This window comes from Lynx canadensis, chromosome C2 (assembly GCF_007474595.2).
Source record: "Lynx canadensis isolate LIC74 chromosome C2, mLynCan4.pri.v2, whole genome shotgun sequence".
Taxonomy (NCBI): domain Eukaryota; kingdom Metazoa; phylum Chordata; class Mammalia; order Carnivora; family Felidae; genus Lynx; species Lynx canadensis.
Window position 1 is genome coordinate 99,662,792 of NC_044311.2, and position 144,179 is coordinate 99,806,970.

Genomic DNA, 144,179 nt, shown 5'->3' on the forward strand with positions numbered 1-144,179 from the left:
AAGAGAAAGAATAGAAAAAGAAAAGAAAAGGAAATCATTTGAAAATTTGATAAAGTGAATATACATAGTAGACTAAAATAAAATGATGGAAGTAAAATAGAATTTGAAAAAGTTTACATAAAAGCCAAAAATATAGTAAAAAAATTGAAGAAAAATATTTTTAATAGAAATTTAAGGTAAAAATGAAGTTTTTCTCTTTCTGCATTCAAGAAAAAAACGAAAAAAAGAAAAAAGAAAAAGAAAAAGATCGTTTGAAAATTTGAAAAAGTGAATACACTGAAGTAGACTAGGATAAAATGATAGAAGTAAAATATAATTTGAAAAATTTACACAAAAGTAAAAATATAGTAACAAAATTAAAGAAAAATATTTTTAATAAAAATTGAAAATAAAAATGAATTTTTTCTCTTTCTGTATTCAAGAAAAAGAAAAGAAGTGAAAAAGAAAAGAACAAAAAAGAAAATTGAATAGATGGACCCTCTAACAGATTGAAATAGGACTGAAGTTACTTCGTTTTCCTGTAGAAGTCAGACTATGAAGCACTTTATAGTCCATAAACTAAATAGGCATTGAGACTTGTGTTCTTGAAGAGTGAGGTTGGCCCAGTTGGACGGGGCTCAGTGTAACAGCTCTGTTCTACACCAGGTGGCGCTGCTAGCCTACCGGGGGTGGAGTGTTGTGGCGTTCGTAGGTGTGTATGAACATGCGCGGGAGTGGTGAACATGGCGTCACCCAGCTACCCAGTCTCCAGTATCAGAACTCTGTTCCCCCCGATCAGCAATTGTACACCCATCCTCTGCTTTCAGCTTTCATCCACTCCCCACTTTGTCACTGTCTGTGACCAGGCCCCAGGCAGTACCTCTCTCCCAAGTTTTGTCTGAGATGCGGCTGTTTTCCCCGGCCCCTTACTTCTGAAGGACTGTGGCTTTGACCTATTCCACCCCTCTGTGGGAGGGCCTTACTGAGCAATGGCCGAAGGAGCAATGGCCAAATGTCAGCTGTACCCAGGAACACTTGCTTGACCCTGCTGCTGCTGGTGCCTGGAGACTGCGGCCAGGTGCCAGTCCGCCCCAGAAAAAATTCATGAGATAGTGTAGCAGCAGCATTTTAGGGATTATGGAAAATGACAACACACATCTGGCACCAGGCTTCACCCTTAATGACCTTGTTCCAGCACCAGCAACGGTGGCCGTTTTCTGGGGTCTGCCAGGACCAGGTGGCTTCAACAGTCTCTACCAAATGTCCTTCCAGCAGTGGAACCACTTTTCCCTGTGTGGCCCAAGAACCTCCCAGACTCCACTCTGTTCCTGGGGATTCGCCCTTCCCACCAGAACACCGCCAGGTATCGAGCTGCAGAGTTGCAGACTTTGTGCTCCCCTTGTTTACAGTCTTAATGTAATTTAAACCCTCTCCTTTCTCTTTTCTCCTTTTTTAGTTTAGCCCCATTGGCTGTTTCCAGTTTTCCACTTTCTCTCCAGCTGCTTTTGGGGAAGGGTGCTTTTCCCGTATTCTCCCCCCCCATCTCCATCCTCTCCCCGCCCATCTCCATCCTCTCCCCACTCGCAAAAGCACCTCCCTTCCCACGGCTTCTTGCTCCCCAAGTTCACCATTCTGTACTGCGTACCTGCTGAATTCTGTGGTTCAGGTCGTGCAGATTGTTGTGTTAATCCTCCAATCAGTTTTCTAGGTGTGCAGGATGGTTTAGTCTTGGTCTGGCTGTATTTCATGGATGTGAGACACACAAAAAACTTCCATGCTGTTCCACCATCTTGGCTCCTCCTCCTCTTGAACATTTCTTGTAGTGTGGTCATCAGGTGATAAATTATTTCAGAGTTCCTATGCCCCCTAAAGCTTATTTTTCCTCCCTGTTTTAAGTTATATTTGCTGCTTATAGCATCCTAGATATCAGGTTTTTTACTTTTTTTTTTTTAGTTTATTTGTTTATTTTGAGAGAGAGAGTGTGAGCATGTGTGTGAATTTGGAGGAGGGGCAGAGAGAGTGGGTGGGAGAATCCCAAGCAGGCTCTGCGCAGTCAGCAGGGAGCCAGATGTGGGGCTGAACTCAGGAACCACGAGATCGTGACCTGAGTCAAAATCAAGAGTTGGATGCTTAGCCACTGAACCACCCAGGTGCCCCAGGTTTTTTACATTTTGTTGCTCCATTTTCTCCTCACTTGCATTGCTTCCTACGAGAAATCTGTGATTGTTTTTGACATACTTCCTGTGTGTCTTTTTCTCTGCTGCTTTTTGGAATTTTTTGTGCCCCTGGTTTTAAGCAATTTGATTACAATGTGCTTTGGTGTAGTTTTCTTCATACTTCTTTGTGCCTGGGATTCTTTAAGCTTCTTGCATCTGTAAGTTTGTACTTTTTAACAAACTAGAAACATTTGTTTTGCTATTATTTCCCTAAAAATTTTCTGTCTCCTTTTCTCTCTTCGGTCCTTTGGTTATTCCAAATATGTACGTATATACATATAACTAAATGTAACTAAAGGTAACTAAATCTAAACAGTTATTTTCCCTCAGCACTTTGAAGATATTCTATTTATTTTGACCTTCATTATTGTTGTTAAGGATCCTACTCTTGATGCTTGGGTGGCTCATTCGGTTGAGTGTCTGACTTTTGATTTTGGCTAGGGTCATGATCACAGCATTGTGGGATTGAGCCCCATGTTGGGCTCTGTGCTGTGCTTGAGGTTCTCTCTCTCCCTCTCTCCATCTGTTCCTCTCTCCATCTCTCTTTATTTCTAGGAAAGAAAGAGAAAGAAAGAAAGAAAGAAAGAAAGAAAGAAAGAAAAAGGGAGGGAGGAAGAAAGGGAGGGAGGGAGGGAGGGAGGGAGGGAGGAAGAATTCTATTGTTGGTACAAGTGTTATTCCCTGGTAAGTAATCTGTCTTGTCTTCCTAACAGTTCTTAAGACATCTCTTTGTCATCAGTGTGTTGTAGTTTCACTGTTGTGCATCTAAATACAGATTACTTTTTATTATTCTGGCTTAGGATCTGCTCTGTATTTGAGGATTCTGCTTTTTTTTTTAAATTCAATACTGGAAAGCTCTTAGTTATTATTTCTTTCAACATTAAGTCTCATCATTTTTAGCTATTCTTTTCTTCTGGAAATCTAATGAAGTCTTTTCTATCTTCCATGACTCAACATATATTTCATATTTTCTATATTTTTGTCTCTCCGTGTAGTATTTTATTATTTTTTTTTCATATGTCTCTTAGAGACCACAAATTTTTCCTCACTTCTGTCTAATCTACTATTTGGTCTATTCATGGCATTTTAACATTTATCAAAATTAAATTTAATTCTTTAAGTTCGATTCAGCTTCTTTAAATCTCTTTTTATGTTTGAATATCATTTGGAACTTGTATAAACATGTTAAAATAATTATTCTGTAAATATGTGTCATATATTCTATAAATTTATTTGACTGTTATAATACATCTTTTTGTATGTCTTTTTACTTTCTTTTGTCGTCTTCTACTATGGCTATTTGTCTTGATGTTCTTTTTGTTTTTATAATTTTGGATTGCAAACTCATATTTAACTAACCTATATCTGTGGGTATCATGTGGAATCTAGAATCTTGGGGGAAGGGTTTCTTCCAAAGAGGATTTACTGTCTTGGGATTGCTATGAAGATGGGAATAGTGTATTGCAATTTCTAGATTACAGTTTCTTAGATAACACAAGTTAGATAACACAAATTTAATCCCTAGACCCATGTGAAGGCAGTGTAGTAACACATTCATGATGGAAAGCTTTCTATTGTCTTTGTAAGACATAAGAGTATGACAAGTAATTTCTCCTTTTTTTCAAATAATAACTTATTTAAACTTTATCCTGTCTTTATTTAGTGGAGGGAACTCTCAGTTTCTACTTACTTTTCATGGGCCCAGTGTTCTGCTCTCTAAATGGCTCTTAAAACCCTAGCCTCTAGGTTCCTAATACCACTCTTGACAGTTTTTGGGTTATCTCAATCTTTCCACTCCATATTTGCTGGCTTTCAATGTTGATTCCAGAAGTTCTCCTTTATTACTTGTGAGCTTAGTTAAACATTAAAAACTTATTCAAATTTCAGCCCTCATTTTGGTGTTTTTAATTATAGATTTTTTTCAGAGTACATAATTAACAATATTTCCAGAAATAGAAGTCCTAAATAGAACTAAAATCAGATCTTTCTTTAAGTGTATTTCCTACATTAGATCTAATTTTTCAGCAATCAGTTGTTAGTAACATGAAGATATATAAAAGCATGAAATATACTGACAATGATAAACATATAGTCAAATTCAGACTACTCTAACACTGTTAATGCTGGTATGTAAATCATGTAACTCTAGTATAGAGATGAACAGACAAAAGCATTCAAAGTTACTTCAGCTGTGATAATATGTAACTTGTGACATCAAATACTTAAAATGTTTGGGAAGCAGTAAAAGAGTAGAGGTTTTATGTAAGTAAAGTTAAATTGCCATCAGCTTAAAATAGACTGCTATAAGTATGTTTTATATAAACCACATGTAACCACAAAGGGAAAACCTCTAGTAGATACATGAAACATAAAGAGAAAGTAATGAAAGAATAACAATATGGACGCTCATCAAATCACAAAGCAAAACTGCAAGAGAGACAGAAAGGTACAAAGGATCCACAAAACAACTAGAAAACAATAAAAGTACAGTTTTAAGTCCTTACTTTTCAATGATTACTTTAACTGTAAATGGATCAAGTTCTTCAATCTAAAGACAGAGAGTGGCTGAATGGATTAAAAAAACAAAATCCAACTGCATGCTGCCTGTGAGACTCACTTCAGCTTTCAGGATACACATAGGCTGAATGTGATGAGATGGGAAAAGATATTCCACACAAATGGAAACCAAAGGAGGGCAGGGGTGACTATGCTTATATCAGATAAATAGATTTTAAGATAAAAATCTTAATAAGAGACAAAGAAGGTCATTATTTCATGATAAAGGGGTCAGTTCTTAAGAGGATATAACAATTATAAATATGTATGCCCCTAAATATATTAAGCCAATACTAACATATCTGAAATACAGCAATACAATAATTAAAGAGACCTCAATACCCAACTTAGGGTTTTGTAATACCCTTAGGAAATTAAAAGGAAACACTGAACCTGAACTACACTGTGGCCTAAATGGACCTTACAGACATATACAGAACATTACATCCAGCAGCAGCATACACATTCTTTTCAAATGTACACGGAGTATTATCTAGGATAGATCACAAGTTAAGGCAAAAACAAGTCTTGTCAAATTTAAGACGTTTGATCATATCAACTATCTTTTCCAACATGGTGGTATGAGACTAGAAATTGATAACAAGAGGAAAATTGGAAAACTCACAAATATCTGGAAATTAAATGCACACTCCAGAACCAATAATATGTAAAAGAAGAAATCAAAAGGGAAATAAAAAAGTATATTGAAGCAAGTGAAAATGGTAACACAATGTACCAAGACTCTTAAGGAGCAGCAAAAGAAGTTCCAAAAGGGAAGAGAGAAAACAATAACCGTCGTATTCACTGGTGAAAAGCGGCAAACTTTCCCCTAAGATCAGGAGGAAGACAAGAATGCCCACTTTTGCTACTTCTATTTAACATCATACCAGAAGTTCTACCAGGATAATTAAGCAATGAAAAGATATAAAACATATCCAAATTGCAGAGGAAGACACAGAACTATCTGTTCACATAAGACATGATGTTATATATGGAAATTCCTAAGCATACTACCAAGCCCCACCCCCAACACAATTAGGGCTGATAAACAAATTCAGCTAAGTTGCAGAATACAAAATCAAAAGCAATATACAGAAATTAGTTGTATTTCTATACGTTAGCAATGAACAACCTGAAAAGGAAATTAAGAAAACAGTTCCATTTACAATAGCATCAAAAAGAATAAGATATTGAGGAATAAATTTAGCCAAGGAGTTGCAAGATGTATACACTGAAAACTGTAAAACATTGCTGAAAGGAAGTAAAAAAAGATATAAATAAATGGAAAGATTTCTTATATTCATGGATTAGAGACAATATTGATAAAACAGCAATACTCCTCAAAGAGATTTACATATTTAATGCAATCACTATCAAAATCCCAATGGCCTTTCCTGGCAGAAACGGAAAATCCTCTAATTCATGTGGAATTTCAAGTGACCCCAAATAATAAAACCAATATTGAAATATGAGAATAACTGACATTCATAATTTTAAAACTTCTTACAAAGCAAGGGAGCCTGGGTGGCTCAGACGGTTAAGGGTCCAACTTCAGCTCAGGTCATGATCTCAGTGTTCATGAGTTTGAGCCTGGCATCAGGGTCTCTGCTGACAGCTCAGAGCCTGGAGCCTGCTTCCGATTCTGTGTCTCCCTCTCTCTCTGCCCCTCCCCCACTCGCCGGGAGCTCTCTCTCTCTCACAAAAATAAACAAACATTAAAAAAAAAAACCTTCCTACAAAGCTTTAATGATCTAAACCATTAGGTATTGCCCACAGCATAGGCATGCAGATCAATGGAAAATAATTTAGAGTCCACAGATAAAACCATCCTTTTACGGCTCATTAATTTTCAACAAAAGTGCCAAGACAAATGGGGGTAAGAATAATCTCTCCAACAAGTGAACAAACTGGATCACCACCTGCAAAAGAATGAAGCTGGATCTTTATCTGGCCCCATATTCAAAAAATAACCCCAAGTTAACCTCCTCCTCCTCCTGAGTGTGTTGTCATCAAAGTCATACATCATCAGTTCATTTAAGTTCTGCAAAATTTGACTAAACCATTCTAAAAGAATTCAAAGTTTATGTATTTTTTGAGACTGTATTATAAACTGTATCTCTACCATTTAAAGTTGTATATTGAAGAATAGTTCAGAATAATTTTTTGGCAATATTCTCATGTGCTGTGAAAAGATTAAGTATATTTGTTCCTTTAAGAAATAATGTTATTGAGGCACCTTGGTGGCTCAGTTGGTTGAGTGTCCAACCGTTTATTTCAGCTCAGGTCAGGATCCCAGGGTCATGGGATCAAGCCCCACACTGGGCTCCGTGCTGAGCATGGAGCCTGCTTAATATTCTCTTTCTCCCTTAGCCGCTCACACACACACACACACACACACACACACTTTAAAAACATAAGATACATTTTTAAAAAGATAAAATTTGGGGCGCCTGGGTGGCGCAGTCGGTTAAGCGTCCGACTTCAGCCAGGTCACGATCTCGCGGTCCGTGAGTTCGAGCCCCGCGTCGGGCTCTGGGCTGACGGCTCAGAGCCTGGAGCCTGTTTCCGATTCTGTGTCTCCCTCTCTCTCTGCCCCTCCCCCGTTCATGCTCTGTCTCTCTCTGTCCCAAAAATAAATAAATGTTGAAAAAAAAAAATTAAAAAATAAAAAAAAAATAAAAAGATAAAATTTTAAAACAAGGGAAGAATGCTATCAGAAAAGTTTTGAGCATCATAACGTCCATAAAAACAAATAATGCTCTAAAAATGATGACATCCAATATCTTATTTGTCACCCAGGAGGGATGGTGTCTACTTGAAACGTGGCCAATCAGTTGAGATGTAAGATGTGACAAACTGTCTTGGGAGATGTGCTGAGGATGTGTACAACTGGCCTGCACATATTCCTGCAATGGTAGGAGTGAAAAATGGCACTATTAGTTAGGAAGAGTATTAGTTTTCTAGGGCTGCCTCAATAAAGGACCAGAATCTAAGTGGCTGGAACAACAGAAATGACTGTGTCACAGTTCTGAAGGCTAGAATTCCAAGATCATGGTGTCAGCAGGGTGGGTTCTTTCTGAGAGCTATTCGAGACAGATTTTTCAGTGCTGTCTTTGTTCAGTTTTGAGGCCCTGACTAGAGGCAGTTAGTTCCCCCTGTGGAGCACTTGATTAAGTCCCCATCCCAACCACTTCCTTATGAGGGATCCCACTCCAGAGTGCTATCCAACATGCACCTACCCTGATAGCCCCAGGACCCAAACCTAGACCACTAGGGAGAGTCCTTGTGCTCTGGATCCCATGAAATCATTCCAATTAGCCAATGCATGGGAACCCAGGACACCAAGTGAACTCCACTCCATCTGCCATACAAAAGCTTCTCCCTACAGTTCTATTACCAGAACAGAACCTGATTCATTCCCTGTGTGGCCAAGCATGGCAGCCATCTTTCATTTGGAATTATAGACAGTTTGCCTTTCATCTTTCTGTGTGTCATTGTGTTGTGTCCACCATCAAAAAAAATCTTTTGATCTTATAAAACATTGACACTATGGACAAGATTGCATGGCCACAACTGCTTACTCTTGCATAGCTTCTTGGGGGTCTGCTCTTGCCTTACTGATTTATTCCAAATCACCAGGAGAACAGCTTGGGAAGTGTTGCCTATTGGTAAGCTTGTGCTTTAACTTGCAGCCTGCTGCTGTGTCTGCTCGTGGTTTCCATGTGTCTCCTTACCCAAATCTTCTTGGTGTTGGAAGATTAAGAAAAAACAAACAACAGTCCTAAATGGCTAGACTCCACTTCCTGGATACAATTAGGATAATAGGAGCAATAGGCCACATGGGTCACACTTTCCAGGTCCAACCTTAAGTTGTGTTTTCAGTCTGCTGTAGACTGTGTACTTGTGTCTCCCTCACCCCAATTTTTGTATTGAAGCCTGTTTTTCCAGTGTGATGGCATTTGGAGGCAGAGACTTTGGGAGCTGATTAGGTTATAAGGACATAGCCTTCATGAGTGGGAGGAACGTCCAGAGAAACTGCAGAGAGCTAGCTCATCCTTTCTACCATATGAGGACATAATGAAAAATTGGTCTACGAACTAGCAAGCAGATTCTCAGCAGACACCAAATGTGTTTGGCGTCTTGTTCTTAGACTTCCCAACTCTAGAATTGCAAGAAATAAATTTCTATTGTTTATAAGTCACCCAGTCTATGGTGTTTTGTTGTAGTAGCCTGAAGAGACTAAAATAAGGGAATACACACTCTGATGCAATAAGCAATCAGTTTAGATTAATTAATTAATTAATAAGTAAATAAATTAAGTATGTCACAAATTAAGGTAGACAAAACAGGATGTTGTGGCCGTTAATTAAAACAGTTAATATGGCTCAATGTAGGTTAAAATAGGTCCTTTAATGATTGAAACATTCTATAAGACCTAATCAATAATTACGTGATTATTCCCACTGGGTCCCCATTTGACACCTCAATTGCACCTGTTCTAAAACATGCAAAGAATAAATGGTGCCTCAGGGTAGCTTATTGCAACCTTAGTGCCAGTGCTGCATCCATTAAAACCCACATGCCCCAAATACAACATTATTAAAATTAGTAATGACATCTGATACGTTTTATTCAGTGCGTATTTCAGCAGTCTTTGAGTTTGCCGTCATCTCTAAAGGGGCACAATACACCTCTACTGGACTGCCCTTGGATGATCTCAGCAGCCCTGCTGTCACACTCAGGCTTTGCAGGCAGGATTTTAACTGCATCCACCTTTCCCCACAAACACAAGTATGATATTACATTAATAACATTTTCATCCAAGGAGTTTTGTTTACCATACTCACTAAGGACATACAAGTCCAACAACTTTTAATCCCTTTTGGGTTCTGGAGGTAACAGATTCTCATTTACTAATTTTACTTAATCTCCCTGATGCTGCTAAAAACAAATGACCTTACATTAACACTCATCCCCAATAAAAGGCAACTGTTTGGGGCAACTTATGTACTCAAATACCCCAAAGAATCAAGATTAAAACTGACGTAGAGATCAATGGGTCAATTTTAATACAGTTCTTAATTAAAAAAATATTGTCTAGACCCATTTTTAAGGCTCTGTCTAGAGGAGTCAGTTCCCCTTCTTGAGCAACTGATTAAATCATTTCCCACCCCAATTTCCTTTATCTGGGCTTTCCCACTTCAGGCCCCAGGACTAAGTACCAGACAACTAGGAACAGGCCCATATACAGTTATGCACAGGAACCTGGAAAAGTATTCAAGTTAGCCTTTCTGGGAGCCCTTCAAACCTAACTCCACCCCACTTGCCATGCATTTTCTGCATTCTACAGCTCTAGCTCGGTGTTACACTGTCTATGAGGGCCCTGTGTGGTCCTCTGTGGCAGTGTTCTCTTTTTTGGAGCTGTAAGTAAGAAAGAGTTCTGCTTCTCATCTATTCAAATGTTTTTTTGTGTTGTGACTCACCATCAAATGAATCTTGAAATCTTCTAGAGCAAGAAGAAAGAATGTGTTCCTTGCTTCTCTCTTAGCTTCTGGTGGTGTGCTGGAAATCTTTGGAGTTCATTGGCTTGTGGAGGGTGTGCCTTGATCTCTGCCTTCATTTCTACATGGCATTCTCCATGTGTGTATGTGTCCAATTTCCCTCTTTTTGTAACGACACCAGTCATTGGATTAGGGTTTAACCTAATCCTGTGGCCTCGTCATAACTAATTAGATCTGCAATGACCCTGATCAAAATAAGGTCACATTTGAGGAAATGAGGGTTAGAATTTCAACAGAACACAATTCAACATAATAGGAAGCCTTCATTAATCCACACATTATCTCTATCCTATCTGTGGCCATCAATTTTAATTTTTTGGTATGTACCCAAGAAAATAAAGGCCTAAGTAAAGCAAAAGATATGTACAAAACACAAATGTTCATCGAAGCTTTAATTGTATTATTCCTGAAATGGAAAATCCAAGTACACAGCAAAATAGATGAATAAATTATGGCATGGTCAGACCAAAGAACAACTACGTAGCATTATAAAAATGAACTATGGAAAGAATTTCATTTTTATGGAGTTCAAAAACTGGCAAAATGGTGATAGAAGTCAGAGTAGAGTTTCTCTCTCGGGAAGGGATATTGACAGAGAAGGAACAGGAAGGAAACTTCTTGAAGAGTGGAAATGGTCTTACCTTGGTTTTGGAGGTGACTATCTAGGTGCATACACATGTAAAAATTCATGAAGCTATCCACTAAAAGATTTGTGCATTTTACCATGTGTAATTTATGCTTCCCAAAATGCTACTTTCTAAATGAATTGCTACATAATTCATTTTGTCACTTCAGTACTTTGCAAGAACCAATGAATTATAGGTGTGGGGTTTTTTTCTTTATCACTCAACAAAACTCAGCAACATTTCCCGTTCGTGGCTAGTCCGTGGCTAACCACTCCAAATGCATACTCTGGGGAGAATGTCAGCTTTGAGGGTACTGATCTCCATCAATATCATGGTGTCTGGTAAGTCTTATGCTGTGACATTTTTTTGCAAAAAGTAAAGATATTTTCAGTAGTGACAAGGAGGCCCTTTATCCACTCATAAAATGGTTTGTAATTTGTCCTAGTGGCAGTGATAAATTTGTTTATTATCCAGCAAACCTTCTGATCTACCCTATATCAGTGGTGCACTGACTAGTTGTCCGGCTGAGTCCAGAGTAATGTGGAGGCCCCTGAAATGGAGTGAAACTGAACTTGTGTGACTAGATAAAATGTAGTGTTTCCTCCAGTGTTTCGGTGTGCACTTTTATTGTCTCTTTGAATTCTCGTTTTTTTGGACCTTATGTTTATTTGTGTGATTATTGTTTCTCCTTTGATATTTCTAGTATTTCCAGCTCACAGGCTAAGAAAGAAACCCTAACTTTCTATGGGGTTTTTAAATTTTAAAATAGACGCAAAAAGTACATGGGGAAAATTTGATTCAGACAACAAGGATCAGAGAACATAAGAATATAGTAATGATTATCTATTCAAAGTCTCTGATTTCAACCTCACACCAGAACAAATGGAATGTTATCCCAAAGCATGAACAGTAGAACAAATGAGTGGAGGAGCTAAAATTAGAGCAGACTCAGGCAGGTGGAAACAAACTTTTGAAGCAGTCCTGTCTTTCCTTCCAATCATCTGAAAGAAGTTCCAAAACATTCTGAGCAACACTGTCTTCCACATTTCCATATATGTCCAGTTAAGTGTGAGGAAAACCAGTTGTTTAGAGAAAGAAAGATGGGAATCTAGGGCCAGGAAAGATGAAAGAAATTGGGAGGGAGGGAGGAACATTTGGGAAGAACTCAGAAGACAGTGAATAGCAGATTTGACTCATGAAAAATCACTAGAGAAATACTTACATGTGGCAGGAAACAGATGGCAACAAAAAGATGTAATTGAAAAGAGTAATTAAACCTGTTCATGTAATTGACTCCATTACATATTTGGAGGGGAAAAACCGTAAAATTGAAACATGTATTTGATAAAATTAAACATCCATTTAGTATAAAAAGGTGTTTGTTTTTTGCTGTTTGTATTTTAAGACTTAATTTTTTTTTCAGTGCAATTTTATGTTTACAGCAAAATTGAGAGAAAGGGGCAGAGATTTCTCATATACCTCACCTCCTAACCCCACCTAGGCACAGCTTCTATTTCATTATCAACATCCCCTCCAGAGTGTTACATTTGTTACAAGTGATGAACCTACCCTGACACATAATCATCACCCCAAGGCCATAGTTTACATAGGGTTCATTCTCAGTCTTGTGCATTCTGTAAGTTTGAACAAAGGTACAATGGCATGTATCCATTACTATAGTATCATACAGAGTAGTTTCACTGCCCTAAAAGTCCTCTGTGTTCCCTGTATTTATCCTCCCTCCCCTCTAAACCATGGAAACTGCTCATCCTTTTAGTGCCTCCACAGTTTCTGCCTTTTTCTGAATATTTTATAGTTGGAATTATATGGTATGTAGCCTTTTCATAGGCTTTTTTCACTTAGCAATAGGTATTTCAGTTTCCTCTTTGTCTTTTCATGGCTCTGTAGGTCATTCTTTTTAGCCCTGAACAATATTCTGTCGTCTGCATAATCCTAATTTATTAAAGCCATTTACCTGCTGAAGGGCATCTTGGTTGTTTCCAAGTGTTGGCAACTAAGAATAAAGTTGTTATGAACATCTGTGTGGGGGACTTTGTGGAGACAGAATTTTCAACCTAACTGGGTAAATACCAAGGAGTGCTTTTGCTGGATTGTTTTGTAAGAGTATGTTCAGTTTTTTTTATTTTTTTTATTTTTTTTAAATTTTTTTTTTTCAACGTTTATTTATTTTTGGGACAGAGAGAGACAGAGCATGAACGGGGGAGGGGCAGAGAGAGAGGGAGACACAGAATCGGAAACAGGCTCCAGGCTCCGAGCCATCAGCCCAGAGCCTGACGCGGGGCTCGAACTCACGGACCGCGAGATCTTGACCTGGCTGAAGTCGGACGCTTAACCGACTGCGCCACCCAGGCGCCCCAGTTTTTTAAGAACTTGTCAAACCGTATTCCAAAGTTGCTGTACATTTTGCATTCCCACCAGCAATCAGTGAGTCCATGTTGCTTCCTATACTTGCCAGCATTTGGTATTATTAGTGGTGTAGATTTTGGCCATTCCTTGTGTAATTACTGTCACTCATTTCACTTCTATGTAAATATACTCTATCCAATTAAACATATATAAATATATTTATATAGTTACATATTAAATATCTATATACTATATACAACATAAATATATATTCAAAGAATACATTATTTCTCTTATTATTTTGAATAAAATGTTGTCTGTTGGATCAATTAAGAAAAAGAAAAAGAAAGCTTTTATTTTCCATTCTCTTATTCATTCTCCAATTGTCTTTCTTCATTAATGTAGTTCTGAATTTCTGACTTATATTATTTCCTTCTCCTTGAAGGACTCTTAACATTTCTTACAAGGCAAGTCTACTGGAAGCAACTTCCCCCAATTTTTGTTTGTTTGAGAAAGTCTTTTATTTCTCTTTCACTTTTGAAGGGTAACTTTGTAGGATACAGAATTCTAGGGTAGTGGGTTTTTTTTATTAACATTTTTAATATTTTATTTCATTCTCTCTTTGCATGGTTTCTTAGGAGAGTTGGATACAATTCTCATCTTTATTTTTCTATGAGGTGTTTTATTTCTCTGGAGTTTTCTCAGATTTTTTTTATCTTTGATTTTGTATAGTTTGAATGTGATATGCCAGGTCAAGTTTATTTCCCTCAGGTTTTTTCTTGCTTTGTATTTTCCAAGCTTCCTGGAACTTTATTTGGTATCTTATAGTAACTTGGAGAAACTCTAAGTCATTGTTTCAAAAATTTCCTCTATTCTTTTTCTCTCATTCTTCTTTCTTTTGATTTTTCCATTACACATGTTTTACACATTTTGGTAGTTGTCCCACAGTCCTTGGATACCTGTTGTGTTTTTTTTTTTAATTGTTTATTCTCTCTTTTTTCAGTTTTGGAGGTTTCTATTGATATATTCTCTAGCTTAGAGATTCCTTCCTCAGCCATATCCAGACTATTAATAAGGTCATCAAAGACATTCTTCATTTCTGTTAATGTTTTTGATTTAATTTTGCCAATTTTGCCTCATGTATTTTGAAGCTGTTACTAGGTATAGAGCCATATCTTGTTTCATTGTACCATTGTTTTACTTTATTGTATCTTGAAGGTATCATGGTTTTTACAAGTTGAAGGTATGCCAAACGTGCATTGAGTACATCTATCAGCACCATTTTTCCAACAGTATTTGCTCACTTTGTGTCTCTGTGTCACATTTTGGTAATTCTTGAAATATATGAAGCTTTGTGATTACATTATATTTGTTGTGGTGATCTGTGATCAGTGATCTCTGATGTTATTATGTAATTGTTTTGTGGTGTCACTAACCATGTCCATATGAGACGCTGAACATAAGTGAAGTGTGTGTGTGTGTGTGTGTGTGTGTGTTCTGGCTCTACCCCCATCTCTGTCTTCCTCCCATCAGGCCTCCCTCTTCCCTGAGACACAACAATATTGATATTAGGCCGATTAATAACCTCCCAGTGACCTCTAAGTGTTCAAGTGAAAGGAGGAGTTGCATATTTCTCACTTGAAATCAAAACTTAGAAATGATTCATAAGCTTAGCGAGGAAGGCATGTTGAAAGCTGAGACAGGTCAAAAGCTAGGCCTCTTGTGCCAGCAGTTAGCCAGGTTATGAATGTGAAGGAAAAGTTCCTGAAGGAAATGAAAGTGCTACTCTAGTGAACACACTAATGATAAGGAAGTGAAACAACCTTATTGCTGATAAGGAGAGAGTTTCAGTGATCTTGAAAGAAGACCCACACAGCTACAACATTTCCTGAAGCCAAAGCCTAATGCAGAGCCAGGCCCTAACTCTCCTTGATTCTATGGAGACTGAAGGAGGTGAGGAAGCTGTGAAAGAAAAGTTGGAAGCTAGCAGAGGTTGGTTCATGATGTTTAAGGAAAGAAACTGTCTCCATAACACAAAAGAGCAAGATGAAGCAGCAGGTGCTGTTGTAGAAGCTGCAGCAAGTTATCTGGAAGATGTAGCTGAGATATTGCATGAAGGTGACTACACTAGGGGCACCTGAGTTGCTCAGTGGGTTAAGCATCCGATGTTGGCTCAGATCATGATCTCATGGTTTGTGAGTTCGAGCCCCGTGTTGGGCATGTGCTGACAGCTCAGAGCCCGGAGCCTGCTTCAGATTCTGTGTCTCCCTCTCTGTCTGCCCACCCCTGTTTGTGCTCTGTCTCTCAAAAATGAATAAGTGTTTAAAAAAAAGTGACTACACTAGAGAAAAGATTTTTAAAGAGACGAAATGGTCTTATATTGTAAGAAGATGTCATGACTTTCTGAAATTCTCTCTTTCTCGTATCCTGTATGTTTGTTTTTTGCTATAGTTTTCCAGTTTCAATAAGCAGTGAATCAATGAGTAAATTGAACTCTTTTGTATTATCCTAATCTGCCTAGTTATTTTTGGAGGAGTGGGGTGTGGGGGAAGCATATATTTCTTGTTTGTGTTTTAGTTCTCCTTTTATTTCTTTAAACATCCTCACCACATTTATTTTATGCCTGGTGTTTCATAATTCTACTATCTGAAGTTCTGAATCTTATTCTTCTCTCTAGGAATAACAGATGGCAGCTAATAAAAATAATATTATCTGACTTTATGGTTCCTTGTTTCTTCCTGTGTTTTGTAATTTTGAAATGTCAGCTCAAAATTGTGTGGCTTTGAGTCTGAAAACTGGTTTGAATATAGAAACCTGGTGAAAGACCATGATTTTCCATTATCACAGCTGACCCCAGTTCTTACTCACTGCTCTGGACTGAATGTGTCCTCCAAAACTCTTATGTCAAAACCCAATCTCCAATGGGATGTCCTTTGGAGATGGAGCCTTTGGGAGGTAACTTTGTCATGAGGATAGAGCTCTCAGATTAGTACCTTTATAAGAAGAGACCCAAGAGAGCCCGCTTTTTCTCTTTCTCTCTCCCTCTGCCACTCCATGTGAGAAGACAATGAGAAGACAGCTGTCTACAAGCCAGGGAGTGGGCTGTCATTGGACATCATGTCTGCTAGTACTTTGATCTTAGACTTCCAGCTTCTAGAACTGTGAGATAAAGTGTTATTATGCCACTCTTTGGTATTTTTGTTGCAGGAAGCAAAACTGATAAAACCCATTTATCCTTGATCTGGCCATATAAGGCAAACCATACCGTCTTTGGCTGCCCTTCTCTCTTACCCTTAAGAACACTAAGATTTATCTGGCTTTTGCCCCAGATCTTTCAGGTCAGAGCCTCTTGGTTGTCATTCTGGCCTCGCTACTGTTTATGATTATGTACTTTGCCCCTGCCTATTAAGTGCTGTCACCTTGTCTTGATATTGCAGAATCCTATCACCCTCTCTGTGGCCAGCCCCACACTTTCCCACAGATGATGAGAACCTCCCTAGATAGTGTGCATGGATATCAGCAGTCTGGTGATTTGGGAGAAGGCCCACAACCCTGAACACTTCAGGGAATTTCCCTCGTGTAAATAAAAAGGAGGGTTTCAGAATTCTGTCTGCTTTTGTGGGATGGAGAGAAGACACAGAATCCTAAGACTTCCACCTCAAAGGGAACCTTGGGAATGAAGACGGTACCTCCTTAGGAAAGGTCTGAGAGACCTCCCAGAATCTCCAGCTGGGCTGACAGGTGAATATCTTTTTCTGAAGAAACCAGGCAGTAAAGACTGGTGGGAGGTGGGTGGGAGGGGTGGGTGGTGGTGACAGCTCCTTCAAGTGTGAAGACACGAGCGATGCATAGCTTCCAAAACATTCAAGGAAACATGACATCACTAAAAGAACAATATCAAGCCCCAGTGGCTGATCTCAAAGCAATGGAGCTCTGCATGCCTGACAAAGAATTCAAAAATAGTCTACTAAGGAAGCTCAGTGAGCTACAGGAGAACACAGTTTGACCCCTAAATAAAATCTAGAAAACAATCTATGAGCAAAGGGAGTGTTCAAAAAAAGAGGTACAAATCATGTATCCCAATCAAAATTGCACCAGCATTCTTCTCGAAATTAGAACAAGCAATCCTAAAATTCATATGGAACCACAAAAGGCCCCGAATAGCCAAAGGAATTTTGAAGAAGAAGACCAAAGCAGGAGGCATCACAATCCCAGACTTTAGCCTCTACTACAAAGCTGTCATCATCAAGACAGCATGGTATTGGCACAAAAACAGACACACAGACCAATGGAATAGAATAGAAACCCCAGAACTAGACCCACAAACGTATGGCCAACTCATCTTTGACAAAGCAGGAAAGAACATCCAATGGAAAAAAGACAGCCTCTTTAACAAATGGTGCTGGGAGAACTGGACAGCAACATGCAGAAGGTTGAAACTAGACCACTTTCTCACACCATTTACAAAAATAAACTCAAAATGGATAAAGGACCTAAATGTGAGACAGGAAACCATCAAAACCTTAGAGGAGAAAGCAGGAAAAGACCTCTCTGACCTCAGCCGTAGCAATCTCTTCCTCGACACATCCCCAAAGGCAAGGGAATTAAAAGCAAAAGTGAATTACTGGGACCTTATGAAGATAAAAAGCTTCTGCACAGCAAAGGAAACAACCAACAAAACTAAAAGGCAACCAACGGAATGGGAAAAGATATTTGCAAATGACATATCGGACAAAGGGCTAGTATCTAAAATCTATAAAGAGCTCACCAAACTCCACACCCGAAAAACAAATAACCCAGTGAAGAAATGGGCAGAAAACATGAATAGACACTTCTCTAAAGAAGACATCCAGATGGCCAACAGGCACATGAAAAGATGTTCAGCGTCGCTCCTTATCAGGGAAATACAAATCAAAACCACACTCAGGTATCACCTCACGCCAGTCAGAGTGGCCAAAATGAACAAATCAGGAGACTATAGATGCTGGAGAGGATGTGGAGAAACGGGAACCCTCTTGCACTGTTGGTGGGAATGCAAATTGGTGCAGCCGCTCTGGAAAGCAGTGTGGAGGTTCCTCAGAAAATTAAAAATAGACCTACCCTATGACCCAGCAATAGCACTGCTAGGAATTTATCCAAGGGATACAGGAGTACTGATGCATAGGAGCACTTGTACCCCAATGTTCATAGCAGCACTCTCAACAATAGCCAAATTATGGAAAGAGCCTAAATGTCCATCAACTGATGAATGGATAAAGAAATTGTGGTATATATACACAATGGAATACTATGTGGCAATGAGAAAAAATGAAATATGGCCTTTTGTAGCAACGTGGATGGAACTGGAGAGTGTAATGCTAAGTGAAATAAGCCATACAGAGAAAGACAGATACCATATGGTTTCACTCTTATGTGGATCCTGAGAAACTTAACAGGAACCCATGGGGGAGGGGAAGGAAAAAAAAAAAAAGAGGTTAGAGTGAGAGAGAGCCAAAGCATAAGAGACTGTTAAAAACTGAGAACAAACTGAGGGTTGATGGGGGGTGGGAGGGAGGGGAGGGTGGGTGATGGGTATTGAGGAGGGCACCTTTTGGGATGAGCACTGGGTGTTGTATGGAAACCAATTTGTCAATAAATTTCATATAAAAAAAAAACAAATCATGTAAAGGACACAACGGCAAATTTTATGCAGAGACTACACTGAAAAATTCAATCAAGAGTTCCAACAGCAGAGTCATCAAGCAGAAGAAATAATTAGTGAACACAAAGACATGATTTGAAATCATCCAGTCAGAGATAAAAAGCAAACCAACAGAAAGAATGGAAGTGAGGGAAGAAAGTCTCGGGATGTTATGAAACACCAACAAACCAAGTAATATAGGCATTACTGGAGCCCCAGATAAGCATAAAAGAAAGGAGCAGAAAGCTTATGCAAAGTAATAATGAGAGGCAATCTCCTAAATCTGTGGGGAATCAACATCCAGATCCATGAAGACCACAGAACTTGATTGACTGTAAAGAAATCTGCCCTAAGACACATTACAATCAAATAGAAAAGAGAAACTTTTGAAAGCAGCAGAGGAAAAGTGAGTGGTCGTATATAAAGGATGCTCAGATTTCTCAGCACAGACCTTGCAGACCCAGAGAGTGGGATGATACCTTCAAAGTGCTGAAAGAAAAATCCAGCCACGGAAATCCTTCACTTGGAAAACCAGAAATAAAGGTGAGGTAAAGACTTGCCTAGAAAAAACAAGAAGCTGACAGACTTCATCAGTACTAAACCTAGCTTACAAGAAATTCTAAAGGGAGCCCTTCAAATTGAAATAACAGGACGCTATGGCACTTGGGTGGCTCAGTCGGTTAGGTGTATGACCCTTGCGTTTGTCTCGGGTCATGATCTCTTGGTCGTGGGGTCGAACCCAGATTGGACTCTGTGGTGACAGTGTGGAGCGAGGTTGGGATTCTCTCTCTATTCCTCTCACTCTGCACCACCCCAATCGAACTCTCCCAAAAACAAATAAAGTGAAAATAAATAAATAAATAAATAAATAAATAAAATGAAACGAGAGGGTGCTAACCAGCAACATGGTGACATATGTAGAGTAAAACACATTGGTAAAGGCCAATATATAATTAAATTCAGAATAATGTAATCCCATAGTGGTGGTGTGTGAATTACTTTTATCACTAGTACACATGCTTAAAAAAAACTTCTAAAAATAATTATAGCTATAATAATCTGTTAGTGAATACACAAGTTAAAACTATGTAAATTGTGACATCGGTAAAATAAAATGAGGGAGAAGATGTAAAAATATTGAGTATTATATGCAATAAGATTACACTGTAATCAGCTTAAAGTAAGTATAAGGTGTTGTACATATGCCTCATAGTTACCACAAAGAAAAACATTTTGTAGATACAAAAAGATATAGAAAAAGAAATCAAATCATACTGCAAAAAAAAAAAATCATCAAATCACAAAGGAAGCCAGCAAGAGAGGAAGAAAGGAATAACGGAACTTCAAAACAGTCAGAAAACAATGAACACAATAGCAATAGTATGTACATACTTTCCTATCAGTTGTCTTAATATAAATATAGAGGCACCTGGGTGGCTTAGTTGGTTGAGCATCTGACTTTAGCTCAGGCCATGATATTGTGGTTTGGGAGTTGGAACCCCATATTGGGAGCCTGTTTGGATCCTCTGTCCTCCTCTCTCTGCCCCTCCCCTGCTTGTTCTCCCTCTCTCTCTCTCTCTCTTTCAAAAATAAATAAACATTTAAAAAATTAAATGGACTCAATTCTCCAATCACATGGTATATAGCGGGCAAATGGATAAGAAACCAAGATTCAACAATATGCCACCTACAAGATACTGACTTTAGCCAAGAATATACGCAGGCTGAAAGTGAATGGATGGAAAAAGGTGTTCCAGGGAAATAAAAACCAAAAGAAGGTAAGGATAGCTATATTTAATATTAGAGAAAATAGACTTTAAGTCAAAAACTGTAAACAAAGACAGAGATCTTCACTCTCTAAAGGTAAAGAAGTCATTTCATCAAAAGAATTTAACATTTGTAAATATTTATGCATCCAACATCAGAGCACTAAATATATAGAGCAGATATTAACAGACCTGAAGAAGAAATAGAAAACAATACAGCATTTACAGGGAACTGTAACAACCCACACTGAGAAATGAACAGATGATTCCAAATAAAACCAATAAGGAAACAATGGACTTGAACAACACTGTAGGCCAAATGGCCTAACAGACATGTATAGAACATTCTTTCCAACAATAGCAGAATACATTCTTCTCGAGCACACACAGAATATTCCACAGGATAAATCATAATTTAAAAAAATTGTTGTGTTTTACTTCATACAGATCTTTTCAGAACCCAGATTTGAAGTAGATTAGGACTAATCTGATTGTCAGAAAAGTCTTTGATTGTCAGAAAGTCTAAGGGAAGGAATGCATGCGGGTCTCAGGAAGGATGGAATTAGAAACTTTAGCTAGTTTCTTTCTCTCTCTCTCTCTCTCTGCTTCTGCTTCATTCTTCCCAGGATAGATGCATTAGTCAGCAGTCCTCGGGGAAACAGAATAATGGCGAGAGAAAGGAAAGACAGAAGGAGAGAGGAAGGGAGGGGAAAGAGAGAGACTTTTTAATGAATTGGTTCACATGATTGTAGAGGCTTGGCAAGTCCAGAATCAGCAGGCTGGGCAAGGGGCTGGACAGCCAGGAAGAGGAGCAGTTTGAGTCTGAAAGCAGACTGCTATAGAATTTCCCTTTCCCAGCAGGTCAGTCTTTTTTTAAATAAGACCTTCAACTGTTTGGACAAGGCCCACGCACATTATGGAAGGTAATTTCCTTTACTGAAAGCCTATCCATTTAAATGTTAGAATCTTATCTAAAAAAATACCTTCACAGAAACATCGAGAATTGTGTTTAACTAAATATGTCTAGGAACCATGGCCTCACCAAGTAGACACATAAATTTAGCGATCGCTGTAAGAAAGGGGGAGGAAAAGAAGAATGGACTATTCTCAATCTGGTTCCAAAATTCTCGTGAAAGTACTCTCATTTGTGCAGCTGGGTGAGGTGCCCACCAGTGTATTGAACAACTTTAATCAGGGGGTGGATCTGGAGAAAACACTATACTCAGTCCCCTTCATGTGAGGTACCCATGATGGAACAATCCACTGTGGCTAGGAGAGGAGTGGAGGCAGGGTTACCCTGGAGAAAATTATTGTCAAGTACAGAGCAAGGTGTCTCATAAATGGGAAATCATTGATGAAGAGCTTATGGCATAATTTTTAAATGTTAACATGGTTTTCAACATAATGATGGAATAACTTGTAGTTCCTGTTTTGTAAATCTTTTTTGTGGAATTTAATTACAAATAACTGATTGTCTATCATAGTGTATGTAAGATGTGGATAAACAGTGGCTTGCACTCCATTTAAGTCTCTAAAATTGGTTTCATTCACTTTTCTCTCAATATTTTCTAGCTTCAACAAACAGTTCACTTATGGACAGACAACAGAGAAGTTTCATACTCCCTGTGGAAGGTAATATGATTTTTAATTTTTTTCTAGAGGCCAGAACTAAAGGGAAAAAGTGTTGAACTTCCTTAGAAACACGGTTGATGGGCTGGTCAAGGGGCCGTCCTGAGCCGGGTTGAAGAGTATGATGGTCTGAGTGCTGAGGTGTGAGGGACCCTGAATGACCCCGGGCCTCCTCCCCGCACCCAGTGCACATTCCATCTGAGGATTATGGAGCTCTCCCTGTCAGGCACTGTGCTAGGCCATGTGGGGAACACGGGGACAAACAAGAGTAGCTAGAGCCCCACAGCGCCCTAAGGGGCTCATTTCGCGGGGGAGCCCAGATGTCAACACAGATGGCATTTGACGGAGGAGATGAGCACTCTCATCAAGTGTGCTGGGAGTGTAGAGGAGAAGGCGAAGCAGCAAGGCTCTGAGAAGGCCTCACGGCAGGGGCAGCGTGTGAAATGGCTCTTAGGGGAAGAGGAGCATTTTCTTGGACAAAGAGTGGTCTGTAGGCCACCCCAGTCTGCAGGAACGATGTGAGGAAAGACCCAGATATGCAGCGGTGCTTGGTGTTTTCTTTGCGAAGTGTGGGGGCGGCTGAGGGGTGATAAGATGGCAAAGGTGAGTCCATCTGCAAAAGAGGGCTTTCAAGGGCAACACAAGGACATGTAAGTGCTGTCTTCGGGCAGGGAGAGGTCTCTGAGCGGTGTTAGATGGAGGGGATCACACCTGTGTCCCAGAATCCTGGACCTGCTGCAAGGTCAGGTGTGAACCGAAGAGGGGAGAGATTTGAGACGGACACAGACGTCAGGAGACTTCTGCAGGAATCTGGGTGTGTGGTGATGGGGTTGTAATCTAAGATCTGGCAGTGAGGACAGAAAGGAAAAGCCCCAAATCTCAGAGGAATTGGTCTGTGTGCAGAAGGGCTGGAGGAGCCTGGAGGAGAGTCATAGACACAGGATGCAGAGAAGCTGGAAGGTGACTGCTGGTTCTGGAGCCAATAGGAGAATCCACCTGCTATCCCTCTGTGACCAGGAGGTGAAATCACGGTAGTTGATCACAGGGCTGTGAGATCATATTTGTTAGACAGGTGCCAACCCCACTGAGTGCGGAGGAGTGACTGGTCACTAGTAAATTTTCACAACAGGTGTGAATAGAGAAAGAGAAGGATTAAGAAAGGGTGACTAACAGGAATCACAGAAGTCCCATCACAGGTGAAGGGGGATTGCTGGAGGGTCCTAGAGCAGAGGAAGGTGAAAGAACAGAGATTGTCCACGGTGCTTGGGATCCTCACCCTGGGAGCCACTTCTCTGGAGATGGCGCCCCTGTTAAAAATGCATATGATTATTTGATTAGCTAGTAATTTCCTTTTAAAGAAGAGACTCAGATCTTGAGAATAAATAGCAGGCAAAATATTAAAACCTTAGACTGTTTGGAAGCAGAAGTGCAAACCCCTGAGAACACAAAAGAACATTCACAGCGTGTTCTTCACCACCCTCTTCCCTATTTGATTTCATCTTCAGTATCTTGTTTTTGGGCACATTGATGTTCACCCACACCCCCTCTAGCTGTTCTCTAAGCAGCTAACTTTTTGCTTGTCTCCAACCTTGGCCAAGGCTCGTTTTCACTGTGTACACGGGGTGCCACTTGTAGTGGTGAATGGATCATGGATTTCACTGCCCTCTCAGATCTGCTTTAAAATCTGCCCACCACCCCCCATTGAGGTACATGGGTGGCTCAGTCAGTTAAGCATCTGACTCTTGATTTAGGCTCAGGTCATGATTTTATGGTCGTGAGTCAAGCCCCATCTGGGTTCCATGCTGGGCTGGGTGTGGAGCCTACTTAAGTTTCTCTCCCTTTCTTTCCCTCAGCCACTCTCTCAAAAATAAATAATAAGTAAATAAGTAAGTAAGTAAATAAATAAATAAATAAATAAAATATGTAAGTAAGTAAATATCCTCTCTTGCTTCCTGTAGTTATGGGATCTTGATTGGTCTGTGAAATGCGAGGGCATGAGTCCATCATCACAGAAGAGGCAGGGTACACCAAAAAAGGAGAGGAGGGATCTCAAACGAGAGTTTAGCACCCACAAGCTCCATGCACAAAACAATTTTGCCCCATCACGCTAGTTCTGCTCAATGTAAAGTGATGAGCTCCTTGCCAGTCAGCTGGGTTACAGGTGCATGGACCCTGACTTCCTTAATCCTCTCTCAGCAAACCCCTCCCAGTCAGGGACCCATTATGTTGTATGTCGCAGGGCTTAATTTTGACTTTAAAGTTGGACAAAAGGAGTGAATTTATGTAATTCTTGTAATTCGAATATAGAGACGCAATCTGTGAGCAGAGTTCACAGTTGAACTGTTTGGCAGTGTACGTGTGACTCAATAGGAAGGAAGGAAGGAAGATCTGTTGATTTTACTGATTGTGATTCTCCAAAAATAAAATTAGCTTTAAAAATATCCAGATTGGTCAACATGAATCCCATCTTATGTTTTTAATGAGTATGTTTGTCCAAATTGCCACTCTTAGGGGTAAGCATTTAGTTCTGATATTACAGATTCATTCTCTCTCATTAATACTTAGGAGAGGGGTGGGTGGGTGGCTCACTTGGTTAAGCATCTGACTTCAGCTCAGGTCATGATCTTGTGGTTCGTGAGTTCAAGCCCTGCATCAGGCTCTGTGCTGACAGCTCAGAGCTTGTAGTCTGCTTCAGATTTTCTCCCTGCCCCTCCCCCAACTCACACTCTCTCTCAAAACTAATAAACATTAAAAAAAATTTTTTAAAAATTCTAGGTGGAGAAAACCAAATCATCAGTTTTTCTAGTTTCTATCCTAGTTAGCATGAGTTACAGGATAAATCTAATAGTCTCTATGACAAAAAGATTAGATTTAGATGATTTTGTCTGTTAATTCATATTGTGTTTTCTTGTTTGTTTCTTACATATCAAAGCCTGTGAATCAATGTACAAATGCTTAAAATATTACTCACACTGAAAATAGGTATAGTTTATCTAAGACCACAGTATAAAGGAGAAAAATGGGTTCATCTTTGGATTTGTTTTAATGTGTTGTATGCGTTTTGCACATGTTTAATTTTTTATGTAAGCCTAATATTTTTGGAATAAGGTTACCAGCAAAGTCATGTTCTAGTATACTTTAAATATTATGTCGTAGAAAATTTAACATGGATTTCTTTTTCAACTTTTTCTTCATCATTTGCTTTGTGTGTGTGTTCAGCTAACACTTCCCTGTCTAAGCCTGTGGATACAAAGGCTGTGCTCTCTTGCCCTCCGATCACCCAGAAAGCTGTGCTGGTAACAATAAGATGGGAAATAATCCTCAGAGACAAGCCTTCCTGCACTAGAGCCTACAGGAGAGATACAAATGAGACCAGGGCCATAAACTGTAGTGACAAGACAATATCCTGGGACTCCAGACCTGATCGGAATCCCGCCCTTCAGATCGATCCAGTGGCCATCACTCATGATGGATATTACAGGTGTGAAGTGGTCACAACTCATGGGCATTTCTATCATGGATATCACCTGAAAGTGTTAGGTAAGGAGCATCGTATATTGTGGGATGTCAGATAACCAGATTTGGACTGAAACAGATGTCTCTCTCTATTCCATATCCGTGTGTTAAGACTGAAGCATTTTCCCCTGCATCTCTGCAGTGCCCCCCCAGGTGACCCTGTTTCAACTTGAGAATGGAACTATCGTGTGTAGGGCAGCTGCAGGGAAGCCAGCGGCACAGATCTCCTGGACCCCAGGGGGAGATTGTCACACTGTGGAAGAGCCACTGGGCAATGACACAGTGACCGTCCAGAGTTCGTGCCGCTGGGAGGACCACCGGGTATCTAAGGTGTCCTGCTCTGTGTCCCATCTGACTGGCAACATGAGTCTTTCCATTGAGAGGAATTCTGGTTAGTAATTCCAGCTTTTGTATGATGATTTCATTCCTTCAGAGAAGCTATGGAAGAATGAAAAAGGAGTGTATGATCAATTTCACTCAAGGATAATTTCTCCAGCCCCTCTTTTATGTCCTTCTTCTCCACCATTGAGAATTATGTCCAGAAGACTAATGCAGAAGTTTGTTTTAAGAAGCCATATTTCAAATGATGTTTACTTTTTAATAATTATAATAAAATAATTTAATAATTTAAATTATTAAATGTAATTATTTCTGTTCTGTGCAAGTAACAACTTGCCTTGAGTAGTGAATGTACTATTAAAATAATACTTATGGTTTTAGGAGAAGAATAAAGTGTATTTTTAAGTGATTATTTATGCTTTTTAAGAAGGATCCAGTCACTCATAAGTTTGCTTCACAATTTTTTTGGTAGGATTTTATTTTCCAGGTTCTTCTATAATTTCTTAGCTATAGCATAATAACCTCAATGATCAATTTAAAGTTTACTCTAGGTACTTCTTAATTGTCACTAAACTCACTGACAAAATTAGGAAACTCCTCTTAATGCTATTTTCACATGGTCAAATGTATAGATAATCCATCTGTTCCTTTTTTTTTTTTTTTTGAAGACATCCCTTCCTGAGTTTTTACACACTCTTGTTCCAATCTGGCCTGCTGAGTCACTAGACCTGCTGCACAGATATTGTCCTGGAGACTTTCCTTCCCTCGGTCCGTCCTCTGCTTGATTCCATGTCTGTTTAATTGAGTTTCTTCTGCCTTCCTGACATTTGCTAGTTTTAATGTCTTTGTTTTAGGTATGAAGCTTTTCTTTACTCTGGTAATCCTTGGTTCTCCAATCATTTCAGAGTGAGCATTCAAAACTGAGCTGATTGGAAGCTATGCTGTCTGTGGGTGGTCCTGCCAACCAGTTGGCATCAATAGGCAGAAAGAGGGAAAATGAACTTCTCTTTTCTAATGACGGATTCTTTAATTACCTGAAGGTCTTTGAGTCTGTTCGGGTTCTGCAGAAAATAAGTCTCCAGTCAATTGTCTTAGTGGTATAAGGCTGACTGTTAGTGTTATGGGAGCAGGGAAATAGAGGGAAGTTGTGTGTGTGTGTGTGTGTGTGTGTGTGCGTGTGTGTGTGTGTGTGTGTGAGAGAGAGAGACAGAGACAGAGACAGAGAGAGAGAGACTGTTCAGAACTCAGCCTTTCTTTAGCATCTCTCTTTAGTCTGGCACTTCATCTCCACCCTCCACTGTCTGGATCCTTGACTCTGGATTCTCTCCAGTTCACTTTTTTCTGGGTCACACTTCCTGTTTCCTGCTGTTTGCTGAAGGTGCACAGGGTGCGAGTGGACTGGGCAGCCTACCTCTTCTCAATACAGACCTTCAAAGAAGCTTCCAACTGTTAGCTCACGCTTCACCCCCCACGTACCCCTTCTTATACATTTAGCCCTTCCTGTTCTGGAGTCTTCTAGATGTTCTGTGGGCACTAACATCCTTCTGTTATTCCACCCTAAAGGACTTGCCTTCTTCTGTTCATTTTTCACCTTAAAACAAGTTGAAATATTTCATCTGCTTGTCTTCCTCCATGTTCTCTTTGTCTTGGCGAGTCTATACTTAAAAAAATTACCTACTGATATTTTAGTCAGTTTTAAGAAGGAAGAAGAGAAGAACCCATGTCTTTAAACCACCACTTTCCAATATCCATTCATAAAGTGATTTAAAAAAGGATTTTAGCAGCATTTCCTGAGAAGAGTAACTGTGCCCTGGTTGTGTATGAAATTCGACCACCTGGTGATACCATACGCTGTCCTACCTATAGAACCTCAGGGTTGAAGGACTGTCTGGTCCACTCCCAGCCAGTGCAGGGTATCCTTCCTGTCTCACTTGGAGGGCAGATCTTCAGCCTCTGAGGTTACACTTCTAATGAAAGACGGTGCATTAGTTTTCAAGAGGGGGTTTCAAAATGGTGTTGTTGATTTTAACTGCAAAGAGATGTTTATTTTCAAATAAAATACAGAGAAATGCAATGTGTCAAAACAAACTGTTGAAGGAAGGCAGAGGGACTGGACGGCAGGCTGCTTAGTCTCCACTCACCTCCCTCTGCTGGGGGACCCATTCAGGGAACAGTAGGAGCCAGGTCTTAAAATCACTGCCTCTCAGAGCTGGCAATTCCTTTGGTGACTTCTTCTGTTGTCAGACTGAGTTTTGTATGGCTGACAGCGTTTAATACATGATGGAAATTTGCCTCCATGCCTTCAGTCAGTTTCAAGGCCCTGGAAGAACAGTGACCTCAGAATTAGGTTATTTTTCCAACTACCGCCATTACAACTCCCCTTTTATTTCTGAATTGTGGAGACGAGAAACACTCTGCTATTACTATTACCAAGAAATCTACTTTCCATATCTGTCCTGTATGAATTCATCAGTCATGAATCCTTAAAGCCACAAAATCCTGACTTAGGATGATGTCTTGCCAGAAACCTTAGGATCAGAACAGATAAAGCAACTTCATTATAACCATTATTTGGACTCTTAATGGCTCAGAAATGTTTACAATAAAATCACAGAAGTGAATTTCATGAACTATGAGACATCCTTGAAACATTATATATATACACACACACACAGACACACACACACACGCACATACACACACACATACACATACATATGTGTGTGTGTATGTGTGTGTATATTTATACATATATAATTTTATGAGTATATATTTATTTTCAATAAACTTTAGTTTTTAGAGAAGTTTTAGGTTCACAGCAAAATTGAGTGGAAATCACAGAGTTCCCATATAACCTCTGCCCCACTACATTCACACCCTCCTCCCCTGCCTCCATCACTTATGCCACCCGGGTACATTTGGAATAGTCGATGAGCCAACGTTAACACAACATTATCACTCAAAGTACATAGCTTAATTAAGGGTCACCCTAGGTGTACCTTCTGTGAGTTTTAGCAACTATGCAGATGGCAGGGATCCCCCATTGTAGTTTCACACAGAGTAGTTTCACTGTCCTAAAAGTCCTCCAGGCTTCACCTATTCCTCCCTCCCTTCACCCTAACCCCTAACAACCCCTGATCTTTTCACTGTCTCCATAGTTTTGCCTTTTCCAGAATGTCACGTACATGGAATCATACAGAACGTAGCATTCTCAGACTGGCTTCTTTCACTTAGTAAGATGCATTTAATTTCTTCTGTGTCTTTTCATGTCTTGGCAGTTCATTTCTTGGTAGTACTAAATAATATTCCCTTGTCCGGATGTACCACAGTTAAACCATGTATTTTTTTGTGTCTATATTTACAGGAGACCAGTTACCACAAAAATTTGTTGTATGTATCACCTTCTTTATTTTGATTACTTTGGTCATTGTGGGATCCATTTGCCTTTTGAAAATCGATGTCTGCAGGTATTGACAAATGTTTTTTCTTCCACAGCTTTATTAAGCCAGAAGGGGTCAGAAATAGAGAAGTGACAGGTGGAATTAATATGCTAACATCAACTACCCATAATCAAAAAGCACGTCCTAAATGTCTTAGATTTGGACTACTCTAAATGACAGGAGGGATTTTGCTTCGTCACTTAGGCGTGCAAGCACAGTGAATTAGTCCATTTAAGACAGGATCTTGGGAGAGATAGTGTATACTAAATTTCTAAACCAGTAAATAGTAATTCATTTTATGTCACATATTTTCCATATATTAGGCTTCTGTTTCATAATTCCACTTCCTTTTCCAAAATCTGGAATTATCTTGTCTACATGTATTAACCAAAAGCATCATTCTTATTTCTGGTAGTTCAGGTCTGATTTTATGTATTCTATCAAATATGAATCACACTTGTCAATAGTATATTTTTTTGTTTTCCCATTTTTAACTAAATAATGATGTTTCCTTCATTCACTCCAGCTTATTTTTATATTTTGCAGAAAATACTAATTAAACAGAAGTTACTTCAGTTGTTGAGGAGGTAAGATAACATTAAAAAGAATATTTGCAAACTTTCAAGCCATAAAGTCAAAATATAGCTACATAATTTTTAATTTGCATTATATTAGTATTTTAATTGGAAAGTAAAAATTCTAATTTTATAATGCTCATAGTCAGGCATACTTATTTTGTTAATTATCTACCATGTACTATTTATATGTACCCTAAACCATATTTTCATTTCAAGAACTGTATGTTACAAAACACAGAATGTTTGCCTCATTTAGACTATAATCTTTGGAGAAAATGATTTGGTTTTTCCTTCCCTATGAAACCATCTCTAATCCTTGACTTCCCTTTCTCAATACTATCATCATTTTCCTCTTACCTGGGCTTAAATCTTATCCTGCTCCAAATCTCATAACTAGTAGCTTACCAAGTCTTTGACCCTCTCCTTTGAAATACCTTTCATATTACTTCATTTCTTCTCCATTTCCACTTTCACACAATCTTTTTCATTTGACACTGAGACCTACATAATCAACAATTTTTTTGATACAATAACAGAAAAGAGTCTTTCTCTTATGTCCATGCAAGCCTAGAGATGCAAATACAAGCACTATTGGTAGAAACTAAAGCTGTGGACAGCAGTTAGGAAAACGTAGGTAATTAGTGACTTCTGGCTTTTGTGAATGGATTTTGACTTTGAGTTCTTTCTTAGGATGAAATGCAATCCTATGCCGGCTACACAGAGAAGAACAATCTATGACACTGTGAGCAGAGTGAGGAGGTCTCAGGTGTTACAAAACGAAGTTGATGGGCTTCATAAGTTCCCTGAATCTAGCACCAGAACAAATGAATAAAGAAACAGTAAAGCTACTCTTTTGATTTTCTTAGAATTCTAGAATGGAAAATATAATCAGTCTTTGAGATCTTTTAAAAAAACACAGGCAGAGCTATTGCGTTCATTTGAATGGTTACAAAAATTCCATTTTATGGTTATGTGAAAATTTAGTTAACCATAGACCTAATTATGGACATTTAGATGATTTAAATTTTGTTTGTTTTGCTATTATAAACAATACCACATAGATATATCTCTTTGCATTTGCTTGAGTATATTTGTACAATAATTCCCTTGGGAGGAATTAGAAATTCCTTGAGGGGAATTGTGCATTTTCATTATTGACTGATATGTCAAGTTGTATCAATTTACATTCCTTTCAACTGTATTTGATTCTGTCTTTTCCTATACCATTACTTTTATATCTGCAAGATTGCCACTTTTTGTTTTTAATCAACCAGTTAATAAATATGATGTCAGAGTATAATAAGAATCACACTATTTAACAAATCTGGATTTATGTTTTTGTCATTTTTGTGGGAAAGAGCAGGAATGAGAGAGGGAACACACGTGAGCAATTAGTATTCTGAATGCATTCTATGGCTATAGAGATATTGGTAACTAATACCTAACATTTTTGCAGATGTGATAAATTGAAAATGTGTATTTTTATGGTATACAATTTATTGTGAGGTATTGAGCAAGTAACAGATTTTCATTGACTACATAAGCAGCTAAATATGCATTATGAAGAATTTGGGTATCCATAAAATATGGTGCATGTGATAAGAGGATAGCTAATGGATGACATGACCTTGCCCTATTATTTAGGTGGAATACAGTATTCATCATGTGTACATTGTTTATAATATTTTCAAAAAAATTTTAATTTTGAAAATTTATGAAAAAAATCAGTCTGCTTCTCCATGGCAGGAAAAACATTAAACATTTTCACCATGGTAGGGGCTCCTGGTTGGCTCGGTCGATTAAGCGTCCAACTCTTGACTTTTGCTCAGATCATGATCTCATCTCAAGCCTCATGCACTGTCACCGCAGATCCTGCTTGGGATTCTCTCTCCCCTTCCCTCTGTCCTGCCCCCTACATGTGTACCTACACTCTCTCTTTCTCTGTCTCTCTCAGAATAAATGGATAAACTTTTTTCATCATGGTAGAAATTAAAACGAAATCCATTCATTTTTCAATTATGCCATTTGAAACACTTAAGACAGTTCTTCTGTCACTGTTCTCCCTCCAGCCAGTTTGGCTACACTAGGCTTTATCTTTAAAATATTTTTCATTTATTTTGGAGGTAAAACTAATGTAATGACATTTGGCACATGATTTTCACCAAACCATTTTGACACCATTTGCTATAACAAAAAAAAACAATCCATTAAGTTTCTCCACATAGGTTTATCGAGTAATGCACACAACAGACACCATAACCCTGTCCTTGACATTCTTAATTCTCCATCCATCCTTGCTTGGGAGGAGACTCACAGTTAAATGGGTTCAAAACAAAGCAAAGCAAAATTGTATTTACATCTTAACTTGCTAATGTCACAACAGCCATGTAAATGACACTTTAAAGACTTCAAGATAGTGTATAATGCTAAATTACATTGTACAGGAAATGATTGTATTAAAGTCTTCCATTACAGGGGTGCTAAATGCGGTTGAACATCAGAATCATGTGAGGAAATACAAAATTATATAGATCACCCAAATGCAGTTTAGATCCGCTGAATCAGAAAAACATGGAAACTAAAACAGGCTCTCCAGGAAGCAGAGGCTGAGATGGAGTTAGGAGCAGTAAAGGTTAATTGGGAGAGAGGGCTTATACCTGTGAAAGATGAAAGGGGCAGGAAGTAGGAGAGGGGAGGCAAAGCCTTAGCCCCTGCTGCTGATCTGAATCAAACCTGTGAAAGGAAAGGAGAGGGAGCAGGATACAAGGGCCTCAGATCACATACAGAACTGCCAAATTCTTCGCCAAACCCATGAGAAGCCCTGGAGCAAAGATGACTTGTATGAAGTATCTTAAAAGAGCAGGAATGGCCAAACCCTGATGTGCCTTCATGCATAGTCATTGTCTGGGAAGAATATGGCCTCAACTCAAAAGTTGAAATGGAGGAGCGCCTGGGTGGCTCAGTCAGTTGAGCATCGGACTTCAGCTCAGGTCATCATCTCCTAGTTCACGAGTTCCAGACCTGCATCAGGCTCTGTGCTGGCGGCTCAGAGGCTGGGGCCTGCTTCGGATTCTATGTCTCCCTCTCTATCTGACCCTCCTCCACTCATACTCTGTCTCTCTCTTTCTCAAAAATAAATTAAAACATTAAAAAAAAAGCTGAAATGGATCCTGAAGCCATTAACCGCTGGAGACCATCAGCTCATTGCATTCCTTGTGTTTGAATGGTGAGTTCTCTATCGATGGGAAATGTGAACCACTTACCTCCCTGGCTGCCCAGTCCATCTTTTCCAGCTTTCACTGGTTAGTATTTGCCCGGTATGCCATTGACTCTGTATCTTCAACTTCTCTGTGACATTTTATTTTAGGTATACCTGTTACAAAGAACTACAGCTTTTTAATAAAGCAGATATGGCTGCTTTTTATTAACTCTTTGAAAATTTTAACTTTTAAGACAAGAATGTAAACCATACACATTTGTTGTAGTTACTTACATATTTGGTCATATTTCTACAGTCTTATATGTCTTATTTAGTATGTTTTTCCCCCTGCCTTGTTTTATTTTTTTCTCTTACTCTGCCTTGCTGGATTGGCTAATATTCTTCCTCTTTTCTTTCTTTTCCCTTGGTAGTTTAAAAGATAGCCATTGTAATCTACATCTATCAGTGGTTATGCTTTATTTCCAAACACCTAAAGACAGCTTTGTTTTTTTAAAATTTTTTTTAATGTTTATTTATTTATTTTTGAGAGAGAGAAAGACAGAGCACGAGCAGGGGAGGAGCAGAGAGAGAGGGAGACACAGAAACCAAAACAGGCTCCAGGTTCCGAGCTGTCAGCACAGAGCCCGACACGGGGCTCGAACTCACAAACCATGAGATCATGACCTGAGCCGAAGCCGGATGCTCAACCGACTGAGCCACCCAGGCACCCCAAGACAGTTTTATTGTAGTTTAATTGATATAACTATTTGTTACATTTTGCGCATATTTCAAGGGTACAATTTGTTACATTTTGACATAGTTTTACATTTGTGAACCATCAGCACAGTCAAGATAATGAACTTGGGGCACCTGCGTGGCTCAGTGGGCTGAGCATCCAACTTTGGCTCAGGTCATGATCTCACGGTTGGTGGGTTCGAGCCCCGTGTCTGACTCTGTGATGACAACTCAGAGCCTGGAGCCTTCGGATTCTGTGTCCCTCTCTCTCTCTCTGCCCCGCCCTGATCGCATTCTGTCTCTCTTTCAACAATAAATGAATATAAATAAATAAATAAATAAATAATTGTTTAAAAAGATAATTAACTTATCCATCACCCCCACATTTTCTTGTTTTTCTTTGTAATCCTACCCTCAAACTCTTGTTCTCCTTCAAGGAGCCACTGATCTGCTTTCTGTCATTATATATCAATTTACATTTTCTAGATTTTTATATAAATGTGATCATACAATATGTACTCCTTTTTGTGGAGGGGGGAATCTGGTTTCCTTTCCTGAACATAATGATTTAATATAAGGTCACACATTAAATTTCATTATTTTTATTGCTAAATAGTATTTCATTTTGTGAATATACCACAGTCTGTTTATCCATTTACCTATTGATGGATACCTGGGTTGTTTACAGTTTTAGGCGATTGCAAATAAAGCTGCAAACATTCCTATGCAAGTATTTTTGTGGACATGTGCTTCTATTTTCCTCAGTAAAAAGCTGTCAAAGGTTTAGCTGTATAATACAGCATGTGGATTTTTAACTTAAAGTAATTTTGCCAAACTTTTTGCTAAGTGGTCATACTATTTTACTTTCCTCCCACCAATGTCCAAATTTCCAATTTTTCCCTATTTTTGTCAATTCATGGTATGGTCAGTATTTTCTTTTTTTAAGTTTATGGGAGGGCAGAGAGAGAGGGAGAGAGAATCCCAAGCAGGCTCTGCACTGCCAGCATGGAGCCCAGAATGGGGCTCAAATTCACAAACAGTGAGATCAAGACCTGAGCTAAAAATCAAGAGTCAGATGCTTAACCAACTGAGCCACTCAGCACCCAGGTATGATCAGATTTTTTAGACATCACAGTAGATGTGTATTTCTCTCTAATGGTTTTATAAAAGTTTTATTATCAAAGTTATCAAAGACATACAATGTTATATTAATCTCTCATTATGGTTTTAATGTATATCTCTCTAAGACTAATGATGACTGTCTTATCATAAATTTATTTATCACTCATATATTTTCTTTGGTAAGTGCTGAAATGCTTTTCTCATTTAAAAAAATTCAGTAGTTTGTTTCTTCATTCTTTATTCAGAATTCTTTCTATTTTCTGAATACAAGTCCTTTCATTCTCTTTACAACATTCACTGTCTTTTGAAGAGATGGTTTTTGGTAGTTGTTGTTGTTTGTTGTTTGTTTGTTTTTAAGAGAGGACTTTTTTTATTTGATGAATAATTTATCGACTTATTCCTTTACTTGACTATGCTTTTGGTTGCATCTAGGAATTTTTTCCTTTTATTATTTTTTAATATTTATTTATTTTTGAGAGTGAGAGAGAAAGAGCATGAGTGGGGAAGGGGCAGAGAGTGTGGGAGACACAGAATCCGGAGCAGGCTCCAGGGTCTGAGCTGTCAGCACAGAGCCTTGAACTCATGGACAGCGAGATCATGACCCGAGCCAAAGTCAGATGCTCAACTGATTGAGCCACCCAGGGGCCCCTAAGAATTTTTTTTTTCTAACACAAAGATTTCCTAGTGTTTTGTTATAGAACATTTCTAGAATTAGGTTATATATTTATATTTATAATCTATTTTGATGGAATTTTGTATTTGGTGGAGATATAGACCTAGGTTCCTTTTTTTTTTTTCTTTTTTGCACACTGATATTCATGTGCATATCCCAAAACCACTAAATTACCTTTTGTCTTTGTTGAAAATCATTTACACTCATGTGTAAGAGTCTATTTATGGACTCTCTATGCTGTTTATTGAACCTTGTGTCTATTGTTGTGCCAATATCACATGGTTTGTAGCTTTATAAGTCTTGAAATCCGTTAGCATTAGCTCTACGACTGTTCTTTTGCAAAGTTGTTTTGGCTATCCTAGGTACTTTGCATTTCCGTATACATTTTAGACTTTGTCAATTTCTGCAAAGAACACTTTCTGGATTTTAACCGGATTATGTTGAAGTATATATCAGTTTGAGGAGAATTAGTATCTTAGCGATAATGAGTCTTCCAATCCATGAGCGTCGTAGATCTCTCATTTATTTAGGCCTACTTTTATTTCTCTCTGCAATATTTTATACATTTCAGTGTATAGCTTTACACATCTTGCCGAGGCTTGTCCCTAAATACTACATTTCATACTTTTGGATGCTACTGTAAAGGATATTGTTATTTTTTATGTTTATTTTTGAGACAGAGAACATGAGCAGAGGTGGGGCAGGGAGAGAGGGGGGCAGAGGACCTGAAGAGGGTTTCACACTGACAGCAGGGAGCCTGTTACAGGGCTCAAACTCAGGAACCGTGAGATCATGACCTGAGCTGAAGTCAGATGCTCAACGGACTGAGCCACCCAGGCGCGCCAAGGGTATTATTTTTCAAATTTCAATTTCTAATTGTTCCTTGATATTATATTAAAATACAACTGAGTTTTGTATATTGACCTTATATATTCTGCAACCTAGATAATTATACTTAGTGGTTTGAATAGTTTTTTTGAAGATTCTGTCAGATTTACAATAGAAATGATCATGATGTATGTAAATTAAGACAGCTTCCTTTCTTCCTTTCCAATCTGTATGACTTTTATTTGTTTTCACTTATTGAATAATAACTGTTTATCTACTCATGAAATTTCTGACATCGAAATTTTCACAATGAAATTTCTGACATCAAAATTTTCGACACCAAGCAATTCTCCAATTGTCTGTACACACCAACTGCGTGATGTACGATTTCATTCAATTTTGACACTAATTATCCAGAATTAGCACAGACCCCACAGATACAGGCTCAGTGCCAAAAGACAGCCCTCTACTTCAGATGCCAGTTGCAAGTGGTGGGTCTCCAGGTTACTCACATTACTGTCCAACTTGGCTACAAATTGAGAGCTCCCATGAGACCCCTTCCCCCAGGTTTGATAATTTGCTATAATGGCAATAAACACTGGTTTATTATAAAAAATATTTAAAAAGATACAAAGAAACAGCCAGATGAAGATGTATATAGGTCAGATCTGAAAAGCTCTCAAGCATAGGGGCTCTGTTGTCCCCACAGAGTTTTGGATGCATTCACCAAAGCAGAAGCCTTCTGAACGCTTTTGTTTAGGATTTTCATATAGTTTCCGTTACGTGGGCATAATGATTAAATCATTGGCTCTGGAGGTCGTGCGATAGGCTTGAAGTTGCCAACCCGTAGAGATGTGGTTGCTTCCCCTGAAACCAGCCACCATCCTAAAGCTATCCAGAGGCATGCCAAGTTTACCTCATTAGTATAAACTCAGGTATGGTTGAAAGGGGCTTGTTATGGAGGCATCTGGGTGGCCCAGTCAGCTAAGCATCCAACTCTCGGTTTCAGCTCACGGTTAGTGAGTTTAAGCCCCAAATCGGGCTCCATGCTGACAGTGCAGAGTTTGCTCAGGATTCTCTCTCTCTCACTCTCTTTCTGCCCCTCCTCTGCTAGGTCTTTCTGTCTCTCTCTTCAAAAATAAATAAATTAAAAAAAATTTTTTTAAAGAAAGGGACTTGTTGTGAATAACAAAAGGCACTCCTCTCATCTCTATCACTCAGGAAATTACAAGGATTTTAGGAGCTCTGTGCAAGCAATCAAATATATATTTCTTATTATAACCCAAGATCATGCTTACTTATTGCACTGGCTAAACCCTTTAGTGAAAGGCTCATTAGAAGTAATGAAAGTGGACATCCTGGTATTACTTCTAGTCTTAGGGGAAAGCAAGCTGACTTTCACCATGAACACAATGTTGGCTGCTGGGTTCTGTTTGTTTTATAGGTGCTCTTTATTGGGTAGAAGAATGTTTCTTCTATTCCTACTTTCTCAGAGTTTTATTTTATTTTATTTTTTTAAATTTACATCCAAGTTACTTAGCATATTGTGCAATAATGATTTCAGTAGAATCCAGTGATTCATCACATACTTATAACACCCAGTGCTCATCCCAACAAGTGTCCTCCTTAATGCCCCTTGTCCATTTAGCGCACGCCCCCCCAACCCAAAACCCCTCCAACAACCCTCAGTTTGTTCTCTGTATTTAAGAGTCTCTTATGTTTTGTCCCTCTTCCTGTTTTAATATTATTTTTGCCTCCCTTCCTTTATGTTCATCTGTTTTGTACCTTAAATTCCACATGAGTGAAGTCATGTGGTATTTGTCTTTCTCTGACTGACTAATTTCGCTTAGCATAATACCCTCTAGTTCCATCCATGCAGTTGCAAATGGCAAGATTTCATTCTTTTGATTGCCGAGTAATACTCCATTGTACATATATACCACATCTTCTTTATCCATTCATCCACCGATGGACATTTGGGCTCTTTCCACACTTTGGCTATTGTCAATAGCGCTGCTATAATCATTGGGGTGCATGTGCCCCTTTGAAACAGCACTCCTGTATCCTTTGGATAAATACCTAGTAGTGCAATTTCTGGGTCGTAGGTAGTTCTATTTTTAGTTTTTTGAGGAATCTCCACACTGTTTTCCCAAGTGGCTGCACCAGTTTCTATCCTACCATCAGTGCAAAAGTGTTCCTTGTTCTCCGCATCCGATTTGCCATCATCTGTTGTTTCCTGCATTGTTGATTTTAGCCATTCTGACAGGTGTGAGGTGATATCTCATTATGGTTTTGCTTTGTATTTCCATGATGATGAGTGATGTTGAGCATTTTTTTATGTGTCTGTTAGCCATCTGGATGCCTTCTGTGGGAAAATGTCTATTCGTGTCTTTTACCCATTTCTTCACTGGATTATTTGGGTTTTGGGTGTTGAGTTTGATAAGTTCTTTATAGATTTTGGATCCTAAGCCTTTATCTGATATGTCATTTGCAAATGTCTTCTCATTCTGTCAGTTGCTTTTAGTTTTGCTGATTGTTTCCTTTGCTATGCAGAAACTTTTTTATTTTGATGAGGTCCCAATACTTCATTTTTGCTTTTGTTTCCCTTGCCTCCAGAGACATGTTGAGTAAGAAGTTGCTGTGGCCGAGGTCAAAGAGCTTTTTGCCTGCTTTCTGCTTTAGGATTTTGGATAGCTTCCTGTCTTATGTTTAGGTATTTCATCCATTTTGAGTTTATTTTTGTGTATGGTGTAAGGAAGTGGTCCAGGTTCATGCTTCTGCATGTTGCTGTCCAGTTTTCCTAACACCATTTGCTGAAGAGACTGTCTTTATTCCATTGGATATTCTTTCCTGCTTTGCCAAAGATTAGTTGGCCATACGTTTGTGGGTCCATTTCTGGGTTTCCTATTCTGTTCCATTGATCTAAGTGTCTGTTTTTGTGCCAGTACCATACTGTCTTGATGATTACAGCATTGTAATGCATCTTCTAGCATTAGAAGTTCTAGCTACGTGAAAAATGCATTCTAGCTCTGTGAAAAATGCTGGTGTTATTTTGATAGGGATTGCATTGAATATGTAGACTGCTTTGGGTAGTATCAACATTTTAACAATATTTGTTCTTCTTAACCATGAGCATGAAATGTTTTTCCATTTCTTTGTGTCATTCAATTTCCATCATAAATTTTCTATAGTTTTCAGTGTGTAGATATCTTGCCTCCTTGGTTAGGTTCGTTCCTAGGTATTTTATGGGTTTTGGTGCAATTGTAAATGGAATCGATTCCTTGATTTCTCTTTCTGCTGCTTTATTATTAGGGTACAGAAATGCAACTGATCTGTGCATTAATTTTATATCCTGAGGCTTTGCTGAATTCATGGATCAATTCTGGCAGTTTTTTGGTGAATCTTTTGGGTTTTATACCTAGAGTATCATATCATCTGCAGAGAGTGAATTTGACTTCTCCCTTGCCAATTTGGATGCCTTTTATTTCTTTCCATTGTCTGATTGCTGAGGCTAAGACTTCCAACACTATGTTGAATCACAGTGTGAGAGTGGACATCTTGTTGTGTTCCTGGCCTTAGGGGGTAAGCTTTCAGTTTCTCCCCATTGAGGGTGGGGTATTAGTGGTGGGTCTTTCGTACATGGCTTTTATGATCTTGAGGTATAATCCTTATAACTCTACTTTTTTGAGGGTTTTTTCAAAAAAGGATGCTGTATTTTGTCAAATGCTTTCTCTGCATCTATTGAGAGGATCATATGGTTCTTTCTTTTATTAACATGATGTATCACATTGATTTGTGGATATTGAACCAGCCCTGCATCCCGGGTATAAATCCCACTTGATCGTGGTGAATAATTATTTTAATGTATTCTTGGATCCAGTTGGCTAGTATTTTGTTGAGAATTTTTGTATTCATGTTCATCAGGGTCTCAGAGTTTTAAATAGGAATAGATGTTTGATTTTGTAAAAATATTTTTTGTGCCAATTGAGATGATCAGAATTTTCTTCTTTTTTAGCTTTTGACATGGTAATATTTTTTTCTGAATATTAAATTCAGCTGGCATTCTTGGTTAAAACCCACTTGGACAAAATGTATCATCCTTAATATATATTGTTAGATTCTATTTACTACAATTTTCCTTAGAATTTTTGCATCTATGTTCGTGAGAGATACTGATCTGTAGTTCTCTAATAATATTTTCCCTTGCTTTATGTGGTATCAGGGTCATGCTAGTGGTGTTGAATGAGTTGGCACAGGGTTATGGACTGATGTTTGTGTCCTTTCGAAATTCAGTTCAACTCCCAATGTGATGCATCAGGAGGTCAGGGTTTTGAGTGGTAATTGAGTTTAGATGAGATTCTGATGGTTCCATGATGTGAATAGTGTTCTTATTAAAAAAAAAAAAAAAAGGAAGAGAGAGAACTCTCTCTCTACCACTAAGGACACAGTGAAAAGGTAGCTGTCTACAAGTCAGGAAGAGGCAATCTTACCAAGAACCAAATTGGCCAACATCTTGATGTTGGACCTCCTAGCCTCTACAACTGTGACAAATAAATGTCTCTTGCTTAAGCCATCCAATCTATGGTATTTTGTAATTGTACCCTGAGCTGACTAAGATAGGATGTAATCCCTCTGTTTTCATTATTTTAGAAAAACTTGTGTATAATTGGGAATATTTTTTGAAATGCTTGGTTTAAGGGGGTTGTATGTGCTTAGAATTTTCTTTTGTGAAGCTTTTCATTTCCATTTAGTTCAAAATACTTAATAAACTTTTTTAGATTGCTTCTTGACCTGTGGATTATTTAGAAAAGTGCTATTCAGTTTCCAAATATTTGAGGATTTTCCAGATATATTTCCATAATTGATTTCTAATTTCACCTCTCTGTGGTCAGAGAACATATTGTGTATGAGTTGAGATATTTTAAATGTATTGAGACATGATATGTGACTCTAGTAGAGGACTAACTTCATAAATATTTCGTACGTACTTGAAAATAGTGCATATTCTGTTGTTTTTGGAGTGCTCAACAAACGTTAATGAGTTCGAGTTGATCGATAGTGTTTAAATCTTCTATGTACTTGTTGATTTTCTGTCAACTTCTATTGTTGAGGAGGTATAGTTTTGAAGGTCAGTTATAAAGGGCACAAACTTTTAGGAATGTTATGTCTTCTTTATGAACTTACTCTTTTATTATTATGAAATAACATTCTTTATTTCTTAATCTTCCAACACCAAGAAGATTTGGGTAAGGAGACACATGGAAACCACCAACAGACACAGCAACAAGCTGCAAGTTAAAGCACAAGCTTACCAACAGGCAACACTTCCTTCCCAAGCTGTTCTCCTGGTGGTTTGGAATAAATTAGTAAGGCAAGAGCAGACCCCCAAGAAGCTATGCAAGAGTAAGCAGTTGTGGCCATGCAATCTTGCCCACAGTGCCAATGTTTTATAAGATTGAAAGTTTTTTTTTGATGGTGGGACACAACACAATGACACTCAGATAGATGAAAGGAAAGGCAGACTGTCTGTGACAATTTGAAATGAAAGATGGCTGCCATACTTGGCCACCCGGGGAAGAATCGGGTTCAGGGTGACAGTGAGAACCATATTGAGAAGCTTATGTATGGCAGGTAGAGTTGAATTCCTCACATGGTGGAATTTCATTTATATGGAGTTCAAAAACTGGCAAAGTGGTGACAGAAGTCAGAACTGTGTTTCTCTCTGGGGAAGGGATATTGACAGAGAAGGAACAGGAAGGAAACTTCTTAATAGTGAAATGGTCTTACCTTGGTTTTGTAGGCGATCATCTGAGTGTATACACACGTAAAAATTCATCAAGCTGTCCACTAAAGATTTGTGCATTTTACCAGGTGTAATTTATGCTTCCCCAAATACTACTTTCTAAATGAGTTGCTACAAAATTTATGTTGTCACTTCAGCACTCTGCAAGAACCAATGAATTGTAGGCGTTGGTTTTTTTTCTTTATCACTCAACAAAACTCAGCAATATTTCCTGTCAGTGGCTCCTCCGTGGCTGACCACTCCAAATGCATACTCTGGGGAGGATATCAGCTTTGAGGGTACTGATCTCTGTCAAACGTGGTATCTGGTAAGTCTGATGCTGTGACATTTTTAGCAAAAAGTAAAGATATTTTCAGAAGTGATAAGGACGCTCTTTATCCACTCATAAAATGCTTTGCCTTGTGGCAGTGATAAATTTGTTTATTATCCAGCAAACCTTCTGATCTACCCTATGTCAATAGTGCACTGATTAGTTGTCCAGCCGAGTCCAGGGTAACACAGGGGGCCCTGGAATGGAGTGAAACTAAACTTGTGTGACAGGACAAATCCTCCAGTGTTTTGGTCTGTACCTTTATTGTCTCCTTGAATTCTTATTTTTTGATCCCTATGTTTATTAATGTGTGATTATTGTTGCTCCTTTGATATTTCTAATATTTCTAGCTCACAGGCTAAGAAGGAAACCCTAACTTTCTATTTGGGGTTTTTAAATTTTAAAATAGAGGCAAAAAGTATATGGGGAAATTTTGTTTCAGAAAATAAGCATCAGAGAACATAAGAATATAGTAATCATTATCTATTTGAAGTCAATGATTTCAAGCTCACATCAGAAGAAATGGAATCTTATCCCAAAGTGTGAACAGGTAGAACAAATGAGGGAAGTAGCTAAAATCAGAGCAGGCTTAAGCAGATGGAAGCAAACTTTTGAATCCACCCTGTCTTTCCTTGCAATCCTCCCAAAGAAGTTCCAAAACATTCTGAGCAACACTGGCTTCCATATTTCCATATATGTCTAGTTAAGGGTGAAGGTAGCCACGCACTGAAGAAACAGTTCTCAGACACTTAGACTGAGCAGACATACAAGGTTGTCTCTGCCAGCGAGAACAGCAGCAGCCGCAGCAGACGGCACACAGTTTTTATTTAGATCGAAGTATCAAAGAGTATCAAAGCAAGGAAGGAGAGCACAAAGGGTCTTTAGACATTAGCCAGACATACATCTGGTGGCTACACGAAGGCATGAAGGGAGTGCTTATGGTTTCAAGGAATGTCAGGGAGGTACAGCAGGTGTTGTGTCTAAAGTATCCTTTAGGGGATCAGGGGACTCTGTCCTCATAGTGCTATCTCATTCGACAGCCTTGAGACCAGAACATAGCTGATGTTTCAGCAATTACCTCATTCACCCTTCAGGACTTACAAATACACTCTCTAAAAATAACTCACCATCTACCCCCTTTTATCTTTTTATTAGCAGGAAAAGGCGTTGTCACAGAAGTGGTGAGCATCTGGGTATTGGTGAAGAATACCTTGGGTGACTTGTTACGGGAGCAAAGAGACACCATCATGTTGGTAACTGCAACGAGAAACAAGATGATTAGTAATATTATAATAGTGTTAAACCAGGAGTGTAGATTGAAGGAGGAGAACCAGTTTTTTGGGTTGATCCAGTTAGAAATATCATTGAGAGGGGTGCCTGGGTGGCTCAGTCAGTTGAGCGTTTGACTTTGGCTCAGGTCATGATCTCGTGGTCTGTGAGTTTGAGCCCCGCGTTGGGCTCTGTGCTGACAGTTCAGAGCCTGGAGCCTGCTTCGGATTCTGTGTCTCCTTCTCTCTATGCCCCTCCCCCACTCATGCTCTGTCTCTCTCTCTCTGCCAAAAATAAATGAACATTAAAAAAATTTTTAAAAAAGAGAAATATTGTTGAGACTGTTAATTGTGGCATATTGGCTTTTTTCATTGAAGCTCTTGTAACTGTTTTGCAATCTGATTTTTAAGTTTTTAATGGAGATGTTCAAGGGTGAGTCGAATGCCTGATCAAGAGGTCTATGCATTTGATTCCAGGACTCATTGTAGTAAGTGGGAGTGATACAGTAGGTTGTGAAACCTGAGTCACATACAAGTTGTGATTGGGTTCATAATGCCTGTTGATGTTCTCCTAGCTGGACACCTAGGCTGCTAATGCCTGAGGTTGGGCAAGGATTTGTTGATCAATTCTTACTTGCTTTTCTAAATCTAAAGTAGTATTTTGCATATATTGATTTATTTGGTGTTTGGTCTGTAAGGAGATAGCTAAGGAGGTGGCTACTGTAGTTGCTGTTGCTGCAAGTGCTGTAATGGGTAAAATAGCCGCCAAGAAAATGCCTAGAAACCTTTTGGCTTCTCATTCTTTCTTTTAATGCAGGGACAAGCTGTTGCAATGGGGACCCCCTTGCCAGGGCTGATTTAATTAGACTGGCAACCTGAGCTGTGCCTTTCGTTTGGCTGTATAGACAAAAGTTGTATGTAAATGTGATGTGTTTGTAGCAGAGCCAACAGGGGGTTGCCCATGTTTTGTTTCCTATGAAAATAGTGTGTGTCTCATTAAGATTTGGACCTATAGATGCAAGTAAGAAAACATATGGCCTTATGGTACATATAAGAGTAGTATTGATTTTACCGGTATAGGACCAGTTAAATTTGCTGTGTATAAGTGTCACGGGACCATGTCTAAATTTTCTTTGGATAAATGGTAGGCCAACCCTCCAAGAAAAAGTTTTAATAGAGGTATAGGCATTAGTGGAGTATCTAAGTATCAGACTCACAAATCCAGGATTCCATATGGGTTTAGAGGTATCATAATGGAAAGGAAGTGACCAATTTCAGATATGTCCTTCCCAAGTTTTATTACTTTTTATCACCATCAGTTCATGGGGTCCCCAGTCTTTAAGGATTGTGTTGTTCAATAGGGATATTTGGGTAAAATTACGAGAACAGCAGAGGTCCCATGAGAAGCCATCATAGGACCCCATCTCTAGCCAGGGTCTTGTACATACTGGCATTAGAGGTTTTGGTTGTTGTTTTCCCTCAGTTAGGTTTCCTCCTTTTCCTATCGTGAGAACAAAATGTTGATATTTGATAGTACTTACCTGAGATTCATCTTCTGGTGTTTTAAGAATGCTGTTCGTATACCATTGTTTGTGAAGAGGGACACAGCGACTTTGGTTAGTATTTTGAGTATTAGGATTATAAAATAAACATAGAGGGATGCCCGAGTGAGAAAAAGCCCAATTTATTGGGAGCCTATGGGCTGGATAGTTAGATGAATCATCAGCATTAATGGGAACCCAGTATCCTACGGTAATAGAGGACTCATTAGATGAGATAGGAATTTCAGGATCTTCCCAAGAGACTAAATCAAACATAGGAGGGCTAAGAAGATGAGCCCAGCAGGTAAAAGTAGAGTGTGGGTGAGTAGAAGCAACAGGTAAAGAATTCAGACACATTAGCAGGAGTATTACTTTAGCTGAGTTGGCAATTAGGCAAGAGATGACGGATAGGAACGTATTTTCAGGCATCACAGGCGTGCCCGTGTTGATTAGAACCTCTTTAGGCTGTGAGGTTAATTTTTTAACATCCCTCAAGAGATGTCTCAGTTGGCTGAATGATCAATTTTCCTCTTCTTTGGATTTGACATCCCGCTGGGAGGGGTCATTGTCATCAGTTTGAAGTTTAGTATTGGATTCCTGAGTCCCTCGTGGTTTTATTAACCGAGTAGGTACCCACAAAGGGCCCTGAGGAGAAAGCACAGCAGCACAACATCTCTCCCAGGTTAACAATTGTATTGGACCTTTCCAGGTTGGCCCATCTATACCATACTTTGGGTTTTGGGAGTTCCTGTTCCATTTGAAAATGAGCATTGCAGAGAGAAAATTTCTGCCTAATTGTAAATGATTTAATGGGAATAGGGCTTATATTAATTTGGCCATAGGGGTGGTATTGTCCCCTTTTTGTTTTAATAAAAATAATTTTAGGAGGCCATTTGCAAGTTTTAGGATGGCTTGATTTTGTGGGTTATAAGGAATTTTAGTGGAATGGTATTTATTTTATTGTTGTAAGAAGAGTTGTAATTGTTGTGAGGTGTAAGCTGGGGTATTATTAGTTTTGATCTTTTTAGGTATATCCATCATTGCAAAACATTTTAATAAACGAGAAATAACATGTGAGGTGTGTTTTTCTCTTTGGGCAGAAGCCCATATATATTTTGAAAAAGTGTCTATAAGACACATGTACCCATTGAGTTTTACCAAAAGATGATATGTGTGTAAAATTCACTTGCCAAAATTGATTGGCTGTCAGGCCCCGAGGACTTACTCCATGGGGCAAGTAGGTAGGAGAGAATTGTTGATATTTTTGGCAGGAACGAATGACATTTTTGTCTGAGAGAGAGGAATAGAAAATTGTTTGGATAGAGACTGTGTGTTTTGGTGATAAAAGGAATGAGAAGTGACATTGTTTAGTTATCTGGTAAGGTTGTTGCAAATTTTTAAGTAAGGTATTAAGCTAAGATTTTTAAGGGGCTTTATTGGCTTTATGTTTTATAAAGTTAACTTTTGTTTTTTTAAATTTTTTGGTTATATTTGAGTTTATGTATATCATTTTTAAATATGACATTTTAGTTAAAGCCTTGGTAAAATAATGAGTATTTTTAATGGTGTTTTATTATAAGGAAAACAGATTCTTATTGGATTTATGTAAACAATTGTACTTGTCAGGAAAGAAAGAACATTTATTGAGAGTTTTTGAATTTTAGAAGGTTTAAGTAAAGAGAAAAGTTAAATGTTTTAATTTGTATATAAATGAATATTTTATTATAGTTTTATAATATCATAGATATCTTAAGATAATTTTTTTTAATTTGGAAGAGCAAACATTAGAGAACAAGCAATATTTTTAACAAGAGTTATAAAAATTATAATCATATTTTGTTTATTTATAAATGTTATTAATGTAGTAGTTTAAATGTAGTTTTTTTCATTTTGAAAGTTTTTATTTATTTGTTTTATGATTTTAAAGATGCCAAATACCTGTATTTGTCTTAAAAGTTTTTTTATAAATTTTTTTGAAGATGAAACATATTTTGTAAGAGCATCAGAACAATAATTATAACTGACAAGAGATTTAAAAATGGACATGGTTAATAATGTGATATGAGAGTTTATTATGATGTAATTGACAAAGAAATTTAGTTATTTTTGTAACATATAACATTTTGATAATCATAATATTAAGTGATGACTTTGTATTAAAATATCTAAATATTTTATGAATTTTATATATATGTTTGAGCAGTCATAGTATTTACCTAAGTAATACAACCTATTACTATTTGTTTGACAGGGTTTTTTAAGTAACATATTAAATAAAAAGGCCCAATTGTTCAAAAATATTTTATTTACAATTTAAATTTTGGGAAGTTTGTTAAAATTATAGACAGTTATGAAGCATATCCTAAATTATATTATATTATGTATTATATATATAATATTATTATATAAAATTAAATCAAGTTATATATTATATTAAAATATATTATATATTATATTAAAATTATTATAAATTTTAATATTTAAAAAATGTTTATTTACTTTTGAGAGAGAGGGAGACAGAATGAGAGTGGGTTAGGGGCAGAGAGAGAGGGAGACACAGAATCCGAAGCAGGCTCCAGGCTCCGAGCTGTCAGCACAGAGCCTGACGTGGGGCTTGAAATCACGAGCTGTGAGATTATGACCTGAGCCGAAGTCAGATGTTCAACCAACTGTGCCCCTTAAATTATTATAAATTATAATTATTTATTTAATCAAGGTGGCAATAAGAGATTTTACAGGCAAATATGTAGGTTTATATAGTTATTAGCAAAACCTGTCTTTTTTAACATTGAGAAGTTTTGACTAAGTAATCAAAGACCTGATTGATAAGGACAAAACATAAAGCTTTGGCTTCTTTCTTTCTTTCTTTGTTTTTTTTGGCAGACAAAAGAGACAAAAGACCTATGTTTACAATTTTTTTTTTTCCCTCAAGAGCAGGTCCATAATCCAAGAAAACTGTTTTTTGAATAGAGAGAAAAGTAGAATTTTAATCTTTTATCGGTGTATTTTAACAATCAATTTATTTTAACCTTACTCTGTCCTAACCACACATAAAATTTTTTTTCAAAGATTTCCCTTTGTGAACCTTTTATAACTTTCCTTTGCATTTAGATTTTGTCCCAAGCCATTTTTTTCCAAACAACCAGTCTCATTTAGGACAAAATTATTATTTTTTTTACCTTTACCAAAAATGTATTCCCATTCTTTATATCTTTTTTTTTTATATATCTCCTACTTTTGTACATACAGAGTTACTTTTTTTATTTTCATCAGCCAGTTTTAATTATAGTTAGCAGAATTTTAACTCTTAAAAACTTTAGTCTCCAGTGAAAATTAAGTAGTAATTAACTGTGAACTGTCTGCTATATCAGAATTTTTTAATGTTTATTTATTTTTGGAGAAAGAGAGAAAGAGAGAGAAACAGAGTGTGAGCGGGAGAGGGGCAGAGAGAGAGGGAGACACAGAATCCGAAGCAGGCTCCAGGCTCTGAGCTGTCAGCACAGAGCCCAAAGGGGGCTCGAACCCATGAGCCATGTGATCATGACCTGAGCCAAAATAGGATGCTTAAACAACTGAGCCACCCAGGCACCCCTGTTATATCAGAAATTTTAAGGTGGCAAATTTATGAATTAATTAAGCATGAAGTATGGTTTTTTTTGACAGATTTAAATATCCTTAGTTTTTTTGTAATAAGAAGCCAAAAGCACAAGCCTGTTTTTAGTAAGCAGTTCTTTAGCATCCCATGTGATTTGGAAATGGCCTAAATGTCCAATGAATTTAATTTTAATTTACTATCCAGACAAAACTTTAAAGTTTTAGGTTGCCAAAACTTGAAAGCTATCTTAACAATTACCCATGAAAACTTCTGAGACAGAAGTAGCCATTATTTTAAGTTGTCTTTTTGTTAACAAATTGCAACAGACATAACGTGAGCTTATTTGACCTTTAGTAAACTTAGGTAGAAAAGTTTTATATTTGATGTTGATAATTTTAAAGACATGTTTATCTTGATTAAACCAATAAACTAAAAATTATTTTAAATACCAAATATATTTTGTCTGGGTCCATTTAAAAGTTAAGCAATTTGTTCACCATTGTCAATTTCTACCTAGGGTATCAGTGAGGAAATCTGAATTGGGCAATGTAAGTCTAAGGGGGTGCTCTTTGCTCCTTGACAGTGAGGGGAGGAGGAGGAGCTGAGCCAGGGACATGGAAAACACTGGCTGCACCGAAAGTGGTACAGAAATGGGAGGAGGGGGAGGGGAAAGCAGAAGAGGTGAGGTGCAGCCAGGAAGGCTGCTGGTGGATAAAAGCCCAGAGGACAGAGAAAGAGGTCTCCCAGTTTTAAAGCCTGTCAGTTTGGACAGATGAAGAGACGGCAGATTTTTTTTTTTTTCCCACCAACAAGTGGAAATGGGCAGTCCTTGTCGGTCAGAGAAGACTGAATTTCCCTGAAACAAAAGGAATTTCGACAGCTGCTTTGGAATATTCCTTAAGTCTCCTTCCCGAGGTAGACTGACCAGAGACAGTTGGTCCTAATCATCATAGTCATTAACTCAGGAAATGAATGAGGGAGAAGCCACACATACAGCTAGAGTAACCAGAATCTATTAGGAAGGAGGAACAGTGAGAGCAAAAGAAACCTGAAGACAAGGGATTCTGCACGCCTGATTGGAACAGAAAAGATTAGGGATGTTTTTCTAGTCTCCTCGTGGAGACTAGTGCCAGTCGTTCCTACCTGAATGCGCAGATGTCCTTTCCTGTTTTTGGGCTTGAGAGGTGAGGTACACAGCCTGGAGCCAGTAGATTCTCTTGGTCCCTTTCAGGCGCCACTTGTTGCTGCACACTGAAGAAAAAATTCCCAGATACTTAGGCTGAGTGTACGTGCGGTGCTCTCTCTGCCAGCAAGAACAGCAGCAGCCGCAGCAGATTGCACACAGTGCAAGGAAGAATATCACAGCAAGGAAGGAGAGCACAAAGGGTCTTTAGACATTAGCCAGACATACATCTGGTGGCTACACGAAGGCATGAAGGGAGTGCTTATGGTTTCAAGGAATGTCAGGGAGGTACAGCAGGTGTTGTATCTAAAGTATCCTTTAGGGGATCATGGGGCTCTGTCCTCATAGTGCTATCTCATTCGACAGCCTTGAGACCAGAACATAGCTGATGTTTCAGCAATTACCTCATTCACCCTTAAGGACTTACAAATACACTCTGTAAACATAACTCCACACTGAAGAAAACCAGCTCTTAAGAGATAGAAAGATGGGAACCTAAGGCCAGGAAAAGATGAAAGAAATTGGGAGGGAGGGAGGAACATTTGGGAAGAATTCAAAACACAGTGAATAGCAGATTTGACTCATGAAAGCACTAGAGAAATATTTAGATGTGGCAGGAAACAGATGGCAACAAAAAGATGTAATTGAAAAGAGTGATTAACCTATTCATGTAATTGACTCCATTATATATTTGAAGGGGAAAAACTGTAAGATTGCAATATGTATTTGATAAAATTAAACATCCATTTAGTATAAAAAGGTTTTGTTTTGTTTTGTTTTTTGTGTTTTAAGACTTAATTTTTTTCAGTGCAATTTTATGTTTACAGCAAAATTGAGAGGAAGGGTCAGAGATTTCCCGTATACCTCACCTCCTAACCCCACCTAGGCACAGCTTCTATTTCATTATCAACATCCCCTCCAGAGTGTTACATTTGTTACAAGTGATGAACCTACCCTGACACATAATCATCACCCCAAGGCCATAGTTTACATAGGGTTCATTTCTCCGTCTTGGGCATTCTATAGGTTTGAACAAAAGTACAATGGCCTGTATCCATTACTATAGTATCACACAGAGTAGTTTCACTGCCCTAAAAGTCCTCTGTGTTCCCTGTATTTATCCTCCCGCCCCTCTAAACCATGGCAACTGCTCATCTTTTAAGTGTCTCCACGGTTTCTGCCTTTTTCTGAATATTTTATAGTTGGAATTATATGGTATGTAGCCTTTTCATAGGCTTTTTTTCACTTAGCAATAGGTATTTCAGTTTCCTCTTTGTCTTTTCATGGCTCTGTAGGTCATTCTTTTTAGCACTGAACAATATTCTGTCGTCTGCATAATCCTAATTTATTAAAGCCATTTACCTACTGAAGGGCATCTTGGTTGTTTCCAAGTGTTGGCAACTAAGAATAAAGTTGTTGTTAACATCTGTGTGGGGGACTTTGTGGAGACAGAATTTTCAACCTAACTGGGTAAATACCAAGGAGTGCTTTTGCTGGATTGTTTTGTAAGAGTATGTTCAGTTTTTTAAGAACTTGTCAAACTGTATTCCAAAGTTGCTGTAGCATTTTGCATTCCCACCAGCAATCAGTGAGTCCATGTTGCTTCCTATACTTGCCAGCATTTGGTATTATTAGTGGTGTAGATTTTGGCCATTCCTTTTGAATTACTGTCACTCATTTCACTTCTATATAAATATACTCTATCCAATTAAACATATATAAATTATTTTACATATTTATATATTAAGGATTTACATACTATGTAAAACATATAAATATATATTCAAAGAATACATCATTTTATTTTACATTCATTTATTCATTCTCCAATTGTCTTTCTTCGTTTATGTAGTTCTGAATTTCTGACATATTATTTCCTTCTCCTTGAAGGACTCTTTAACATTTCTTATATGCCAGGTCCACTGGAAACAACTTCCTACAACTTTTGTTTGAGAAAGTCTTTTATTTCTCTTTCACTTTTGAAGAGTAATTTTGTAGGATACAGAATTCTAGGGTGGTGTGGTTTTTTTTTTCTATTAACATTTTGAGTATTTTACTTCATTCATTCTTTGCATGGTTTCTAAGGAGAAGTTGGATATAATTCTCATCTTTATTTTTCTGTAAGGTGTTTTATTTCTCTGACTTTTCTCAGAATTTTTTATCTTTGATTTTCTATAGTTTGAATATGATATGCCAAGTCTAGGTTATTTTCCCCAGATTTTTTCCTGATTGGTGTTGCCAAACTTCCTGGAACTTTGGTTTGGTATCTGATAGTAACTTGGAGAAATTCTCAGTCCTTGTTTCAAAAATTTCCTCTATTCCTTTCTCTCATTCTTCTTTCTTCTGATTTTTCCATTACACACGTTTTACATGTTTTGGTAGTTGTCTCAAATTCCATGGATATCCTGTGTTTTTTTTTAAGTGTTTATTCTCTTTGTTTTTCAGTTTTGGAGGTTTCTATTGATATATTCTCTAGCTTAGAAATTCCTTCCTTAGACATATCCAGACTATTAATAAGGTCATCAAAGACATTCTTCATTTCTGTTAATGTTTTTGATTTAATTTTGCCAATTTTGCCTCATGTATTTTGAAGCTGTTACTAGGTATAGAGCCATATCTTGTTTCATTGAACCATTGTTTTACTTTATTGTATCTTGAAGGTATCATGGTTTTTACAAGTTGAAGGTATGCCAAACGTGCATTGAGTACATCTATCAGCACCATTTTTCCAACAGCATTTGCTCACTTTGTGTCTCTGTGTCACATTTTGGTAATTCTTGAAATATTTGAAGCTTTGTGATTACATTATATTTGTTGTGGTGATCTGTGATCAGTGATCTCTGATGTTATTATGTAATTGTTTTGTGGTGTCACTAACCATGTCCATATGAGATGCTGAACATAAGTGAAGTGTGTGTGTGTGTGTGTGTGTGTGTTCTGGCTCTACCCCCATCTCTGTCTTCCTCCCATCAGGCCTCCCTCTTCCCTGAGACACAACAATATTGATATTAGGCCGATTAATAACCTCCCAGTGACCTCTAAGTGTTCAAGTGAAAGGAGGAGTTGCATATTTCTCACTTGAAATCAAAACTTAGAAATGATTCATAAGCTTAGCAAGGAAGGCATGTTGAAAGCTGAGACAGGTCAAAAGCTAGGCCTCTTGTGCCAGCAGTTAGCCAAGTTGTGAGTGTGAGGGAAAAATTCCTGAAGGAAACAAAAGTGTTACTCTCGTGAACACACTAATAATAAGGAAGTGAAATTATTGCTGATAAGGGGAAAGTTTCAGTGATCTGGAAAGAAGACCAAAGAGCTCCAGCATTTCCTGAAGCCAAAGCCTAATGCAGAGCAAGGCCCTAACTCTCCTTGATTCTATGGAGGTTGAGGGATTTGAGGAAGCTGCAGAAGAAAAGTTGAAAGCTGGCAGAGGGTGGTTCAAGAGGTTTAAGAAAAGAAACTCTCTCCATAACAAAAGTGCACAGTGAGGCAACAAATGGGGATGTAGATGCTGCAATGAGTTATCTGGAAGATCTAGCTAAGGTAACACATAAAGTGACTAAGCTAAAGAACAGATTTTTTAACACAACGAAACTGTCTTATATTGGAAAATGTCCTTTAGGACTTTCTGAAATTCTCCCTTTCTCGTATCCTGTATGTTTGTTTTTTGCTATAGTTTTCCAGTTTTAATAAGCAGTGAATCAATGAGTAAATTGAACTCTTTTGTATTCTCCTAATCTGCCTAGTTATTTTTGGAGGAGTGGGGTGTGGGGGAAGCATATATTTCTTGTTTGTTTTTTAATTCTCCTTTTATTTCTTTAAACATCCTCACCACATTTATTTTATGCCCGGTGTTTCATAATTCTACTATCTGAAGTTCTGAATCTGATTCTTCTCTCTAGGAATAACAGAGGGCAGCCAATAAAGAGAATATTTTCTGAATTTATGGTGGCTTGTTTTTTCCTATGTTTTGTAATCTTGGAATGTGAGCCCAAAATTGTGTGGCTTTGAGTATGAGAATTGGTTTGAATATAAAAACCTGGCGAAGGACAATGATTTTCCATTATGGCAAATAATCTGGGTCTTTACTCACTGCTCTGGACTGAATGTGTCCTCCAAAACTCCTGTGTCAAAACCCAATCTCCCATGGGATGTCCTTTGGAGATGGAGCCTTTGGGAGGTAACTTTGTCATGAGGATAGAGCTCTCAGATTAGTACCTTTATAAGAAGAGACCCAAGAGAGCCCGCTTTTTCTCTTTCTCTCTCCCTCTGCCACTCCATGTGAGAAGACAGTGAGAAGACAGCTGTCTACAAGCCAGGGAGTGGGCTTTCATTGGACATCATGTCTGCTAGTACTTTGATCTTAGACTTCCAGCTTCTAGAACTGTGAGATAAAGTGTTTGTTATTATGCCACTCTTTGGTATTTTTGTTGCAGGAAGCAAAACTGATGTAAGACACCCATTTATCCTTGATCTGGCCATATAAGGCAAACCATACCGTCTTTGGCTGCCCTTCTCTCTTACCCTTAAGAACACTAAGATTTATCTGGCTTTTGCCCCAGATCTTTCAGGTCAGAGCCTCCTGGTTGTCATTCTGGCCTCGCTACTGTTTATGATTATGTACTTTGCCCCTGCCTATTAAGTGCTGTCACCTTGTCTTGATATTGCAGAATCCTATCACCCTCTCTGTGGCCAGCCCCACACTTTCCCACAGATGATGAGAACCTCCCTAGATAGTGTGCATGGATATCAGCAGTCTGGTGATTTGGGAGAAGGCCCACAACCCTGAACACTTCAGGGAATTTCCCTCGTGTAAATAAAAAGGAGGGTTTCAGAATTCTGTCTGCTTTTGTGGGATGGAGAGAAGACACAGAATCCTAAGACTTCCACCTCAAAAGGAACCTCGGGAATGGAGAAGGTACCTCCTTAGGAAAGGTCTGAGAGACCTCCCAGAATCTCCAGCTGAGATGACAGGTGAATATCTTTTTCTGAAGAAGCCAGGCAGTAAAGACTGGTGGGAGGTGGGTGGGAGGGGTGGGTGGTGGTGACAGCTCCTTCAAGTGTGAAGACACAAGCGATGCAAAGCTTCCAAAACATTCAAGGAAATATGACATCACTAAAAGAACAATATCAAGCCCTAGTGGCTGATCTCAAAGCAATGGAGCTCTGCATGCCTGACAAAGAATTCAAAAATAGTCTACTAAGGAAGCTCAGTGAGCTACAGGAGAACACAGTTTGACCCCTAAATAAAATCTAGAAAACAATCTATGAGCAAAGGGAGTGTTCAAAAAAAGAGGTACAAATCATGTAAAGGACACAACGGCAAATTTTATGCAGAGACTACACTGAAAAATTCAATCAAGAGTTCCAACAGCAGAGTCATCAAGCAGAAGAAATAATTAGTGAACACAAAGACATGATTTGAAATCATCCAGTCAGAGATAAAAAGCAAACCAACAGAAAGAATGGAAGTGAGGGAAGAAAGTCTCGGGATGTTATGAAACACCAACAAACCAAGTAATATAGGCATTACTGGAGCCCCAGATAAGCATAAAAGAAAGGAGCAGAAAGCTTATGCAAAGTAATAATGAGAGGCAATCTCCTAAATCTGTGGGGAATCAACATCCAGATCCATGAAGACCACAGAACTTGACTGACTGTAAAGAAATCTGCCCTAAGACACATTACAATCAAATAGAAAAGAGAAACTTTTGAAAGCAGCAGAGGAAAAGTGAGTGGTCGTATATAAAGGATGCCCAGATTTCTCAGCACAGACTTTGCAGACCCAGAAAGTGGGATGATACCTTCAAAGTGCTGAAAGAAAAATCCAGGCACAGAAATCCTTCACTTGGCAAATCGGAAATAAAGGTGAGGTAAAGACTTGCCTAGAAAAAACCAGAAACTGACAAACTTCATCAGTACTAAACCTGCTTACAAGAAATTCTAAAGGGAGCCCTTCAAATTGAAATAACAGGACGCTATGGCACTTGGGTGGCTCAGTCGGTTAGGTGTACGACCCTTGCGTTTGTCTCAGGTCATGATCTCTTGGTCGTGGGATCGAGCCCAGATTGGACTCTGTGCTGACATTGAGGAGCCTAGTTGGGATTCTCTCTCTCCCTCTAACTCTGACCCACACGTGCTCATGCTCTCTCTCAAAATAAATACATGTAAGATAAATAAATAAATAAATAAATAAATAAAATGAAAAGATAGGGTGCTAACTAGCAACATGGCGACATATGGACATTAAACATACTATAAAGGCCAATATATAATTAAATTCAGAATAGTGTAATACCGTAATGATGGTGTGTGAATTACTTTTAACGCTAGTACCAGTGCCAAAAAAATATTAAAAATAATTATAGCTATAAAAATTTGTCAGTACACAAGTTAAACATGTAAATTGTGACATCAGTAACATAAAATGAGGGAGGAGATGTAAAAATATTGAGTATTGTATGCAATGAATTTTATTGTAATCAGCTTGAGATAACTATAAGGTGTTGGGCGTATGACTCATAGTTACCACAAAGAAAACCATTTGGTAGATACACAGAAGACATAGAATAAGAAATCAAATCCTACTGCTACAAAAAATTATCAAATCACAAAGGAAGTCAGTAAGACAGGAAGAAAGGAATAAAGGAACTTCAAAACAGAAAACAATGAACACAATAGCAATAGTAAAGTACCTACTTTCTTATCAGCTGTCTTAATGTAAATGGACTAGGGGCACCTGGGTGGCTTAGTTGGTTGAGCATCTGACTTCAGCTTATGTCATGATCTCGTGGTTTGGGAGTTCAAAACCCATACTGGGGCTTGTTTGGGTCCTCTGTCCCCCTCTCTCTGCCCCTCCCCTGCTTGTACTCTGTCTCTCTCTTTCAAAAATAAATGAACATTTAAAAAAATTAAATGGACTGAATTCTCCAATCACATGGTATATAGTGGGCAAATAGATAAAAGAAACAAGATTCAACAATATGCTACTACAAGAGACTGACTTTAGTCAAGGATACATGTAGGCTGAAAGTGAATGCGTGGAAAAAGCTGTTCCAGGGAATAAAAACCAAAAGAAGGTAAGGATAGATATATTTAATATTAGAGAAAATAGACTTTAAGTTAAAAAGTGTAACTAAAGACAGAGCATTTCAGTCTCTAATGGTAAAAAGCCAATTCATCAAGAGGATTTAACATTTGTAAATATTAAAAAAAAAATTTTTTTAATGTTTATTTTTGAGAGACAGCATTAGCAGGAGAGGGGTAGAGACAGAGAGAGACACAGAATCCAAAGTAGACTCCAGGCTCTGAGCTGTTAGCACAGAGTCTGACTCAGGGATGGAACTCATTAGCCGTGAGAGAGTGACCTGAGCTGAAGTTGGATGCTTAACCAATTGAGCAACCCAGGAGCCAAACACATGTAAATATTTATTGATCCAACATTAGAGCATCTAAATATATAGAGCAGATATTGACAGACCTGAAGAAGAAATAGAAAACAATACAGCATTTTCAGGGAACTGTAACTGTACCTTTTCATTGGAAAATGAAAAGATCATTCCAACATAAGACCAATAAGGAAACAGTGGACTTGAACAACACTGTAGGCCAAATGGCCCAACAGATATGTACAGAACATTGTTTCCAACAATAGCAGAATATAGTCTTCTCAAGCACACACAGAATATTCCCAGGATAAATCATAATTTAGAAAAAAATTGTTGTGTTTTACTTCAATAAAGATCTTTTCAGAACCCAGATTTGAAGTAGATTAGGACTACTTTGGTTATCAGAAAAGTCTTTGATTGTCAGGAATTCCAAGAGAAGGAATGCACGTGGGTCTCAGGAAGGATGGAATTAGAAACTTTAGCTAGGTGAGGAGTCTCTCTCTCTCTCTCTCTATCTCTCTGCTTCTGCTTCATTCTTTCCAGGATAGTCATCAGTCCTCAGGGAAACAGAATAACAGAGAGTGAAGGGAGAGACAGAAGGAAGGAGGGAGAGAGGGAGGGAAAAGAGAGAGATTTATTTTAAAGAATTGGCTCACAAGAGTGTAGAGGCTTGGCAAGTCCAGAATCAGCAGGCTGGGCCAGCAGCTGGAGACCCAGGGAAGAGGAGTAGTGAGTCTGAAGGCAACCTGCTATGGAAATTCCCTTTCCCAGATGTCAGTCTTTTATTAAAATAAGGCCTTCAACTGTTTGAACATGGCCTCCCGACATTATGGAAGGTAATTTGCTTTACTGAAAGTCTACTCATATTAATGTTAATCTTATCTATAAAAAAAATACTTTTGGGGCGCCTAGGTGGCTCAGTCAGTTAAGTGTCTGACTTCAGCTAAGGTCATGATCTCGCAGCTTTGTGAGTTCCAACCCCACATTGGTCTCTGTGCTGACAGCTCAGAGCCTGGAACCTGATTCAGATTCTGTGTCTCCCTCACTCTCTGCTCCTCCCCCACTCACATTCTGTCTCTCTCCCTCTCTCAAATATAAATAAACATTAAAAAAATTTTTAAAAATACTTTCACAGAAACATCGAGAACACATAAAATGGACACATAAATTTAGCGATCACTGTAAGAAAAGGGGAGGAGAAGAAGAATGGACTATTCTCAATCTGGTTCCAAAATTCTCGTGAAAGTACTCTCATTTGTGCAGCTGGGTGAGGTGCCCACCAGTGGATCAAACAACTTTAATCAGGAGGTGGATCTGGAGAAAACACTATACTCAGTCCCCATCAGGTGAGGTACCCATGATGGAACAATCCACTGTGGCTAGGAGAGGAGTGGAGGCAGGGTTGCCCTGGAGAAAATTATTGTCAAGTACAGAACAAGGTGTCTCAAAAATGGGAAATTATTGATTAAAAGCCTACAATGTAATTTTAAATGTTAACCTTTTTTTTCCACATAATGATGAAATAACTTCTAATTTCTATTTTGTAAAGCTTTTTGTGGAATTTAGTGACAACTGATTTTCTATCATGTTGTATGTAAGATGTATGAATAAACAGTGGCTGACACTCAATTTCAGTCCCTGAAGTTCATTTCATTTACTTTTCTCTGAATATCTTCTACCTTCAACAAATAGTACATTCATGGATGGAAAGCAGAGATGTTTCATACTTCCTATGGAAGGTAATATGCTTTTTAATTTTTTTCTACAGGCCAGTACTAAAGGGAAACAGTGTTGAACTTCCTTAGAAACAGGGTTGATGGGCTGGTCAGGGGGCCGGCCTGAGCCCAGTTGAAGAGTATAATGGTCTGAGTGCTGAGGTGTGAGGGACCCTGAATGACCCCGGGCCTCCTCCCCCCAGGCAGTGCACATTCCGTCTGAGGATTATGGAGCTCTCCCTGTCAGGCACTGTGCTAGGCCATGTGGGGAACACGGGGACAAACAAGAGTAGCTAGAGCACCACAGCGCCCTAAAGGGCTCATTTTGCGGGGAATCCCAGATGTCAACACAGATGGCATTTGACGGAGGAGATGAGCACTCACATCAAGTGTGCTGGGAGTGTAGAGGAGAAGGCGAAGCAGCAAGGCTCTGAGAAGGCCTCACGGCAGGGGCAGCGTGTGAAATGGCTCTTAGGGGAAGAGGAGCATTTTCTTGGACAAAGACTGGTCTGTAGGCCACCCCAGTCTGCAGGAACGATGTGAGGAAAGACCCAGATATGCAGCGGTGCTTGGTGTTTTCTTTACGAAGTGTGTGGGCAGCTGAGGGGTGATGAGATGGCAAAGGTGAGTCCATCTGCAAAAGAGGGCTTTCAAGGGCAACACAAGGACATGTAAGTGCTGTCTTCGGGCAGGGAGAGGTCTCTGAGGGGTATTAGATGGAGGGGATCACACCTGTGTCCCAGAATCCTGGACCTGCTGCAAGGTCAGGTATGAACCGAAGAGGGGAGAGATTTGAGACGGACACAGACGTCAGGAGACTTCTGCAGGAATCTGGGTGTGTGGTGATGGGGTTGTAATCTAAGATCTGGCAGTGAGGACAGAAAGGAAAAGCCCCAAATCTCAGAGGAATTGGTCTGTGTGCAGAAGGGCTGGAGGAGCCTGGAGGAGAGTCATAGACACAGGATGCAGAGAAGCTGGAAGGTGACTGCTGGTTCTGGAGCCAATAGGAGAATCCACCCGCTATCCCCCTGTGACGCAGGAGGTGAAATGATGGTAGTTAATCACAGGGCTGTGAGATCATATTTGTTAGACAGGTGGCAACCCCACTGAGTTTGGGGGAGTGACTGATCACTGGCAAATTGTCACAACAGGTGTGAATAGAGAAAGAGGAGGACAAAGAAAGTGTGACTAACAGGAATCACAGAAGTCCCATCACAGGTGAAGGGGGATTGCTGGAGGGTCCTAGAGCAGAGGAAGGTGAAAGAACAGAGATTGTCCATGGTGCTTGTGATCCTCACCCTGGGAGCCACTTCTCTGGAGATGGCACCCCTATTAAAATGCATATGATTATTGGATTAGCTAGTAATTTCTTTTAAAAGAATAGAATCAGGCCTTAAGGATCAACAGCAGACAAAATATTAAAACCTTAGACTGTTTAGAAGCAGAAGTGCAAACCCCTGAGAACACAAAAGAACATTCACCAACCTCTTCCCTTTGTGGTTTCATCTTCAGCATCTTGTTTTGAGGCACAGGGATGTTCACCCACATCCCCTCTCTAGCTGTTCCTAATCAGCTAACTTCTTGCTTGCCTCCAACCTTGGCCAAGGTGCATTTTCCCTGTGCACATGCTTCATGGATTTCACTCCCCTCTCAGATCTGCTGTAAAATCTGCCTGCCACCCCCCAATGGGGCACATGGATGGCTCAGTCAGTTAAGCATCTGACTCTTGATTTAGGCTCAGGTCATGATCTTATGGTCGTGAGATCAAGCCCCATCTGGGTTTCATGCTGGTCTCGGAGCCTGTGTAAGTTTCCCTCACTCCCTCTCCCTCAGCCTCTCTCTCAAAAAGGAGTAAGTAAGGAAGTATCCTCCTTGCTTCCTGTAGTTATGGGATCTTGATTGGTCTGTGAAATGCGAGGGCATGAGTCCATCATCACAGAAGAGGCAGGGTACACCAAAAAAGGAGAGGAGGGATCTCAAACGAGAGTTTAGCACCCACAAGCTCCATGCACAAAACAATTTTGCCCCATCACGCTAGTTCTGCTCAATGTAAAGCGATGAGCTCCTTGCCAGTCAGCTGGGTGCATGGACCCTGACTTCCTTAATCCTCTCTCAGCAAACCCCTCCCAGTCAGGGACCCATTATGTTATATGTTGCAGGGCTTAATTTTGACTTTAAAGTTGGACAAAGGGAGTGAATTTATGTAATTCTTGTAATTCGAATATAGAGACGCAATCTGTGAGCAGAGTTCACAGTTGAACTGTTTGGCAGTGTACATGTGACTCAATAGGAAGGAAGGAAGGAAGATCTGTTGATTTTACTGATTGTGATTCTCCAAAAAAAAAAAAAAAGCTTTAAAAATGCCCACTCTGGGTGGTGGTGGGGTGCCCGGGTGGCTCAGTCATTTAAGCATCGGACTCTTGGTGTTGGCTCAGGTCATGATCTCATTCATGGTTTGTGGGATGGAGCCCTGTGTTGGGCTCTGAGCTGTCAGCAGGGAGCGTGCTTGGAATTCTCTGTCTCCCTCTCTCTCTGTCCCTCCCCCACTCATTATCTCTCTCAAAATAAATAAGCATTAAAACAATGTTCAGTCTGGTCAACATGAATGCCATTTTATGCTTTTTAAATTTATTTTTGTCTGAAGTGCCACCCGTAAGGATAGGCATTTAGTTCTGATATTCTTTCTTATTAGTTCTGATATTCTGACTTATTCTTTCTCCTTAATACTTAGGAGGAGAAAATCAACTCACCAATTTTTCTACTTTCTATACTAAGAAGCATGAGTTATTAGATAAATCTAATAGTCTCTCTGACCAAAACATTAGATTTAGATGATTTTGTCCATTAATTTATATTGTGTTTTTTTGTTTCTTACATATCAAAACCTGCGAATCAATGCACAAATGCTTAAATATTTCTCACAATGATAATAGGTATAGTTTATCTAAGACCACAGTATAAAGGAGAAAAATGGGTTCATCTTTGGATTAGTTTTAACATGTTATATGCATTTTGTGCATGTTTAATTTTTTATGTAAGCCTTATATTTCTGGAATAAGATCACCAGAAAAGTCCTGTTATAGTAAAATTTACGTAGTATGTTATGAAAAATAAACACATGAAGTACTTTCATTATTCTCTTTGTGCAGGTGTTCAGCTCACCCTTCCCTGTCTGTACCTGTGGATACAAAGGTATCCTCTCTTGTCCTCGCATCAGCTTGACAACTGTGCTGGTAACCACATGGGAAATAATCCTCAGAGACAAGCCTTCCTGCACCAGAGCCTACAGGAGAGATACAAATGATACCAGGACCATAAACTGTAGTGACGAGACAATATCCTGGGACTCCAGACCTGATCAGAATCCCGCCCTTCAGATCGATCCAGTGGCCATCACTCATGATGGATATTACAGGTGTGAAGTGGTCACAACTCATGGGCATTTCTATCATGGATATCACCTGAAAGTGTTAGGTAAGGAGCATCGTATATTGTGAGATGTCAGATAACCAGATTTGGACTGAAACAGATGTCTCTCTCTATTCCATATCCGTGTATTAAGACTGATGCATTTTCCCCTGCATCTCTGCAGTGCCCCCCCAGGTGACCCTGTTTCAACTTGAGAAAGGAACTATCGTGTGTAGGGCAGCTGCAGGGAAGCCAGCGGCACAGATCTCCTGGACCCCAGGGGGAGATTGTCACACTGTGGAAGAGCCACTGGGCAATGACACAGTGACCGTCCAGAGTTCGTGCCGCTGGGAGGACCACCGGGTATCTAAGGTGTCCTGCTCTGTGTATCATCTGACTGGCAACAGGAATCTGTCCATAGAGCAGAATTCTGTTAGTAATTTCAGCTTTTGTGTGAGGTTTTCATTATATCAGAGAAGCTATGGAAGAATGAAAAAGGAGTGTATGGAGAATTTCAATCAAAGATAATCTCCCCAGCCTCTCTTTTATGTCCTTCTCCACCATTATGAGTATGTCCAGAAGAATAATGCAGAATTTGGTTTAAGAAGCCATATTTTAAATGATGTTTACTTTTTAATAATTATAATAAACATGATTTAATAATTTAAGTGTACACTTCTATACAAGCAGTAAGCTGGCTTGAGTAGTGTACTTTTAAATTAATTCTTATGGTTTTAGGAGAAGGATAAAGTGTATATATATATATATATATACTTTTTAAATTTTTTCATATTTATTTTTGAGAGAGAGAGAAAGACAGAGTGCAAGCAGGGAAGGGGAAGAGAGAGAGAGAGAGAGAGAGACAGAATCCAAAGCAGCTCCCAGGCTCTGAGCTGTCACCACAGAGCCTGATGCGGGGCTCAAACTCACTAACTGTGAGATCATGACCTGAGCTGAAGTCGGATGCTTAACCGACTGAGCCACCCAGGTGCCCCAAGAAATGTTTAAAACAAAGTCATAGAAGTGAATTTCATGAGCTATGAGATATCCTTAAACCACACACACACACACACACACACACATATATATACATACACACACACACACACACAGATACATGATTTTATACTTTTATGTATATATCTATACTTATTTTCAATAAACTTTAGTTTTTAGAGCAGTTTAGGTTTACAGCAAAATGAGTAGAAATTCCAGAGTTCCCAACAACCCCTGCCCTACTACAGGCATCCCCTCCTCCCCTGCCTCCATCACTTACGCCACCCAGGTACACCTGGGATAGTCGATGAGCCAATGGTAATACAACATTATCACTCAAAGTACATAGTTTAATTAAGGGTCACTCTAGGTGTACATTCTGTGAGTTTTGGTAAATGTGCAGATGGCAGGGATCCCCCATTGTAGTTTCGCACAGAGTAGTTTCATTGTCCTGAAAGTCCTCCAGACTTCACCTATTCCTCCCTTCCTCCACCCTAACCTCTAACAACCCCTGATCTTTTCACTGTCCCCACAGTTTTACCTTTCGTAGAATGTCATGTACTTGGAATCAGATAGAACTTGGCATTCTTGGAGCGCCTGGGTGGCTCAGTTAGTTAAGTGTCTGAATTTGGCTCAGGTCATGATCTCATGACTCATGAGTTTGAGCCCCATGTCGGGCTCTGTACTGACAGCTCGGAGCCTGGAGCCTCCTTCAGATACTATATCTCTGTCTCTCTCTGCCTCTCCCCTGCTCAAGTTCTGTCTCTCTTCAATCTCTCTCACAAAAATAACACTAAGAAAAAATAATGTAGCATTTTTAGACTGGCTTCTTTCACTTAGTAATATCCACTTAATTTCTTCTGTGTCTTTTCATGGCTTGGCAGCTCATTTCTTATTAGTGCTAAATAATATTCCACTGTCTAGATGGACTATAGTTAAACCATATGTTTTTTGTGTCTATATTTACAGACCAGTCACCGCTAAACTTAAATATTGTGTATATCACCTTCTCTGTTTTTATTATCTTGGTCATTGTGGGATCCATTTGCCTTTTGAAAATTTGCAGGTATTGACTGTTTTTTTCTCCCTCACCTTTATTGGGCCAGAAGGAGTCAGAAAAGGGGAACTGACAGATGAAATTAATATGCTAACATCAACTTCCCATAATCAAGAAGCACATCCTAAATGTGTTAGATTTAGATTACTCCAAATGACAAGAGGGACTTGCTTGGTTACTCAGGCATGCAAGCACAGTAAATTATGCCACTTAGGACAGGATCTTGGGAGAGATTGTGTATGCTAAATTTCTATACCCGGAAAGAAGTACAATAATTTATTTTGTGCTACATGTGTAACATATATTAGGCTTCTGTTTCATAATTCCACTTCCTTTTCCAAAATATGGAATTATCTTGTCTCTGTGTATTAACCACAAGCATCATTCTTATTTCTGGTCGTTCAGTTCTGATTTACTATGGATTCTATAAAAAATGAACCACACTTGTCAATAGTATACTATTTTGTTTTCCCATTTTTAACTAAATACTGATGTTTCCTTCATTCACTCCAGCTTATTTTTATGTTTTGCAGAAAATGATAGTTAAAAAAAAAAAAGCAACTTTAGTTGTTGAGGAGGTAAGATAACATTAAAAAGAATATTTGCAAAAATTTAAGCCATAAAGTCAAAATATAGCTATATAATTTTTAATTTGCCTCATATTAGTATTTTAATTAGAAAGTAAAAATTCTAATTTTATAATGCTAATATTCAGGTGTACTTATTTTGTTAATTATCGACCATGTACTCTTTATACATACCCTAAACCATATTTTCATTTTAAGAACTATATCTTACAAAACACAGAATGTTTGCCTCATTTAGACTATAATCTTTAGAGAAACTGAATTGGTCTTTCCTTCCTCATGAAACCATCTCTAATTCTTGACTTTCCTTTTTTATTTTTTTTTATTTTTTTTTTAATTCTTTTTTTTTTTTTCCAACGTTTTTATTTATTTTTGGGACAGAGAGAGACAGAGCATGAACGGGGGAGGGGCAGAGAGAGAGGGAGACACAGAATCGGAAACAGGCTCCAGGCTCCGAGCCATCAGCCCAGAGCCTGACGCGGGGCTCGAACTCACGGACCGCGAGATCGTGACCTGGCTGAAGTCGGACGCTTAACCGACTGCGCCACCCAGGCGCCCCGACTTTCCTTTTTTAATACCATCATCATTTTCCTCTTATGTGGTCTTTATTTATATTTATAATTATTTATTTATTTCTTCTTATTTATTTCTTCTTTATTTATTTGTATGTTTATAATACTGTATCTTTATCCTGATTTTTCTGTGCTTATATTCCCCTCCCCCATCTTTTTAGATGTTACAGAGCTTTAAAAGTTCCATTTTTATTGTACTAGAAATTATACACTACATTTCTATTCTTTTGAGATTTCACTCCAAAGTTTATGCTTTGGACCATCACCTGCAAAGAATGAAATTTGATCTTTATCTGACACCATATTAAAAAACTAACCCCAATTGTATCAAAGTCTTAAGTATGATTGCTAAAATGATCAAAATCTAAGAAGTGTAAGGTATTAACTCTATCTTTAGATTTGGCAATGATTTTTAGATATGGCATCAAAAGTCCAAGGATCCGAAGAAAACATAGAGAAATTACAGTTTATTGAAATTAACAGTTCTTGTCTACAAAGTTTTGTGTATCAGAATACATATCAAGAATGAAAAACAGCCCATAGAATGTGAAAAAATAATTGCAAATAATAAATCTGATAAGATTTAAGTATTCCAGAATATATAAAAAATTTTTTACTGCTCAAATCAAACAACCTAATTAACACTGGGTGAAGACCTTTAATAGGCTTTTTTCCAAGGAACATTTACAAATAGTCAGTGATAGTTGGCTAATAACACATGGTAACATCGTCAGTGTTATTCATTACTAGGGAAAGGCAAATGAAAACTACAGTGAGATCACTTCACACCAAATAGGATGGCTAATCATTCTGAAAATAACAAGTGTAGGCAAGGATTGGAGGAATTGGAATTCTCATGTATTGTTAGTAGAAAATTTTCATGGTGTTACTATGATGAACAACAATTTGGTGAGTGTGTAATAACTGAAACATAGAATTACACATGGTTTAGCAATTCCACTTGTACGTACATAGCCAAGAGAGTTGAAAACAGGTGTTCAAACAAAAACTTGTATGCTAATGTTCATAGAAGCACCGTTCACAATAGTCAAAGTAGGAATCAATCCAAATCTCATCAGTTGTTGGATGTATACACAAAGGTGGTATATCCATACAAGGGAATGTTATTAAGTTATGGAAAGAAAAGAAGTACTGATACATGCCACAACATGGATAAACCTTTAAAATACTATGCTACATGAAAGAAGCCAGACATAAAATACCAAATATCGTATGATGCCATTTATCTGAAATATCTAGAATAGGCAAATCCATTGAGACAGAAAGCAGATTAATGATTGCCAGGGTGTGTGGGGTGAATATTTATGACAGCAGAGTTTCTTTTTAGGATGATGAAAATCCTCTGGAACTTTGTAGTGGTGATGATTTCTTTAAATTGGGAATTACTAAATAGCACTGAATTGTACACTTTCAAATGGATAAAATGGTAAAATTTGAGTTATGCATAATTGCCACAATAAAAAAAAGTTTGTTTTAGTTACTTATAACACCCGAGGGGAAATTATTTAGGCATAATTATGAAAGAGAGAATGGAATTTTCTTTTAATTTTTATTTTTTAAATTCAATTTTTATTTTGAGATGATTGTAGATTCACAAGTAGTTGTAAGAAATAATCTAGAGGAATCCTATGTGCCTTTAACCCAGTTTCCTCCAGTAGTAGCATTTTGCAAACTATAGTACAAAAACAACTAGGATTTTGACATTGATCAAGATATAAAACAGTTCCATCACGTCATCTTCAAATAGGAACAGATTTCTTTTTCTTTTCTCATCTGTATGCCCTGTATTTAGTTTTACTGCTTTATTACACTGGCTAGAACTTTCAAAATTATATTGAATAAGAATTATAAGAGCAGGCATCCTTGCCTCATTCTCTCTTTTAGGTGGAAAACATTCAATTTTCCACAATTAATTAATATGTGAGCTGTAGGTTTTTTTTTTGATATATTTCTTTTTTTTATTTATTTTTATTTATTTATTTTTATTTATTATTTTTTTTATATATGAAATTTATTGACAAATTGGTTTCCATTCAACACCCAGTGCTCATCCCAAAAGGTGCCCTACTCAATACCCATCACCCACCCTCCCCTCCCTCCCACCCCCCATCAACCCTCAGTTTGTTCTCAGTTTTTAACAGTCTCTTATGTTTTGGCTCTCTCCCACTCTAACGTCCTTTTTTTTTTTTTTTTTTTTTTTTTTTTCCTTCCCCTCCCCCATGGGTTCCTGTTAAGTTTCTCAGGATCCACATAAGAGTGAAACCATATGGTATCTGTCTTTCTCTGTATGGCTTATTTCACTTAGCATCACACTCTCCAGTTCCATCCACGTTGTTACAAAAGGCCATATTTCATTTTTTCTCATTGCCACGTAGTATTCCATTGTGTATATAAACCACAATTTCTTTTTTTTTTTAATATTTTTTTTTCAACGTTTATTTTTATTTTTGGGACAGAGAGAGACAGAGCATGAACGGGGGAGGGGCAGAGAGAGAGGGAGACACAGAATCGGAAACAGGCTCCAGGCTCCGAGCCACCAGCCCAGAGCCCGACGCGGGGCTCGAACTCACGGACCGCGAGATCGTGACCTGGCTGAAGTCGGACGCTTAACCGACTGCGCCACCCAGGCGCCCCTAAACCACAATTTCTTTATCCATTCATCAGTTGATGGACATTTAGGCTCTTTCCATAATTTGGCTATTGTTGAGAGTGCTGCTATGAACATTGGGGTACAAGTGCCCCTATGCATCAGTACTCCTGTATCCCTTGGGTAAATTCCTAGCAGTGCTATTGCTGGGTCATAGGGTAGGTCTATTTTTAATTTTCTGAGGAACCTCCACACTGCTTTCCAGAGCGGCTGCACCAATTTGCATTCCCACCAACAGTGCAAGAGGGTTCCCGTTTCTCCACATCCTCTCCAGCATCTATAGTCTCCTGATTTGTTCATTTTGGCCACTCTGACTGGCGTGAGGTGATACCTGAGTGTGGTTTTGATTTGTATTTCCCTGATAAGGAGCGACGCTGAACATCTTTTCATGTGCCTGTTGGCCATCTGGATGTCTTCTTTAGAGAAGTGTCTATTCATGTTTTCTGCCCATTTCTTCACTGGGTTATTTGTTTTTCGGGTGTGGAGTTTGGTGAGCTCTTTATAGATTTTAGATACTAGCCCTTTGTCCGATATGTCATTTGCAAATATCTTTTCCCATTCCGTTGGTTGCCTTTTAGTTTTGTTGGTTGTTTCCTTTGCTGTGCAGAAGCTTTTTATCTTCATAAGGTCCCAGTAATTCACTTTTGCTTTTAATTCCCTTGCCTTTGGGGATGTGTCGAGGAAGAGATTGCTACGGCTGAGGTCAGAGAGGTCTTTTCCTGCTTTCTCCTCTAAGGTTTTGATGGTTTCCTGTCTCACATTTAGGTCCTTTATCCATTTTGAGTTTATTTTTGTAAATGGTGTGAGAAAGTGGTCTAGTTTCAACCTTCTGCATGTTGCTGTCCAGTTCTCCCAGCACCATTTGTTAAAGAGGCTGTCTTTTTTCCATTGGATGTTCTTTCCTGCTTTGTCAAAGATGAGTTGGCCATACGTTTGTGGGTCTAGTTCTGGGGTTTCTATTCTATTCCATTGGTCTGTGTGTCTGTTTTTGTGCCAATACCATGCTGTCTTGATGATGACAGCTTTGTAGTAGAGGCTGAAGTCTGGGATTGTGATGCCTCCTGCTTTGGTCTTCTTCTTCAAAATTCCTTTGGCTATTCAGGGCCTTTTGTGGTTCCATATGAATTTTAGGATTGCTTGTTCTAATTTCGAGAAGAATGCTGGTGCAATTTTGATTGGGATTGCATTGAATGTGTAGATAGCTTTGGGTAGTATTGACATTTTGACAATATTTATTTTTCCAATCCATGAGCAGGGAATGTCTTTCCATTTCTTTAAATCTTCTTCAATTACCTTCATAAGCTTTCTATAGTTTTCAGCATACAGATCCTTTACATCTTTGGTTAGATTTATTCCTAGGTATTTTATGCTTCTTGGTGCAATTGTGAATGGGATCAGTTTCTTTATTTGTCTTTCTGTTGCTTCATTGTTAGTGTATAAGAATGCACCTGACTTCTGTACATTGATTTTGTATCCTGCAACTTTGCTGAATTCATGTATCAGTTCTAGCAGACTTTTGGTGGAGTCTATCGGATTTTCCATGTATAATATCATGTCATCTGCAAAAAGCGAAAGCTTGACTTCATCTTTGCCAATTTTGATGCCTTTGATTTCCTTTTGTTGTCTGATTGCTGATGCTAGAACTTCCAGCACTATGTTAAACAACAACGGTGAGAGTGGGCATCCCTGTCGTGTTCCTGATCTCAGGGAAAAAGCTCTCAGTTTTTCCCCGTTGAGGATGATGTTAGCTGTGGGCTTTTCATAAATGGCTTTTATGATGTGTAAGTATGTTCCTTCTATCCCGACTTTCTCAAGGGTTTTTATTAAGAAAGGGTGCTGGATTTTGTCAAAGGCCTTTTCTGCATCGATTGACAGGATCATATGGTTCTTCTCTTTTTTTTTGTTAATGTGATGTATCACGTTGATTGATTTGCGAATGTTGAACCAGCCCTGCATCCCAGGAATGAATCCCACTTGATCATGGTGAATAATTCTTTTTATATGCTGTTGAATTCGATTTGCTAGTATCTTATTGAGAATTTTTGCATCCATATTCATCAGGGATATTGGCCTGTAGTTCTCTTTTTTTACTGGGTCTCTGTCTGGTTTAGGAATCAAAGTAATACTGGCTTCATAGAATGAGTCTGGAAGTTTTCCTTCCCTTTCTATTTCTTGGAATAGCTTGAGAAGGATAGGTATTATCTCTGCTTTAAACGTCTGGTAGAACTCCCCTGGGAAGCCATCTGGTCCTGGACTCTTATTTGTTGGGAGATTTTTGATAACCGATTCAATTTCTTCGCTGGTTATGGGTCTGTTCAAGCTTTCTATTTCCTCCTGATTGAGTTTTGGAAGAGTGTGGGTGTTCAGGAATTTGTCCATTTCTTCCAGGTTGTCCAATTTGTTGGCATATAATTTTTCATAGTATTCCCTGATAATAGTTTGTATCTCTAAGGGATTGGTTGTAATAATTCCATTTTCATTCATGATTTTATCTATTTGGGTCATCTCCCTTTTCTTTTTGAGAAGCCTGGCTAGAGGTTTGTCAATTTTGTTTATTTTTTCAAAAAACCAACTCTTGGTTTCGTTGGTCTACTCTACAGTTTTTTTAGATTCTATATTGTTTATTTCTGCTCTGATCTTTATTATTTCTCTTCTTCTGCTGGGTTTGGGGTGTCTTTGCTGTTCTGCTTCTATTTCCTTTAGGTGTGCTGTTAGATTTTGTATTTGGGATTTTTCTTGTTTCTTGAGATAGGCCTGGATTGCAATGTATTTTCCTCTCAGAACTGCCTTCGCTGCGTCCCAAAGCGTTTGGATTGTTGTATTTTCATTTTCGTTTGTTTCCATATATTTTTTGATTTCTTCTCTAATTGCCTGGTTGACCCACTCATTCGTTAGTAGGGTGTTCTTTAACCTCCATGCTTTTGGAGGTTTTCCAGACTTTTTCCTGTGGTTGATTTCAAGCTTCATAGCATTGTGGTCTGAAAGTATGCATGGTATAATTTCAATTCTTGTAAACTTATGAAGGGCTGTTTTGTGACCCAGTATATGATCTATCTTGGAGAATGTTCCATGTGCACTCGAGAAGAAAGTATATTCTGTTGCTTTGGGATGCAGAGTTCTAAATATATCTGTCAAGTCCATCTGATCCAGTGTCTCATTCAGGGCCCTTGTTTCTTTATTGACCGTGTGTCTAGATGATCTATCCATTTCTGTAAGTGGGGTGTTAAAGTCCCCAGCAATTACCACATTCTTATCAATAAGGTTGCTTCTGTTTATGAGTAATTGTTTTATATATTTGGGGGCTCCGGTATTCGGCGCATAGACATTTATAATTGTTAGCTCTTCCTGATGGATAGACCCTGTAATTATTATATAATGCCCTTCTTCATCTCTTGTTACAGCCTTTAATTTAAAGTCTAGTTTGTCTGATATAAGTATGGCTACTCCAGCTTTCTTTTGGCTTCCAGTAGCATGATAAATAGTTCTCCATCCCCTCACTCTGAATCTAAAGGTGTCCTCAGGTCTAAAATGAGTCTCTTGTAGACAGCAAATAGATGGGTCTTGTTTTTTTATCCATTCTGATACCCTATGTCTTTTGGTTGGCGCATTTAATCCATTTACATTCAGTGTTATTATAGAAAGATACGGGTTTAGAGTCATTGTGATGTCTGTATGTTTTATGCTTGTAGTGATGTCTCTGGTACTTTGTCTCACAGGGTCCCCCTTAGGATCTCTTGTAGGGCTGGTTTAGTGGTGACAAATTCCTTCAGTTTTTGTTTGTTTGGGAAGACCTTTATCTCTCCTTCTATTCTAAATGACAGACTTGCTGGATAAAGGATTCTCGGCTGCATATTTTTGCTGTCTAGCACCCTGAAAATCTCGTGCCAATTCTTTCTGGCCTGCCAAGTTTCAAAAGAGAGATCAGTCACGAGTCTTATAGGTCTCCCTTTATATGTGAGGGCACGTTTACCCCTTGCTGCTTTCAGAATTTTCTCTTTATCCTTGCATTTTTCCAGTTTCACTATGATATGTTGTGCAGAAGATCGATTCAAGTTACGTCTGAAGGGAGTTCTCTGTGCCTCTTGGATTTCAATGCCTTTTTCCTTCCCCAGTTCAGGGAAGTTCTCAGCTATGATTTCTTCAAGTACCCCTTCAGCACCTTTCCCTCTCTCTTCCTCCTCTGGGATACCAATTATGCGTATATTATTTCTTTTTAGTGTATCACTTAGTTCTCTAATTTTCCCCTCATACTCCTGGATTTTTTTATCTCTCTTTTTCTCAGCTTCCTCTTTTTCCATAACTTTATCTTCTAGTTCACCTATTCTCTCCTCTGCCTCTTCCATCCGAGCCGTGGTCGTTTGCATTTTGTTTTGCATTTCCTTTAAAGCGTTTTTCAGCTCCTCGTGACTGTTCCTTAGTCCCTTGATCTCTGTAGCAAGAGATTCTCTGCTGTCCTGTATGCTGTTTTCCAGCCCAGCGATTAATTTTATGACTATTATTCTAAATTCACTTTCTGTTATATTATTTAAATCCTTTTTGATCAGCTCATTAGCTGTTGTTATTTCCTGGAGATTCTTCTGAGGGGAATTCTTCCGCTTGGTCATTTTGGATAGTCCCTAGTGTGGTGAGGGCCTGCAGGGCACTTCCCCTGTGCTGTGGTGTATAACTGGAGTTGGTGGGCGGGGCCACAGTCCGACCTGATGTCTGCCCCCAGCCCACCGCTGGGGCCACAGTTAGACTGGTGTGTGCCTTCTCTTCCCCTCTCCTAGGGGCGGGATTCACTGTGGGGTGGCGTGGCCCATCTGGGCTACTTGCACACTGCCAGGCTTGTGATGCTGGGGATCTGGTGTATTAGCTGGGGTGGGAAGGCAAGGTGCACGGTGGCAGGGGGGGCGGGCTTAGCTCGCTTCTCCTTAGGTGATCCACTTCAGGAGGGGCCCTGTGGCAGCCGGAGGGAGTCAGATCCACTGCCGGAGGTTTGGCTCCGCAGAAGCACAGAGTTGGGTGTTTGCGCGGAGCGAGCAATTTCCCTGGCCGGAACCGGTTCCCTTTGGGATTTTGGCTGGGGGATGGGCGGGGGAGATGGCGCTGGCGAGCGCCTTTGTTCCCCGCCAAACTGAGCTCTGTCGTCCGGGGGCTCTGCAGCTCCCCCTCCCTTTGTCCTCCGGCCTTCCCGCTTTCCGAGCAGAGCTTTTAACTTATGACCTCCCAGACGCTAAGTCGCGCTTGCTGTCGGAACACAGTCCGTCAGGCCCCTCCGCTTTTGCCAGCCAGACTCGGGGGCTCTGCTTGGCTGACGAGCTGCCCCTCCGCCCCGGCTCCCTCCCGCCAGTCCGTGGAGCGCGCACCGCCTCGCCGCCCTTCCTACCCTCTTCCCTGGGCCTCTCGTCTGCACTTGGGTTCGGTGACTCCGTTCTGCTAATCCTCTGGCGGTTTTCTGGGTTATTTAGGCAGGTGTAGGTGGAATCTAAGTGATCAGCAGGACGCGCGGTGAGCCCAGCGTCCTCCTACGCCGCCATCTTCCCAGAATCCTCGAGCTGTAGGTTTTTATAGATGCTCTTCATCAAAATGGGGAAGTTTCCTTTATTCCTTTTTCTTTGAGAGGTTTTATCATCAATTTGTGTTATGGTAATAGATATGTTGAAGCCCTAATGCCCAGTGTGAGGGTATTAGGATGTAGAGCCTTTAATGAGGTCATCAGGGTGGGGCCCTAATCTAATGTAACTATTAGTTTTCAAGAAAGAAGAGGCACCAGAGGTGTCTCCCATGCAAGCACCTAGGCAGAAGAAAGCCATCTGAAAACAATACAAGAAAGAAACTGTCTCTTAGAAAGAGAAAACTTACCAGAACCTTGCTGGTACCTTGATTTTAGACATCTATCTTCCAGAGCTGTGAGATAATAAATTTCTCTGAAGTCACTAAGTTTGTGGTATTTCGCCACAGCATCCAGAGTGGACTTATACAACTGGTTGTTGAATTTTGTTAAGTGCTTTTTCTGTGCTTTAGTTACCTGTCACATGGAAGAGAAAAAAAAAAGAAACTTTAAGGAAACTTACAGAGAATGGAATTTTCTTTTTTCGTTTTTTGTTTTTGTTCTTGTTCTTGTTCTCCTTCCTCTTCCCCTTCTTCCCCTTCTCCTTATTTTCCTCTTCCTCCTCCTCCCCTCCCCCTTCTTTTCCTTCTTCCCTTTCTTCCCTTTTTCCTCTTCTTCTTCCTCTTCTTCTTCTTATTCCTATGTTGTTACCCAAATCATGCATTTAAATTCTACTGCAAAATTTGAGTAAACAATTCCAGAAGAATTCAAAGTTTATGTATATTTTGATGGCTGTATTATAAACTGTATCTCTACCATTTAAAATTGTATGTTGAAGAATAGTTCAGAATAATTTTTGACAATATTCTCACATTCTGTGAAAGGATTAAATATATTTGTTCTTTTAAGAAATAATGTTATCCAGAAAAGTTTTGAGCATCATAAGGACCATAAAAACAAATAATGCTCTAGAATATCACATTCAATATCTTATTTGTCAGCCACAAGGGCTGGTGACTACTTGAAATGTGGTCAATCTCAGTTGAGATGTAAGATGCGACAAGCTGTCTTGGGAGATGTGCTAAGGACATGTGCAACTGGCCATCTGCAATGGTAGGAATGAAAAATGGCACTATTAGTTTGGAAGAGTATTAGTTTTTTAGGGCTGCCTCAATCAATTACCACAAACAAAGTGGCTGAAACATCAGAAATGATCATGTCACAGCTCTGAAGGCTAGAATTCCAAGATCACGGTGTCAGCAGGGTGGGTTTTTTCTAAGCGCTATTTGAGATAGTTTTCCCAGTGCTGTTTTTGTTCATTTTTGAGGCCCTGGCTAGAGGCAGTTAGTTCCCCTTGTTGAGCACTTGAGTCCACGTCTCAACCACTTCCTTATGGTGGCTCCTACTCTGGGTCAACATGTACCTACCCTGATTGCCCCAGGACCCAACACCAGACAACTAGAGATAGCACTTGTGCCCTGGATCCCATGAAATCATTCAAATTAGCCAATGCATGGGTAATCAGGAAACCTAGTAAACTCTGCCTTACATAAGCTTCTCCCTACAGTTCTCACTGTCACCCTGAACCTGGTTCATCCCTGCATGGCCAAGCATGGCAGGTGTCTTTCATTTGGAATTATCATAGACAGTTTGCCTTTCATCTATCTGAGTGTCATTGTGTTGTGTCCCATCATCAAAAAAAATCTTTGATCTTGTAAAACATTGGCACTGTGGGCAAGATTGCATGGCCACAACTGCTTACTCTTGCATAGCTTCTTGGGGGTCTGCTTTTGCCTTGCTAATTTATTCCAAACCACCAGGAGAACAGCTTGGGAAGGAAGTGTTGCCTGTTGGTAAGCGTGTGCTTTAACTTGCTGCTGTGTCTGCTGATGGTTTCCATGTGTCTCCTTAGCCAGATTTTCTTGGTGTTGGAAGATTAAGAAAAAACAAACAACAGTCCTAAATGGCTAGACTCCACTTCCTGGATACTGTCACCTAAGGGCAATGGGACCAATAGGAAACACGGGCCACACTTTCCAGGGTACAGCCATAAGTTGTGTTTTCAGTCTGCTATAGACTGCATATTTGCGTCTCCCTCACCCCGATTTTTGTATTGAAACCTATTTTTCTGATGTGATGGCATTTGGAAGCAGGGACTTTGGGAGCTAATTAGGTCATAAGGACATAGCCTTCATGAGTGGGATGAGTGCCCAGAGAGACCGCAGAGAGCTAGCTCATCCTTTCTACCATGTGAGGACACAGTGAAAAATTGGTCTATGAACTAGAAATCAGCTTCTCAGCAGATACCAGATTTGCTGGTGCCTTGTGCTTGAACCTCCCAGCCCCCAGAACTGTGAGAAATAAATTTCTACTGTTTATAAGTCACCTCGTCTGCAGTATTTTGTTGTAGTAGCCTGAAAAGACTAAAATAGTATGCATACACACTCTGTCTGACACAATAAGTAATCAACTAAAATTAAATAAATAAATACATAAATATACACATGATTTCATAAAATTGATAAAATCAGAACCCTGAGCTTCAGGTAAAATAGTTAATATGGCTCAGTGTAAGTTAAAACAGGTCCCTTAATGATTGAAACATTCTATAGGACCTAATCAATAAAAAGGTCGTTATTCCCACTGACTCCCCGTTTGACAGCTCAGTTTGGCCTGTTCTTAAATCCACAAAGAATGAATGGTGCCTCATGCTAGATTATTCCAATCTTAATGACATTGCTGCCCCCCTTACAGCAATGTTCAATGTTCAATACAGCAATGTTCAATATCGAACATTATTAAAAATAGTAACGTCATCTAATACGTTTTATTCAGTGTTTATTTCAACAGCTTCTCAGTTTGTCGTCAGTTCCAAAGGAACACAATATACCTTTACTGGACTGCCCATGGAGTACCTCAGCAGCTCTGCCATTACACACAGGTTTTGCAGGCAGGACTCTTTAAATAATTTATTTACTTAAATTCAAGTTAGTTAACATATAGTGTAGTATCGGTTTCAGGAGTAGAGCTGAGTGATTCATCACTTACATAAAACACCCAATGGTCATCTCAACAAGTGCCCTTAATGCCCATCATCCATTTAGCCCCATCTCCCACCCCTCTGATTACCCTCAGTTTGTTTTCTGTTTAAGAGTCTCTTACAGTTTACCTCCCTCTCCTTTTTCCTTCTCTTCCCCTATGTTCATTTGTTTTGTTTCTTAAGTCCACATATGAGTGAAATCATATGATATTTGTCTTTCTCTGACTGACTTAGTACAGCCAGTCTGGAAAACAGGGTGGAGGTTCCTCAAAAAATTAAAAATAGAGCTATTCTACGACCCAGCAATTGCACTACTAGGTACTTATTCAGGCAGAATTTTAACTGTATCCACCTTTATTCATGAACACAAGTACGACATTACATTAATAACATTCTCATCCAAGGAGTTTTGTTTAACATAATCAGTAAGGACATATAAATCCAATGTCTTTTAATACCTTTTGGGTTCTGGAGGCAAGATATTCCTCATTTACTAATTTTACTTAATCTCCCTGAAGCTGCTACCTATAAATGAGGTCATGTTAAGTGACATCCAGCCCCAACAAAAGGTTCTACCATACATCTGAATTAAAATCAAAAGGTCCTCCCAAGAGTAGTCTCAGAGACTCATTCACTGTACGGTCTTTAGCTGCCTCTTTTCATACCTCCTGGAATCTTTGGCCTGATGGCCATAAATAGCCCACAAGTTTCTGACACAAAAACCTGCCCCTCCCCATTTGTTTAGTTCATAATCCTAATATACAATCTGTTCTCTGGCAAAATGTTCATCCTTATACTCCCATGTCTAAGGAAAATCTGGGAGAGGTTATTACCATCTGTGTCATTCTAAAAAGTTAATGGATGTTGTTTCTTTCCCCGGGAAACAACTGCCTTATACGGGTCCATTCCTACCACCCCCGCACCCCTCCCCCCCCAGCTGTGGGGGGAGAGGCAGCCACTCCCTGGTGCCTTCTCCTGCTTCCCACCTCTAGTTTGTCATCATAGCCTCCCACCTTGCATCTCCTCTTGGTTACAACTTGCCCTTCCCTTGGTTACAAATGTCACTAATCATTATATGCTCCTTACAGAACTATATATAGTTCATATCCTCCAGCAACGTATCTGCTGGACTTGCCACCTTGAACCAAGTAACTCACCAAAATATTATCATCATAAAATGTATAACTCAGGGAGCAAGGGCCAAGATGGCGGAACAGCATGGAAGTTTTTTTTGTGTCTCTTGTTGCTGAAATGCAGCCAGAGCAACACTAAACCATCTTGCACACCTAGAAAACTGCTCTGAATTAATACAACAACCTGCACAACCTGAACCACAGAACTCGGCAGATACACAGTGCAGAGAGGTGAAGTTGGGGAGAGAGAAGCCACAGAGGGCAGGGAGCTGTTTTTGCTTGAGAAGAGAGGATGGAGACAGGGGGAGAGTATGGAAAAAGCACCCCCCCCATAATCAGCTGGAGATAAAGTAGAAACAGCCACAGGGACTGAACAAAAAAAGGGAGAAAGGAGAAAAAAGAGGTTTTAAATTCCATCAAGACTCATAAACAGGGGGAGCACAGAGTCTGAGGCTCTGCAGCTTGATACCTGGTGGTGTTCTGGTGGGAAGGATGAATTCCCAGCAGCAGAGAGTGAGGTCCAAGGGGTCCATGGCCACATAGGGAATGGTGGTTCCACTGCGGGGAGGACATTTAGTAGAGGCTGTGTGGCCACCCCACGGGCAAAGGTTCCAATGGACCCCAGAGAACAACCACATTCTCTGGCGTTGGAACAAGGATGTTAAGGGTGAAGCCTGGTGCTGGAGGTGTGTTGTGATATTCCATAAACCCTGAAACACTGCTTTTACAAGATTGTGTGAACTTTTTCTGGGGTAGGCTGGCACCCAGCCGCAGTCTCTTCACACAAGCAGCAGCACAGTCTCATGAACGTTCCTGGGGATGGGCCATACTGGCCATTGCTCAGTGAGACCCTCCCCCAGAGAATCTGAGCAGGTGAAAGCCACAGTTCCTCAGAAGTGGGGTGGGGGGGTGGTGGAGGGAGGGGCCAACATGGTGGAGAAGTAGAGAGATCTGAAGTTCCCTCCTCTCTCAAACAAAGCCATCTTGAGGCCAAAGGACTTTGAACCCCAAGACTCCTGAAGGAAAAGAGGCAGAGTGGCTTCCAGGGACCCACTGGGACAACCTGATGAGCCATAGGTGGGGTGGCTTCAGGGAACAGATCAAGGGCCCACAGTGGAGGTGGGACATGCCTATACCAAACCACACCACTCTGCACCTTATAACTGTGTATCTATGGGAGCAGGATTGACACTGATGAACCAGACAGCTCTCCTCCAGACCAAGGCTGTTGCATTGCCTGGTTTAATTCTCAGACAATTCTTATTGTCTGAGAGTTTGTTTGCTTGTATGTTTTTGTTTTCTGTTTGTTTTTTGTTTGTATGTTTGTTTTCCTTTCCAGGACTACTTCAAGGAACATATCAAAGCACACCTGGTGGAGGGTCCAAAACATCACTATGAATAGGGAGATAAAGTAACCAAAGTCACAACAACAGAGAGCAAGTAACACTCTCTAAAAAACACCTCCTGAAGGGCCAGGCCCTAGACAGTATATGACCCCTTTTCAATATAGTAGTGCTCTCAGGAGCAGGGCACATAATGAGCTATTAAAATTATAAGGGACAGAAAACTAGCAAAATGATGAAATGGAAGAATTCTCCTCAAAGAAATTCCAGGAAGAAATGACAGCTAAATAATTGCTCAAAACAGATATAAACAATATAACTGAACAAGAATTTAGAATAATAGTCGTAAGATTAATTGGTGGGCTTGAAAAAAGCAAAGGAGACAGCAGAGAATCTATTGTTGCAGAGATCAAGGAACTAAAAAATAGTCATGATGAATTAAAAATGTTGTAAATGAGGTGCAAAATAAACTGCAGGCAGTGACAGCAAGAATTGAAGAGGCAGAAGGAGGAATAGGTGAAATAGAAGACAAAATTATGGAAAAAGAAGAAGTTGAGAAAAAGAGAGATAAAAAAAATTCTGGGTCATGAAGGGAGAATTAGAGACCTAAGTGATTCAATGGAATGGAATAATATCCATATCATAGGAGTTCCAGAAGAAGAAGAGACAGAGAAAGGGGCCAAAGCTGTACTTGAACAAATCAGAGCTGAGAGCTTCCCTGATCTGGGGAAGGAAACAGACATTGAAATCCAGGAGGCACAGAGAACTCCCTTCAGAGATAACTTGAATCCATCTTCTACATGACATACCACAGAAAAACTGACAAAATACAAAGGTAAAGAGAGAATTCTGAACGCAGCTAGGTATAAATGGGACTTAACCTACATGGGTAGACACATAAGGGTAGTAGCAGACCTATCTACTGAAACTTGGCAGACCAGAAAGGAGTGGCATGAAATTTCAATGTGATGAACAGAAAAAATATGCAGCCGAGAATCCTTTATCCAGCAAACTTGTCATTCAGAATAGAAGGAGAGATAAAGGTCTTCCCAAACAAAAACTGAACGAATTCACCACCACTAAACCAGCCCTATAAGAGATCCTAAGGGGGACTCTGTGAGTGAAATGTTGCAAGAACCACAAAATACCAGAGACATCACTACAAGCATGACACCTACAGATAACATAATGACTCTAAACCCATATCTTTCAATACTAACACTGAATGTAAATGGACTAAATGCTCCAATCAAAAGATGTAGGATATCACAATGGATAAAAAAAAAAAAATAAGACCCATCTATTTGCTGTCCACAAGAGACTCATTTTAGACCTCAGGACACCTTCAGATTGAAAGTGAGGGGATGGAGAACTATCTATCATGCTACTGGAAGTCAAAAGAAAGCTGGAGTAGCCATGCTTATATCAGACAAACTAGATTTTAAACTAAAGTCTGTAGCAAGAGATGAAGAAGGACATTATAGCATAATTATGGGGTCTATCCATCAAGAAGATCTAACAATTATAAATGTTCATGTCTACACACCAAATTCAGAAGCACCAAAATATATAAAACAATTAATCACAAACATAAGGAATCTTATTGGTAAGAATGTGGTAATTGCAGGGGACTTTAATACTCCACTTACAACAATGGATAGATCATCTAGACAACAAATCAATAAAGAAACAATGGCCCTGAATGATACACTGGACCAGATGGACTTGACAGATATATTTAGAACTTTTCATTCTAAAGCAGCAGAATATACAGTCTTTTCAAGTGCACATGGAACATTCTCCACGATAGATTACATACTGGGTCACAAAATAGCCCTCAATAAATATGAAAGAATTGAGATCATACCATTCACACTTTCAGATTACAATGCTATAAAACTTGAATTCAACCACAGGAAAAAGTTTGGAAAACCTCCAAATGCATGGTGAAAGGACATCTTACTAAAGAACTAATGTGTCAACCAGGCAATTAAAGAAGAAATTAAAAAATATATGGAAACAAATGAAAATGAAACAAAACAATCCAAAACCTTTGGGATGCAATGAAGGCAGTCCTAAGAGGAAAATTGCAATCCAGGTCTATCTCAAGAAACGAGAAAATCCTAAATCCAAAACCTAACAGCACACCTAAAGGAACTAGAAGCAGAACAACAAAGAAACTCCAAAGCCAGCAGAAGAAGAGAAATAATAAAGATTAGAGCAGAAATAAACAATATAGAACTAAAAAAAAAAAAAAACAAAAAAAAAACAGTAGAACAGATCAATGAAAAGAAAAGTTGGTTTTTTGAAAAAAAAAATTGATAAACCTCTAGCCAGACTTCTCACAAAGAGAAGAGAGAGGACCCAAATAGATAAAATCACGAAAGAAAATGTATTTATCACAACCAATCCCTCAGAAATACAAGCAATTATCAGAGAATACTATGAAAAAATATATGCTAACAAACTGGATAACCTGGAAGATATGGAAAAATTCCTAGACACCCACACACTACCAAAACTCAAATGGGAAGAAATGGAAAATTTGAACAGAGCCATAACTAGTGAAGAAATTGAATCAGTTATCAAAAATCTCCCAACAAATAAGAGTCCTGGGACAGATGGCTTCCCTAGGGAAATCTACCAGACATTTAAAGCAGAAGTAATACCTATCTTTCTCAAGCTGTTCCAAAAAATAGAAACGGAAGGAAAATGAAGCCAGTATTACCTTGATTCCAAAACCAGACAGAGACCCCACTAAAATAGAATTACAGGCCAATATCCCTGATGGACCTGGATGCAAAAATTCTCAACAAGATACTAGCAAATCGAATTCAACAGCATATAAAAAGAATTATTCACCATGATCAAGTGGGATTCATTCCTGGGCTGCAGGGCTTGTTCAATATTCACAAAAAATCAATGTAATACATCACATTAATAAAAGAAAGGAAGAACCATTTGATCCTCTTAATAGATGCAGAAAAAACATTTGACAAAATACAGCATCCTTTCTTAATAAAAACTCTCAAAAAATCGGGATAGAAGGAACATACATTAACATCATAAAAGCCATATATGAAAAGTCCACAGCTAATATCATCCTCAGTGGGGAAAACTGAGAGCTTTCCCCTTGAGATCAGGAACATGATAGGGATGTCCACTCTCACCACTATTGTTTAACATAGTGTTGCAAGTCCTAGCATTAGCAATCAGAAAACAAAATGAAATAAAAGGCATCAAAATCGGCAAGGAAAAAGTCAAACTTTCACTTTTTGCAGACGACATGATACTCTACATGAAAAACCCAAAAGACTTCATCAAAAGACTGCTAGAACTGGGTACAAAATCAGTGTACACACATCTGTTGCTTTTTTATACACCAATAATGAAGCAACAGAAAGATAATTAAAGAAACTGATCCCATTTACAATTGCACCAAGTATCATACAATACCTAGGAATAAACCTAACAAAAGATGTAAAGATCTGTATGTTGAAAATTATAGAAAGCTTATGAAGGAAAATGAAGAAGACACACAAAAAAATGGAAAAACATTCCATGCTCATGGATTGGAAGAATAAATATTGTTAAAATATCAATATTACCCAAAGCAATCTACACATTCAATGCAATTGAACAAACAATCCTAAAATTTGTATGGAACCACAAAAGACCCTGAATAGCCAAAGTAATATTGAAGAAGAAAACCAAAGCAGGAGGCATCACAATCCCAGACTTTAGCCTGTACCCCAAAGCTGTAATCATCAAGACAGTATGGTACTGGCACAAAACAGACACAAAGGCCAATCGAATACAATAGAGAACCCAGAATTGGACCCACAAATGTATGGCCAACTAATCTTTGACAAAGCAGGAAAGAGCATCCAATGGAAAAAAGAGTCTCTTTAGCAAAGCTGCTAGGAGAACTGGACAGCAACATGCAGAAGATTGAAACTGGACCACTTTCTTACACCATACACAAAAGTAAACTCAAAATGGATGAAAAAACTAAATGTGAGACAGGAAACCATAAAAACCTTAGAGGAGAAGGCAGGCAACAACGACTTTGACCTCAGCTGTTGCAATTTCTTGCTCAATACATCTACAAAGGCAAGGGAACTAAAAGCAAAAATGAACAATTGGGACCTCATCAAGATTAAAAGCTTCTACCCTGCAAAGGAAACAATCAACAAAACTAAAAGGCAACTGATGAAATGGGAAAAGATATTTGCAAATGACATATCAGATAAAGGGTTAGTATCCAAAATCTATAAAGAACTTACCAAACTCAACACCCGAAAAACAAATAATCCAGTGAAGAAATGGGCAGAAGATATGAATACATACTTTTCCAAAGAAGACATCCAGATGGCCAACAGACACATGAAAAGATGCTCAACGTCACTCATCAGGGAAATACAAATCAAAACCCACACTGAGATACCACCTCACATCAATAGGAGTGGCTAAAATTAGTAACTGAGTTAGAGTGGCTACAACGAACAAATCAAGAAATTACAGATGCTGGCAAGGATGTGAAGAAACGGGAACACTCTTGCACTGTTGGTGGGAATGCAAACCGGTGCAGTCCCTCTAGAAAACAGTGAGCAGGTTCCTCAAACAATTAAAAATAGAACTACCCTGCGACCCAGCAATAGTACTACTAGGAATGTATCTAAGGGATACAGGAGTGCTAATGCATAGGGGCACATGTACCCCAATGTTTATAGCAGCACTTTCAACCATAGCCAAATTATAGAAAAAGCCTAAATATCATCAACTGATAAATGGATAAAGAAGATGTCATTTATATATACAATGGAATACTACTTGGCAATGAGAAGGAATGAAATCATGCCATTTGCAGCAACGTGAATGGAACTGGAAGGTATTATGCTGCGTGAAATAAGTCAGTCAGGGAAGGACAGATATCATATGTTTTCACTCATATGTGGATCTTAAGAAACTTAACAGAAGACCATGGGGGAGGAGAAGGGGAAAAAATAGTTACAAACTGAGAGGGAGGGAGGCAAACCACAAGAGACTCTTAAATACAGAGAACAAATTGAGGGTGGATGGGGGAGGGGTGGGGGAGAGAGAAAATGGGTGATGGTCATTGAGGAGGACACTTGTTGGGATGAGCACTGGGTGTTTTTGTAAGCCAATTTGACAGTAAATTATATTATGAATGAATGAGTGAATGAACATGTACAACTCATGATTTTAACATAATTTACAACTCAACCAGGGTATTGTTAGGGATCCTGAAAATTCCAGATCTGTTATCAAGGCTAATGCCATATAATGGTGACCCTGGCTATGGACTGGCCTACAAGGACTATACTTGTTTTCCTCTCCTAATAGAATGGTTTGTATTCTGTTTAGGGCAACTTATGTATTCAAATACCCCAAGTGAACAAACTGAAAACTGATGTGAAGATCAATGAGTCAATTTTATTATAGTTCTTAATTTTCAAAAAATGCTGTCCTGGTCCATTTTTGAGGTTTTGTCTAGAGGATGGTCAGTTCCCCTCTTGAGCACCTGATTAAATCCATACCCCACTACTTTTCTTACCCAGGCTTTCACATTCCAGGCCCCAGGGCCAAGTATCAGACAACTAGGAACAGGCTCATAGACAACTATGCCCATGAGCCTGGGAAATTATTCAAGTTAGCCTCTCTTGGAGCCCTTCAAACCTAACCTGATCTCACCTGCCATATATCCACTTCATTCTATAATTTCAGCTTGGTTTTAGCCTGTGAGTTAGGGCAAGGCCTATGTGGCCCTCCATGGCAACTTTCTCATTTTTGGAAAGATAAGTAACAAACAGATATGCTTCTCATTTATTAAAATGTCTTTGTGTTGTGTCCTACCATCAAAAGAATCTTGAAACTATAAAGCAAGAAAAAATAATCTATTCCTTGCTTCTCTCCTAGCTTCTGGTGGTGTGCTGGAAATCTTGGGAGTTCATCGGCTTGTGGGGGGTGTGCCTTGATCTCTGCCTTTATCTCTACATGGCATTCTCCATGTGTGTGTATCTGTGTCCCATTTCCCTCTTTTTATATGACACCAGTTATTGGACTACAGCCCAACCTATTCCAGTGCAGTCTCATCATAACTAATTACATCTGCAATGACCCTGATCAAAATAAGGTCACATCTGAGGGTTAGAATTTCAACATATGAATTTTGATAGAACACAATTCAACTCATAATAGAAAGTCTTTATTAAAGCCACACATTATGTCTATCCTATGGCCATCAATTTTAATATTTTGGTATATACCCAAGACATTAAATGCCTAAGTAAACCAAAAGATATGTACAAAACACAAATGTTCATAGAAGCTTTATTTATGTTATTCCTGAAATGGAAAATCCAAGTGGAAAATCCAAAATGGAAAATCAACAAAATGGATGAATAAATTATGGCATGATCAAACCAAAAAACCTCTTCATAGTGTTACAAAACTGAACTATGTAAAGAATTTCATTTATATGGAGTTCAAAAACTAGCAAAATGGGATAGAATTCAGAGGAGTGTTTCTTTCTGGGGAAGGGATATCGACAGAGAAGGAGCAGGAAGGAAACTTCTTGAAGAGTGGAAACGGTCTTACCTTGGTTTTGGAGGTGACTATCTGGGTGCATAAACATGTAAAAATTCATGAAGCTATCCACTAAAGATTTGTGCATTTTACCCTGAGTAATTTATGTTTCTAAAAATGCTACTTTCTAAATGAATTGCTATATAATTTATTTCGTCACTTCAGTACTGTGGGAGAACCAATGAATTGTAGGTATTGGCTTTTTTTTTTTGCTTTATCACTGAACAAAACTCAGCGACATTTCCCATCCGTGGCTAGTCCGTGGCTAACCGCTCCAAAGACATACTCTGGGGAGAATGTCAGCTTTGAGGGTACTGATCTCCATCAATGTTATAGTGTCTGGTAAGTATGATTTTTCAGAAAAAAGTAAAGATATTTTCAGTGGTGACAAGGAGGCCCTTGATCCATTCATAAAATGTTTTATAATTTGTCCTAGCAGCAGTGATAAATTTGTTTATTATCCAGCAAACCTTCTGATTTTCTTATGTCAATGGTGCACTGACTAGTTGTCTGGCTGAGTCCAGGGTAGTATGGGGGCCCTGGAATGGAGTGAAACTGAAATTGTGTGACAAGGAAAAAGGTAGTGTTTCCTCCAGTATTTTGGTTTATATTTTTCTTGTCTCCTGGAATTCTTATATCTTGGACCTTATGTGTATTCATGTGTGACTATTGTTTTTCCTTTGATATCTCTAATATTTTTAGCTCACAGGCTAAGAAAGAAACCCTAAATTTCTACTTGGGGTTTTTAAATTTTAAAATAGAGGCAACAAGTATATATAGGTAAAATTTGATTCAGAAAACAAGGATCAGAGAACGTAAGAACATAGAAATGATAGGTAATTATTCAAAGTCAATGATTTCAACCTCACACCAGAACAAATGGAATGTTATCCCAAAGCATGAACAGTAGAACGAATGAGTGGAGGAGCTAAAATTAGAGCAGACTTAGGCAGGTGGAAACAAAACCTTGAATCCATCCTGTCTTTCCTTATAATCATCCCAAAGAAATTCTAAAACATTCTGAGCAACACTGGCTTCCACATTTCCATATATGTCTGGTAAAGGGAGAGGAGAACCAGTTCTTAAGAGAAAGAAAGATGGGAAACGAGGGCCATAAAAAGTTGAAAGAAATTGGGAAGAAGGTAGAAAGGTAGAAGAAGGTAGAAAAATTGGGGAAGAACTCAGAAGACAGTGAATAGCAGATTTGACTCATGAAAGCACTAGAGAAATATTTAGATGTGGCAGGAAACAGATGGTGACAAAAAGATGTAATTGAAAAGAGTAATTAAACCTGTTCATGTAATTGACTCCATTACATATTTGGAGGGGAAAAACCGTAAAATTGAAACATGTATTTGATAAAATTAAATATCCACTTAGTATATAAAGATTTTGTTTTGTTTTGTTTTGCTTTTTGTGTTTTAAGACTTAATTTTTTTCAGTGCAGTTTTATGTTTACAGCAAAATTGAGAGGAAGGGGCAGAGATTTCCCATATACCTCACCTCCTAACCCCACCTAGGCACAGCTTCTATTTCATTATCAACATCCCCTCCAGAGTGTTACATTTGTTACAAGTGATGAACCTACCCTGACACATAATCATGTCCCCAAGGCCATAGTTTACATAAGGTTCATTCTCAGTCCTGTGCATTCTGTAAGTTTGAACAAAGGTACAATGGCCTGTATCCATTACTATAGTATCATACAGAGTAGTTTCACTGCCCTAAAAGTCCTCTGTGTTCCCTGTATTTATCCTCCCGCCCCTCTAAACCATGGCAACTGCTCATCTTTTTAGAGTCTCCACAGTTTCTGCCTTTTTCTGAATATTTTATAGTTGGAATTATATGGTATGTAGCCTTTACATAGGCTTTTTTTCACTTAGCAATAGGTATTTCAGTTTCCTCTTTGTCTTTTCATGGCTCTATAGGTCATTCTTTTTAGCACTGAACAATATTCCGTTGTCTGCATGTATCCCCATTTATTCAGCCATTTACCTACTGAAGGGCATCTTGGTTGCTTCCAAGAGTTGGCAATTCTGAGTAAAGTTGTTATTTTCTGACTTTCATATTTCCTTCTCCCTGAAGAACTTTTAACATTTCTTACAAGGCAGTTCCCCTGAAAACAACTTCCCTCAATTTTTGTTTGTTTGAGAAAGTCTTTTATGTATCCTTCACTTGTGAAGGGTAACTTTGTAGGATACATAGTTCTAGGGTGGTGGGTTGTTATTCTATTAACATTTTAAATATTTTACTTCGTTCTTTTTTTCCCTTGCATGGCTTCTTAGGAGAAGTTGTATATAATTCTCATCTTTGTTTCTCTATAAGGTGTTTTATTTCCCTGGCCTTTTTCAGAACTTTTTATCTTTGATTTTTCTATAGTTTTCATATGATATGCCAGGTCTAGGGTTTTTTCTTTGGCATTTTTCCTGCTTGGTGCTCTCCAAGTTTCCTAGATCTTTGGTTTGGTATGGAGTGAACTTGGGGAAATTCTCAGTCATTGTTTCAAAAATTTCCTCTGTTCTTTTCTCTCATCCTCCTCTTCTGATTTTTCCATTACACGTGTTTTACACATTTTGGGAGTTGTCCCACAGTCCTTTGATACCCTATTCTGTTTTTTTTTTAAGTGTTTGTTTTCTTTGTTTTTCAGTTTTGGAGGTTTCTATTGATATATTCTCTAGCTTAGATAATCTTTCTTCAGCTATATCCAGCCTATTAATAAGGTCATCAAGGCCTTCCTCATTTCTGTTATAGAGTTTTTGATTTAATTTTGTCAATTTTGCCTCCTGTATTTTGAAGCTCTTACTAGGTATACAAGCATATTTTGTTTCATTGTGTGTCACTTTATGGTACTTTGCATATATTGTGGTTTCTACTAATTGAAGGTTTGTGGCAAGTGTGCATCGAGTAACTCTATCAGCACCATTTTTCCAACAGCATTTGCTCACTTTGCGTCTCTGTGTCACATTTTGGTAATTCTTGAAATATTTGAAGCTTTGTGATTACATTATATTTGCTGTGGTGATCTGTGATCAGTGATCTCTGATGTTACTACGCAATTGTTTTGCGGTGTCACTATGTCCACATGAGATGGTGAATGTAAGTGGAACGTGTGTGTGTGTGTGTGTGTGGTCTGGCTCTACCTCTCACTGGCTATTTCCCCATCTCCATCTCCCTCTCTTCAGACCTCCCTTTTCCCTGAGACACAACAATATTGAATTTAAGCCAATTAATCACCTCCCAATGGCCGCTAAGTACTCAAGTGAAAGGAGGAGTTGCATATTTCTCACTTGAAATCAAAACTTAGAAATGATTCATAAGCTTAGCCAGGAAGGCATGTTGAAAGCTGAGACAGGTCAAAAGCTAGGCCTCTTGTGCCAGCAGTTAGCCAGGTTATGAAGGTGAAGGAAAAGTTCCTGAAGGAAACGAAAGTGCTACTCTAGTGAACACACTAATGATAAGGAAGTGAAACAGCCTTATTGCTGATAAGGAGAAAGTTTCAGTGATCTGGAAAGAAGACCCACACAGCTACAACATTTCCTGAAGTCAAAGCCTAGTGCAGAGCAAGGCCCTAACCCTCCTTGATTCTATGGAGACTGAAGGAGGTGAGGAAGCTGTGAAAGAAAAGTTGGAAGCTAGCAAAGGTTGGTTCATGAGGTTTAAGGAAAGGAACTGTCTTCATAGTAAAAATGCAAAGTGAGGGGGAGGAGTCAAGATGGAGGGAAAGTAGGGGGATCAGAATTTCCCTCCTCCCTCAAACACAGCAGTATTGAGGCCAGAACACTTGGAATACCCAGGAAATCAATCTGTGGCGTGGCAGAAGGATTTCCACAGGTGGAAAGAGACAGCTTGGTGTGACAGAGGTATGTACTTGCAAATTGGGAGAGTTAAACTGTCAGTGTAGGCATGGAGGGGAGGACAGCCCTTCTATGCAGAGACAAAAGGAAGTGAAGAGACGCTATAGAACTGTGGGATTGTATTTAGACAAGGGAAAAACCTCTCCGGACCACGGATGAGGAACAAAAAATACAGAGAGAGCCAGTTTCTAGTTTGCAAACAGCCTTAGGAGTAACTATTGGGGTTTTCATGGTTGCACGACTTTCTCTGGACTGAAGCCTGCTGTGTGCATGCACCTGCTGCGGGGGGAGCCAGCCCCGGGCTTGGTGACTATCTTGGGGGTGCACTGGGAGAGAAGACTCCCTTCCTTGGAGTACTGTGGGAAGAGGGCTTATTGCCACCCCTTCAGATGCCAGCCAAAGGCCTTTTATCGGCAGGGCTGGGTCCATGTGGTGCAGGACCCTTTACAACCTTGGATTTTGGATCCCAGAGGAATGCCTAGGAGGCCCAGGAGATTGTGAAGCAGAACAGGCCACCAGAGCCGCTCTGTGAGGGGTGCCTGAACAGTATGGTTCGAGACACCTGTCTGGGGAGGAGAGATTGGGGTGTCACCATTTTCTCTCCAACGCCAACTGGGTGGGGCATCAAGGAACAGGACAGCGGGCCTAAGTGGAGGTGGGATCTGTCTACATCAAATCCCGCCCCTCCATGCCTGGTAACTGCTTATCTACTGGCATGGAACTGACACTGAGTGAACCAGAGGGACTGTCCTCCAGACCAGCACAGCCACCGGTCCCAGGCACCAACAGACAACTGTCCCGTGGTTTTGTATGTTAGTCTGGCTTTTAAAAGTTGTTTTTTTCTTTTATTATTTTTTCTCTTTTCTTTACTTCTCTTTTCCCTTCTTTCTCCTTCTATGCCCCCCCCCTTTTTTCTTTTCCTCTTTCCTTTGGGATCAGGCTCATAGTTCCTGATTTGATTTTTGGTCTATTCTTACTATATGTATATGTATATGTATATATGTATATGTATATGTGTATATGTATATGTATATGTATATATATTTACTATACTCTACTTACTATACTGTACTATATACTATACTTACTATGTTTCCCTTTCTTTGTTCTGGTTGTTTAGTCAGGCATTTTCACTCTATTCTTTTTATACTAATTCTGTATCTCCTTTGTTATTTTCCTCTCTCTTTCTCTCTGGATTAAGCCTTATTAAACCTTAAGTTTGATTCTCTGCCTGGTCTTTTATCTGCCTCCCGCCTCATTTCTCTCTTTGTATGGGATAAGGCTTCCGCCCCCCACCCCCATTTTTCCTTTTTTCCAGGGTTACTTCAATGAACAAATCAAAGCACATCTGGTGGAAGGTCTAGTCCACTACTATGAGCAGTGAGATAAAGCAAGCAAAGATGCAATAACAGAGTACACACAACACACTCCAAAAAACACTTCCTGAAGTGTCAGATTTGGGACAGTGTATGGCCTCTTTCTAATATAGTACTGCTTGCAGGTGTAGGACACATAACAGACTATAAAAGCATGTAAAAGACAGAAACCAGCCAAAGTGATGAAATGGAAGAAATCTCCTCAAAGGAAATTCCAGAAAGAAATGACATCCAGAGAATTGCTCAAAACAGATATAAACAATATATCCAAACAATAATTTAGAATAATAGTCATAAGACTAAGAGCTGGGCTTGAAAAAAGCATAGAAGACACCAGAGAATCTATTGCTGCAGAGATCAGGGAGTGAGAAACATTTATGATGAATTAAGAAACGTCGTAAATGAGATGCAAAATAAACTAGATAGAGTGATAGCAAGGATGGGAGAAGCAGAGGAGAGAATAGGTGAAATGGAAGATAAAATTATGGAAAAAATGAATCTGAGAAAAGGAGAGAAAGGACATTACTTGATTACGAGGGGAGAATTAGAGACCTAAGTGATTTAATGAGATGAAACAATATCTGTTGCATAAGAATTCCAGAAGAAGAAGACAGAGAGAGGGGAAGAAGGTTTATTTGAACAAATTATGGCTGAGAACTTCCCTAATCTGGGGAAGGATGCAAACATCCAACTCCAGGAGTCACAGATAACTCCATTCAAAATCAACCCAAACACGTCAACATCATGACATACCATAGTAAAACTGGCAAAATAGAAAGATAAAGAGAGAGTTCTGAAAGCATCTAGGGACAAATGGGCCTTAACCTAGAAGGGTAGATACAAAAGAGTAATAACGGATTTATGCACTGAAACTTGGCAGGCCAGAAGGGAGTGGCAGGAAATATTCAATATGCTAAATAGGAAAAATATGCAGCCAAGAATCCTTTATCCAGCAAGGCTCTCATTCAGAATAGACGGATAGATAAAGTCTTTCCCAGATAAATAAAAACTAAAGGAGTTTATGACCACAAAATCAGCCTTGCAGGATATTGTACGGAGGACTCTGTGAGTGGAAAGCAACAAAGTCTACAAAGGACCAGAGACATAACCACAAGCATGAGTCCTCAATATAACACAATGAGACTAAATCCATATCTTTCAATAATCACTCCAAATGTAAATGGATTAAATGCCCCAATCAAAAGACAAATGGTATCAGAATGGATAAAAAACAAGGCCCATTTATATTCTTCCTACAACAGACTCATTTTAGACCTGAGGGCACCTGCAGATTGAAAGTGAGGGGTTGGAGAACCATTTATCATGCTACTGGGTGTCAAGAGAAAGCCAGAGTGGCCATATTTATATCAGACAAACTAGATTTTAAAACAGACTGTACCAAGAGATGAAGAAGGGCATTATATCATAATTATGGGATCCTATCCATCAAGAAGAGCTAACAATTATAAATGTTCATTCCCAAACATGGAAGAATGCAATATATAAATCAGTTAATCACAAACATAAATAAATGTATAGATAACAATAATGTGATTGTAGGGGACTGTAACACTCCACTTACAACAATAGAGAGATCATCTAGGCAGAAAATCAGTAAGGAAACAATGGCTCTGAATGAAACATTGGACCAGATGGACATAACAGATATATTCAGAATTTTTCATCCAAAAGGAACAGAATACATATTCTTCTCGAGTGCACATGGAACATTCTCCAAAATAGATCACATATTGGGTCACAAAACAGCCCTTAACAAATATAAAAGGATTTATATCATACCATGCATATATTCAGATCACAACGCTATGAAACTTGAAATCATCTAAAAGAAAAAAAAATGGAAAGCCTCCAAACACATGGAGGGTAAACAACATTCTACTACTAAAGAATGAATGGGTCAACCAAGAAATTAAAGAAGGAATTTAAAAATATATGGAAGCAAATGAAAATGAAAACACAACAGTCCAAACCCTTTGGGATGCAGCAAATGCAGTCCTAAGAGGAAAATACATTGCAATCCAGGTCTATCTCAAGAAGCAAGAAAGGTTTCAAATACAGAACCTATCCTCACACCTAAAGGAACTAGAAATACTGCAGCAAAGAAAGCTCAAAACCAGCAGAAGAAGAGAAATGATAAAGATTAGAGCAGAAATAAACAATATAGAATCCAAAAATACAGTAGAAAGTTCAATGAATCTAAGAGCTGGTTTTTTGAAAGAATAAAAAAAATTGATAAATCCCTAGCCAGACTTCTCAAAGAGAGAGAGAGAGAGAGAGAGAGAGAGAAAACCCAAGTAGATAAAATCTCAAACGAAAGAGGAGAGATCAAAACCAAAACCACAGAAATAAAAAAATTAGTGAATACTATGAAAAGTTATATGAGAACAAACTGCAAAATCTGGAAGAAATGGACCCACACACTACCAAAACTCGAACAGGAAGAAATAGAAAATTTGAACAGACCCATGACCAGAAAAAGTTGAATCAGTTATCAAAACTCTCCCAACAAATAAGAGTCCTGGGTCAGATGGCTTCCCAGGGGAATTATAGAAGCCATTTAAAGCAGAGTTAATATTTATTCTTCTCAAGCTGTTCCAAAAAATATAAATGGAAGGAAAGATTCCAGACTGATTTTATGAAGCCAGCATTACCTTGATTTCCAAATCAGACAAAGACTCCACTAAAAAGGAGAATTACATGCCAATATCCCTGATGAACAGGAATGCAAAAATTCTCAACAAGACACTAGCAAGTTGAGTTCAACAGTATATTAAAAGAATTATTCACCATGATCAAGTGGGATTCATTCCTGGGCTGCAGGGCTGGTTCATTATTCACAAATCAATCAACGTGATACATCATATTAATAGAAGAAAAGATAAGAACCATATGATCCTGTCAATAGATGCAGAAAAAGCATTTGACAAAGTACAGCATCCTTTCTTTATAAAAGCCCTCAACAGAGTCAGGAGAGAAGGAACATACCTTAACATCATAAAAGCCATATATGAAAGGCCCACAGGTAATATCAGCCTCAATGGGGAAAAACTAAAAGCTCTCCCCCTGAGATCAGGAACACAACAGAAATGTCCACTCTCACCACTGTTGTTTAACGTAGTGTTGGAAGTCCTAGCCTCAGCAACCAGACAACAAAATGAAATAAAATCATCCAAATTGGCAAAGAAGTCAAACCTTCACTTTTGCAGATAATATGATAGTCTACATGGAAAACCTGAAAGACTCCATCAAGAAACTGCTAGAACTGATACATGATATCAGCAGTCACAGGATATAAAATCAGTGCACAGACATCAGTTGCATTTCTATACACCAATAATAAAGCAACAGAAAAAGGTATCAAGGAATCGATCCCATTTACAGCTGCACCAGGAACTATAAAATACATAGAAATAAATCTAGCCTAAAAGGTAAATTATCTGTATGCTGAAAACTATAGAAAGCTTATGAACAAAACTGAAGAAGACACAAAGAAATGGAAAAATCTTCCATACTCATTGATTGGAAGAACAAATATTATTAAAATGTTGATACTACCCAATGCAGTCTACACATTCAATGCAATCTCAATTAAAATAGCACCAGCATTCTTCACAGAGCTATAAAAAACAATCCTAAAATGTATTTGGAACTACAACCGACCCTGAATAGGGAAAGTAATATTGAAAAAGAAAACCAAAGCTGGAGACATCACAGGCCTGGACTTTAGCCTGTACCCCAAAGCTGTAATCATCAAAACAGTATGGTATTGGCACAAAAACAGACACATAGTTCAGTGGAATAGAATAGAGAACCCAGAAATAGACCCACAAATGTATGACCAACTAATCTTTGACAAAGCAGAAAAGAGTATCCAATGGAAAAAAAGTCTCTTTAGCAAATGGTGCTGGGAAAACTGGACAGCAACATGCAGAAGAATGAAACTGGACGACTTTCTTACACCATACACAAAAATAAACTCAAAATGGATGAAAGACCTAAATGTAAGACAGGGAGCCATCAAAATCCTAGAGGAGAAAGCAGGCAAAAACCTCTTTGACCTCGGCCACAGCAATTTCTTACTTGACATGTCTCTAAAGGCAAGGGAAATAAAAGCAAAAATGAACTACTGGGACCTGATCAAGACAAAAATACTTCTGCACAGCAAAGTAGGCAATCAACAAAACTAAAAGGCAACTGACAGAATGGGAGAAGATATTTACAAATGACATATCAGATAAAGGGTTAGGATCCAAAATCTATAAAGAACTTATCAAACTCCACACCTAAAAAACAAATAATCTCTTAAAGAAACAGGCAGAAGACATGAATAGATACGTTTCCAAGAAGACATCCAGATGGCCAACAGACACTTGAAAAGATGCTCAACATCACTTATCACTAGGGAAATACAAATCAAAACCACATTGAGATACCACCTCACACCAGTAAGAGTGACTAAAATTAGTAACTGAGGAAACAATGGATGTTGGTGAGGATGTGGAAAAAGGGGAACCCTTTTGCAATGTTGGTGGGAATTAAAATTGGAGCAGACACCCTGGACAACAGTGTGGAGAAAATTTCCTCAGTAATTAAAAATAGAATTACCCTATGACCTAGTAATAGCACTACTAGAAATTTATCCAAAGGACACAGAAGTGCTGATTTGTAGGGGCCCGTGTACCCCAATGTTTATAGCAGCACTATGAACAATAGTCAAATTATGGAAAGAGCCCAAATGTCCATCAACTGATGAATGGATAAAGAAGATGTGGTTTATATATTCAATGGAATACTACTTCACAATGAAAAAGAATGAAATCATGCCATTTGCGGCAACGCACATGGAACTGGAAGGTATTATGCCAAGTGAAGTAAGTCAGTCAGAAAAAGAGAAATATATGTTTTCACTCATATGTGCAATTTGAAAACTTAACAGAAGACCACAGGGGAAGGGAAGGCAAAATAAGTTACAAACAGAGAGGGAGGCAAAACATAAGAGACTCTGAAATATAGAGAACAAACTGAGAGTTGATGGGGATTGGGGGCTGCGGGGGCAGGGAAAATGGGTGATGGGTACTGAGGAGGGCATTTGTTGGGATGAGCAATGGGTGTTGTATGTAAGTGATGAATCACTGGAATCTACTCCTGAAGCCAAGAAGACTACACAGTATATGAGCTAACTTGACAATAAATTATTAAAAAAAAAAAGTGCAAGCTGAAGCAGCAAATGCTAATGTTGAAGCTTCAGTAAGTTATCCAAGAGATCTAGCTAAGATAATGCATGAAAGTGACTACACTAAAGAATAGATTTTTAACATGACAAAACTGTCTTATATTGGAAGAAGATGTCATTTAGGACTTTCTGATATTCTTCCTTTTTTGTATTCTGTACATTTGTGTTTTTCACCATAGTTTTCCAGGTTGAGTAAGTAGAGAATCAATGACTAAATTGAATTCTGTTGTATTCTTCTAATCTGCCTACTTACTTTCTGGGGAGTCAAGTATAGGGGAAGCACATATTTCTTCTTTTTTTTTTAATTTTCTTTTTATTTCTTTAAACATCCTCAACACATTTATTTTTATACCCTATGTTTCATAATTCTAATATATGAGATTCTGAATCTTATTCTCTCTAAGAATAACAGACGGCAGCTAATGAAAATAATATTATCTGACTTTATGGTTCCTTGATTCTTCCTGCGTTTTGTAATTTTGAAATGTGAGCTCATAATTGTGTGGCTTTGAGTCTGAAAACTGGTTTGAATACAAAAACCTGGTGAAGTACCATGATTTTCCATTATGGCAAATAACCTGAGTCTTTACTCATTGCTATGGACTGAATGTGTCCTCCAAAACTCCTATGTCAAAACCCAGTCTCCAATGGGATGCCATTTGGAGACGGAGGCTTTGAGAAGTAACTTTGTCATGAGGATGGAGCTCTCAGATTAGTACCTTTATAAGAAGAGACCCAAGAGGGCCTGCTTTTTCTTTTTCTCTCTCTCTCTCTGCCACTAAGTGTGTGAATACAGTGAGAAGACAGCTATCTACAAGCCAGGAAGTGGGTTTTCACTGGACACTATGCCTGCTAGTGCTTTATCTTAGACTTCCACCTTCTAGAACTGTGAGATAAAGTGTTTGTTATTTAAACAACTCTATTTTTTTGTTGTAGGAGGCAACACTGATGTAAGACACTCATTTATCCTTCATCTGGTCATATAGGCCAAACCATACCGTCTTTGGCTTCCCTTTTATTTTACCCATAAGAACATTAAGATTTATTTAGCTTTTGCCACAAATTCTTCAGGTCAGAGCCTCTTGGTTGTCATTATGGCCATGATACTGTTTATGATTATCTATATTGTCCCTGACTACTAAGTGCTATCAACTTGTCTTGGCATTACAGAATCCTATCACCCTCTCTGTGGCCTGCACCATACTTTCCCACAGATGATGGGAACCTCTGTAAATAGTGTGCATGGATGTTAGCAGTCACTTGATTCTGCTGGATTGGGAGAAGGCCCACACCCCAAAACACTTCAGGCCACTTCTCTCTTGTAAATAAATAAGAGGGTTTCAGAATTCTGTCTGGTTTTGTGGAATGGAGAGAAGATACAGAATCCTAAGACTTCCACCTCAAGAATGAGCCTGGGGAATGGAGAAGGTGCTTTCTTAGGAAAGGTCTGAGAGACATCCCAGAATCTCTAGCTTGGTTGACAGGTGGATATCTTTTTCTGAAGAAGCCAGTCAGTAAAGACTGGGGGAGGTGATAGCTTCTTCAAGTGTGAAGACACTAGTAATGCAAAACTTTCAAAAAAATCAAGGAAGGGTGCCTGGGTAGCTCAGTCGGTTGAGCATCTGACTTCGGCTCAGATCATGATCTCATGGTTCATGAGTTCGAGCCCCACATCAGGCTCTGTGCTGACAGCTTGGAGCCTGGAGCCTGCTTCGGATTCTGTGTCTCCCTCTCTCTCTGCCCCTCCCCTGTTCCCTTCCTGTCTCTCTCAGAAAGTAAAATAAACATTAAACAAAATAAAAAAATACTTTGACTTGAAAGTAAAGACAGGAGGGTGCAGACACTCTGGATCTAAAGTAGGGGTATGCCAAACGGGTAGGAAGTTCAGGTCAAAAATTCATCCTGGAGCAAATCGTTCTGAGACTGGCTTGCCTGTCATAATTTATGTTTTTATTGGTACCTGCAATCCAAACATGGCCTGAAGAAAGTGAAAAAAAGTGTGATTTTAGGTAGAAGTCAGAAATACTAATGTGTATTCTGCTGGTCACCCCATCTTGTCTTTTCAGAATGCATAAATGCAGAAACGAGAACTCTGGTTACACCAAGCAACGGATTAAGGCCAAAAATGAGCAAGGACAATGACAGTGCAGGTAATGGTCATCTTTAAATGACAATTCTACTAGACATGAGCTTGATGCTGGCAAAATTTTCATGTTTTAGGATCTTGAATTGTCTTACAGGTATTTATAGACTGTATTGTCTAAAATTGTCTAAATAAATATTTATTTTATTATCTAAGAGTGCTCCTAAATTTTTCATTCTAAAATTATTTATTTGCTTCTTTAATACAGAATATACTTTATTAGTCAAGAATGTGATCCCTAAGCGGACCAATGGCATATCGAAATTTTTTTCACTTAATTTTTAAAACATAAGTTATTATGTTTCAAACATGGATTTAAAAATTAGGTCTTAGCAGATATTAGTTATTCATTTTCTGTGTTCCTCACCCAGGTCTACTGTCTCCCAAAGTTGCCATTAGAGTTAGTTTTTTATTTTTACTTTAAAATTTTATTTTTTTTATGTATTTTACTTCATTGAAAAATAATTCCAGCCTTTCCAAAATGCATTCCTGGACTTATAAATATGCTTTCTAATTTCGTTCAGTTACTCACTCTCTAGAAAAATTCAGTTTCAGGTCAACTACAGAGTAAAATAAGAAAAATAATTTTATAAACTATAAATCTAAGGGTTGGGGACAATGCATAGGTGGTGACCCCTCCCCAAAATGATAGGTTGAATAGCATCCCTCTTCCCCCAAAGAAATATCCAGTTAGCACCTGTGAGTGTGACCGTATTTGGAAAAAGGGTCTTTGAAGATGTTATGAAGCTAAAGCTCTTGAGATGAGATCACCCTGGATGAGAGTTGGGCCCTAAAGCCATGACAAGAGTCCTCAGAAGGGAAGAGAAAAGACATAGGAAGAAGGCAGTGTGAAGAAGGAGGCAGAGATTGAAATGATACATCTACAAGCCAACAAACACCAAGGATTGCTAGCAGCCCCCGAAAGCTGGAAGAAGCAAGGAAGGATTCTTCCCTAGCGCTGTTGGAAGAAACACAGCTCTGCTGACCCCTTGAATCAGACTTCTGGCTTCCAGAAATATAAGGGGGAATATTTCTATTGTATTATGTGGCCACGTTGGTTATTACATGTTAAGGCAGCCTGAAGGGACTAACATAATGAATAATTAAGTTACTTTTGTACTATAGATATATTTAAAAGAACACAATTCACATTTCTCTCTCTCTCTCTTCACACACACACACACACACACACCACATTGTGAAAGAGTTAAATTGGACTTCTGACATTAACAATGTGAATTTATAATCTTTTTTTAATGTATATTTATTTTTGAGAGATAGAGAGACAGAGCATGAGGAGGGGGAGGGGCAGAGAGAGAGGCAGACGCATCATCTGAAGCAAGTTCCAGGCTCTGAGCTGTCAGCATAGAGCCTGATGTGGGGCTCGAATGCATGAACTGTGAGATCATGACCTGAGCCGAAGTTGGACACTTAACCAATTGAGCCACCCGGGTGCCCCGAAAACTATAACCTTTCTGAACTTCCAGGAAAAATTTGGTTTCAGATAAAGAAATTAAAGAAAGAAATCACAGGACTATTCATTGATCAGAAGTTTGACACATTTATTTTGCTACTTTGATGCACACAGAGCTTCAAGGAAGACTGCATAAGAATGGTTTCTATTTTCAGTGAAGATGTGATACTTGATATGAAATCAGCCTTCTATGGCAACTAGCTGCCAGTCGAGATAATAAAACTAAAGGATTCTATATCAACAATTAATGAAACTTAAAAAGTATTTCCAACATCATAAAAATAATCAGGAATATTTGTGAAAACAAGTATTTTTTCCCTCTTCTGAAAATAATTATTTTGCACACTTAAGAGTACCTTAGAACTTGTGGGTTTTATCTTTGGTATGAGAAGTTCAGGGGTAATTGACTGGTATTTCTTCTCAGGGCATTCTTTGGAAGGAGGCATATTTTGCTCAGTTGTAGGAGAATTTGGTATCTGATTCTAGAGGCAGATTTCTCCACGCACCTCCACTCACTGGAATACCTTTTTAACCAGAAGGTCTCTTTCTTTCTTGTTTTTCTTTTAATTTACTTTAAGTTTTTTATTTATTTTGAGAGAAAGAGGCAGAGAGAGAGATGCAAGGAGGGACAGAGAGAGAGGGAGAAAGAGAATGCCAAGCAGCCTCCACACTGTCAGTGCAGAGCCAGCTGTGGGGCTCAAACTCATGAACTGTGAGATCATGACCTGAGCTGAAATGGAGAGTCAGATGCTCAACTGACTGAGCCACCCAGGCGCCCCAGCAGAGGTCTCTTTCACACTCCAGCCTACTGGGAGATCATTCAACACAATGCTTGAAAACTTCTCTCAAATCAGTTATGAAAACATCACTTAATGCAAGACCAGGCTCTTCTAACAGAATCCCATACGATCCAGACATGGATTTAGTTATATCTGCTAAGAACTAACTTGCTAATATTCCCACACAAGATGCCTAAAATGAGAAGCCGGTGAAATGGTAAAAAGATAACAGTTTGTAGCATGAACATTATGCACTTTATCACTAAAAGTAACAATGTCTACAGGGCATATGAAGTAAAATCCAAAGAATAGAAGAAAACCCTTTAAAGGTATCGATCACGACTAAATTCTTTGAACTTTCCATAGACAACAGTCTGTATCTTTAAAATAGGAGCAGTTCTCAGGGCTGTAGAGGCCAAAACGCCCATGAGAGAAATCCCTCATATACTGAACTAACCTTTGTCTGTCATGGTGTCCTTAATCACCAGACAGTTCCCTTAGCTACAGATGGGGGAGTGCTCATTGCAGTTTTCTTATTCTTATCAGTCCTATTAGTTGCCCTCAACACTTCACTTAAGGCAAGGAAAAAGGAAGGAAAGAAGGAAAGGATGAGAAGGAAGGAAAGAAGGAATGATGGGAAGGAAGGAAGGCAAGAGGGAAAGAAGGAAAGAGATACCATTTATGGTAAAAATAAAATGGGAAATTTATTTCATTGAGGGAGAACTTGGAGTTGTCAGTGGAGATTTGGTTTATTTTTTACACATAATGATGGGATAACTTCTAATTTCTTCTTTGTAAAGCTTTTTGTGGAATTAGGTTACAGTTAACAAATTTTCTGTCATGTTATATGTAAGATGTGGATAAACAGTGGCTTGCACTCCATTTAAGTCTCTAAAATTTCTTTCATGTACTTTTCTCTCAACCTTTGCTAGCTTCAACAAACAGTTCACTTATGGACAGACAACAGAGTAATTTCATACTTCCTGTGGAAGGTAATATGTTTTTAATTTTTTTCTAGAGGCCAGAACTAAAGGGAAAAAGTGTTGAACTTCCTTAGAAACACGGTTGATGGGCTGTTCAAGGGGCCATCCTGAGCCCGGTTGAAGAGTATGATGATGGTCTGAGTGCCGAGGTGTGAGGGACCCTGAATGACCCCGGGCCTCCTCCCCCCAGGCAATGCACATTCCGTCTGAGGATTATGGAGCTCTCCCTGTCAGACACTGTGCTAGGCCATGTGGGGAACACGGGGACAAACAAGAGTAGCTAGAGCCCCACAGCGCCCTAAAGGGCTCATTTCGCGGGGGAGCCCAGATGTCAGCACAGATGGCATTTGACAGAGGAGATGAGCACTCACATCAAGTGTGCTGGGAGTGTAGAGGAGAAGGCGAAGCAGCAAGGCTCTGAGAAGGCCTCACGGCAGGGGCAGCGTGTGAAATGGCTCTTAGGGGAAGAGGAGCATTTTCTTGGACAAAGAGTGGTCTGTAGGCCACCCCAGTCTGCAGGAACGATGTGAGGAAAGACCCAGATATGCAGCGGTGCTTGGTGTTTTCTTTACGAAGTGTGTGGGCAGCTGAGGGGTGATGAGATGGCAAAGGTGAGTCCATCTGCAAAAGAGGGCTTTCAAGGGCAACACAAGGACATGTAAGTGCTGTCTTCGGGCAGGGAGAGGTCTCTGAGGGGTGTTAGATGGAGGGGATCACACCCGTGTCCCAGAGTCCTGGACCTGCTGCAAGGTCAGGTGTGAACCGAAGAGGGGAGAGATTTGAGACGGACACAGACGTCAGGAGACTTCTGCAGGAATCTGGGTGTGTGGTGATGGGGTTGTAATCTAAGATCTGGCAGTGAGGACAGAAAGGAAAAGCCCCAAATCTCAGAGGAATTGGTCTGTGTGCAGAAGGGCTGGAGGAGCCTGGAGGAGAGTCATAGACACAGGATGCAGAGAAGCTGGAAGGTGACTGCTGGTTCTGGAGCCAATAGGAGAATCCACCCGCTATCCCCCTGTGACGCAGGAGGTGAAATGATGGTAGTTAATCACAGGGCTGTGAGATCATATTTGTTAGACAGGTGGCAACCCCACTGAGTTTGGGGGAGTGACTGATCACTGGCAAATTGTCACAACAGGTGTGAATAGAGAAAGAGGAGGACAAAGAAAGTGTGACTAACAGGAATCACAGAAGTCCCATCACAGGTGAAGGGGGATTGCTGGAGGGTCCTAGAGCAGAGGAAGGTGAAAGAACAGAGATTGTCCATGGTGCTTGTGATCCTCACCCTGGGAGCCACTTCTCTGGAGATGGCACCCCTATTAAAATGCATATGATTATTGGATTAGCTAGTAATTTCTTTTAAAAGAATAGAATCAGGCCTTAAGGATCAACAGCAGACAAAATATTAAAACCTTAGACTGTTCAGAAGCAGAAGTGCAAACCCCTGAGAACACAAAAGAAAATTCACACGTGTTCTTCAGCCTTTTCCCTTTCTGGTTTCATCTTCAGCATCCTGCCCTTGAGCACCTGAATGTTCACCCACACCCACCTCTAGCTGCTCTCCAAGCAGCCACCTTCGTGCTTATTTATAACCTTGGTGAAGGTGCATTTTCCCTGTGCATGCGGGTTGCCACTTAAATCATGGATTTAACTGCTCTCTTAGATCTGCTTTCAAATCCTCCCCGTTGCTTCACGTAGTTATGGAATTGTGATTTGTTTGCGAAATGCAAGGACGTGAGTCCATCAGGCAAGAAGCAAGTGACACCAGAAGAGGAGAGGAGAGATTTCAACTGCAGGGTTTAGCACTCACAAGCCCCATCTGGATAGCTTTGCCCTCTCAGCTGGTTTTGCTCGTGTGAGAGTGATGAGCTCCCTGCCACTCACCTGCGTCACTGGTGCGTCCCAAGCGATGCCCCCAATCTGCTCTCAGCAAACCCCTCCCAGCCATGGACACATTATGTCAGTTTGTGGGAGAGCCAGAGCTTATATGTTGCAGAATACTTGTAGGTTGCAGGGCTTAATTTTTACTTCAAAAGATGGACGGAAGGAGTGAACTTCTCCATTTATTCCTCGTAATTAGGTAGAAAGTCAGACACAATCTGTGAGCTAAGTTCTCAGGCGAACTGTTTGGCAGGATACATGTGATTCAAAGGGAAGGAAGGATGGAAGATGTTGTTGATTTTATGACTGTGTGATTCTCCAAATAAAAACAACTCAAAAACTGTGCAGCTTGGTCAACCGGAATACCATGCTATTTATAATGAAAGTACCACATGCTGCTTATATTTATGTTTGTCTGAATTCCCACCTTTGGGGATAGGCATTTCATTCTGATATTAAGTGATTTATTGTCTCGCACTGAAACGTAGGAGGAGAAAATTTTTATCCTGGGTCAACTTTTCCACTTTTTATCCCAAGAAGCTTGAGTGTTTAGAGAAACCTAATAGTCTCTATGGCCGAAATATTAGATATAATGATTTTGTCCATTAATTTTATATTGTGTCTTTTGTTTGTTTCATACATATCAAAACTTCTGAATCAAATTTAAGCCCTTAAAAATTTCTTTAATTTTTTTTACGTTTATTTATTTGGAGAGAGAGAGACCAGGGAAGGGGCAGAGAGAGAGGGAGAGAGAATCCCAAACAGGCTCTGTGCTGTGAGTGCAGAGCCTGATGTGGGGTGCAAACTCACAAACTGTGAGCTCTTGACCTGATCTGAAATAGAGTCACTCAGCTGACTGAGCCACCAGGGGCCCCAGGCCTTAAAATATTTCTAACACATATAATAAATATAGATTATCTAAAAACACACAATATAGGGGAAAATGGGTTTATCTTTGGAATACTTTTAATATGTTATATACATTTTGTGCGTAGCAAAATCATGTTCTAGTATACTTTATGGAATATGTTGTAGAAAACTTAACACGGATTTCTTTATCAACCTTTTCTTTCATCATTCGCTTTGTGTGTGTGTTCAGCTAACACTTTCCTGTTTAAACCTGTGGATACAAAGGCTGTGCTCTCTTGCCCTCCGATCACCCAGAAAGCTGTGCTGGTATCAATAAGATGGGAAATAATCCTCAGAGACAAGCCTTCCTGCACCAGAGCCTACAGGAGAGATACAAATGAGACCAGGGCCATAAACTGTAGTGACGAGACAATATCCTGGGACTCCAGACCTGATCAGAATCCCACCCTTCAGATCGATCCAGTGGCCATCACTCATGATGGATATTACAGGTGTGAAGTGGTCACAACTCATGGGCATTTCTATCATGGATATCACCTGAAAGTGTTAGGTAAGGAGCATCGTATATTGTGGGATGTCAGATAACCAGATTTGGACTGAAACAGATGTCTCTCTCTATTCCATATCCGTGTGTTAAGACTGAAGCATTTTCCCCTGCATCTCTGCAGTGCCCCCCGAGGTGACCCTGTTTCAACTTGAGAATGGAGCTATCGTGTGTAGGGCAGCTGCAGGGAAGCCAGCGGCGCAGATCTCCTGGACCCCAGGGGGAGATTGTCACACTGTGGAAGAGCCACTGGGCAATGACACAGTGACCGTCCAGAGTTCGTGCCGCTGGGAGGACCACCGGGTGTCTAAGGTGTCCTGCTCTGTGTCACATCTGACTGGCAACACGAGTCTGTCCATAGCATTGAATCAAGGTAATCACCTATTTTATTTAGAGTAATGAACTTGTTGCTCAGCATTTTCCTCTATTGATTATTAGTCACCAAGAAGAAAGTAAGAAAGCTTGTGTTCCTAATTTGAAGATATTCCCTAAAATGTAACTGGATAATGTGTTAGTATGCTAGGGAAATAGTTCCCATTTCTGTGTCAAATAGAAGGAATAAATTAAATAACTTCTTATCAATACATTCTCTAAACATCTTTCAATCTGGAATCCATAAAAATTTTTTAACTTAGTATCTGTTGACTTTTACTTTGCGATTAATATTCATATAAAATAGCAAAACTTTTATATAATTTAACAATACTTATTTAGTAGATAGATAAGAACAATAATTATCTCTTCTTCTTTTTATTTCTTGTAATCACCACTTTTTGTTACTCCGAGTAAGAGAGAAGATTTCCTTCCTCCTCTTCCTTGTCATCTGAAACCTATACATCAATTCATTTGCCAAATATTTATTGAATGTTCTTATGTGTTTGAAGCTGTCATATAAAGATGAAAAGACAAGGTCCATGTCTTCATATTATTCCAGAAAGTATAACCTGGTTGTTAGAAGAAAAGCCTTTGGCACAATATGGCTTCTTGTTTACCAGCTGTGTGAGTTGAAACAATATTTAATTTCTCTGTCTCATGGCTTTTGAAAAAATGGAGATATAATTAACATATCACAGTAAATTAATTTCAGGTGTACAGCATAATGATTTGATATTTGTGTGTATTGCAAGATGTTCACACCAATTCGTTTAGTTACATCTCATGTTTTCTTCATCTGCAGATGGGATGACAGAACCCACCTCACAGAGTTATCATGATGATTAAAAACAATGATATATTTACCTGACCTGGTGCCTATCACATAGTTGGTAGTCAATATATTTTAGCTAATGTATTTACCATACTAACACAATGTTAGCTCTTGTGTTTATATTAGTAAGTGTTAGCCACTATATTGATTATATCAATACATATTAGCTATTGTATTCATTATTATACCAGTAAAAGCCATCACATACTCTTAATTATTCCTCATAACATCTCTTATTCATTATTTTTGCAATAGTTTTATTGAGACCTAATTTATGTACCATACAATTGACCCATTTAAAGTGTACCACTCAGCGGTCTCTAGTGCATTCAGCTATGCAACCATCACCACAGTCAATTTTAGAACATACTCCTCACTCCAAAAAGAAACCTCTATCCTTTGGCTGTCACTCTCTAATTCTAGAAATCCTCCAGCTTTAGGCAACCACTAACCTACTTTCTATATCTATAGATTTTCCCATTTTGGACATTTCACATAAACAGGACCATATAATATGTGCCTTTTATTGCTGGCTTCTTTCCCTTGGGATAATGTTTTCATGCACTATCCATGCTGTGGCATCCTTATTTTCCTTTTTCAATCTCCCACCCACTCTAGGTTGTTATTTTATACTTCTTATCTCTAGGTGTACACATTTATCTGCAGTCCCGTCTGACTTTCTCTGCCATAGAGCAAATATTTAACCTATACTCTATACTCATTTTTCCCTTCCAAGTCCTGAGAGACTCTGCTTCAGTAATTATCCTTGCTCTCTTTTGTTCAGTCTTTTTTGTTCCACAAATCCTTTCCTTAAGGCTGATTATATGAACTTTCCTGTTTTCCTCTCATGTTTAAAAGTAGATGCTATGGGGGTGCCTGGGTGGCTCAGTCGGTTGAGCGTCCGACTTCGGCTCAGGTCATGATCTCACGGTCTGTGGGTTCGAGCCCCACATCGGGCTCTGTGCTGACAGCTCGGAGCCTGGAACCTGCTTAAGATTCTGTGTCTCCCTCTCTCTCTGACCCTCCCCCGTTCATGCTCTGTGTCTCTCTGTCTCAAAAATAAATAAACATTAAAAAAAAAAAAAAAAAAGTAGATGCTATGACTTCCCCAAACTCTTAGCTCTTGCCTTTCACTCATATCCAAGATTTTTTAAAAGAGGCATCTATATTCACTGTCTCTTCTAAATTACCTCACATCTACTCCTTAACTCTCCTGGAATCTCTCTGCACAGGAAATGTTCTAACAAAAAGCCAAAGATCTCTCAGATGTCAAACGAAATATAAAATTTTAACTCTAAGTTATTAATTAGCTTCTCTGTGATATTTGATATGGCCTTTCCTCTCTTCTCACCTATTTTCTTCCCATAATTACTTGGTTCTTTAGTCAACTTCTTAATTTTCTTAATAGATTGATTTCCATCTACTCATTCCATGAAGGAAGGCATTTCTAAGAGTTCCATCATTGACTGTATTCTCTTTTCACCTTTACCCCTATTCCTTGAAGGATCTCATCCATACATGTGGCTCCAACTACCACCTGATTCTTGACTGTCAAATATATATATTTAGCCCGGATTTCACTCCTTGGCTATATGAACAAAACCAATTTCCAATTGAATGTCTTCAAATGGTGCATCAAGGGCACCTCAATTTGCATATTCCTGAAAAGGAATCCCTCTTCTGTACTCCTTCATAAGCTCCATACTTATATTTTGTCTTGATAAATGACTCAAGCCAGAAAATTAAAGATATCCTACAATATCGCTCTTCCTTATTTCCCATATTCAAAATCAGTCACTATGTTATGCTGATTTTATCTTAAAATTTTTTTCTTAAATCTAGACCTTTTTCTTTTTCTCCTTTGCTTGGGTGAGCACATGATCATCCCTCACCAGAATTATTACAATATCCTTGTAACAGGTCTTTTGACCCCTAGCTTACCTCCCTCCAATTTATCACCTACAGTGTTGCCAGAGTGATTTTTCTGAAATGAAAAACATTTTAGCCCCAGTGGCCTCTCTTTGTCTCTTGGAAAGCTAAACCCCTTTGATCTGCCACTCTCCTTAGCCTCCTGTCTTGCTAATCTTCGGTCTGTACCCATGCATGTGGGGCTGTTTGGGCCGCTCAATTGTACGTCATACATGCAATTGCTACTTCTCCACAATGCACTTCTTTCCTCATACTCTCTTCTTTCATTTCATTTGTTCAATTTCTACTGAAGTTTTAAAACTTAGTTTGATATAGTTTCTCTGGGATAATTTTCTTTTGCCCTGCAGTTTGGTTAGCTGTTCCTACTCTGTGCTCATGTAATGCCCCATGTATGCCTCTGAGTACTTCATAGTCCTGTAATTGATGGTCCGCTTCTCTGATTCCCAGTGCATCATAAACTCCTAGAGAGTAGGAACCATAGTCTTCATTTTTGTATCCACAGGGTCTGGCACAGTGCCTGACACATACAAATAACTACAGAATTAGGTTCAGACCATCCCAGACTTCATCTCTATGGACCCCGCTCTCTGCTCCATTACATTTGAATTAAGATAATGAATTCTTCAAGTCTTTGTTTAAATTATTTCTTTCCCTTTACAAGTTCTTCCTTCTTTTCTTAACCTATTTAATCCTGTTATTGGCAAGGCTCAGTTCAAATTCCACTTCGCTCTGACCTCCCAGGTGGAGTTGATTCAGTTTTCTTATTCCTTAGATGATTTACGATCTGTAATGCTCACTTAGCACTGTTTGCCCTCTTATAAGTGATCTTTTCATTTGTATGGATCTGACTTCTCTAATTGGATTGTGAGCTTTTTGAGGGCTGAGACTGTGTCTTCCTCTTCTCTGAAAGTGCCAAAGAAGGAGACTGTCTGACATTCTTCTAGTTTAGTATATGAGCAGGTTATTTAACAGGATGATATCACTTTTGGAGCCAAGAGTCAGAATAATTTACTTTGGTTGCCATTTTCACAGAAGAAAAACTTGAGAATGATAGTCCTAATTAGTTTCATTTTATCTTTTCATTTATTTATAATTTATTCATAATTATAATTTATTCATAATTCTGGGGGCCATTTTATAGATAAATAAATGAAAGTAGGAAGACATAAAATATCCTACTAAATAAAGGGGTTCCAGCAACTCAGTGACAAAATTTCTCCTCCGTGTGAAAAGTGTTATCAGATAGTGCTCAAAATGTTAATACCCCCAAAGACTAACATTTACACAGGAAATTAGAAAGTATATTTCCTTTTTTCTTATAAAATTGCAAAGTACTGGGGCGCCTGGGTGGCGCAGTCGGTTAAGCGTCCGACTTCAGCCAGGTCACGATCTTGTAGTCCGTGAGTTCGAGCCCCGCGTCGGTCTCTGGGCTGATGGCTCAGAGCCTGGAGCCTGTTTCCGATTCTGTGTCTCCCTCTCTCTCTGCCCCTCCCCCGTTCATGCTCTGTCTCTCTCTGTCCCAAAAATAAATAAACGTTGAAAAAAAAATTAAAAAAAATAAAATTGCAAAGTACTAACGATACTCACTGTACATTTATTCATTCAGAAAATATTTATTGGAAGTCTACTGTATATAAAATATAGACACAGTTCCTAAACTCTGTCATGAAAGAATATCTTAGCAGCTTTTGAATTGTAGTCTAGAAAATGTTTTTGATTATGACAGTCTGTGAACTTTTAAGAATATTTTAGAAGTCTCTTTTAAACAACTGACTCTATTTTGTTCATTAGAGGAATCTTGAAATGACTCTTTACCCCGCCTGTGTTGCCTGTATTTAAAGGTGTCATAGTCCTGGGATTTCCACCATCAACCTTACTGATCATTCTCTATGTGAAATTTTCTCTATTCCTGGTTATCCTCATCATTGTGGGATTCATCTACTTCCAGAGAATAAAAGATTGCAGGTAGGAAATAAAGACTAAAAAATATATAGAGACTCATTAGAAAGATGACATCATTGTAAGACTTTGAGTCTACAATGTTCTGGGAAAAGCTGGACATATTTTTTGGCATACTGTCTGTTCCCTTAGCCCCTTCTTTGATGTACAAGCTTTATTAACACCTGAGAGCCCAGGAAGAGATGCCTGCAGCCCTGGACAAAATCTTCTGATTCATTACACTGCCTACTGAGAGATAACCTGACCCAGGCCACCCTTCAAGAATTCTCTGGGAGGGAAATAAAGTTCAACTGGAGTTTCTTAAGTGTTTACTCTTTCATTTCTATGCCTCTGAAGGCTTGTATTCATTTCTACTTAATTATATATTTTTATTTTATTTTTACTTAAATTTTTTTAATGTTTATTTATTTTTGAGAGAGAGAGACAGAGTATGAGCAAGAGAGTGACAGAGAGAGAGAGAGAGAGAAAGAGAGAGAGAATCGGAAACAGACTCCAGGCTCTGAGTTGTCAGCACAGGTCCCAATGCAGGGCTCAAACTCATGAACCACGAGATCATGACCTGAGCTGAAGTTGAACACTTAACCGACTGAGCCACCCAGGCACCCAGACCCTATGTTTACTTTCTATTTAAGGTTATTTATTTATTTTGAGAGAGAGAGAGAGAGCATGTGTGAGAGGGTCAGATTGAAGGAGAGAGAATCTCAAGCAGGCTCCGCACTGTCAGCGCAGAGCCCAATGCAGGGCTTGAACTCACAAAATATGAGATCGTGATCTGAGCCGAAATCAAGAGTCAGAGGCTTAACTGACTGAGCCATCCAGGCCCCCCATGCTTAATTATATATTTTATGGTTTTTTTCCTTTCATAGAGCATGAAAATTGAAGAATCTGGAAGTCGATTTAGATTTGATGAGACATCACAAAAAAGCAGCCAGTTATGATCAGTCTTCGGTTTCAACGTCAAACTCAACCGCTCTTGTCACTATGTGATATCTTTGTGTTTATGAGAATCCATGTGATAGTTGGCAAATTCTGTTTCAAACTCTTAGCATATGTGTATTTACACACATGTGAAAGCTTGCTGCCTGCCATCACAAATGCCTAGGATGACTAATCTACTTTCCCCTTTGCCCTACTGAGTCCTTACTTGCAAACAAGAAACAGCCCTGCCTCTCAGCCTAAGAGGAAGATGAGTCAGCAAAAGGCAAATAACAATGCAGGGCTGTTTTTCTACACCCCTTGCGTTCTTTGGCTAGTGCTTTCATCCTAGCTTCCCCTTTCCTCTGCCCTCTTAATATGCTAATTTTGCAATGTCAGGAGCCACTACAAACATTGCCTTCAAGTCGACCGGTGGCAGACCTCTCATCCTTTTCTTGCTTGCTAGTAAGTAGTGGGACAGATGTATTGCATGTTTGGCTTGATCATTGAATAAATGGCCAGGAGTCATTTTTAGCACCGCCTTTATTTTTGAAGAAATTATAAGTTGATTCCAAATAAGGAGTTGTTAGAGTCACTGGAGACAGTGCTGAATATCACCTCACCTTTTGGAGCTCCATTGTCTCAATTCTCTGTCTTGTCAGCAATCCAGGTTGGAATGGATTAATGGTGGAAGAATAAGGGTTCTTGGGGAAACCCCAACCTATGCTAGGGCCACTGTAAACAGGAACCCTATCTTCACTGATATATATGGTAATCTTAGAGTAAAAAGTGTCCTTTCATTTAATAGAAGAATTTCTTTTGTAAGGTGGCAGGTGATTCAGGCTATTACTTTTATTTTTAGCAAGGCTTGAAGAGAGAAAATGAATGCATACTACTATCTGGAAGATAATATATGAGTAGGATAGTCTGATTGTTGAAACAAACAACCTCCCAATCTCAGTGTATTCATACCACAAAGGTTTAATTCTCACTCACTTCATATCCCGGGGCAGGTTGGTGACTCTAGGGCAGGAAACAGGAGTGGTTCTGCTCTAAGCTAACATTTTATCCTATGGTTCTGCCCTTGTCAGAGTACCCTCCATTCATCCAGTGAATGGGAAAGAGAGAGAGAATGGGGGATTCATGTGGGAGGTTTTTATGAACCAGGCCTGGAGTAGTAATGACTTCTGCTCACATTCTATTGGCTAGTACTTGTCACGTGGCCACCCTAATTTCTAAGTTGATAAATGTAGCATAGCAGCCTTGGCAGAAATAAAGTCAGGTTTTGGGTACATTTGGCCAGTCTCTGTCTACCGTGGAGGATAGGATGAGTGCTAAGATTAATACCTACTCTGTTAGTAACCGAACATGAGCCAAGAAATAGATAAGTAAATAATTTCACGTACAACATATATTAGCTCTTTTCTCTCTTTGCTTTTATTATAATTCCCTCATATTTACAACAGGACATAGAATGGGGAAAAGTCTAGTACCATAAATCTTTCACAGACTCAAAAACACTGTGGCGCAGACTGCTAAGTTGCCTAATCCAATACTCATCTTCCCTTTCTCTTTGGGGCAGATTGTATTCATGATTTTTAATCTTTGCCCCTCCCTCTAGCCATGTAATTTGTCAGTGACTTTAAAGTTGGAAACATAAAGTGCATGTTTCCCTAACCCATATCATTTGCTTTAAGCCAATCAAATCAGGGCAGAAATGTCAGTGTACTGGTGTTGAGCCTAGGTCTCAAGAGGTTCTGTGTGTTTCTATTGCTAGTCCATGAGAACATGCCTGGGGTAATCTGCTGGAGTATGAGAAACATGTAGAGCAGAGCTGGTTCATGCTAGTCCCATTCCCCACCTCGGTTGAGGCCAGTCTAGGTAATCCGATATTTAATCATCTCTTAGGCAAGGGAGAAGCTCATTCAAAATCAGAAGAGCTGCCTACCTGACCCTCAGATAATCCTAGACATTTAAGCAATTGTTGTCACAGAGGTTTTGTGATTGTTGCACAGCATTATTGTGATATTATTGTGGTATCGCTGGTACATTGTTTAATAACATAACTCCAATTTTATTTAGTATGGAGACACACTTAAATAAAAGACATTTTTCTGTTTCCCTTGCAACTGTATATGACTACCCATTAAAATTTTCACAAATGAGGTGTAAACATAAATCTTGTGTGATATTTTTTGGAAAGCTCTTTAGAAAGAAAGAAGAGATCCTCTTTTGTTCTTCCCCCTTATCTCCTGGACTACACCACTGATATAATGATGGGAGGCCCAGCAGCCAACTTGGGCCTTGACATTGGATGGATGACATTGAGGATGGAAGCCACTCACTAAGAGAGTGGAAAAGAAAGACAGAAAGATCCTGGGCCCTAATGACCATGGAGTTGCCTATCAACCCTAGACTACCTACCATAAAATTCTTTTGTGTGAGAGAAAATATACTATTTTGTTCATGCCACTATTATTTTGAGTTTTACTCCATACACAGTTGAACTTAATCCTGGTTAATGCAAATACCTAGTTTGCCAATTTCAAGGTTTGTGGTCAGTCTTGCAATGGGTTATACTCTATTCACGCACATTTTTCATGGTCTATTTTCATTCTTCCCGTAGAGATTATGCAACAGATGTAACTTCAGAAGATAGTAATGATAGGTATGAGAGCCATCTCTATAACAGTTCCAGAAGAATTGCTGGTTATGTAAACCTGAAGGATGTTATGGGCGTTTGATAGGAAAGGGCTTGGGAATCTGGAGATGTGCAAAGATCATCTAATAGTCAGCCCATCCCTAGACATGTGAGGACATGTCTGCATTACAGGATTGGGAAGATAAAGACACTGTCTTGGACTCAGAGAGATGTGATCAGGAGAAACAGAGGAACTGAAATCTATGGGGCTTTATTGTGTTAATCCCTTTCCTGCCATTATTGAAATGAAAAGACTCCATTATTCATGGAAGGGATTTATCTGAATTCACGCTTCTTCACTGTCATGGTTTTCTTTTCTTTTTTTTTTTTTTTAATTGTTTTTTTTTTTTTCAACGTTTATTTATTTTTTTGGGGACAGAGAGAGACAGAGCATGAACGGGGGAGGGGCAGAGAGAGAGGGAGACACAGAATCGGAAACAGGCTCCAGGCTCTGAGCCATCAGCCCAGAGCCCGACGCGGGGCTCGAACTCACGGACCGCGAGATCGTGACCTGGCTGAAGTCGGACGCTTAACCGACTGCGCCACCCAGGCGCCCCACTGTCATGGTTTTCTATGCGATATCAGACTGGAAGAGTGGAAAGCTATAGCTACTGTCTCTCAACCTCTTTATCCACCCTTGCATAAAGATAAAAAACATTTTTTTCTTTTCTAAGCACATATATGCATATATATGCCCAATAAATTAAGTGTCATCTGAAATTGAGGGAAATTGGGAGCAACCTTTAGCAAAACACAGTGGAGAGCCACTAGATGGTGCTTCAACTTAATTCTTTTAACATTTTGAAGCAAGCTAAAATCTAAATTCAGACAGTAATCCTTTCTTTAATTTTTCCAGACAACTGCCTGTCCATTTACGAATTCTTTACGTCTACTTGGGTAATTGGGGGACAATTACAGAAGGAAGGAAAAATTGTTAAAATTAAGGAGAAAAAAAATTTTGGGTTCTAAAACTTGAATTGCACTACTCTTGCCACTTAATTTTAGTAGAAACATTTTTTTTTTTATTAAACGAGATAAGGGTGGATATTAGTCTCATTTCAGGAAAAAGGACATGTGAGAATCTCTTGGTGGTTAAACCAAGATTAGTACTTACTTATTTCTTAAATGGGGTCTTGAGCCTTGATCACTAAAGAGCAAACATCTGCTTGTTAGTGTTAATAGCAGCAGATGGCTGGGACTACAAATAAAATTAGCTGGCCTTTTCTACTTCTTGTGTCCAACCCCATGTCTCATCTCCCATGACTTTTTAGAGGCCTATGTGGTATTCTAAAGCTGGAAGGAAGCTACAGATAAGTAGGCTGACTTCCTTGTTTTACAAAACAGGAAACTAAGGCACTCAGAGTTAAGTAACTGTTGGGTGTCACTAAGAAGCCAGCTGGAGTGTGAACTTGATTTGCTTGCTGATGAGAGCGCCCATAATGTGGACTTTACACTTTGTTTTATTTGGAGTGAGAGTTGGGGTTCAAGAGGGAATTTATGGGAGTATTAAAAAAGATGACAAAATGAAAAAGTGAAATAACACATGAAATACTCATGAGATTAATTGCTATCTTCAAGGAAGGACTGCATGCTACTATTAAAAATTGAGTGTCACCACATGCCAAGGATATCTATCACATCTGCACTTTGAGAATACAAGCACAATGGATAAATTTTTAAAATTGCTTGTTTAAATCATACTTCAGTCCTTTCTATAATCTGGAAGCAAGAGAAGAGGCAGAAGAGGAAATTGTGGTTTTTTTGTTCAGAGAAAATCTTGTTTAGGGAAATACACCAACAGTTTGAGAAGGAAAGGTAAAGCTCAGCTTGTGGAATGCATTGGGGATACCAAAATAATGGGAACTAAAATGATCAGCATAATTTTTTTAAAAGTGTTTTGGGGCTCTAGTGATTGGAATTTGGACAGGCCCTTGAGGAATCAGGTAAATGAAGAAGTAGACTAGGTCTTAGATACAAAAAGAGAGTTGGTGGGTCATAAATTTTCCATGATGAGGTAGATAAAGAATTTTAGAATGAAGGATGCCTCTCTGTTAACATTTAGTTAAAGTCTGTTATAAACAACAGCCTTTATGTGATTAATGGTGATTTAGAAGTGAAGGAAGAAGGAACTCTACCCACATCCTGGGGAAAACAGTATATAGAAGGCAGCAGTTGGCAGGACTGGTGATGAGAAACGAAGGGTGACCAAGAAACTGGTCTGGGATTTAAAATTTAAAGTGAGAGATGACAAGAAGCCAGCAAGGAAAGGCAGATCATTAAAGTCCAGTACTGATGCTGTAATAGAGGTATGTACCCAGTGCCATGGCAATCAAAGGAAGGAATACTCAATTCTGACTGAATGTGTGGGCTGTAGGTCAGGAAAAGCATTGGGTGAATTAGGAGGCTTTCAGCTGCAATAAACAGAAAGCAGTATTCTGACTTAATCAAAAAAGACCTTTATTATTTTATAGAAAAAGGCATCCAGGAGTAGAACCAACTTCAAGCCTAGTTGTTTCAATAGTTGTATGAAATCTTGAAAGGCCTAGATTTTATGCTCATCTGTGCTCTGCCATCGTCAGTGTTTGCTTCATCCTCAGGTTGGAAGTGAGAAGATGGCAGCCACCCCAAGACCATACATCATGTCCAGAGGAAGAGGGCTGACCTCCTCTTCCTCAAATCCCATCTTACTCATGAGGATGAACAGCCTTCCCCAGCCCCCACCCGCATTTGTTTCCTCTCTTGTCTGATTGGCCAAGACCACAGGGCAATTCTTTATCCAATCTCTGGCAAAGAGACTGAGATCATGCTTATGATGATTAGGTCTTTTGTGCAGCTGGGCTAAAGTCAGCACCTTTCACGTGGCACATATTTTAGTCAGAGAGGAATGAATAGAGACCTGAACAAAACCTGGAACTTTAGTAAGGAAGCAGAACTGGAGAATGCCTGGAAAGCCTTAGTGAAGAAGATGGTAACAGTCAAGCTGAGTTCTAAAAGATGCACAGGAATGCTGTAGGTGGACAAGGGCAGGGAAGAAAGTCATGATAGGAGAGAAGACAATATGGATGAATGAAGGCAGGGGGCTGTGACAGAGCATGTCTCAGGGCAATGGGGAAACTGTATCATCCCATACAAGTCCTACATATCAGAAAGTCATCTGGGGACACAAGACTGCTATTCTATTGAGAATGCCAGGAGCGTTTTGCAGATCAAGCAAATCTTGATGAATTTATAACATTTTCTGAACAGAATGTCCAAATCTTCTGACTGATTCACCCAACACTGATTTTAAGATCAAGTAAGGAGCCAAGAACATTGGCTTATACACAGTGGAGAACCAAAGAGAGGCAGGGGAGCTCAGCCTAGAGAGGCAGTGGGTTGGCGGGATGATGTCACTCATCTCCAAAGGGCGGGACTCAGCTTCTAAGCAGGGTAAAGCCTGCAAAGTTGAGCTACTTCTCCTTATTTTGGTTTCCTCTAATTAAATAAGGAAATAATTCTTGCTCTTAACCCAGCTGAAGAGAGGGTTTTGAGGATAGTCTTTATAAATTTATGAACGTCCTTGGGGAAAATGCTATAGAAACACAAAGCCTTGTTATTCATCCCTGTTTTCAAATGTCTTTTATACACACATAGAAATGTTAAAAAAAAAAAAAGTTCACAGTGTGTTCTGCTCTAAAACATCTCTCCTACCTAAAATACAAAAACCCCACACACAGACAGCCACAGACATAGATTTCCTTTTCCAGTTATGTCCTCTACCTTGAAGTTCCCATACATTGAGGAGAGAGCTCCGTAGCGTATGGCAATCACTAGAGAGGGGGGAAGTGATCATCTCTGCACAGGTAGTGGGGAGGCCATGGGACTAATCAAGACAATTTGAAAATTTAACAAGAGGGCGAGAAAAAAATGTACACAGTCTCCAAATCAGAAGAAATTAATTTAAACAAGATACACTAAGACAAAAAGATTTGTGAAGGCCCACCAAATGTTAAGATTCTTTAGGAGCAGAGAAATGAATCGCTTTCCAAATTGCTGTCGTGATTTGCCTGTTAATAAGAATGTGATCCTCCTGGGAAAATGAGGTTATTTATGACATTAATTATTTACTCTTGTGCCTTAACATGATGAAAATGCTTGAGTACATCACATCTTGTTAGTTTCTTTTTTTATAATTTTTAATAATTTTTAAAAATGTTTTTATTTTATTTTTGAGACAGAGAGACAGAGCACAAATGGTGGAGGGACAGAGAAAGAGGGAGACACAGAATCCAAAGCAGGCTCCTAGCGCTAAGCTGTCAGCGCAGAACCCAACATGGGGCTCGAACCCATGAACCATGAGATCATGACCTGAGCTGAAGTTGGACACTTAACTGACTGAGCTTGCCCCCTTGCTAGTTTCTCTTGTATCTCATTACCTTTATGAAACACGTTATCTTTATGAAAAGAGAGAGCAACAGACCTATTGAGCAGGGTGGTTTGTAGCTAACACACGAGTTTTACTATGTTTCTGAAGGACATGTTGTCTACTCTGCTGCTTTCTGAGGCTCCATAGGGACCTCAGAACCTGAAGACAAAGCAGTTCTCCTTTATGGTTAGTGTGAAAATAGATCATGCAATTGCGAAGATTATTTTGTGTATTGCTAGCGATCATTGAAATGGACATAAGCATCTCTGTACACCTGGCTGAAGCCCTAGAGGCCAGACCAGGTTACGTATTTCATGTCTGACGACAGCAGCTTACAGTTTATTTACGGTTTATGCACTCCCAATTTGAGGCTTTTGGCCTGAGGACACCATCTACAACATAATACCTTAAAAGCAAAACAACAACAACAACAAAAACACCCAAAACCCTCTCCCACAGACTTTCCCGTATTCCATATTATGGAAAATCCCAACACAACACCATTTACAAGACATTTGAAAACGAAGGCGTGGCTCAAGATGTCTGCTCCAAGAAACTACAGTAAATGTCTTGGGACTAGAAAGAAAGATGAAACAACTAACATTCCAGCAAGAAGCATCTGTCTTTTGTAATTCTCTCCGAAGCAACATAAAATGTGCAGAGAAAGGCAGCCATTTCAATGGGGGCAAAGGAGGTCGGCTTTTTGTAACATTTTCCACCATTCCCTTGCAACTAAAACCCAAGTCCCATTACCTTCCAACTGCCTATCAAAGGAGGGTGTTTGCTGATGCAGCCCAAGGAGTCCTAATCACTATCCATGGCAGCCCCCGTGTCCTGGAGGATGATTAAATGGCGAAGCCTAGGGAGGAGCTGGATGTGAAACCTTATCTCTAAGCCAAACTCGCCTCGGGTATTTCAAATTTTTATTTTTATTTTATTTTATTTTTTTTACTTTTTTTCAGATTCCTATCCAAAACATGCTTTCTTTGGCAGCCTCCCCAGAGGACTGTGAAGTCATAGCGCATAAACTATCCAACTCCTACCTCTGCAGGATGGTGAAACAGACTCAAGACTTGCCAAGTGCAGCTGTTCTTAGGCAAGGGCTCTCTTTGGCCAGCAGAAACCAGCAGATACACAGGCAGTGCGCACGCACGCACCTGGAGGACCACAGAGCATCCATCTTCATGCTGTTGTCAAGCTTTCAGGAGACACCATCCATGTTCTTCTAGTCACTCCAGGATCTTTAGTTAACTTCTCACAGTCAGCATTGTTCTTTACAAGGAGATTGAATTTATTACTGCATTTTTTAAATGTATGGATACCAGATTAAGATAGTTCCACCCTACCTTTTGAATCTGATCTTCCACTGACTTGACTCCTCTTATTCCTATGTACATTGCCACTATCCAGCTTTTCCAGAAATTTGAAATTTCTCCTCATCCTTCATGGCTGCATTTTCTGCCTGGCTTGTGCTATTCTTCCTGTGATGAAGACGTTTAGCTCTCCCTGCCTTTAGAAAGACTGCTGTCTCTTCAATGCTACTGCATCTGTGAAACGTTACCATAGGTCATGTTCTGAACTAGACATTGCCCCACCATAGTACTTTTTTTTATAGTACTTTGTGAATTTTTAAGACCCTTGGCTTTACACATATTTGGGTACATGTGTCCCCACCACTGAATTATGAGATCCATGAGGGCAGATGTCCAGTCTCAACTATTTTTATATTTTCCAAAGGGCCTAGCACATCGTCTTTTACAGCATGAGTACTCAATAAATGTATGCTGAATTTGAATTTAAAAATTCAAAATAATAGGGGGAGGAGCCAAGATGGCGGAACAGCACGGAAGCTTTTTGTGTGTGTCTGGCCTCCATGAAATACAGTCAGACCAACACTAAAACATCCTACACACCTAGAAAACTGATTGGAAGATTAACACAACAATCTGCACAACCTGAGCCACAGAATTCAGCAGGTATGCGACACAAAGAGTTGAACTTGGGGAGCAAGAAGCCGTGAAAGGTAGGGAACCCCTTTTGTGGGCAGAGAGAGGACAGACACTGGGGAGGTGGGGAGCATATGGGAAAAGCACTCCTCCCCAAAAGCAGCTGGAGAGAAAGTGGAAAATTGGAAACAGCCACAGGGACTAAACTAAAAAGGGAGAAAGGAGAAAGGAGAGGGTTTAAATTCCATTAAGACTGTAAACAAGGGGAGTGCAAAGTCTGCAACTCTGCAGCTCGATACCCGGCGGTGCTCTGGTGGAAAAGGTGAATCCCCAGGAACAGAGTGGGGTCCAGGAGGTTCTTGGGCCACACAGGGAAAAGTGGTTCCACTGCTGGAAGGACATTTGGTAGAGCCTGTTGAAGCCACCTGGTCCCAGCAGACCCCGGAAGGCAGCCACATTCACTGGTGCTGGAGCAAGGTCATTGAGGGTGAAGCTCGGTGCCAGATGTGTGTTGTGATTTTCCATAATCCCTGAAATGCTGATGCTACACTGTCTTGCAATCTTTTTTGGGGGTGGGCTGGCACCTGGCTGCAGTCTCAGGGCACCAGCAACAGCAGGGTCCAGCAGGCGTTCCTGGGTGCAGCTGACATTTGGCCATTGCTCATTTGGCCATTGCTCGGTGAGACTCTCCCTCAGAGGATTGGAACGGGTCAAAGCTGCAGTCCTTCGGAAGAGGCCAGGGAAAACAGCCACATCTGAGACAAAAGTTGGGAGAGAGGTACAGCCTGGGGCCTGGTCATGGAGAGTGGAAAAGCAGGGAGTGGATGAGAGCTGAAGATGGAGGACCGGTGTGCAATTGCTGATCCAGGAGAACACACTGGGTAGCTGGGTGGCGCCATTTTCACCGCTGCCGCGCATGCGCACGCGCACCTACAAGCACTGCAACAATCCACCCCAGTAGGCTAGCAGCGCCATCTAGTGGAGAGCAGAGCTGTTACACCGAGCCCCGCCCAACTGGGCCAACTTCACTCTTCAAGAACACAAATGTCACCCCCAGCTTAATTTATGGACTGTAAAGAGGTATGTGGACTGACCTCTACGGGAAAATGAAACAATTTCAGTCCTACTTCAAACTGTTAGCAGGTTCATCTATTCAATTTTTTTTCTCTTTTTCCTTTTTCTCTTTTACAATTCTTTTCTTTTTCTTAAATACAGAAAGAAAAAAACCTCATTTTTATTTTCAATTCTTGTTAAAAATATCTGTCTTTAATTTTTACTACTATATTTTTAAATCTTGTGTAAATTTTTTCAAATTCTACTTTACTTCCATCATATTATTTTAGTCTACTTCAGTGTACTCACCTTTTTAAATTTTCAAACAATTTCCTTTTTCTTTTTTTCTCTTTTTCATTTCTTTTCTGTTTCTTGAATGCAGAACGAGAAAAACTTCATTTTTACTTTCAGTTTCTTTAAAAATATTTTTATTTAATTTTTATTACTATATTTTTTGCTTTTATGTCAATTTTTTCGAAGTCTATCTTACTCCCATCATTTTATTTCAGTCTACTACAGTGTATCCACTTTTTCAAATTTTCAAACGATTTCTTTTTTTCTTTTCTTTTTTTATCTTTTTTATCTTTTTTGTTTCTTTTCTTTTTTCTTAAATACAGAAAATTTAAAAAAATCATATTCTTTTAATTTTTATTAAAATATTTTTCTTTAATTTTTTCTACTATATTCTCTACTTTGTGTATATTTTTCAAATTCTATTTTACCCACATCATCTCATTTTAGTCTACTGTAATGTATTCATTTTTTCAATTTCTAAAATGATTTCCTTTTTTTTTCTTTTTTCTCCCTTCCACTTTTTTTTTCATTTCTCTAATCTGACAAGCCACTTTCAACACCCAGACCAAAACACAGCTAGGATCTAGCATCATCTATTCAATTTGTGTGTGTGTGTGTGTGTTTAATTTTTAATTTTAATATTTTTTTAATTTTAATTTTTTTAATTTCAATTTTTCTACCTCATTAACGCCCTTTCTCCCTTCAAAATGACAAAATGAAAGAATTCACCCAAAAGAAAGAGCACGAAGAAATGACAGCCAGGGATTTAACAAACACAGATACAAACAAGACGTCTGAACCAGAATTTAGAATCACGATAATAAGAATACTAGCTCGAGTCAAAAATAGATTAGAACACCCTTCTACAGAGATAAAAGAAGTAAAAAATAGCCAGAATGAAATTAAAAATGTTATAACTGAGCTGCAATCATGGATGGATGCAGCGGCGGCAAGGATGGACGAGACAAAGCAGATAATCAGTGATATAGAGGACAGACTTATGGAGAATAATGAAGCAGAAAAAAAAGAAGGAGATTAAGGCAAAAGAGCACGATTTAAGAATTAGAGAAATCAGTGACTCATTAAAAAGAAACAACATCAAAATCATAGGGGTCCCAGAGGAGGAAGAGAGAGAAATAGGGATAGGAGGGTTATGTGATCAAATCATAGCGGAAAACTCCTAACCTGGGGAAAGACACAGACAACAAAATCCAGGAAGCACAGAGGACTCCCATTAGATTCAACAAAAACTGACCATCAACAAAGTATATCATAGTCAATTCACAAATACTCAGGCAAGGAGAGAATCATGAAAGAAGCAAGGGAAAAAAACTCCCTAACCTACAAAGGAAGACAGATCAGGTTTGCAGCAGAGTCATGCACAGAAATGTGGCAGACCAGAAAGGAGCGGAGGATATATTCAATGTGCTGAATTCGAAAAAAATATGCAGCCAAGAATTTTTTATCCAGAAAGGTTGTCATTCAAAATTGAAGGAGAAATTAAAGTTTCCCAGGCGAACAAAAATTCAGAGATCGTGACCAATAAACCAGCTCTGCAAGAAATTTTAAGGGGGATTCTCTGAGGGGAGAAAAGATTAAAATAAATAAATATATATATATATATATATATATATATATATATATATATAAAAGGAACAAAAGATTGGAAAGGACCAGAGAACACCACCAGAAACTCCATCTCTACAAACATCATAATGGGAATAAATTCATATCTTTCAGTACTTACTCTAAACATCAATGGACTCAATGCTCCAATCAAAAGACATAGGGTAACAGAGTGGATAAGGAAATAAGATCTGTCTATATGCTGTTTACAAGAGACCCACTTTAGACCTAAAGACACCTACAGATTGAAAATAAAGGAATGGAGAAAATAAAGGAATGATCATGCTAATGGTCAACAAAAGAAAGCCAGAGTAGCCATACTTATATCAAACAATCTAGACTTCAAAATAAAGTCTGTATCAAGAGATGCAGAATGGCATTATATCATAATCAAGGGGTCGATAGACCAAGAAGACCTAACAATTGTAAACATCTATGCACCAAATCTGAGAGCATGCAAATATATAAATCAATTAATCACAAACATAAAGAAACTCATTGATAGTAATACCATAATAGTAGAAGACTTCAACACCCCACACAGCAATGGACACATCATCTAATCAAAAAATCAACAAGGAAACAATGGCTTTGAATGACACATTGGACCAGATGTACTTAACAGATATATTCAGAACATTTCATCCTAAAACAACAGAATATACATTCTTCTGCAGTGTATATGGAACGTTCTTCATAATAGACCATACACTAGGACACAAATCAGCCCTAAGTAAGTACAAAAAGATCGAGATCATACCGTGCATATTTTCAGACCACAATGCTATGGAACTCGAAATCAACCACAAGAAAAAATTTGGAAAGGTAACAAATACTTAGAGACTAAAGAACATCCTACTAAAGAATGAATGGGCTAACCAAGCAGTTAAAGGGGAAATTAAAAAGTATACGGAAGTCAATGAAAATGATAGTACCACAACCCAAAACCTCTGGGATGCAGCAAAGGCAGTCATAAGAGGAAAGTATATAGCAATCCAGGCCTTCCTAAAGAAGGAAGAAAGATCTCAGATACACAACCTAAACTTACGCCTTAAGGAGCTGGAAAAAGAACAGCAAATAAAACCCAAAAACAGAAGAAGAAAGGAAATAATAAAGATTAGAACAGAAATTAATGCTATCAAAACCAAGAAAAACAGTAGAACAGATCAATGAAACCAGAAGCTGGTTCTTTGAAAGAATTAACAAAATTGATAAACCACTAGCCAGTTTGATCAAGAAGAAAAAGGAAAGGACCCAAATAAGTAAAATCAAGAATGAAAAAGGAGAGATCACAACCAACACACCAGAAATACAAACAATAATGAGAGAATATTATGAGCAATTATATGCCAATAAAATAGGCAATCTGGAAGAAATGACAAATTCCTAGAAACATATACACTACCAAAACTGAAACAGGAAGAAATAGAACATTTGAACAGACCCATAACCAGTAAGGAAATGGAATTAGTAATCAAAAATCTCCCAAAAAACAAGAGTCCAGGACCAGATGGCTTCCAAGGGGAATTCTACCAAACATTTAAGGAAGAGTTAACACCTATTCTCTTGAAACTGTTCCAAAAAATAGAAATGGAAGGAAAACTTCCAAACTGTTTCTATGAAACCAGAATTACCTTGATTCCAAAACCAAATAGAGACCCCACTAAAAAGGAGAACTATAGACCAATTTCCCTGATGAACATGGATGCAAAAATCCTCAACAAAATATTAGCCAACTGTATCCAACAATACATTAAAAAAATTATTCACCATGACCAAGTGGGATTAATACCTGGGATGTAGGGCTGGTTCAATATCCACAAAACAATTAATGTGACTCATCACATCAATAAAAGAAAGGACAAGAACTATATGATCCCCTCAATAGATCCAGAGAAAGCATTTGACAAAATACAGCATCCTTTCTTGATAGAAACCCTCAAGAAAGTAGGGATAGAAGGAGCATATCTCGAGCTCATAAAAGCCATATATGAACGACCCAATGCTAATATCATCCTCAATGGGGAAAAACTGAGAGCTTCCCCCTCAAGGTCAGGAACAAGACAGGGATGTCCACTCTCGCCACTGTTATTCAACATAGTATTGGAAATCAGTCTCTGCAATCACACAACACAAAGAAATAAAAGGCATCCAAATTGGCCAGGAGGAGGTCAAACTTTCACTCTTCGCAGATGACATGATTCTCTATATGGAAAACCCAAAAGATTCCACCAAAAACTGCTAGAACTGATCCATGAATTCAGCAAACTTGCAGGATATAAAATCAACACACAGAAATAGGTGCATTCCTATCCACCAACAATGAAGCGAACAGAAAGAGAAATCAGGAATCGATCCCATTTACATTTGCAACCAAAACCCATAAAATACCTAGGAATAAATCTAACCAAAGAGGTGAAAAATCTATACACTGAAAACTATAGAAAGCTTATGAAAGAAATTGAAGAAGACACAAAGAAATGGAAAAAGATTCCATGCTCCTGGATAAGAAGAAAAAATATTGTTAAAATGTCAATACCACCCAAAGCAATCTACATATTCAATGCAATCCCTATGAAAGTAACACCAGCATTCTTCACAGAGCTAGAACAAATAATTCTAAAATTTGTATGGAACCAGAAAAGACCTGAATAGCCAAAGCGATCTTGAAAAAGAAAACCAAAGCAGGAGGCATCACAATCCCAGACTTCAAGCTATACTACAAAGCTGTAATCATCAAGACAGTATGGTACTGGCACAAGAACAGACACTCAGATCAATGGAACAGAATAGAGAACCCAGAAATGGACCCACAAACTTAGGGCCAACTAATCTTGACAGAGCAGGAAAGAATATCCAGTGGAATAAAGACAGTCCTCCTCAGCACGTGGTGTTGGGGAAAACAGTGACATGCAGGAGAATGAACCTGGACCACTTTCTTACACCATGCACAAAAATAAACTCAAAATGGATGAAAGACCTCAATGTAAGACAGGAAGCCATCAAAATCCTCAAGGAGAAAGCAGGCAAAAACCTCTTTGATCTTGGCTGCAGCAACTTCTTACTCAACACGTCTCTGGAGGCAAGGGAAACAAAAGCAAAAAATGAACTACTGGGACCTCCTCAAAATAGAAACCTTCTGCACAACGAAGAAAACAATCAGCAAAACTCAAAGGTGACCAAAAGGATGGGAGAAGATATTTGCAAATGACACATCAGATAAAGGTTAGTATCCAAAATCTACAAAGAACTTATCAAACTTAACACCCAAAAAACAAATAATTCAGTGAAGAAATGGGCAAAAGACATGAATAGACACTTCTCCAAAGAAGACATCCAGATGGCCAGCCGACACATGAAAAAATGCTCAACATTACTCATCATCAGGGAAATACAAATCAAAACCACTATGAGATATTACCTTATACCTATTAGAATGGCTAACATTAACAACTCAGGCAACAATGTATGTTGGCGAGGATGCGGAGAAAGAGGATCTCTTTTGCATTTTGGTGGCAATACAAGCTGGTGCAGCCACTCTGGAAAACCATATGAAGGGTCCTCAAAAAACTAAAAATAGAACTACCCTACAACCCAGCAATTGCACTACTAGGTATTTATCCAAGAGATACCAGTATGCTGTTTTGAAGGGACACATGTTCCCCCATGTTTATAGCAGCACTATCAACAATAGCCAAAGTATGGAAAGAGCCAAAATGTCCATCAATGGATGAATGGATAAAGAATATGTGGAGATATAGAATATATATATATATATATATATATATATATATATATATAATGGAGTATTACTTGGCAATCAAAAAGAATGAATCTTGCCATTTGCAGCTACGGGGATAGAAGTGGAGGGTATTATGCTAAGTGAAATTAGTCAGTCAGAGAAAGACAAAATCCTATGATTTCCCTCATATGAGGTACTTTAAGAGACAAAACAGATGAACATAAGGGAAGGGAAACAAAAATAATACAAAAACAGGGAGGGGGACAAAACAGAAGAGACTCATAAATATGGAGAACAAACTGAGGGTTGCTGGGGAGTTGTGGGAGGGGGATGGGCTAAATGGGTTAAGGGGAATTAGAAATCTACTCCTGAAATCATTGCTTCACTATATGCTAACTAACTTGGATGTAAATATAAAAAAAATAAAAACTAAATAAAACTAAAAAAATAAAAAAATTCAACATAATAAAGAAGGATAAAGGTATAATCATTAAAAGGTTAAATAAGAATGAGAGGAAACATTTGAACATATGTAAGACAAATATTAGTTTCAGTACATTAGCTTCAACAAATCAAGAGAAAAGCAAGAAATCCCATAGAAATATGGGTAAAAGATATGAATAGCCATTTATGAGATAGGAAATATAAATGTCTAATAAACATGTGAAACCATACTCACGTAAGTGGTAAAGAGAAGAGCTAATTGCCAAAAAAAAAAGAAAAATCCCAAGACTCCATTTTTTGGGGGGTACATCAGCTCAGTAAAACCAATAATTTTTGATAGTATTAACTAAGAGAGGTATGGGAAACAAACAGTTTTCTGATGGGTGTAAAGATCAGTACAGCTGTTTCAGACAGCAGTTTTGCAAGGATGACCAATATCTCTGTTTTTCAGCACCTACTCAAAGTACTATTGTTCATGTGCACAAGGAGGTAATATTACAACATGGTTTGCAACATCAAAAAATGGGAAACAACTTCGCTATCCTTCTGAAGGGCAATTTCACGCTAGGCTACATAGGAGCTAAAAAGAATGAGGTTGCCTCTGTGGAGGAGACCTCTCTGACTGTTCTAAAACACCACCTCTGTTTCTACTCCTTTATCCCACTTTCTTTCTCCTTGTACCCATCACTCCATGTTATATTACTCACGCACATGCATATTTGACTATTGTCTTTCTTCCTTTCTAACATGTAAGCATAACAAGAATAGAGACTTAGTCTATTTCTCCATTGCTGTATATGCAGCCCCTGGCGCATAATTGGGACTCAGTAAGTGGAAACTGAATGAATAATGTGGAGCTATACGTAACAACATGGAAATATTTCAAGGCATACCAAATAAAGAAGAAAAAGCAAGTTATAGAATAATACATTTAGGATGATATAGTTTATGTACAGTAGGTAAAAAAACCAACTTTTAAAAATACCTTTCTAACAATTCCACTCTCTCCTCATCCCCTTTCATTTCAAGCTTGGCCATCTTAGGCTCATCATCTTAGCAGAAATGTATATTTGGACAGAAGGTAGGAATGTCACAAATATGTTTCTTCCTAACTCTCACTTTCAACAGTGTAAATTTCTCTTAGGGGAAGAAAGAGAATTCTGAGTCTTCTCCCTCCACCCTCTCCACAACCTAAACAAGCAACAAACCACCTTGAGCTGATGAGGGAGAAGGGAAAATGGGGCAAGTGATGAGAACACAGATTTCCTTTGGGGGAACTATCTCACCCAGGCAGAGCTCAGGAGGTGAAAAGCAGAGGGGTTTGGGCAGAAGGGAACAGGGATGGCATTGCAGGGATTCTCTTATTTAACAGGCACTACCAGGAGACTGATTCCTACTCTTCCCATGTTGACATGGCAAAGGCAGACTCTAGTTCTAAGGAGCCAGGCTGAGGGAACAAGGGTGTTCTCCACAGCTGTCTGTGGGCAGATCACTTAGAGGACCAGATGCTTCTCTAACTGCCACTAAATGTACCTTATTTTTATTTTATTTTATTTTATTTTAATTAATTTGTAACAAATGGGGTGTAGTTGACACACCAATGTTACATAGTTCATGTGCACAACATAGTGATTCAACAAATGTAGACATTATGCTATGTTTCGTACAAGCGTAGCTACCATCTTTCACTGTACGACACTATTATAATATCATTGACTATATTCCTTATGTGGTGGCTTTTATTCCTGTGACTTCTTCATTCTATACCTGGAAGCCTGTATCTCCCACTCCTCTTCACCCATTTTTCCCGTCTCCCGCACACCTCTCTGTCTGGCAGCTGGCAGTTTGTTCTCTGTGTTTACACGTCTGATTCTACTTTTGTTTGTTTATCTTTTTTTTTTTTTTAGATTCTACATAGATGAAATAATGTCTTCCTCAGTCTGACTAATTTCACTCAGGGTAATACTCTCTAATACTCTCTAGGTCCATGCATGTTTTTCACAATGGAATACTTGTTACCCTGGGTGGGAATGTAAATTGGTCTGTGGAAAACAGGATGCTGGTTCCTCAAAACATTATGTATAGTAAGTACATACTCTCTGATGTAATAATTCTACTCCTGGGTATTTACTCAAATAAAAAACCCCACTAATTCAATATATGCACCCCTATGTTTACTGCAGCATTAGTTACAATCGTCAAGATATGGAAGCAATCTAAGAGTTGACCAATAAATGAATGGATAAGGAAGATGTAGCCTCTCTATATAGTGGAATATTACACAGCCATAACCACCACCAAATTTAAATACAGCCATCTCAAAAGAGAGGAAGGAAGGGGCTGATGGACTGGGAGCAAGGTTTTTCATGCTACCAGAATAAGTCCTCTAAATATTAATGATTTTCCTACATTCAGAGTAGAGGCTGAGCTTTACAGCTGTACCTGTGTAATGTAATAGGTGCATAGAGAAACATCTGGAAGTTTGCAAGCATGAACAGAGGACGTGAACTATGGTTAGTAGTGAAGAGAGGCTTTACCTTGATCTATAATGTTTGGACTTTATACCAAGAATGTGTTCAGGGTGTCTGGTGTGTCTTAGTCGGTTTAAGCATCTGACTTGATCACATGGTTTTGTGAGTTCAAGCCTGTGTTGGGCTCTGTGCTGACAGCTCAGAGCCTGGAGCCTGCTTCAGATTCTGTGTCTCCTTCTCTCTCTGCCCCTTCCCCTGCTTGTGCTCTGTGTCTCTGTCTCTCAAAAATAGCCATTAAAAATTTTTTTTAAAAAACAATGCGTTCATATACTCAGTGTAATTAAAACTAAGAATTTCCAAAGATTAAAAGATAAAAAGACAACTCAATGGACTTCTTGCCAAACGGTAGGGCAAGAGTTATTGGATTCAGTAAGGCTGTGCAGAGGAACTGAGTTTAGAGCTGATGGGCTTCCAAGGAGGAACCCAATAAGCCAGGGGTAGAGCTGGCTAAGTTCGACCTATAGGAAGATGTGATTCTGCACTTTTACTGATTCTTCATGTAGGTAATTCCTCTGGTCTCCCTACAGATTTGTCTACCAGCCTAAAAATACTAGAATTTATAAGAATTTGTAACTCAAGAATTAATCAAAGGTTTATGAGGAAAAAGATGAAACATAAATCTAAGTTCTGTCATAGATATGCCTTTTTAATTGCTTGGGAAACAATATAAAAATCTGATATTATGACTGTCTCCTGCTTTTCCAGCTGGTTTCAATTATGTTAAGTTGTGTATAGCTTAAATTTCATTTTCTATGTGCCCTTGCTTTATTTAACTAGTATGGCTTTAAAATTAATTGTGTTTTTCATTTCTTGATGCCTTCTGTTTCTTGAAGTTAATGACTTGGTTTGAAATAATTTTTAGTAAGCTAACATGTAATTATAAAACAATGAAGTAGAAAACGTGGACTTTGAAAACCATTTTCGTTTAAAAATCACTAGTGTTTGAGGGTCCCAAAACTCAAGGTGCATGATGCCTACCCATAATGATTTATCTTAAAGACACTGTGTCTGTTAACCCTTTTTTTTTTCCATATCATGATCCTTTTTCTTTCCATATCATGATTGGCAACTTCTTCCTGCCAATTAAATTGTTCCTTTCAAGAATGATTCAAGGATGAAGTCATCCTCTCTCTCAGGCAGTTCTATCGACCTCGTGATGTATCTGTGGTCTTGTGATTTCCACTGCATTGCCATGATGCAGCAGGCATAGAGATGGCATAAATGATGGCATAAATGATGATTTAAGTACAAAAGAAATTTAGTAAGGAATATGCATAGCTCACAGAATCTCTGTAAGCTGGAAAACCAGCACTGTGAAATGGGCAGTCTAATGAAGGGGAACACTGTTGCTGGACCACAATTGGTGCCATAGCTTACAATACCATTACTGTGAGCAAGTGCACCTGACAAATCATGCCTGGGGCACTGGTCCAACAACTGCCAGACGGGCTGGCAAAATAAGTATTCTGCATTTTCTGGGTCTGGAATGGAAGGAAGCCTCTACATCTCTCCTAAACTCAGAAGGTAGAAAACTCACAAACACAAGAAGGGAGTTCAAAGGCCACGGAATTGCAAAAAATCATAAATGTGTATCACAGGGATTAAGTGGAGCCTTTTCTCATTTCCTGACCCTGAGAAATTTAAACACCGGATCTCTAAATATTGGGTATTAAATGCCTAATTAAGTGTATTAGCTTTCTTTTGCTACAAAACAAATTACACCAAAACGTAGTGGTTAGGGGTGCCTAGGTGGCTCAGTTGGTTAAGCATCTGACTTCAGTTCAGGTTATGATCTCACAGTTTTTGAGTTTGAGTTTCACGTCTAGCTCTGACAGCTCAAAGCCTGGAGCCTGCTTCGGATTCTGTGTCTCCCTCTCTCTCTGCCCCCTCCCTCCCTCTTGTCTCTCTCTCTCTCTCTCTCTCTCTCTCTCTCAAAAATAAATAAACATTAAAAAAAAACTTAGCGGTTTAAAACAAAAAGAAGCACGTATTAATTTCACACAGTTTATGTGGGTCAGAAACTTAGAGGCAACTGAACTGGGAAGTTCTGGCTTGGGAATCTCTCATAAGGTTGGAGTCAAGATGTCAGCTAGGACCCAGTCTTCAGAAGGCTTGACTGGGGCTGGAGGATTCACCTCAAAAAGAGCTTACTCACAGGCTGACAGTTGATACCAGGGGTTGGCAGAAGAGCTCTGTTTCTCCCCATATAAATCTTCTACAGGGTTTGAGTGCTTTCATGACTTGGAAGCTGTTAGTAAGCCAGGAGAGCAAAGCCCAAGCTGTAATGTTTTCTATGATATTTCTCCAAAATATTCTACTGCTTATACAGGTTAGTGCTATTCAGTATAGGAAAAAACTACACTGGGGGCATGTAAATGAGGAGGAGAGGATCACTGGAGGCTGGACATCACACTAAACAAAATAGAAACTTGAAAACTCTTGAGTTAATTTCATAATCAAAGTGGAAAGTCAAATAGACTCACTATCCCTTTGACTCTAAGATATGTAGACACAAACTTGGAGTGAGGTTATCGTAATTATTTGACTTGAAGGCCATAAACTTTCCTGAATCTATTAAGTTATGATTTAATGAAAGCCAGAAATTAAAAGTGTCTCACAAAATAAATTATAGAATTTTTTTCCATTGAAGCCAATTTGGAATTTCTTCATCAAAAGAACTTCCTGTTACTATTCCAAAACTGTCAGAATAAATAAGAAACTAGAAAATTAAGGGGATTTGCTCTCCTTGGTGCATTGTTTGGCTGGAATGCTACCTTATTGGAAGCTTCTTAAATTGTTTAAAAACATTAGATTCTTTTACCTAGAATTATGAACAGTCGTGCAGTTTTGGACATGGATGGTAAAAGATAAAGGTCATTATTTTCCATGCTAGGACATGTTCAAGACATTTTCTTGTTTAACTCTCACAAGCTTGACTTATTCTTTCTTACCCTAGTGCTCCTACAAGATCAGTTGAGAAATGGAGAAAATTTTAACAAGTTTTCCTTTTTTGACCCTAAGTGAAATTTTGTATACATGTCCCTTTGGGTTTACATACATATCACTGTACTTAAGATGGTAAACAGAAGAAAGAAGAGAAAGAAGAGAAGAAGAAGAAAGAAAGAAAGAAAAAGAAAGAAAGAAAGAAGAAAAGAAAGAAAGAAAAGGAAAAGGAAAGAAAAAGAAAAGAGTAACTTCCCAATATTCCAATAACCAGCTTCTCAAGGGTAGAGAGAATGTGTTACCATCTCAGGAGGTGAGTGAATTCATATTCGAATCCTGGAAGGGCTGGGGAATTTACTCAGCTCAAGGGTATGCCAACCACTTTAGCATTGCAAATGGGCTAAAAACCGAAGGCATCCCTCAGCTGGAAGAGGACATCATAGAAGGTCCTACGAAATTTGATAGTGTTTACAGAATACAGGGTGATACCCCTCACCCCAAAAAAGAAGCAACATTTGGCTAGAATCTGTGCCAGCCATGTGCTGGAGCCAGCACTTTCTAACTCGTAAGATCAAATACAAATGTTCAGGAAATTTGTGAACTGATTGTTAAACTATTGGTAGCTGGTGGGAATGCTTACATCATACAACTCCATGCTCTCTCTTCACTCCCCTGCACTTTGCCAAAGAACCAGTTGTTATGGGCTGAATTGTTTCTCCCCAAAATTCGTATTGAGACCTTAACCCTAATACCTCAGAATATGATTGTATTTGGAGATAGGGCCTTAAAGAGGCAGTTAAGTTAAAATGAGGCCATTATGGGGGCTCTAATCCAATTGCACAGAGGAAAGACCATGTGAGGACACAGTGAAAAGTGGACATTGAAGACAGGGAGAGAGGTCTCAGAAGTCAAATCTGCTGATCTTGATCTTAGAACTCCAGCTTCCAGAACTATGAGCAAATAAATTTCTGTTGTTTAAGCCACCTAGTCTGTGATATTTTTTTATGGCAGGCTAGAAAACTAATTCACCAGTTTCTGGGACCTGTAGGAGGTTTACAATGGGGTCCTTCAGAAAAGGTGGTACTATGATTTAGTTTACAACAGTAGGTGGTAGTGGTGGTGATGGTGATTAAAAAGCAGAGTGTTTTTCTGGAAATAAAGCTGGTTGGTTCAAGTGAAGGCAATGCTCACAGGACAGAGAGAATTGGTTCAGGGACGTATTGAGGATCTAGAACACGGAGGCTTTTAAAAAGTAAAGGTGACTGCAGATCAGCTTGGGATGGTCTACAGCCAGGAGGGAGAACTTAAGGTTGTATTAGGAAAAGGAGACAGAAGCCAATACTGATAAGGACACTTGCTTTATGTGCCATAATCATTTCATCAATCTGCCCAAGAAGGCAGTTATTACTGGTTTTATGTATTTTACAGTCAAGAACATGAGGCTCCAATTATTAAGTGGGGAGAACCAAAGTTCTAACTCAGGGTTTTCCCATGATACTATTACCTCCCAGACCTTCCTTTAGCAAATTGTGAACAGGAAAAGGGAGATCTAATGGTTTAAGGGCGAGAAATCTTCCAGGGGCATGAAGGTATCTCCAAGTTCATGAAGAATGACAAGAAGTTTAAGGGATGAATATCTGAGCAGACAAAACCTTCCTCACTGAAAGGAGATAGGCCAACCTGTGAAATGGGCTTTGCATATAACCTTCTGCTGTACAGCCAGGAAACTATGTGCGTGAATAGGAGAACTGCATTTTGTAGAAGCCAAAGGAGCATTTTTATAAATCAGACCTGAGCCATCATACACAGTCGACAGGTCTATAGCCCTTACTGAACGGTCCAAAGGTAAGGATATGTCTTTGGCTTGGAACTGACCTCAAGGGGGAAAGCGCATGTCCTTCAACTTAACTTTACTCTGATGATCTTTTTTAACCTCTAGTTCCTTAAACTGGTATTCTCTGTGCATAAAGAAGGGCACTGCGGAGTGAGACTTGTTGCTCTTCAAAAAAGATATATGCTTCTGGAGGACAGGAAGTTTCTCTTCTTGATATGTCTCTGACAGCATGGCACACTGGGGGAAAAATACTTTTCAATAAATGTGTTGAACAGACATCTGAAGTCTTTGCTGAAAACAAAATTGGCTTCGGTTCTGTAGTTCTACCTCTGTGTGTCTCACTGAACAAACATATGTTTAGATCTGAAGCTATTCAAGACATGGTTCCGATTATTATTTATAACAAGCTGAAATGGAAAATGCAACCAGAAGGTTTAAAGAATTTGCCTGAGGACTACAAACACTGTAGGCTGTGAGATGGAAATCTGGGGACCAGGAATAAGCAAGAATTATTCATTCAAGCTATGTGGCTCATGACCTTGTAATGGACTTTTCCCATCCTGCTGTGTAACTCACCCTGCAGAGGATCTGAAACCTTTAGCCCAAACTTTGTTAAAACCTCTAGCATTGTATTTTTGTGTGTTTTGTTGTGTTGTTTTTTCATTCTGGCTCAAATCCAGAAGATATTGAGGCAAAGGCAAAACTTGTTCTCACTCCCCTCTGCCAGGAACTATGAGGTAAAATTGGCAAATAAAATTGTGACATACTTAAAGTGTACGATGTGATGGTTAGATATACATATACATTATGAAAGGTTCCTCCCAAGTTAATTAACACATAGATCACCTCACATGTTAAGTTTTGTGGTGTGTGTATGTGTGTGTGTGTGAGAGAGAGAGAGAGAGAGAGAGAGCATTTAAGTTCTACTCCTTAGCAATTATATGATACAGTGTATCACCTATAGTTACCATGTTGTACGTTAGATCTAAGAGCTTATCTATCTTATAGTTGAAAATTTATATCCATTTACCTACATCTTTGTATTCCTCCATCACTTAGCCTTGGAAAACCACTTTTCTACTGTTCTATGAGTTCAAATTAATATATTGGCGTGTTATTTATAGTCTATTAGGTAACTTCCCTTCAATTACAGTTTCATTCCTTTCCCTGACAAGTAATCTCCTTACCTCTCTGTTCTTTTTCTTTCTTTCTTTTTCTTTTTCTTCTTTCTTTCTTTCTTTCTTTCTTTCTTTCTTTCTTTCTTTCTTCCTTTCCACATAGAAGTGATACTGCACAGTCTTTGTCTTACTCTATCTGACTTATTTAGCAAAATGCCCTTCAGTTTCATCTATGTTGTCACAAGTGATAAGAATAGTTTTGGGGCACCTGGGTGGCTCAGTTGGTTGAGTGTCCAACTTCAGCTCAGGTCATGATCTCGTGGTCCGTGGGTTTGAGCCCCGCGTCAGGCTCTGTGCTGACAGCTCCGAGCCTGGAGCCTGCTTCTGATTCTGTGTGTGTGTCTCTCTCTCTCTGCCCCTCCCCTGTCATGCTCTGTCTCTCTCTGTCTCAAAACTAAATAAAAAAATAATAATAAAAACATTTTAAAAAGAATAGTTTTTAAAGGCTGAATCATACTCCATTGCATGTATAGACCACATTTTCTTGATGCATTTATCCAGTGACGAACACTTAGCTTATCTCCATACTTTGAATAATGAATAATGGTTATTTCCATTCTTGAGTTGTGAATAATGCTGCAATGAACATGGGAGTTTTGTCTTAGATAATGATTTTGTTCCTGTTTTTATGTCCAGAAGTGGAATTGCTGGGTCATATGGTATTTCTGTTTTTAATTTCTTGAGGAATCTCTATACTATTTTCCATGGTGACTACCAATTTATATTCCCAACAATAGCGTACAAGGGCTTCCTTTCTCCACATCATTGCCAGCATTTTTTATCTATCTCTTGTCTTTTTGATAATAATCATCCTAACAGGTGTGAGGTGATATCTTATTGTTGTTTTGATTTTCATTTCCTAATGATTAGTGATGTTCAGCACCTTTTCATGTGTCAGTTGGCCATTTGTATATCCTCTTTGGAAAAAGGTCTATTGAGGTTCTTTGCCCATTTTTAATTGGGTTATGTTTTTGCTATTGAGTTGTATGAGTTTCTTGTAAATTTTGGATATTAATCCCTTACTGGAAATGTGGTTTGAAATATTTTCTCCCATCTCAAAAGTTTCTTTTTTATTTTGTTTACAGTTTCCTTTGCTGAGCAGAAGGTTTTTAATTTGATGTAGTCCCACTTGTTTATTTTTACTTTTGTTGCTTTTGGTTTTGGTATCAAATCCAAAAAATCATTACCAAGACCAGTGTCAAGGAGACTATCCTGTATGTTTTATTCTAATGGTTTCACAGTTTCAGGAATTATGCTTAAATCTTTAACCCATTTTGAGTAGATTTTTGTGTACAGTGTAAAATTAGAGTCCAGTTACATTCTTCTGCATGTGGCTATCCAGTTTTCTCAGTAACATTTAGTGAAAAGACTATCCTTTCTCCTTTGTATAGTCTTGGCTCCTTTGTCATAAATTAATTGGTCCTGGGCTTATTTCTGAGCTGTCTATTTTGTTTCATTGATCGGTGTGTCTGTTTTTACGTGAATACGATACTGTTTAAATTGTTGTAGATTTGTAATATAGTTTGAAATCAAGAATTGTGATGCATCCAGCTTTGCTTGTCTTTCTCAGGATTGCTTTAGCCATTCAGAGTATTTTGTGGCTCCATACGAATTTTAGGATTGTTTTTTCTATTTTCGTGAAAAATACCATTGGAATTTTGATAGAGATTGCATTGGACCTGTAGATTGCTTTGGGTAGCATGGACATTTTAATATATTAACTTTTCAAATCCATGCGCATGTCATATTTTTCCATTTATTTGTCTCTTCTCAGTTTCTTTATCAATGTCTTACCATTTTCAATGTATAAATCTTTCACTTACTTGACATTATTCCTAAGTATTTTATTCTTTTGCATGCTACTGTAAATGGGATTGGTTTCTTAATTTCTCTTTCTGATAATTCATTGTTAGTGTACAGAAATGCAAGTGATTTGTGTATATTAATTTTGTATACTGCAACTTTACTGAATTCATTTATTCTAACAGGTTTTTTTTGGTGAAATCTTTAGGGTTTTCTGTATACAATATCATGTCATCTGAAAACAGAGACCTGTCTAATTTGGAAGTCTTTCATTTTTATTTCTTTCACAGTTTCTCTGGCTGGACTTCCAGTGCTATGTTGAATAAATATGCAAGAATAAGGCATCTTTGTCTTGTTCTTGATCTTAGAGGGAAAGTATTCAGCTTTTCACCAGTGAGTATGATGGCTGTGGGCTTACGATAGATGGCTTTTATCATGTTGACCTATGTTCCCTCTATATCCATTTCATTGATAGTTTTTATTAAGAAAGGGTGTCAAATTTTGTCAAATGCTTTTTCTGTACCAATTGAGATGATCATGTAATTTTTATTCTTTATTTATTAACATGGTGTATTATATTGATTGATTTGCAGATGTTGAACCATCCTTGTATCCCTGAAATAAACTTAGTTGGTGATGATGTATGATTTTTTTAAATATATTGTTGAATTCTTGGTAATATGTTGAGAATTTTTGCATCTATGTTTATCAGGGTTATTGGACTGTAATTTTATTTTCTTGTAGTGTCTTTCTCTGGCTTTGGTATCAGAGTAATGCTGGTCTCATTAAATGAGTTTGAAAGTGTTCTCTTCTAATTATTTGGAAAATTTGGGAATAATTGGTATTAATTATTCTTTAAATGGTTAGTAGAATTCACTAGTGAAGCCATCTGGTCCCAGACTTTATTGTGGCGTTTTTGATTACTGACTCAGTCTCCTGACTAGTAATTGGTCTGTTCACTTTATCTATTTGTTCATAATTCAGTCGTGGCAGGTGGTATGTGTCTAGGAATTTATCGATTTCTTGTAGGTTGTCCAATACATTGGCATAAATTGTTCATTGTAGTTTCTTGTGATCCTTTGTATTTTGGTGGTATCAGTTGTAATACCTCCTCATTTACTTATAATTTTATTTACTTGAGTCTTCTCTCTTTTTTCTTGGTAAGTCTAGCTAAAGGCTTATCTATCTTGTTTATCTTTTCAGAGAACCAGCTCTTAGTTTCACTGTCCTTTTCTATTGTTTTGTTGGTCTCTATTTCATTTATTTATTTTCTGATCTTTGTAGTTTTTCATTCTTCTACTAATATTGGGCTTCATTTGTTTTTCTTTTTCTATTTCTTTGATGTGTAAAATTGTCCATTTGTGATTTCTCTTTTTTCTTACTATAGACATTTATCATTGTAAACTTCCCTCTTACAAGCACTTTAGCTGAATCTGATGTTTTGATATGTTGTGTTTCAATTTTCATTTTTCTCAAGATATTTTTTTAATTTTTATTTTTATCTTTGACCCATTGGTTATTCAGGAGCATGTTGTTTAATTTCCACATACTTGTGAATTTCCTAGTTTTTTTTCTTTTAACTGATTTCCAGTTTCATACCACTGTGGTCAGAAAAGATAATTGATAAGATTTCAATGCTCTTAAATTTATTAAGACTTGGTTTGTAGCTTAACATATGGAGAACGTTCCATGTGGGCTTGAGAAGAATGTGTATTTTGCTGCTATTAGATGGGATGTTCTATAAATGCCTATTAGGTCCATGTAATCTAATGTGTAGTTTAGTTTCAACCTTTCTTTATTGATTTTCCATCTGGATAATCGATCCAATGTTGAAAGTGCGTTATTTTTTTTTATTATTAATTTATTTATTTTGAGAGAGAGAGAGAGAGAGAGAGAGAGAGAGAGCAGGAGAGGGACAGAGAAAAAGGGAGAGGGAGAGATTCCTGAGCAGGCTCCGCACTGTCAGCACAGAGCTCATTGAGGTGTTCGAACCCACGAACTGTGAGGTTATGACCTGAGCCGAAACAAAGAGTCAGACGCTGAACCAACTCTGAGCCACCTTGGTGCCCTTAAAGTGGATTATTCAAGTCCTCTAGTATTATTGCATTTCTGTCTATTTAAGGGCAGTCTTAAATGCCTGTTTTTGCAGAGTAGTTAAAAAAAATTTGAAGTTTGTGACACAGGTGAATCTGTTCTTGTCCATTGCTCAACCAAACAAAAGTGCTATCAGGTGAAAACAGAGAGGTGTTGAAATCCAGTGTTCATGCATTTCCCAGCTGAGAATATTAAAAACCAGGTTGTAAAAGATCCCAGTCAAGGGAAAAGTTTGAATCACCTGTTCCAGGGGAGTCCTTGTGATAGCCATGACTGTTCATTCCAAACATGTTTTTCTATCATTGCTTATAGATGCAACACTATTCATGAAATACTTGAGACACTCAGTAGGTGGACAGTATATAAGTATAATATATTGTTATAACTGAGAATTTTTCTACTCTTTTTGTCTTTTTCATAGAGTCAGTGTATATATATACATATATATATATATGACTGTTGAGCTTTAACTTTCATATGTTTAGTATCAACTTTAACGATTTCAATTCCCTTTATTTTGTGAGTTAAGAGAATGGAAAACAAATTATAAGTCTGGCAGTGGTTTCTCAATTTTTTTCTGCTTCTAGGTGACAAGTAGGGATAAAACACTAGAATCTGCTTATGAAATGCTGTTATTACATAAATCTACCTGGTTTAGTGCAAAGAATCCCAACTGAGAGCCTGTAGACCTGTGTTCTAGTATCAGGTCATATGTATTTAGCTTTCCCATACTTCATTTTGCTCATGTGTAAAATAAGGAATTTAGATAGATAATTTTTTACTTAACCTAATTCCCCTCTAATATCCTAGGTTTCTGTGGCACCTAGGTATAATTGCAGGATTTTAATTTAGAAGGAAAGGCACTGGAACCCAAAATCTGGAGTCTAGATCTGACTTTGTACACTCTGTAGTTTTTTTTCATCTCTAAAAATAAAGAATAATAGCCATCAGTTGATCCCAGGTGTGACGCCTGATTAGATATTACCTTGCCTAAGAAATTTTCAGGTACAAAGGTCTGTATAAGAGGAGCTCCTCCCTAAAGGTTTAAAACATATTAAAAAGCTAGATTAAATGCATGTGCCATCTTTGTAGGAAAGTGCAAGTAGATTAAAAGAATAAAATACAGAAAGAGCCGATGCACGCATTAGCAGGAGTTTAAGAGAAACTATAACCATATATGTAGAAAAAATGCTCAATATTACTACTAAATACAAATAAAGACAGCAGTAAGATACCATCTTCCTGTCATTAAGTAAGATATTGAAATATTTTTATCAAATGTTGGTGAAAATATAGGGAAGTGGTTACCACAAAACAATGCTAGACAGAGTGTAAACCGTTATGGACATCTTGAAAGATAAGTTGACAGTGTTATTATAATTTTAAATGTGTACATCTTATGATCGGTAATTACTTTTTTATATTTATTCATACGCCTAAGAATTGGTCGAATATATTTATTGCAGCAATATCTGTAAGAGCAACACATTTGAAATGACTCACCTGTAAGCCAATAGGTAAATGGTTAAGCAAATGATAACACATTCGTACTGTGGAGTTCTACATAACAGTTAAAAAGAATGAACCAGATATCTGCATACTGACATGGGACTACCTTTAATACACATTGTAGAGTAAAAGGTAGTTACAGGACAGTTTGCATTATTTACACACAAATACGCACTAATGAAACTGGGTTTCTATAAATACATTACATATTAAAGAAAAGGCAGGGAAAAGACTTAGAAAAAGATACACAATGAACTGATAACATAGTCACCTTTGAGAAGGGAAGTGGTGAGGAGAGGGATGTAAACTTTAAAAGGTTTAAATTTTTTTCAAGTAAGAATACATTCATGTATTATTTAGAAATTAAAGACAGGTTTGTTTGGGTTTTTTTCCCCTCCGACAATGAAAGAGGATAAATTAACTTAAGCATTTTCTGTTCAACTAAATCAAACCCAAGTTATTATCCTCTTGGCAATGTTTTACTTCCATGCATACCCCATTTTCTAGAATACCAACCAATTCACTGGGTCTGAATCCTTGACAAGCTCAGGATTTCATTAGCCTTATCCTTTGATTTATCCAACACTGCAGCCAACTGGCTGTAATATTCGGCTTGTAGAGTATTCAGAAATGAATATTCAGACACTTAGTTAAGGTAGTTCTGAAACTGAAATTATCATGAAATTATTGCATCTTACTGCATTTGAAAGCATAAGATCACAGAAGGTGGTGGCATTTCCCCAGAGATGGATAATTATCTTAACCACTGCTCTTACTAATGTTCTATTAGTATTGCTAATTTGCCTTTGCATATGAAATACTCCCTCAGAAAATTCCAGAAGTTAACTGATTCTGCCACTGGATGTTTTTAAGGCTATCTGTTCCATTAAAAGTTAGTAATTTGAGAAAACTCAAATACACATTCAACAATGTTGTTACTTTTAGGAAGAGAATGAATGAAGAATCTGAAGGCTGGGGATACACAGAGACAAATTTTGCTCCCTCAGTAATCCTAGAAACTACAGAGAAGAGATACTATTATTATGCCCCATTCTGCACATTAAAAAAATAAGACTCAGAAAAGTTGAGCAATTTGCCCAAAGCAACACAGCAAGTAGTAAGAACAGTTTAGCTTTTTTTTCTTGACTCAAAGTTGAAAACTTTCCACGCCATTATCATCCCTGCCTTCTTGAAATTAGATTCTGAAATATGAAGACATGTATTCAGATTGATCTACTGGGTCAACTAATATTTCACCCAACATTTGTTGGGTGCTTGCTGTAGATCTGTTTCTGTTCCAGATTCTTCCGTAATAATCACTTAAATCTTACTAGGACTCTGTGAGACACCTATTACTATCTCTGCTTTACAAACGAAGAAATGGTGGCCTAGAGATGAAACATTTGACTCTTGCCACATCACCAGGAAGTGGTAGAATAAAATTTGCAGTGCATAATTTCTGGCTCAAGAAAGTACTTTTCTCATCAACATTAGGATTTTAGTATTCCCAAGAAAGAGCTCTCATCAACAGACCACATGAACCTTGAACCAGGCTTGCCCCTAAATAGACACATGCCTTTCAGTCTAGTTAACTCCCTTTGTTGTGGGACACTTGTCAAGCAAATCAGTGTGGGGTAGAATGTTTTTATGTATGGCTTGGAACCATCTGGTGATATTAACAAAATAAGCTATTTCTAAATAATGTGTGTGAGCCAACAAGAGATCCATTCTTTCACTCCTTCTCAAGGGGCCTCCCAGCCTCCTCTGTGAGAGTGAGTGTTAGGGCTCTCCTTACACTGGCCTAGAGTAATTTGTTTTAATAATGTCTGAGCTCTCTGAGGTAATGGTCTCATGATCTCAACCAGTGCTTTTAAGGAAGAAATAAATGTGAATAAATAGAGCATTTCTATTTTTTTTTAAGTTCAGAAATACCTAGAAAATTAACTATCCCAACAATGAATTAGAATGCATGTTACCATAAACCTCAAGGAAGTGATTTGACTGAAAATATTTAATTACAGGGCAAATTTCAAAATGGCAGACATCTGGGAGAAAGTGACAGCAAGAGAACCAGAACAGATTTTCCTAGCCTGGTGATTTGTATAAATCATGATGACATTACTTATGAGTGTTTATTGCACACCAGGCACTTTGCATGTGGTAACTAATTATATCCTTATAAAAAGTCCATTGAGGTAGGTTATTAGTTCCATTTTACAGGTGAGGAAACTAAGGCTAGGAAGTGGCAAGGGTAGAATTCAAACCCAAATCTCTGAAAGTCAATGTCCCTTCTACACCAGCTCTAGGCAGAGGACAAGAGCATGGAATCACATTCTTCCAGAATGGGGTCTTCTG

At 38.7% G+C, this 144,179-nt stretch overlaps 3 protein-coding genes and 1 long non-coding RNA gene across 5 annotated transcripts in view; 2 read left to right on the forward strand and 2 right to left on the reverse strand.

Annotated features, from left to right (window-relative positions):
- The first annotated feature begins 11,183 nt into the window (after positions 1 to 11,183).
- On the forward strand, positions 11,184 to 31,101 carry LOC115524257 (cell surface glycoprotein CD200 receptor 1-like). The gene is made up of 7 exons (XM_030330650.1): positions 11,184 to 11,279; positions 22,324 to 22,383; positions 25,600 to 25,920; positions 26,039 to 26,287; positions 29,600 to 29,625; positions 30,222 to 30,262; positions 30,944 to 31,101. The coding sequence occupies exons 1-7, from the start codon at positions 11,216 to 11,218 to the stop codon at positions 31,083 to 31,085; spliced, it is 903 nt and encodes a 300-aa protein (XP_030186510.1). The 5' UTR covers positions 11,184 to 11,215; the 3' UTR covers positions 31,086 to 31,101.
- On the reverse strand, positions 28,260 to 79,168 carry LOC115524258. 2 transcript variants are annotated; one of them, XM_030330651.1, is made up of 6 exons: positions 78,626 to 78,716; positions 74,740 to 74,905; positions 62,786 to 62,890; positions 50,471 to 50,578; positions 44,051 to 44,180; positions 28,260 to 28,555 (listed from the first exon to the last, which is right to left on the reverse strand). In XM_030330651.1, exons 1-6 carry the CDS (start codon positions 78,686 to 78,688, stop codon positions 28,429 to 28,431), a joined length of 699 nt encoding a protein of 232 aa, XP_030186511.1. In that variant the 5' UTR covers positions 78,689 to 78,716; the 3' UTR covers positions 28,260 to 28,428. The 2 variants fall into 2 exon arrangements, with proteins under 2 accessions (XP_030186511.1, XP_030186512.1); XM_030330652.1 differs by lacking the exons at positions 62,786 to 62,890; positions 78,626 to 78,716 and adding an exon at positions 79,071 to 79,168.
- Positions 79,169 to 90,295: 11,127 nt separating this feature from the next.
- On the forward strand, positions 90,296 to 111,159 carry LOC115524256 (cell surface glycoprotein CD200 receptor 2-like). The gene is made up of 7 exons (XM_032594757.1): positions 90,296 to 90,413; positions 99,104 to 99,187; positions 102,366 to 102,425; positions 105,397 to 105,717; positions 105,836 to 106,084; positions 110,689 to 110,812; positions 110,939 to 111,159. Exons 2-7 carry the CDS (start codon positions 99,163 to 99,165, stop codon positions 111,036 to 111,038), a joined length of 879 nt encoding a protein of 292 aa, XP_032450648.1. The 5' UTR covers positions 90,296 to 90,413; positions 99,104 to 99,162; the 3' UTR covers positions 111,039 to 111,159.
- Positions 111,160 to 142,216: 31,057 nt separating this feature from the next.
- Positions 142,217 to 144,179, reverse strand: part of LOC115524259 — a 13,050-nt gene continuing 11,087 nt past the window's right edge. The window contains exon 2 of the long non-coding RNA XR_004344096.1: positions 142,217 to 144,179. This exon is cut by the window's right edge and continues 133 nt beyond it. This is a non-coding gene — a long non-coding RNA (uncharacterized LOC115524259).

Coding starts and splice junctions, on each gene's coding strand:
- LOC115524257 (XM_030330650.1), top strand. CDS start 11,216: ATGCATACTCTGGGGAGAATGTCAGCTTTGAGGGTACTGATCTCCATC. Junction 22,384..25,599: donor TTTCATACTCCCTGTGGAAG/GTAATATGATTT, acceptor GTGTGTGTTCAG/CTAACACTTCCCTGTCTAAG. Junction 29,626..30,221: donor AGTTACCACAAAAATTTGTT/GTATGTATCACC, acceptor TATATTTTGCAG/AAAATACTAATTAAACAGAA.
- LOC115524258 (XM_030330651.1), bottom strand. CDS start 78,688: ATGCTGTTCCGCCATCTTGGCCCTTGCTCCCTGAGTTATACATTTTAT. Junction 50,579..62,785: donor GGATACCTTTGTATCCACAG/GTACAGACAGGG, acceptor TTTTTTCTTCAG/TGTGCAGCAACAAGTGGCGC. Junction 44,181..50,470: donor AAGGACATCTGCGCATTCAG/GTAGGAACGACT, acceptor TTCTCGTTGCAG/TTACCAACATGATGGTGTCT.
- LOC115524256 (XM_032594757.1), top strand. CDS start 99,163: ATGAGCAAGGACAATGACAGTGCAG. Junction 102,426..105,396: donor TTTCATACTTCCTGTGGAAG/GTAATATGTTTT, acceptor GTGTGTGTTCAG/CTAACACTTTCCTGTTTAAA. Junction 105,718..105,835: donor ATATCACCTGAAAGTGTTAG/GTAAGGAGCATC, acceptor GCATCTCTGCAG/TGCCCCCCGAGGTGACCCTG.